Source organism: Pectinophora gossypiella, chromosome 5 (assembly GCF_024362695.1).
Source record: "Pectinophora gossypiella chromosome 5, ilPecGoss1.1, whole genome shotgun sequence".
In the NCBI taxonomy this organism is placed as follows: domain Eukaryota; kingdom Metazoa; phylum Arthropoda; class Insecta; order Lepidoptera; family Gelechiidae; genus Pectinophora; species Pectinophora gossypiella.
Window position 1 is genome coordinate 8869755 of NC_065408.1, and position 144179 is coordinate 9013933.

Here is a 144179-nt window from a genome sequence, read left to right on the forward strand (position 1 = left end):
TCCATCCATATGGAAGGCCCGTGCCCCAGCAGTGGGGACGTTAATGGGCTGATGATGTGATGTACCCCGAGCAATAAGAAAATACGTAATTGTCACGTTAAATCTGGACAGCGCCATCTGCATTTGTTTTAGGGAACGTAGCCTGAAAAGTCCGTCAATTGGTTCGATCAAGTAAGAATAACCCGTGATATATAGGTACCTATATTAAAAAAAAATATCCAATAATTCGGTGATTTACTACTACACTCAAACACGTATGTTTTAATACATCCCTAGTTAGGTACGTACGTAAATCAGTAGACAGTTGTAGACTTGTAGTTGTAGGTGTAGGCGTGCAGGTAAGTCAACTAGCTACCTAGATTTTAGGTAGGATATTACTTTATTATTTAGCTATTACCTATTTTATAAATGAGTACTAGGTCTAGGTAGTTACACCTAATTCATACAAATAACAATTCGTTAATAATACTTTTGATGTAAAACGTCACTACTTATTAATCGAAGTATAACTACCCAATCAAATCGGAACCAATGAAGATCATACACCAAGAGTCAGGGCCTAACTTCATCATATTTATAAATTACAATTATAATTTAGTATTCCTAACATAGTAGTCGTATCTAAGTAATATGAAACTACGAAATGTTATGAAAAAACACCCTACAATGCACTTAGTTCCATAACAATTGTAAAAAGTGACAAAATTCCTTTGATTGAACGACGATAATTATTTTGTAAAATAAAAAGATGCTAACTTATTAATCACAAGTAAAAGACATCAACGAGAGCTCTTGCTCTACTGTAGCTAATTATTTATTATTTTTAACTTTTAATATGCATTATTTATAATGAATGACTCTATTCTAGAAACCTGCTTATAAAAATAGACTGTGTAACTACAGTACCACATAACACAGCTCTAAGTACTGCACAAAAGTCTATTTTAAGCTTTTATAGCTATTTTAAGTCTAGCTCCTAAGATATTCAATAAATTGCCTAGCATAATATGACATGTTTAGATTTAAAAAAAATTAAGAATGGGTTATAATATTTACTATTGATTAATAAGGCCTATTATAACATCCACGAATTTCTAACTGATAATAACCTTACATAATAAACAGGTACTTATCCTTAAATTGACACCTTTGCTTAAAATCTTATTGTGTATAGTGTTGAATTTATTACTGAGTGCTTAAATAATACCTAAATCACAATTTGAATGCCTACTAACAGGTTTAATACAGAGAACAAATAATTTTATGTAAGTAAGTGACATCTTCCTGCACACCTGTGTTCACAAATAAAGAATTTGATTCACTTTGTGGATTGATATAAACAACATAAAAAAACTATGTCTATCGCTATCCAGCGTGGAAACGCGGCTAGTTTGATGGGCACCTTTGCGCCGGGAATGACATGAGGTGGCTTATTTTGACATGACGTAAGTGCATATATAAACATTAATTAATTAATTAAAAAAAAACATGTAATTACATTAAATATTTGTATCTAAAGTATGTGTAATTAATTAGACTAAGCTTTTCTTGAATAAAACGACAAAATATAAAAGTTTCATTAAAGTATCATGCTCAATTTATGACACATAAAAATATATTGTATATGACACATAAAAATATATTGTAAATGACGATTAAATGTCTTTATTTTAAGAAGATTTTTAATTGTCTTAGTACGGTTAATCGCATCCATTTTTAGGACTTCGTATCGAAAGAGACTGGTAGTTGTCTTCTGATTACTTGTGTTGTGAATTACGGGCTTGAATTTACACTAAGTATATATATTATATATTATTCTCAAATATCGGTTCGGTAAGATATACCAGACGTCGACGCACTTTACGTTTTTATGTGGATATATTTACTTCCAATTAATTCGCAGAAAACGTCTCTCCTCTTGCTCTTTACTGCGAACAGCGAAAGACTAGAATAGTACGAGTACCTACCTACTAAGTATTTAAATTCTGTGCTAGCAGCTGCTGCAGAATGTATTTCCAAAACAATATAAGGGTAGAGTAGAGTGAAGTAATTAAAAGTAGGTGAGCTTGTCCAACCTTAGGCCACATCGTCACTTACCAAAAGGTGAGATTGTGGCAAACGCGGAAATTACTATACCTAATAGGTAAATATCGTTTACAATTTATTTAGATAAATAATTTGTACGCGTATGTATGTCTATCTAATAATATAGGTAAGTAATATACTTATACGTTGAATATCTCTATCGTCACATAAATCAGCTGAAAGAAATCTCTTTCTTTAGAGATAAGCTTAGGTACCTGGGGGGTTAAATGGCCACATCGAAGCAATTCATCTAAGAAATCAATATTGCTATTTGACATTTGTTTTCGCATTGCGCACTTACTTTTATTTATATATACAAATAGATCTGTATTATTGTGTACACATAAATCAATAAATAAAATTTAACAATAGAAGATCTGTTACACCAAAGCCTTCGAGTTCTTGTGGGCAAGGGAAGTGAAAAGGAGAGGCGTATATTATATCGTTGCAGGTAATTTTATGAGGCTAGTATTATAATCGATGGCACAGAGGTTACCTACTAAATAGGCCGATAGTGTAAAACAGACAAAAACTGATATGGCATGCCGGCTACTGAATAAATAAAGTATTAAACATATAACATTTTAAGATTTACTTTCCATCCGTGTAGTATATGGACAGCTTTTTCAGGTAAAACTGAACTAAGATGTAGTTACTTCTTAAGTTACTATGCATCTCTCAATAACACAATACAAAAATATTATACATTGACCAAATTGTAGTACGATCTAAGTTACTCTGAACCGACGTGTGAATATGAAACGATTGTTGAATATAGAGGAAGCAAGAGAAGTGTGTCAGGATCGATGCAAATGGAATTACATAGTCTCTGCTTATCCCGGTGGGAAATAGGCGTGATTTTATGTATGTATGTAACTAAAAATATTATAAGTAAACATAATTTATAAACACAGAAACAAAGAAATTAAAACACAGGGCCTTCTTGCACGATAGTACCTACTATGAATGGCAAATCAATTATTTGCATCCTTTACTTTTATATTTTTAAGTTATGTTATTGTTTGTGTGTGGCATCCTTTTATAATAAACAATTTTTATTCTATTCTATTCTACTGTCCATTTTCGGTTAATTTAGGATTAGAATCCAGTATGATATCGTTCGTAATATACTTACAAAAGATGATTAAAGTAAAGCCTACTAGAAATTTTCGTTCGTAGCTGTAGAACATTTGTGGAAGCTAAGCTCTACATTGCACAATCAAGACTATAGACGATTCTTAACAGCTACTATCCAAGCAATCAAACATCAAAAATCAGTGTATCACAGCCAAGCAAAGCTGAGCAAATAGCTTTCTCGTGAAGGTTGCACGTCATACCACCGTGGCTGCATCTAGTCGACATTCCGACCACTCGCCTCACCCAGTTACGGTCTGGGCAAGTGCTAATTGGTAAAGGAAACCTCAAACAACGACGAAGCTCAATGCTCTCCACAGAACGTTTCATTTTTAAACATCTACACCGTTATGGCCGATGGTTATTGCGTTCCCGCGTTCGGCGGACAAATTGGACGCGTACCTATAATGCGTACACCTAAGTTGGTACGTAGAAATTGTGCTAGTTTTGCGTTTCAGAAAGTACATAGCACTCTACGTGTTTGATTTCTGTAGGTTTATGTACTTATCTTATAATAAATTGTATTACCGTTAGTAGTAAGAATGAGGGACATTACAGGCTACGTTCCCCAAAAAAATCTTTAACGAGTTATAAATGTCCTCATTTAAAGATGAATATCCATGAATTATTGTTTGGTATAAATTTACTATACGCCCAACACACCATATAACATTAAAACATAAAAAATATTGTTCCAATTAGGTAGGTATTATAGTATTTTTTCTACTCCTCTACTTTAATCTGGCATTTAAATAACCAAAAAGTCTAATATAAGTACATACATAATTAAACTCTTTGAAAAAGTGTACGCTCTATGGCCTATAAAAGCATTGTTTACAAAGTGTAACTGTACTATAATGTCGCCAAAAAAGCATTGTTGTTGTTTTTTTTTTTGACCTGGAAACTGGCACCTTTACTTTGTTTGGTGCCATAGATATACTATAAAAAAAAAGTATACATTTGCCGCCATTTTCCCGCGCGTTGGAAAATAAATTGGAAAATTTTTGTGTTTCGTTTAAAATTACGTCGTCGTAGAAAAAGTATTGTATGCAACGTTGTATAACTAGGTCAAAAAATGCTCGTGGCGTCTCTTATTGCGATGTTCGCCAAGGCTCACATCGCAACTCACGCCACTCGCATTTTTTGACCCTTCTTATACAACTGTTGCATAAAATACTATTATGCAACAGTTGTATAAGAAGGGTCAAAAAATGCGAGTGGCGTGAGTTGCGATGTGAGCCTTGGCGAACATCGCAATAAGAGACGCCACGAGCATTTTTTGACCTAGTTATACAACGTTGCATACAATACTTTTTCTACGACGACGTAATTTTAAACGAAACACAAAAAATTTCCAATTTATTTTCCAACGCGCGGGAAAATGGCGGCAAATGTATACTTTTTTTTTATAGTATATCTATGGCACCAAACAAAGTAAAGGTGCCAGTTTCCAGGTCAAAAAAAAAAAAAACAACAACAATGCTTTTTTGGCGACATTATAGTACAGTTACACTTTGTAAACAATGCTTTTATAGGCCATAGAGCGTACACTTTTTCAAAGAGTTTAATTATGTATGTACTTATATTAGACTTTTTGGTTATTTAAATGCCAGATTAAAGTAGAGGAGTAGAAAAAATATATTATAATAGTAACTTAAAATGATATATATATTTTTTTATATTACTCAAAAAAATACCTACCAAATAAACTTATTTAAAATAAATCAAAAAAGTAAAAAATACTAGCTGAAACTGCAGAAAAAAATATGTTGAATTTGCCATTTACGCTAATTTAAAAAGTATGCACTATTTTTTTAATGTTTTATTGGCTATTACTTTTTTTGTCTAATGGTGGCCATTATCATCATAATTTACATTTACAAACATCATACACTTTAAAAAATATTTTAAAAAGAAAGGATATAAGTTATATAAATAAAAAAACATTCGATCTTTTTGGCCGTCCTTTCCAAGTTACAGAACTTCGCCGAATAGCCCCACATTTCATGTTTGAACTTACCCCGACCCTTCCTGGAAACTACTGAAGCAAGATTCTGTTTACTCAGCAATGTATGCTGGCTGGACAAGGGTCGGTATCGGTAACGATTTTACCTCAAATAAATACTTAAGTACCCAACTTGTACATTACTTTTCTTCTACATTCCTAATATTAATTAATGTTAGTAAGTATAAAAAGCCTAAAGTACTTAATTGAGGATGTTCGAGAAACATAACATAAATAGCCTATAATTATATGTCCCACTGCTGGGCACAGGCCTCCCCTCAATCAACTGGAGGGGGTATAGAGCGTACTCCACCACGCTGCTCAACTGCGGGTTGGTGGAGGTATTTTTACGGCTAATAGCCGGGACCAACGGCTTAACGTGCCCTCCGAAGCATGGAATCAATTAATTTTTTCAGTCAATAGGTAAGGTGATTCAAGCCTGTACTGTCATTATCAAACAAAGGACTGTCTCACAAAATGATTTCGACAATGTTCGAGAAACACTTATAACAAATTTCAGTTAATGGATAATCAACAACATTTTTTCTTATTGTTCCAGACGATTGATGAATGTGTGTAGCAAGCAAGAGACGTGTGTCAGTACTTCTCTGCTTACCCCAGTGGGAGATAAACGTGAGTTTATGATATTGTGGTCTGAAATAAAAACTTTACTTACGTAGCTATTTTTATTCCTCACATTCAGCGACAAAACAACTCTTGTCAAGCGCGTAGGCGACGGCGCGGGCGTGGACGCGCCGCGCGCCGTCGGCCACGCGCGCTCGTCGCCGGCCGCTCTGGCGCGGGCGCAGCTCTGTTTGTTCGGAGCCCAGTGCTAACTCTGCCGTTTAAACACTACGTGCTAGCAGGGCATGAATTAACTTTTCATATAAATAAAATTCACGCTACTCTAACCTCCTGAAATTAACACCTCGTCGTAAATACTATTTAATCTCGGTTCGTCTCGTGCCTCGTCTTCCGTGGATTGAATGGTCGTGTTTATGGTTCGAGAGATTACGTTGGCGGCCGTATTTAGGGTAATTGGCAGGTGAAGTGTGTAAAACCAATTAAATCCTCATTCGACAAGCTTCTTAATGGCTAAGCAAGTCTTTTGATAATATATTACGACGATGTCATTCTTCGGACACGAAAATTTAAATTCCAAACGTGTGTCGCCGGAACGGAATTAGTGCCGAATCATGTTTGTCTTACTTTACAAATATATCGAATCACCTTCTCAAGTGCGTGTTAAATCAAAAGATACAGTTATCACCATCTATCTCAGAGTAGTTTGAGTTATTTGAAGAACTACATTTTTTCGATAAGTCATGCAATGACACATCAACCTGAATGAAACCCTCATTGTACGCATAGGTACGCTACGTAATGTTCTTTTTAGATTAAAACTGATATTCAATATTTTACACTCCCTGCCAAAATATTTAACTACTTACCTAAATACTAACAACACTAAATACCTATCCATACTGCAAACAACAATTTAAAACTTGTTGCACCAAATATTTTCCGCCATTAAAGCGTTAACAAAACGCTAAAGATAGCAGTTTTAGTATTTACATGATAGAAAATCAACATTTACTCACCTTCATTTCGAACTCGACTTCCCAGATGAAACTATGGTTAGCATTCCGCAAGAGGTTGATAAAACCTCTACACAATCTTTAAAAATCTTAAGTTACGTACTTATATGTTACTCAAATTCAGGAATAAGTGATATACCTACTACTTACATAGGTAAGTAACTAAGATTTTTAACGATGTCTAAAAATATAGTTCATAGGTACATACGTAGGTAGGTAGATGAACTCTTGCCCGTAATCTATAATGGGGTGGACAAATCCTATAATGAAAATCCTTGTGTCGCCTAATAAAAAGGACCAATTCCTTCTGCTGGTTTTACGACATGCCTGGGAAGAGAAGCCACTGAACGTGTTCTACGCGTTTTATTCAGTCCCAATCCGATATATAGATACCTATATACAATCCTTATCTAGAAACATCAGTAAGTATCTTCCTTATACTGGAACGTATAAAAAACACAAACTGCTCGTCTACCCAGGCATACCGTAAAATCCAACAAAGTGATTGTGTGTGTCAAAGAGATAGCGACAAAATAATGATTTCTGAAAACGGGTCGTATCTCCTAAACCTTAAATTGTCGCTGAACATAAGTGGGAGAGTTTCTGGTGCCCAATGAGCCCCTCTATTTGTTTTATTTTGAACATGAATCTTTGGGCCACCCTGTATATATACGTACTTACTAGAATTTTAATTTATGCAGAACCTTCAAATACATAGTCAGATCGCTCACGTCTTCGGTCGCTCACGAACTATCTGTCTATGGTTCTCTGTTAGTTGTACCTACTGCCTTCTACTTTATGATTCCGTACGTAAACATCGGTGTCGTCGTCGTGTCTTCGGCTCATGACCACTTTTCCGCTTAGTTTGATAATGCGGGAGCGATTCTATAGGATTTTGTATTACCCATAGATAATAACTATGAGTTGTAAATAAATACCTAGATATAATCATTTGTTATCATTGGTACCATCCTACATATCTAGTGATGGGCAGGGAAAGAAAAAATTGGGTGGGAAAGAAAAAATATCGGGAAAATATGGGAAAATAAAATAAACACCCGAAAAATTCCCGAATCATGGGAAAATATTTTTTATTTAATTATTTTTAATCTTATTATTATTTGTATGTCGTTTCCATGTCTCGGGTCGGGTCTGTCATGGAGTCCTGGACTTTTGGAAGGCGTGCGTGGGGCCGAAGCCAACACGTAGAGGCCCCTTAAGACAATTTACTCTAAATGTGTTGTGACACCAACCGGCGATTATCCCTGTATGCACTATGGGAGTGCACCCAAAGACAATCCCTGGTTCGCGTAGGACTATGGCAGATTATGGGAACAAAATTAACTGGGCTATTGGGTTGGGGGTTAGTGAACCGGGATACTGGGGCTATGGGGGACTATGGCGCCTGCTCGACCAATGTTAATAACAGAGATACATTGGGCAGGCGGTGACTCGTCACTCACTGGTTGGGCCACCTATCTAGCCGACGCGACTGGACGGCAAGGCAGCAACATAGTTGTGAGCATCTCAGGGTGTCAGGGTGTGTGGTTTCTGCGAGGCGGTTTACCCGCCTTACCAACTCGCGACTTATGCATCTTTCACTTCCACCCTGCGAGCGTATAGCTCTAACGCCCCACTCTGGCTGGCCAATGAAGGCAAGCCAGAGGTGAGAGTCCTGCGGCCCCCGCTAAGGTCCACTCCGGCCAGCCAGTACTGTCACCTTCTTTGTTGCTCTTCTTTGGACTCTCTCTAGTAGTGCAATGTCCTTCCGATAGTAAAGTCTCCATATTTGAAACCCATGTTCTAACAGCGGTCTGACGTAAGTAAGTTTTGTAAAGCCTAAGAAACAATTCCGTATCTATATGATAAAAAGCTTTTCTAATTATGTATAAGAGGGAGTTATCCTTCTTAGTGATTCCAATAATGTGATCGTCCCACTTTAGATTATGTGTTATCGTTATGCCAAGGTCCTTTTGTTTTTTAACACACTCGAGAGGTTTTGAGTCAATGGTGTAACTCAACGTGGGGTGGTTACTGCCAACATGCAACACAGTGTATTTGTCTACGTTTAATGTGATTAGCCAATCTCGGGTCCAAGCAATTACCCTATCAAGATCATCTTGGATTATATTATGGCTAATAAGTGGATTCCCCGTTATTGTCGTGTCATCTGCAAAGAGTGATATATCAGACATGATACCATGTTTAAGATCTGTAAGGTAGATACTGAATAAAATAGGTCCTAACACCGATCCCTGCGGCACACCGCTGAGGACTTTTCTGGGAACAGAGTATGATTCTCCGATGCGCACAGAGAATGTGCGATTTGACAGGAAGTCCACTTTACGACATTGCCTCTGATTCCAAAGGGCTCTAATTTAGCAATCAATGGTGTGACAGGAACTCGATCAAAAGCTTTTTCATAGTCCAAGTAAATAATATCTGTAGGTATTCGTGCCTCCCAATTTCTTACACAAAACCATGTTGCTCCTCGATGATGACATTCTCTCGTGCTAAAAGCATCCTATATATCCTATAATATGTAGATATCTTTGCATGGAATTATTAAAATCGACCATTCCATTCAAAATATATTACAAAGGAGATCATCGGCTTTCCATACTTTGGCCGGCCCAAATTTGAAAGTGCCGGTCAGAGAAAAAAAATGTGTCAAACCTTTCGAATAGATTGTTTTGAACATTTTTTACTATGACACCAGACGTGTATGACCATTAGTTTGGCTTTAATTGGATTTTAAAAATCTCGACTTTTCATACATTTTGTAAAAAATAATATTATGTCCGTTGGGAAAAAGAGGTATACAGGCGTATTACAAAGGACCGTTAGAACATTTATTAGTATGGCGCCAAACTTCTATGACCATTATTTGGACTTTCAGTTTTGGTTAATATGTTAAAATGCCGGCCATCGAAAAAAATACGTCGAATCTGTCTAATAGTTGCTTCTCAATATTTTTTAATAACACCAAACATCTATGACCATTATTTTGACTTTTATTGGAATTTACGTTTTTGTTTAAATATGAAAAATGCCGACCAGCAAAAATATCATGTTGAGAGTATCGAGTAGATGTCTGTTAACATTTTTTTCTATAGCGCCAAACTTGTATAACCATTAGTTTGGCTTTTAGTCTATTTTAAAAATCTTGATTTCTTATTTATTTTGTATGAAAATAAAGTGCTTTGGGTAAAAAATGCGGTACGGCGGATTACAAAGGACCTTTAGAACATTTAATAATCTGGCGCAAAACATTTTTGACCGTTATCTTGACTTTTTATTCATCTCTCTTTCCGTTTTGGTTCAAATGGGAAAATGTCAGCCAGCGAAACAAAAGTCAAATCTTTTGGTAAACGACTTGAACGACGTATTTTTACTATACTAGCAAATGTCGACTTTGGCTTTTATTGGACTTTTTAAAAAAAACTTTTTTTTTATACATTTTAACAATGACAACAAGCAGAGCTTTCCCAATGACTAGTTATTATTCAGATAAATACTTTGTGTTTTTGTTTTGTGTGTTGTTAGGTGAACTATATTAATACTATCTGATTTTAGATATGACTTTGGCTGTAGTTTTTGCATTCGACTCAACGTTACGGCCTAAGTTTAGGTTGAATTATGGTATTGATTCACCTTGACCGTAAATGGTTACCACCCTCCAAAGATAAGCTTGCCATCTAGTGACGAAACTCGTATATTGGCATGACGTCTGAAGTATCTGTTAGGGAAAACAGGAGTCGGGTAGTTGTACTTTGCATGTATGCCTATTACAATGTCCTGGAGCTACTCGGCCGATAACATAGTAGGTACCTCTATCACCCCACTGTTTATTCCTTGTATACACTTTTCTTTAAAAAAAGTAGTTTCTTAAGCGTGTATCACCATCAGGTAAGGTAGTGGTCAAACGCAAACCTATTTTTCAAAAGACGACCACCATATTACGCCTTTAGCAAGATAGTTCCATTATCACTAGATAAAACTTTTTTTGATTTTTGGAAAATCGAATTAAGTTCAAAATATTGGTCATAGTCGTTTAATGCCATAGTAATAAACATTCTGACGATCTTTTAAATAACGCGTCGGTTATATTTTATTTTTATACAAAATGAATCAAAAATCAAGTTTTTTTTTAAATCCAACAAAAGCCAAACTAATTAATGGTCATACACGTTTTTGTCATAGTGAATAATGTTTACAGGTATCTTCTCGATAGCTTTGACATGTGTTTTTTGCTGACCGGCACTTTTCACACAGAAACTATAACGTAAAGTCCAACAAAAGTCAAAATAATGGTCATAGACGTTTGGTGCCCTAATAATAAATGGTCAAATGGATAAGTTCTAACGGGATATACAAATATTGTTTCATGGCCGGCACTTCACATTTTCACCAAAAATGTATGATAATTCCGTTTTTTTTTAATTCGAATAAAACCGAAAATATTGAACCTACAGCTTTGGTGCCATAGTAATAAATGCTCAGACGGATAAGTTCTAAGGATAATACCATTATTGTTACTTGGCCGGCACTTTACATTTTCACCAAAAATGTATGAAAAATACAGTTTTTTAAAATCGAATAAAACCGAAGATATTGACCCTACAGCTTTGGTGCCATAGTAATAAATGCTCATAAGGATAAGATCTAACGGAATATAGCAAAATTATTTTTTGGCCGGCACTTTGACTTCTGGGCCGAAATCCGACGATCTCCTTTAAGTTTTTTAAGAGTTCATACGACACTACGACAGAAGATAAATTGGGCATAAGTAGGCATACATTATATTTAAATGGTCTTTGTTGGAAATCCTTACTTTTAATACAAATATATGCGATAAAAAATATTTTCCCTTGAAATGGGAATTTTTCGGGTTTTTTCCCTCAGAATTGGGAAAATTCCCAAAACGCGGGAATTTTCCGGGTAAGAACCCAACACTATACATATCCAATGTTTGCAAGTTGTCTTCTGTTTACTTCGAGGTTCTGCCCACCCTACTAGAGATTACTAGTGAGATACTTAAGCAAACAGCTTTCTCTGACGATTTTTATCCTTCTCTATCTTGTTAGGAACTCGTGTTTGAAGTTATTGTGCCCTACAAATGTAGGTACAGTCATGAGCAATATAATGTACCCACTTTAGGACTCTGTCGCACTAACATATTTGACATTTAGTGAGACTTACAGTTCAATTTGTCAAAAAAGTTAATGTGACATGGTACCAAAGTGTATACATATTAATGCTCGTGACCGTACACCCTATTGTCTTGTTCTCTATAGACAGTATGTAGGTATTAATAAATATGAAAGTTGAGCGTGTCGCATCTTTGTATAGGTAGGTATGTATATTTTATACTACGTAACTGTTACACTATTATCGCAATAATTATGCAATATCATCATCATGTGATGATGCAAATCGCAATCGAACCCCCGCGCCCCGTCTCACTTGCCCGCACTCATTGCTAACTTTGATGAAAAAAATTGTCACCATCTAAACACGCGAAGACCAAAATGCGCAGTCCTCTATACGAAAGACATGTTCCATGATCAGTTTAAACTGGCCTGGTACATGGTGACAAGAAACGTGGTCGATAATTATTGGAAGGATCAATACACGCAAGTATTCGTCGTCAGCAAACATCTTTTATGAGCCCCGACGGACTTGGCTTTACGTTTCTATTTGAATCGTCATTTCGACTTGTAGTTTATCCGTATGTTAAAATGTTTGTTAAATACATTAAAATGTTTTATAAATGCGGAAATGTGATTTTTCCTTGTCTCCTGTTGTAGAACTTGACCGATTTAACTAATTACAGAGGATTTGTACTCCATACATACAAACATTTCGTGAGCTTTCCCTTAGGTCCAGCTTAACGACTATATGACCTCCCAGGGGTTGCTGGTGCTACTTAGTCATATAAAGAACCTATTTTAAAATCTTTAAGTATCTAAGACACATTCACACAGTCAGTTCATCAGATATTCATGTGGCTCTGCTCGTTCTATTACGATCATTAATTTATGTACTTATTTATATAAGCAGGTAAAATTCACTGAAAAATAAATTAATAATGAACAAATACGATGCAAAATCGGCACACAGCCCCGCCATCGGTGCTTTGGAACCCAAACCAATCTATTTGCAGACAATAAAAATATTTTAATAAGGTATATATGCATCGTGGGGGGCATTATGCAAATCACTTTACCTGTAACCTGGCAAGACAAATACGTTATCCTGGGCAGCGCCCGCGCACCGTCCGGTTTGCTTAGGTTTACGATGCGTGTGTAAAGTGCGATTATTTCTGACCATAGACGGCGGCGACAACTCTTTCAAATTACTGTCGCGCCGACAAATTAGTTTTATTAATATTGCTTTTGTCCTTCCCCAGATTTTTTGTTACTGCAACGTAAAAAAAAGAATTGTAACATCGTCCGTCCTAAACTCATCTCACGGCAGATGAATAGTAGATAGTCAACATAGGACAATTGTGGTATTAGTACATTGATTACCTATAACTGATAAGAGTTTACAATATCAAAGCGTGCACCGTGTGCGCACTGCGTATCTAATCATTATAATGTAGTCTATACAAGTATCATAAAGAAAACGCTCAGATAATATTGATGCATATATTTTTGTTTTATCATAACATTGAAAAAAATAAAATGTTTAAGTGAAAATTTGCGTAATTGAATTGAGTCTGAGGACGCCGCCCGCTCCCTTCTCAATCGAACACAACAATTCGCCCTTAGAGCACAACATAACATCATCCTTAACACGCCAAATATATAGTACAATATGCGGGCGGCGGCACCGCCTCCTCGGTGATATATATCGAATACATTACAATCTTTACTTCGATCATCTACCACCTTTATTTACAGGTGAATTTACACAGCCTAATATTAAACCCACTGCCACGGAACACTATACTCAAATATATCTTCGTTATCTCAAGTTATTCATAATCAAAGCTAGCTAAACAATTATACGTAGTAATGGACCCTTATAACAAAGGAATATCAGTTGCTCGCGCGCACGCTTCGTAGGAAGCTACACATTGTTACGAAGTCGGAAAATCATACTCATCAGCCTCTTAACAATTTTAAATAAGATGTTCACTCCGGGTCGATATATTTCTCCGGAAACTAGGAAGCGTGCAGTTGAAGGGCAGTGAGCAGTGTGCACTATACCTGTTCTCTGAGGACTACGACGAACGAGCACTTATACGTAATAGGCCATAGCATTGGATTAAATATTTCTAACAATAAACAAACAAATTTATAAATCCGGGCCGGGCCTAGTTATTAACACGTGTATTGAGATCAAGCTGCAACAACTAATCGAGTAAAACATAACTGCTACCTACGTGATTCGTATCAATCGGTTTGTTGTACCTAAAATAGTTTCACATGATTTTGACGCCTTGGCCTAAACGTTTCAATTATATTACGTGTACCCGACGTAAACATGCCTATCTAGACTAAACGATCTCAACACATTAAATACAATGAAAAATTAGGATTGCATGGTAGCCAATCATTGTAGCGGTTGCCTATGAAGGTCACCGCAATGTTGTTTGTCGTGGTAGAACAAAACAAGATATGACTTTGTGACGTATTATTATGACATTGCAAACCTATGATAATAATAACCTCAAATCTGTGGAATGCAACAAATAAATACAAATAGACATTTGCATATAGGAGAGTTGGCCTTCGATAGACAAGAATGGAGAATGCTACACCGATAAGAGAGTGGCTCTTAAATGATGATGATGTATATCGAATTAGGCGTTTGTCACTCTAGTTCGATTCATTAGTTCGACTGTCAAAATAGTGAGAATTGAAGACTCACTAGTTCGACTAAGAACATCATATACGCATAAAAACAGTTTGTCAGGGGTGTACAGGACATTCCAGAGTCAAAAAACCTGCGGCGCACGATAGCCGAAGTCCAAGCAGTAACTTACGAAAATGCAGTCGAAGTAGTAACACTTTTTTACTCTCACTAATTCGATGGTCCGACTAATGAATATAATACATTATGTATTAAAGTTTAAGTTTATAACGATGTGTCTAAGTTACCGCCTTGGCTATGTAGCTGTATGGTAACTTATAGTTATAATTATTAGATAAATAAATAAATGTTGTAATATCCATGACCCCAAAAAGACACGTAGTTTGAAGATAGTGTTACATTAAATCGTTGCAAACATGCAGTGGATCTAGCTTCGTTTCCTTTACGGTTGATAGAGAGAGACCTACTTAAGAAAGGAAGTGACAAATATTTAGAAGGGAGTGAATTATTATTCTTTAATTATAAAGAATATTTTTTTCGTTTCATATTCGTCACACGTTAGTTGAAATGAGCAGATAAGTAAGAACTCGGCTACACCGATGTATCTGCCTTTACGTGATGTTATTGCATGATAATATTAATATAATGTAATAAAGATGTCTTTATTATGTTCTACCACAACTATCACAATCAAATCGCCCATATAACTGCTCAGCACTAACTCGTTACAAATTGAAACATTCCTATGAGCTTCAAGTACTCTTTACAAGTACAATAGCGCAATATCGCCGCGACGTCAGCTATATTAGTGAGATAGACAATGTTTATACAATTAACTTCATTTAGGACAAATCTTCAGTTCAGAATCTTGGGCGCTGACCTTCACTCGCAGCAGTCGAGCTTCTGCGGTCTGCTGGTGACATTTTATGCGCGTGGATAGGTCTGTCAGATTTCATTAGTCATTTCGTTGTCATGTGGTACACGACAGTGACGTAGCTTGCCTTAGACGGGCCCCCTATCAAAATTTGTTGAGTTTTTTACTGCTGCTATGGCGGTATCTACGCCACGGGTAAGCGTTCAAGATCCGTGACAGGTCTGATTTGTATAAAAATCGTCAGCTGAAGCGAGTAAGAACTGAGCAAGAGTTGAAATGAGCGTGAATGTTTAGTGCTCGTGCGTCGCGTCCGTGCGCTACACACGCCTAGTCTTTAGAGGAGGTGTCCATGGGGCTGGCGGGCTGCAGCAGCGGCGGCGGCGCGGACGCGGGCGGCAGCAGCGCGGGCTCGGGCGGGCGCGCCACGCCCGCCGCCACGCCCGCAGCGCCCGGCACCGCCGGCTTCACGAACCGCTCGCTCGCTCGTCGGGCCTATACGATAAATTATACATTATAAAACTTATCACTGGAAAGGTATCCCTAAACTAGCTTGGTTCTAACCTAGTTCTGCAATAGATCTGTGATATTCAGCGGATCATGTGTTACTTAGAACATAAAACCTACCTACTGTTGACAAAACCATGAATACAATATAGGGTATGCGAATAAACTATTTGATTTGATTTAAATATATTGATTGGTAAATACAATAGAAATAGTGATACCTGGGAATTGAGATGCAGTGCGGGGCGCGAGAGAGCCAAGCCTGCGGCGTTGGGCAGCAAGGGCGGCGCGTACGGCGACAGTGGCCGCGACCCGCCCGGGGACGACACGCTGCGCGATCGGGCCTACGGTAAATACATACATAAATAATGTTACAAATTTACCTTCTCACGCCTAAACCGCTGAACCGATTTGGATAAAAATTGGCACACAGAAAAAAAGTGTAGTGGTTAACAAAACGCAATATATAGCAAAGCCGAAACGCAAGTGGTACAGACTTCCAATTTGACAGTTGTCATTGAGTAACATTTTTTTTTTAAAAAGGTTAACCTATAATGCGCGCGAAAATACTACAGACCCTAAAAGGACTGTAATATAGACTTTTAGAACAGCTACAAGGAGCTTTCATGTTGTGAAGAAATAATTTGTTAAAATTAAAATAAACGTAAATGCGCAATAACTGAGACAGAGACTGGCTAAATATGATTTCGAAACAAAACATCCCTTTTTTGGAATATAATAGCCTGCTATTCTGTCAATAGAATAACACTTACACTTAAAACTTCATTGAACTGCCTCTCCTCCTCCATTTCCAAAGAAGATTCACTTTCAGAAAGATGCCGACATAGTGCTTCACGACGCTCCACCTAGAACCAAATATCCTATAAGGGCAGTTGTAGATGACAAACAATACAAAAAACAACAGGGGGTGTAAAAATGGCCACGTCGTTGCAATTCATCTTAAAAATCAATATTGCCTTTTTAGATGAATTGATTCAATGTGACCTTTTAACCCCTGAATTGGGTAGTAGGTCAGACAGGCAATCGCTTCTGTAAATAAAAAACCGGACCTGTCAAATCCTTAGGTTATGTAAGCGGACCCTCTGAAAACGGGATACCGCTAGGGAGATGATGTTCGTAAACAACAAACTGACAGCCGTGATCTCTCCCGAGGAAGCATCAAATAATCTGACACTTCATACGAAGCCCTAAGATGGCTATGAACTGTATGGTGGCAGGTGATCAATCCATCATGTTGAAAATGACACAAACCCCTTCATAGCCTAGATCATAGAAACAAGGGATATATGTCGTCAGCACTGAACTACACGAGTCCACTTGTCGCCTGTTAACTCTCGACAGCGTGTGACCTCTTCATTGATTTACGCGCCGTTCATTGCGTATTAACACAAGTGCTAGTTGTGGTTGCACGATACTAAAGAAGCAATGAATTGTGTGGGCAGTTTAATAATACGTCGCCTCATGCAATATTATCGTTTTGTGCATATTCGGTCCCACTGGCTATTCTCTCGCGGCATCTCTCTATAATAAGAACTATGTGCTTCGTACACTTTTAATAAGGCATTCAATCCCATAAGGCATGTCGTATACTTATCCCGGGGTTCAGCTGCAGGCTTGCCACGTTAACGGCGCGAGTAGAGCAAGAAAATGTCAAAGTGCAAGTTGTCAAATTTGACAAACAAGTTAAGGTTCCTCATTCACACTTGCTCGCGATTTGAATATGATAAGTGTCACACAAATGACGTTAAAAACTAACAATTTTCTCATTTCTTATGAATATAGGTATCTGCTTTTTCTTTTTCTTTGCTGTTCTATAAGCAATATACAATAATAAGATATTTCCTTTGGAGTGCGACATCTTGAAAACATCGCGGATGTCCCGGTACTCGCGTGTAGAAAGGACCTTATTTTCGTCGCGTCGCGTCGCGCTTACATAGCGTGCTAGGCCTGCTGAACGTACTCGTAAATTTGTTTCCAATCCGCCGACAATGTTTGTGGTAAACTTTTTTATTTTATAAAACCAATCATTCTCACGGACAATTAAGCTGATGATAGTTACGCCACATAAGCTAGCGATATGAAAATGCACATTCAATACTGCTGGTAAAATAAACATAAAACGCGATAATATTACCTCCTGCTGAAGTTTCCTTTGCAAACGCAAGTTCTCTTCACGAATGTGTTTCTCTTCTAAGGCAAAACGATGTATCTTCTCTTTGTTTTCGTTTTGAGAAACTGCCAATTGGTTTCTGTAAGGATCGAAAATATTTTCAATATTTTTTACACACAACATAAATTTTGATATTGAAATAGTTTTATAGTTTCAAAAATCACTAATCATATATAACAGCCACCAAAACGCACCGCCGAATGAGTTCACATGCATTTACTGTTATCGCCTCCATTTCTTATAAAATATATTTAGCTAGATATTTATTTACCTTAGTTTTACAACCTCAGAGCGCAGAGTTTGAATGTGATTGCTTAGATTAGACGCAGTGTCACCATTACTGATGTCCCTAGCAAAAGGAAAAAATTATTGTACTGGCAAATGAATGCATTAAGAAAATATTTTAAAGGGGGTGTCAGAGTTCCACTGTTACATCTCCTTAAAACAGCTGCTAGAAATTATGTGACTGTAGGGCCTAATAATCACCAAACAAATAAAGTTTGAAAGTGAAAAATAATTTTCAAAATCATTTCTTTTTACTAAAAATGTGGGGGTATAATTGTTTATTATGCCACGAAAATAAATTAATAAAAGTAAAACAAGTGTGTACCTAGGACTAGCAGGGTCAGAGATGGGCTGGTCCAGCCTGATCTGCAGGGACCGCTTTTCGGCCTCAAGCTTGTCCATTCGTTTCCAAAGCCTGTTGACTAGAGCCTCCTGCTCCTGCTCGAGAGTATTTTCCAACTCCACCTTAGAAAGAGGAATAATGACATAAAAGAAAAGAATGGCTGGCACAAACTTAATCTTAATTTAAATGGGTATGTCTAAAACTAGCTCTGTCTCTTTTTTGTACTTGTCGTAAGGGACGGCGCTATTTATAGAGCTCTCAAACTAAAATAAAGTGTGAAGTTTTGTCCACCAGAATCAGAAAATCCAAAATCTTAATTAAAACATGGTTACTTAGATAATGATGTGATGATAATGCCCAGTGAGGGATGGATTCTCAATGACATATTGTAAAGTAACAATGAAAACACTTTCTTTCAAAATCAAATCAAAAAAGCAATATTGCAATTTAACATTTGCACATATAAATGTGCGAAAATGTGCAATGCAAACAAATGTCAAATAGCAATATTGCTAGATGACTTGCAACAATGTGGCCTTTTTAGACCCCCTATACTCTATTGCACACACATACAAGAAACTAAAAAAAATTGATGGCCTTATTGCACTACAGCAATTTCTCTTTATTTTCAATTCTTGTGTTTCTAAGCAGATTCCAAGCAGAACCTTTATAAATTCAAAATTCGATAAGGAAACTGTCCTTACTTTTTCCCTGCGCAGCCTCTCCAGGTTGGTTTGTTTAGCAAGGGTCTCAGCTTCAAGTTTCTCAATCTTCCTCATCAGTTTATTCACCAGACACTCTTGTTCCTGCTCTAGGGTTTGCTCTAGACGGCACTTCTCTTGGCGTAACTGAAATAGACAAATGTATGAAAAAAATCGTAAACAATGCAGTAGTTAGCCAACATAACATGGATGAATATCAGAAGTGGCTGCTGCCTGCTGCTACTTGGAGCTCTACCCACCCATATAGGTATATGGGTGTGACCATTCATATGCATGTATGTATAAGGATGCTGAAATTCAATGTAGTTTTATAGACATTCTTATGAATGTCAGGAGACCCTAGGTAAATATAGAAATGTTGCAATATACCTTTTAACAAGGTTGGTAAGTGCACTATGATGCAATCCAATACATGTTTTACAACTCTGCCGAGTAGGTATGTAATAAAAATCTGATATTATCATTATTTATCTTATAAAGTTGTTCATTGGATATCTACCTATATGACACACACATATGCAAACTCACACCTGTAGATCTATTTACTGCCTTCTACAGACAACTTGCTGCCACTGTTGGTACAAAGACCTTCCTTATGGTGACAATATCATATTTTTTGCACTTGTACACTGACCTTCATATTTGCTTTTCATAAACTACGTATGTAGTTTAAAAATATTAGGATACACATACAAGGTGCACTATGGACTCTTGCACCTAAGTAGTGGATAGGACAATAGGTGAAACACATCCAATCAATCAATCAATGCATCCATAGCTTCATTACTTATCTTTACAACATAGAAATAGTAATTAAAAAGAAGATACCCTCAATATGTGTGTTAAGTCTACTATAATTAAACTAATTCTACAACTTTGGTAACATACCTGATTCAATTTCCTGGAGAGATCATTAGTGAGACACTCTTCTTCTCTCTCATAATGATGGGCTAGAGTCTCCTTCTCCTTTTTCAGGGCCTGAATTTTCTTCAGCAGTGTATTGGAGATATACTCTTCCTCCTGTTCAGCCTTTGCTTGCTGAAAAATTTAATAAAATAATCATAATGAAAAAATTGTAAGTGGCAGATGTTATTGCTTGTTATGAAGGCTGAATAGCCATCAAACTTTTTTCTACTTATTTTTAAGGACTTTAATATGCAGGTGGTTAAACAAAAATCAGAAGTCAATATAATCGCTGTATGTGCAAAAATGTCCTAGAATCAAAAATACAAAAGATTCCAGGATATATTTGTGTTAACCATAATGGTATTGACAGCCGGTGATCAAATATCCACCCGATCGTGATCAGGTCATCCTCATCGCAACTTAACCTATGCTACAATTACAAACTTATTTTAAGTTACGATTAACAAAAAGATAAACTATTTTAGCTGCACCTGACAAAAGCCAAGCATCGAACTTAAAAAAAATGACATTGGCCAACAAAACAAGTGGTGACTCATACAATATGCACATTTGAAGCAATGACAAAACTGATAGTTATGAGTATAAATGCCTATTAGAATATTACAATATTATACTTACAATTGAAACAGATGCTTGTCGCAAAGCACGATTTTCTTCTTGCAGAGCTTTCACACGGAGTTTATATGTATCTAACTCCACTTTTAACACCCTGAAATGGTAAACTATATTTACGAGGCATTCTGTTGTTTGTTATTGACTAGTATGCCTACGTATTGTACTACTACACTAGTAAAAGAGCCGAAATATTGTAATACTCATTAAATAAAGAAACTATTCTATTTTTCGGGGGTACCTATAAGATCAACATCTATAAACTGCAACATGGTCACTTGTCATCAGCATAACCCTTAAACATTTAGTTAGCTTCCATTATTTACCTGTTTTGCTGTTGCAGAGATTCAATTCTTTTCTGTAACTGATCACGGGATACCGTGCTGGGAGGAAGCATTGCGCCGCCGTCAAGTGAGCTCGAATCGCTCTCAGACGCAGAATCTGCCATCTTATTGCCTAAAAATACAAAGTTCATCGTTAACAAAGATTAATCGCCTAAACTACAGTAACTATTCGGTTATTTGTTACCTGGGGAAATCACAGAATCATCCATTTGCACGAACGAAGTAATGAGGACGGTAACAAAATGTCATAAAAAGTGGAAATTCTTATGGAAATCGTATAAGATTTTTTCGATTTAGATTTAGTATTGTCAACACAACATTCTTAATCAGATTACCGAGAGGAATAGAACTTATAACAATGAAATAAAACACGAGAAATCTGTCTCTGAAAACCAAAAATTCACGGACGGAAAGAAATACACAAGCAGACAAGTCCAGATTCACAATACTAGAGTAACTAGTATTAGCGTTGTACCATGTGGTTCCATTACGAGTAATACAAAACAATACTGGCACGAAAACAGTTCTAAAATCTGCTTCATATTTTTATACAAATTGTGTCAAAATGAAAGACGAATCAGTTGTTTTTAAAGTAGCTTTTATTATTCAAAAGACTGACAGTGTTTTTCCATTTTTCTATTTGTAAAATATTTCGATATATAAAGCGTCGCAGTTACGGTAGCAGCTCTACGACTAGCAGAAGTATAATTATTGACATCACTACAGTACAGATTATAAAAACTTATTTTGTAGACTGGCAACATTTCTAGAAAATCTAGAAATTAGTTAGTTTCGATTTTAACTCCGAGAGAAGACTCTGAAGCAAACAAACACTTTTTTCATATTTCATCAAACTGAGCACTACTTATAAACGAAGTGTAATTGAAGAAAACATCGACCGAGTTAGATATTAAAGTTAAAGAAAGTAAGTTCGAGTATTTTCAATCGGAAACATATCGATATTTCCCAAAGTCGATGTTTTAGAGACGGTGTTCGATTTTCGAATTGTAGTAATAGCAACACTTCATTTAAAAAAACAACTATTATGAAAAAAGTGACACACACGCCATAATGTAAATTGCTTCTAGATTTGGCGTTTGAGTTAAAATTTTACATTTTACATGTTAAAAATTCCATTTACTGTATTCATAAGGCATTTAAAATGTCCCTAGTAAATATCGGTAAGGATTAAGCCCATTAATTTTACATAATGTTAGTGCGCCAAACATCTTGACGAAAATTTAGGTTGGATCAAAGAAATCGAAGCCATTTCATTATATGCGTGTAAACGGTATCGAAGACGAATGAATTTCTTCATCTTCTAAGTGTTGCGGTTTCGCTGGTAATGTCTGTAAAAAGCAATGAACTTAGTGACAAAAAAGTGGCCTATGTGTCGTCGCCATAGTGGAGTGTTCGTGCGAGCACGGAATCGTTGCAGTGTCTGCTGTACTAACTGTTGTACGTAATCTTCAGTTATGGATAGAAAAGTGCCATCACTACTCGGATCATCCAGTCAGCAAACGTTTCGTGAGCATTACTGTACACAACTCTTCAACTATTGGTGATAGTAATATTCAGTCAAATCCTTGGGAGTTTGATAAGATGTAAACAAATCATAACGTTGCTTTCGTGTTCATGAGCCTTCAGTAAAACGTGCTGGTTTAAAGTGTGTACAATTTATATTTTTTGAGAGATTTTTCACTTTAATGTCTATAATGATAATCATCAATCTGAAATCTATATGTGTTGTCACATAAGATCTGTAGCATATAACTCCTCAGTATATTTTGGGAGATAACAACACAATTCAGAGTTAGACCAGAGCTGCTCATATCCTTCTTCATTTATGTTTGAATCAATATCTCCAACCATATTTTTTATGTTTGGCTATGTAGTTATGTGTTAGTTTTCCTGATATACATATTTTCATTAAAAGGAATAAACATATTTGTGTATTAGTCCTATAATTCTAATTACACTTAAGTTTTATGACATTTTATGCAGGTTCATTTCATCAACATTTGTATGACTTTTCAAATGTTTGTCAATATCAGATATTTGAGAGATAATGAGACATTTTTTTATTTTCAGGCTAAATCCTTGCAATGGCTCAGTATTATCAAATAGTTGGCCAAGGACATTCATTGACACTTGAAGAGTTACAAAGATATTACCCTAACATTAGATTGGATAGTATTGTAGTTAACCAAGATGATCAACAGTATGCACAACAACAGGTAGTGTATGCTTTACATTGTTGTTAAGCATGTGGGTTTCTGCTTGGGAAACAATATGGTGTTGAAAAAAATTCTCATACCTACCATAATATACCCATACAGTAGGTACCTAAATATTAATTTTAAATTTTATAAGTGTTCAAAAACTTTACTAATCTTTTTTTTTGTGGATGTTTAGGTTGTTGTACAGCCAGCAGAACAGGCCAGTGATATAGTAGTGAGCAATAATGTCCAGCCGCAAGCACAGCTGGTGGTGGGTGATGGGTTAGGCTACCAGCAGCAGTACATCATCCGGCATGACCCCACCCCACCACCACGAGCAGACTTTCAGCATCAGCCACAACAACAACATCAACAGCAGGCCTTGCAGCGACATCAAGTTAGTCTGCCTGCACATTACACTTCTTCTCAAATTTTAATTTCACATTATGATGGGAGGATTTTTTCAGATATTAACTGAGCATTATTGTAAATTACAATATTATTTTGTGGTAAAATACAAATTCTTATACCTTCCATTACAAGTCATTAGACTATAAGGCTACTATGAACAATTTATTTGTAGGTTTACTACACATCTGATTTACCTGTGGACGCTCAGGTTGTCTTGCAACAGGCTCAGCAGATCATTGATGCATCTCTGATGCAACAGTCATCTCAACAACGCCCACAACATGTATGTCCTCCTGACTAAATAATTGTATATTTATTATACACAAACATCCGCACTGTAGGCTATGACCATAGATGTAGTGTTTCTTTCATTTATGCTTGGCATGGATCTGTTTTATTTGTATACAACAGTTATGTTTTAAATTATTTAATTTTTTTTTCATGGTTTATAATTAATTTGAAATACCATTTACTGATTTACAAATTATTGTTCATAAGATAAATGAAATTCTTAATTTAATTACACAAATAAAAACATAACTCTTATCCATGCAGATAAATATATACTAAGTTATATGCCTGCATTAAATTGATATTCATCAAATTAACAAGTACAGCTCCACTGCTTATCTTTCAAATAACAGCTAGTCTCTTATGCATTTCAATGCCTTTCAGTCAATGTAAATATGTTAACACAATCCCTGTTTTTGCAATGGGTGGATCCTTAGAAATATTTATTTGAAAAGTTGAGACAAGATCTACTCTGTCTAATTGAAGGGTTGCCACAAACATACAGGGAGGTCTTTTTATTTAATTTATTGGGCATACTGTATTTCTTTTGGATGTGGTTTTATGTGGATGTGGTCTTAATGCCTGTAAATAGTGGAGAGTATTACTCGTAAATGTAATGCTTTATGTCATTGGTGATGTTAGTGCATTTCTACATTCATAGTGTTTAAATTAAGGTCTAAATTCACAGGTCGATCATTGAGTGGTTAACATTATCATTATAACATAGGATAAATCCATGTTGTTTTTAACTTCATTAACCCTAGACTGCTTGTCTATTTTAGCCATTAGCTAACTAAAAGGAATCTTACGTCAAATCTACAAGCTATGTGGCTTTGAGTGCACATCAACACTTGTACAGCGACAATATTCATTGGCTTGTGACGTGGTTTTTCGGCGATTTCAATCGACAATAGTATTGGTAGATACTGATGAATCAAATTCAAAAGATCAACTTTAAATGTGCATATAAAATAAAAAAGAAAGACACTTGATGTACATATACTGATGGACAAAAAACGACTTAAGTTTTGTTACTTAGCATTGGGGAATAACTCAGTCTTCGGATATGTTTTTGTCCACCACTACAATTAAGATCCGACTTTCTGAATAAGCACATCCAACATTAGTGGTATTAAGTCCTATTCTCTGCATTTGGGTCCTTCTAATAATATTACTCTATTCGTTCTGCCACCTATACTCGATTGCGTTCGCTAATTCTGTACGATAAGGTACGTGTATTGTGTAACGCTGCGAAATGAGCGAGCAGCGGGCTGATGGCGTAGTGCAACGTGTGGTATGTCGTCAGCTGGTGAGCCCGGCGCACGTGTTGTCGCAGCCGACAGTGATCCACCCCGCGCAGCCGCCGCCGCCGCAACCGCCGCCCCAGACGACGCCGCAGCCCGCGACGCCGCAGCAACATACCACCACGCAAAACGTCAGTAGCCCTCAAAATAACAGAGCCCGTAATCTCATCTTCTAAAACTGCCATGTCCTATCGGGGGTCGGTGCAAAGTCTTCACTTTCCTGAGCCAGTCTGGAGTCCATTTTTATAGTATGTAGCCAGTTTTCTCTTCCTTCTTCTCCTTCCCCGTTTCCCATTTATTTTCTCTTCCAAAATTACTTTCTATATGTGGTATTTGTTTTGTCTATATATGTGTCCATTATATAACATTTCACAAGTCCCAATCTCAGTTAAGTTGATGTCTTTGTTAGTATTGTTTTTTCCTTTTCATGAATGAGGCGTAATGTAATGGAACATCTGAATTGAATTAGCTTGATTTTAGTAACACCGCGTGATTGTCAGTCGCCGCACGGGAGACCGATAGGTGACCGTTTCGTACTTTTAGTTTTAAACTTCATACACTTATACACAGCTGTCAATCCCGATTATTCACATAATTACTTTGTGGGCAATAAACGTAGGTGTCAATAAGCGTAGTCAGTATAATATCTGAAAGTAAATAAATAGACAACCTGTACTTGTAATTTTCCAAGATTGAATCAAACAGGTCTTCAAGTATTTAAAAAAAATATTAAAAACTGAATTGGAATCTCTGTCTACCTCTACTCGTATCACGACAAAACATTGAGAATTATATGAATGGCTCACAGTGGACGAGATTGTGGTAATAGCAATAGTAGTTGCCGGAAAATCGGAATAGCAGTGTCAAACAATATTTTTTTACATAATGTTCATAATCGCAGCTTTACATAAGACATCTTGCGTGTTAAATTTAGGTAAACTTAATTCTATCTATCATCAACAAACATCACAATTTTATTCACTTATTTGTAGCAACCGCAACAACAGCAGCAGCAGCAACTTCAACAACAACTGCAACAACAGCAGCAGCAGCAGCAACAATTGCCCCGCGCTTCCCCGCAACTCATCCAGCACCTGCAGCAACAGCATCAACAACAGCTCCATTTACAACAGATGCAGCAACAACAACAACAGCAGCAACAAATACAACATCAACTGCAACAACAGCAGCAACATCAACAGATACAACAACAGCAACATCAGCAGGTCGTTATGCATGCGACGTACATCAACCAATCTGTAAGTATAATCACTTAGCTTTTACTCCATATTAATCTAGCTACTGTTGTGTGTGTCAATGTATATCTACCTAATGTAGTATCAGGAAAATGTGTCCTGGCACTTGGCAAAGTAATAAAGCTATGTTTAATACAGTAACTTTAATTTTGAAATAAATAAAAGTGAAAGGACCCTGTAAGACTCATTCATCACGAAATCTCTGAAACTACAAGTGTTAGAAGTCTCAAATTTTGGGGGTTCGTCTGAGGACGTAAGTGCTCACTAAAACGGGATTTTGCAAAACTTGACACTTTTAAAGTTATAATTATGATTTTTTGCAGACAGACAGCTAGTACAGTATAAATAAGGTATCCGTGTCATGTTCGCGGATACAGGCGTGATATTATGTTATGTGTCATGTGTAGGGCACGGCGACGCGCGCGGCGCCTCCTCGTCTCCTGAACCAAGCGCTGAGCGGCGCGGCCGGCGTGACGCTGGTGCGCGGGCCGGTGCGCACGGTGCGGCCGCGCCGGCCCGCGCCGCGCCCGCCGCCGCCCGCGCCCCACCCCGCACACCCCGCGCCGCTGCAGCTGCCCGCGCGCCTTCTCAATCCACAACTACACCAGGTGAACCAGCTCACGCATAACTTATACATAACCACACCCCGGGAACTTTACACAAAAAACCTTGTTTTACACAGACTACACATTGATATTATCGTACACGCGTATCTGTGTGTGTGACGTCTGACGACCATACGATTAAAGACTAAAGTAAGATCGAAAGGGGGAGTAGGTAAGGCTAGCTCAGGCGCTGGTGAGGGACGGAGAGTTACCGTTCTATCCGTAGTATTATTCCTTATTCTATGCTATTACGATAAGTGGCACCCGCGCACCTGCAGCTGCCCACACGGTTGTTAATCTATTTATTGTCATTACTAGCTGTGGGACATAGACTAAGGTACGTCTCTGGAAAATACCTATTCTGGTTTCGATCCAGGTACAAACTTAAAATACTTCCAGGTATGAAAATCATAATTTTTGTCGTAATCAGTTAAGTGTTTTAGGTATGAAAAGACAGACTGAAAACAAGCTATTCGAAATTTCTTTTTCATTGTGTAATGCGGCCTGCGATTGAAAATAAAAATCAAATCAAATTATTAAAGTACTTACTATTAAATTCCAAATTTTATACAATAGGATTATTAGGATTTTAAGCAGAGATACGAAATAGATGACCGAATAGTGACAACTATGCAACCTCTTCATGTTAATCTCTTGGCCACAGGCCCAGGCTTCGTCCCCGGGTGCGGGCGTGATCCGCGCCAGCGTGGGCGGCGCGAGCGTGACCAACATTCTGAGCCCAGCGGTGGCGCGCGGCCGCGCCCGCCCCGCCTCGCCGCGCGTACTTAACCCGCACGCTGCCCACGTGCAGCATCGCCCGCCACGAGCTAGGACGCCGCTGCTACAGGTTAGAATGACACATAAACAGCCTACAAGCGTGCAACTGCGGGTTTGTGGTTCAACAATTCAATCACAATGGGCGTGAGCAACATTCTGAGCCCGACAGTGACACGCGTGCTTTAACCCGCACGGACATCGCCGCTACAGGTTAGAATCACACATATTATTTAAAAATAGCCTATTATATCCTCCTACTGCTGGGTACTGGGTACATGTCTCCACTCAATCATCTGAAGAAGGTATGAATCTACTCGGGCTAAGTCGCTAAACTACTGAAGTTTGATAGAAGTGTTTAGAAGCCAAGAGCTAACATCATTCAATCACTCGTACTTAATGTTAAAATGACACTTTTGTTGTTTTCCTAGATATGTTGACATATTACGTGATTTATCTAAATAGCTTCCCTGTGTGCAACTTACCGTGAACAATCTAGTTTTAATTATTTAAAAAGTCGGAATGTGTTCATCTCTTTTTTCTTACACTTGCCAGCTAATGTACTGTTTTGTTTTACAGTCCAGTTTTAGTACTAAATTACTCTACTAAAGCATATCTTATGGTGACACAGCAACAACAACAACAACAACAGCAACAACAACAACAACAGCAGCAGCAACACCAGCAACACGCCCTCGCCCAGCACCTCCTCAACCAGCAGACATCGCAACAGCTCCACCCTCAACAGCTCGGCCAGCTCAAACTAGCGGCCCACCAGGTGAGGGTTTTTTTTTTTTATATCGTTGCATGCTTCTCCCGTAGAAAAGCGTGTAACGATGTACACGTGCAAGGAAATGACTGGTGCGGTATTATTTTTCAGCAACAAATCCTCAACCAATCTAATACAAGCCAAACCCAGCCGGCCACGCGTATAATCACGCAACAGGGCACAATCGTGACGCAAAACCTTCCCCAACAGCAGATCCAACACACTATAGTGCAGAACCAGAATGGGCCGCTGACGCAACAAAACGCGCTGGCCGCGATGCAGCAGCGCGCGTCGCCTCTCGCGCAGCAGGTGAAGAAGGCGGCCGTGCAGCCCAACAACGCCAGCGACATGGACGACCTCGAGGAGAGCATCACGGCCGCCATCCTCACCAAGAACCCGGTGACGGACGCAGGCGCGCAGCCGCAGCAGTACCACACGCCGCCGCCGCCCGCCGCTAGGCAGAATGCCACCGCCACAGCCGGCCCGCACCACCAGCAGCTGGCCTTCAACCCGCAGACCGGCTTCCAGCAACAAGTGACCTACGAGCAACCGCACCTGCAGCAACACCCACAGACGCTGACCCAGCTGCTGATGGAGCCGGACCCCGAAGACGAACAGCGCCTCATCACGCTATCCAACGGGCAAACCATCTCGGTCGCTGACTTCAAGCGCATGCAGCAACAACCTCTACGTACACCGGCGCAACTCCAACAGGCGAGGTATGTAATCTTCCTCTCGGCTGATTATAAAACAACATTATGTAGAAAAATCGGACTTTACAATACAAATGTTCCTATTTCGCAGGGAAACGGGCCGACAGACTGTAGTGAGAAGTAAAGAACCGCAGAGGCCAGTACAACGAGTACCGCCTATGCAGTCACAACAAGTGCCTCAGCATGGTATGGACATATTTTCTTCTTATAAACCTAAACATTGATTACAAAATGTCGTGTACAAACGTGATTAGGTCTTTTAAAAATATATATTTGTGCCGAACATGGTGCTGACGGTGACAAATACGTTTTGTTCGCTATTATAGGTATGCTAAGATATTAGTGTAGGTATATATTTATTACATATTATAATTGCATGAATTATTTTACTTTCTACTATGGTCATTGAACCTGATGTATATAAAAGGTCTGCTACAGTTTAGTTTTGTCATTTACGACAGACACGCAAAATAAAGTCATTACTTCTGGTTTTTACAATTATTTTCACTTGGCAGAAAATAATGAAGCAGCAGGAAGCGGGCCTTCAGAGCAGGCCTCGGAGCCTCAATCAGCTAAGATGTTAATATTCCTACAAAATGGAGAACAGAGGCTAATAACATTCACTCTTCCAAAAGAAAGTTGTACACTTCAAGAAGTTCTTGAACAGGTTTGTTTGTAACTAATGTTATTTAGTCCTTTCCACAGAACAGACTTTGTTATATCTGTGGTCCTTTCTGATACAAACTACTAGATAAATTTGTTTTTTTTAGGTCAACGTTCCCTTTTCGGAGGACACTCACATACAATGTATGCAAAACACTAGCAGTGAAATTGACTATTTTGTGTCAGTTGGATCTACAACGAGAATAGAAGAAATGTTGGAGAACCATCCCGTAAGTTCATTATTTCTTCTTACTCAATTATTTAGACTAAAATTAGAAAAATTGAGTTTAATTATTTAAAAATGATAATTAATTTTACAGATGCTAATAGGAGACATAAGCAGTAGGAATTCTCCTAGCGTACTATCACAACCTCAAAGTAGCGAAATGTCTACCCCAGAGAAGGCACAATCTTCAGATAATTGTAAGTTAATAGAAAAAACAGATTTTAAGCGTACTTCACAAAATTGAAGAATAGTCATACATCAGTAGTAATCAATACCTCACCGACGATGTGTTTACATTATTATTTCGTACCTAATTTTGTGTATTTTTTGCAGTGAATCATAGTCCTGAATCTCCAGGGACCCGTTCACCGCCGCCCCGCTACGTGGACGGTATGTTGGCGCTCTGTAAATGTTGCGGCTACACGGGATTAGATTTCAGTCGCTGCCAGAGGTATGCATCTTTATAGTTCTAGCTCTCTAGCATACTAATGTATGACAGTATAACCTAGTATGAAAGAGTATTTCCCACCAGGGTTAGCTGAAACTATGGAATTCCATTTGCTTTGATCCTGACACACTTCTCGTGCTTCCTCCACATTCAACAATCGTTTCATAAGCGCACGCCGGTCCAGAGTAGATCGTACTAAACTTTTTCTAAGGACATCTCCAATAAAATATTCTATATTCTGACGGTTGTCCTGCGCTGCATGCTATATTGCAAAAATATAGTTATTTCATCTGGAGTATAGAGACAATTATTATAACAAGCATGTTGTTCCAGATGTAAAAGAGTGTTCACTGACGAACCTAAGAGTGTTCCTATAGCCAACAAGAAAGTAGAGCAAAAGAAAAAGGAACAAGAAAAGCCTGTTATAGAAAAACAGACGTAAGTAACGCCCATTCCATCGTTTCTATATTATAATTAAAAAGGTATTAGGTAACTGATGTTGATGATTTGCATCAAATTAAAATAAATACAGTATATATTTAAATAAAACAAACAAAACAACTTTCTTACACACACATGAACAACAGTTATATTTAGTTGATAATTTTATGTTCTCAGGATTTGTGGCGAGGGAATTAAGTTGAATCTACTGAAGAATACAATTAAAACAATCAACAGTAAAACGGTAAGTTTTTTTTTTACTAAACAGATATACGATTATCAATCACCACCATTCTTTAAAAGCCTCATAAAATACAAAACGTTGGTTGATATAATTGACTCATTTCAGCCACTACAAGACAAAAAATCGCCAAGAGTTAGAAAACCAAGAGGGAAACAACCAGACCCGGAACCAGTTATACTGACATTAAGTTCTGATGAAGAAGATTCTAATAGCTCTATAGTTAACCACCAGGTAGGTTTCATGACAATTTTAGGTTTCCCAAAACCGGCAGTAACGGTTCTAAAGAATATACACTGCCTCATAATTTATTTTTTATTCATAAAAAAATATATATGTATGTATATTAATTTTATGTCGCAGAAGTATTATTGTCAAAGCTAATGAATCTAATTCCAATTAGTGTTTTCTTGGTAAATTTATGTGTTATTTTTCCAGCGCGGCGCGAATTATATCGAAAGCTTCAACCAGTAGACAAACATTGTACGGCCATTGGTTGAAGCCCTCGATATCATTTGCGCTGCTAGCAAAATATAAGTACTAGCTTTCCGCTCGTGACTTCAGCTATCACAGTAACTAAACCTAAAGTAACTCTTTCTGTTACCGTCGCCGTCTATCTGTTAGTATAGATTTATAATATTTTTACACCAAAATACTATTTAATATGTTTATTGTTTCTTTTAGCATGAACAATCAATTAATACTAAAGAGCCATCTCTAAGTGAGATTGAAGGTGGAATTATGGACAGCGGATTGGGAATGGATCACATGGATGGTAAGGACTGTTTTTTATAAGTTTCTACATATTATATTAATACTTTGGACTACTTTGGAGAGTAAAGGGAAAGTCAAATAACACTACCTCCAATGCGAATTTGCACCTAACGAAAAGTAATTAAGGTACACCATTAAAATTGAGAGCATAGAGTTAGCTAGAAGGAAAGAGAGGAAGGGGAAGACCAAGAAGAGCTTACATGGAACAGATTAAAGAAAAGGTTAACGTCGTGTCTTATAGGGAAGTCAAGGAATTGGCCTTTGATAGACTGGAATGGAAAATGCTACACCGACAAGAGCGTGGCTCTTAAATTGATGATGATGAGAGTTAGCCCAGACTACCAGATCAGTTTGCTCCAGAAGTACCAAATTAATCTTTTCACATGTGTCAATCGTTTCTATCTGTAATATCACAATTTTACCCCAGGTTCATAATATTTGAATTGGGAGCAAATAAATAATAAATACCCGTTGCTTGGTTTTTGCCTCTATTTTTGGTATGGTAAATAAATAGGTTTCCTTTTAGATTTATGTTGCACAACATGTCATTGATGCCTATTCTTGCGCGAAAATGACAAATACTGCTGTTCTTTACTTAAAATAAATATGTACCTACACGAAAGGGATAGATTTAGTTCTAAAACTGTCAAATTAAAATTAAGTATGTGTGCCGGATAGAGCAACACGGGGCTCCGGCGCCCTAATCGGCGCCAGTCTCCGAAATAGGTATTTAAATTCCTATTTAAGAAGGTACTTTATTTTTTATAGGGTAGTTTTTGAAAATCAGTATAAGTACCCAAGTTTTTAAATACCTTTAACACTTTATTTTAATAGTGTGTCAATTTTCAGCCTAGCATATTTAATTACCGGTCCCTTTTCAGTGGTAAAGAAAATGATAGGTGTGATTTAAAATAAAATTAGACGTCTGCAGAAATCAACAGTTCAGCATCATTATTTCAATTCACATACATTTTAGTCTACGTAGTACATATATTAGTTACTCCATAGTGTAACGAAAGATTGCATTTTTCGGTGATCACCAGTGCACCGGCTGGTGGTCATTGAACTTTCATAGGGATTACATTCGTAAGACGAATACCGGTTTTTGTCATCGATACTTAAATCGATTTTGGTTGTCGATTAGCACATCTCTATCGAATCGTAAAACGCCAACCAACCCGACAAACTTCACATCACTCAGTCACTCACTGTCATTTTTTATCTATGTCTGTGTCGTGCTCTTGTGCGGTACGTTATGTCGCCATCGCAAATCGTTAAGCTTTCGGGTCGCGTTAAATAAAGAAAAATCTAGTGGTATTTCCTTCAAAATGTCTGAAACTGATCAGAACAATGATACAGGTATTTATATTTTTAGTGTAAACACATTTAACTGATTTTATAGCACAGCCGAAGTGGTTGATCCGCATTGTGTTTTTTGATATTATTTTTTATTTCATTGATGTTTAATTATATATTACTCTGATTATTGTTACAAAGATAGCGGAAATTTATTTAAAATACCATAGCCCTCTTCCGCGAACATAATTTGATTCACAACACTTTCTCTATCAATGGCACAAGCATAACCAATACTGTGCAATTTTTCGGTTATGAACATGAAAAGACCAGAAATGATGTATATTACGATAAATAAATAATTAATATTCCCATTAATGCATTTTACCTATGTTTATATTACCTTAGAAACATATTCTGCATGCTCTACTTGTACCTATCTCATTGTTACTGAATTAACCTTGACAATGAACAATAATTTAAGGTACTCAAACCTTGAAATAATGCGTGCATTAGATTAGGCATATTTCTCAGTAGGGTAGACAGAGACTTCCAAATTCCACTTGCTTTATAATTTCATCATTACTGTTGTACAGTTATAGTTGTAAATAAAATGTTTTAAAACTAACACCTCCTATAGATTATTATGTAGTATTGTAATTGAAGTGATTTTTTGTTTAAAATACTGTAATAATGGTGCTGATTCCAGTAAACACCATCTAATTTTATTTTATTACACCTGTCATTTTCTTATCCGCCGGACAAGAAAGGGACGGGTAAATTTATGAAACACTCATCAGAAATTTTAAATATTCTCCCAAAATTATTATATATACATTCACTTATTCATTTTAAAATTAACAGTTGTCAATCATCCAAACGTGTTTCAGAACCACCAAGTGTATTTTGATACCAAAAGAAAATTATTTCAAATTTATTCATCTGTGTGCACTTCTTACTCCTTAGTGGCATAAAACCCTGAGGTGGTTAGGTAAATTAAGCTCGGCACCCGAGACAAATTAGGGGTGGAGAGTTAATATTTTAAATGTAGTGTTATCCTTTATTGCATAGAAGTCTGTTAATTTTATTTAATTTTCTCTTTATAAAAATATATTTTTTTTTTTATTTTAGATGGCAGCAGAGATGAAATGAATCAGAACAGCTCAGTGACATTAAATTGCCGGACAATCAGGATTGGCTCATATAGATACACACCAAAAGAAAAGGTACTTACTTAGTCACTTGGATGACCATAGCTCTACAACTTTTATGATGATAAATAATGTTTGACTTGTGATTTAGAATTCAAGATATTCATATTTTTCTGTGTTATTTTAGGTTTACATATCATCTAGAGGTGTCAAAATTGTAGCACCATCACTCAAAAATGATCTAAAAGAAGTAGCTCTTGTAATACCATTGCGTGAAGTGGTCAAAATATTAGTGCATTTTGGTAAAGGATTACCTGTGATCTTTGTGTACACTGTCAACAAATGTGGTGCTTACATTCGAAAATCACTAGACATGACAGAAGATGGCGGTGAGTTATCAATAATTTATGTTACATTTATATTTCCAAGATTTCTGATTTACGAGTTGTGATAATTGTTTCATTATTTATTTTTAGGTCCCTATTACAACCCTATGTCGAAAAATGACCCATTCAAGAGAATTACACTTCTACCAGAATCAATATCAGAAGAAGCAAAGGCTACAATGAAGAGCTTGTTTGGAAGGCAAATGGATGAATTAAATTCTCGAGAAGCCAATGACATTTTAGTGAGAACATGCCCAAAAGAGAATAGTACAGTTAACAAAATTACTACTAGATCTAATAATGCTGCCAATACATCAGGAGTAAAGAAGTATGTATTTAATTTTTGAATTTATTAAAATTATGACGTGTATGATAACTGTTTAAAATGTATTTCTTACTATGTTATTTTGTTTCAGTCCTAATCCAGCTGAAATAAGGCAAATTTTAATTTATCCTCCTGGTAAAGGGGGTATACCAATAAATACTGAAGACTACATGTGCCTAGCTCAAGATCAGTTTTTAAATGATGTTATAATAGACTTTTATTTAAAACATTTACTTCATGACGTTCTTACCCACAGTCAGAGAGAAAAGACTCACATATTTAGCACATTCTTTTATAAAAGGCTAACCACTAAACCCAGTAAAGTGAATCGAAGTTCTAATCCCCACGAGTGGGACACTGCACTGACACCAGCTCAAAAGCGACATGCAAGAGTCAAGACTTGGACAAAAAATGTAAACATATTTGATAAAGATTATATTGTAGTTCCTATAAATGAAAATTGTCACTGGTTTGTGGCAATCATTTGTTTTCCAAGTCTTGATGGATGCAGAAGCATGATTGATAACCGGACAGTGTGTCCTCAAGAAATTAAGAAAAGAGGTAAGTTTACATACTTAAATCTTGTTATGTATAATATGTTTTTGTATTAGGTGTTGAAAATTTGCTTACCATTTTTCAAATGTTTGCAGAGCGAAGGTCATCAATGCAGATAGGAAACACAACAATCACACCTCTAACTAAACAGGAACAGCTTACATTAAGTTGTGACTCAGATAACCTTAGTGAACGGGATGAAGCTGAGGCTGAGGTGAGTGAACATTATAATATTTGCAATTGAACACAATATCATCAGATGGTAAGCTGCTATGTAGCCTACTGTAACACTCCAGACACTTCGTACAAAACACGTCGTTTTACACAGACACTACACGCGCATCTCTGTGTGTGTGAAGACTGACACCATATATATGTTTGAAGACTAAAGTATGTTCGAGGAAGGGTGAGGTAAACCTAGCTCAGCCACTGGTGGAGAGCGAAGAGATGCCGTTCTATATGTTTACTTACAGCCTAGTTTGTTGTATGAAGTGTCTTAAAGAAATCAAGATTATCATCTCGAAAGCAAATAACAAGGAGAAGACTTTTAACATTTGTAATATACAAAAAATATACTAAGCTTCTATACTTATTTCAGGAAAGCGATTTAGACATGCAATGCGATTCTGATGAAGAAGAAGCAGAAAAAACCGAAAAGAAACCTGAAACACAAACTTTTCCGAAAACAGACCCTATCAAACAGTAAGTATAAGTATTTATTTTATTTAGTTACATAGAGTGTGAAGATCTTAATGATCATTGTAATTATTATTATTTATAATTTTATTAAAACTTTGTTTATCATAAAAGTACAACAAAATGCCAGAGAAATTAGCAAAGAGTCTCAAAATTATGAATTACTCATAAATCATTTTTGTTAGTTGTTGATTTGTGTTGTATGTTGTTGATTAAAAAGTATTATATTATTATGTTTACTTCAATTATATGCAACAAATTATGATGTTATTGTTGTAGGCCGTGCATATTAATATTTGACTCGTTAGCGGGTGCGTCGAGATCGAGAGTGGTGGCTACTTTGCGGGACTATCTCACTTGCGAATATCAAGCAAAGGTAATGTATAATTGAGATATAGTTCACACAACTTAAAGAGCAAGCATGTAGAAAAACTTTTCTAACTAAATTTTTATTATAATTATTATCTCTTTTCAGGTCTCTCAGAATAAAACATTCAATAAAGACAATATAAAAGGAAGCTGTCCCAAAATTCCACAACAAAATAATTTCACAGACTGTGGATTATATTTGTTACAATATGTGGAACAATTTTTCAAGGTAATTTTTAAAAACAATGCATTCAACATCGAAATTATTATTTTTGTGACTTATTAAAAATAATAATTATTTTTCAGGATCCAATATTGGACTACTCTTTGCCAATAAAACAATTGGCAAACTGGTTTGATGAAATAGTTGTTACTAGAAAAAGAGAAGAGATTTCACACCTACTGAAAGCTCTGATGCACAAATACAACCCAGATTCGCATTTGGCATTGCCTGACATAACATTCCCCACTCTCAATGGTAAGATTTACCTTACAGTTACACCACTGCGCTCTAGACCATTTTATTATTCTTTGCTAGTTGCATAGTCTGGGATGGAATAAAAATACTAATGTTTCATCCTTCTCATAATTCCGCGCAAGTCGTAAAAATCGTATAAGGGATCAATTTGCTAGCATAAAGTTTCAGTGATCTGCTATCAATGAAATTTTCGCCCTGACTTTTCGATGTCTTTTATACTTGGCCATGAATGGATGTTTTTTATTACTAATTATTACAGGTAAACTCATTGAAACCGAAGAACAACAAGAAGATGGAGATTGTGATAAAAACAACTCAAGTACTAGTAAGCTTCTAAAAACCGATGGAAAGGAAAGTGAAGGGCCGACGCTTACATTCGTAAAGCAAATGCCCACAGGAGACATAGTTGTTAAACGGAACTTTGGTGATACTTCCGACACTATTCACTTGCGGAAAACTATTCGCTTGTCTAGTGATGCCGAAAATAGATCTATGTTGCAAATTAAGCAAGAATTTATAAAGAAAAGTGATAATGAAAATCAAATATTAATACCTATAAAAGTGCACACTAGTGATTTGGTAAAAGATATACAAAACACACTGATAGTTAATAAGAATAAAACAATGGGTGATAAAAAACAAGGTGTACATAATCAAAATGTATCCAATGTAAACTGCGTCCGACAGAACTTAAACGAAAGTGACAGTAATTCATTCCTAAAATCGAGGAGGGTGAAACTCGATGACGTGGTCAATGAATCAAGTAAGAAATTCAAGAGGAATGAATGTTAAAATTTTGCCTGTCCAAATACCCTCATCTATTAAATTATTATTAATTTAATAAAAGTGTATAGTTGTTCTATGAACTTGTAAATATTAGGGATAATGCTATTAATAACATGTATTTAATACTGTATCTATTTTATAAAGATAATGTAAAGTTTAAAGTTTTTCTCGTGTATTATACTATTATAGCTTCGATTCGACAAAATACAGAACTGGAAGTGAAGTACTATGACTTTATCTTTCCTTTTGTTACTTTTTTAGTTACAAGTTATCTGATATGACCCTAGACAAGAAAATAAAATAATTCAGTATCTATAACGCTTCTTTCATTTTGTCCTTTGCCCTGCTAATATTTTACTCCTAAGGTATTTGTGGTAGGGAAATTAGAATTAATTAGATAAAGCTCAACATTTCTGGTTCCACACAGTACTTGGATTGTTTCAGAACGTGGATTCAATATTGTATTATAGGTACCAAAATAAAACAATCATGTGTGAAATAATAAAGTATACTTTAGTGACATTGTAACGAATACTGAGGGGGATGATAAAATGGAAAAAGAGTCTTATAAGTTATCAAACAGCGAAGAAAATTCTTTTTTCATAACTAGTTATGAAAATTTGGTAACAAACGTGGACGAAGGTGATTCAGACCATGATTGAGTTGATATCAAGCGGAATTTTCTGCCGCAAATTCATGATATTTTTTCGTTTTTTTTTTTTTAATTTATTTCAATTCTATACTTTTGCGGTGAAAAATTCCACTTGATATTACTCAGAATAATCAGCTGAATCATCCCTCGAAGTTGTCGTTACGATGTTACCAACACCCTATATACATAATTATTGTGTTCGGTGGTTTTTGTTAAGAGTTGCATCACTACCCGAACTACAGAAGTCTCGACTAGAGCTAGAGGGACCTCTTATTTTACTTAGATTCAATATTTTTGGTAGAACAGTCTACCAGAGAAATCATGTTAACCCTTGCCATAACTGAAAGTAAAAATACCTACTGGAAATTGCGTTTCTTCGTGTACGGGCGAGGACCGACGAGGGGAATACCCCGGTAGCCCCGTGGCTACTAATAACGCGAGTTTCTTGGTAACGTCGTCTTGCGAAACCGGACTCCGAAAATCCACCTGAAAACGCTCTAGATGCCCATCCTAGTTAGGCCAATTTAATCGGGGAGTCTGTGGGAAACTTTATGCATACTAAAAAGAAACATAAAGAATTTCAGGGTCAAGGATCTTCAGGGTGATGACAGTAACATATTCCATGCGTAGCATCTCTCTACTTGGTCTGTGACATATTCCATATTCCTTTGCCTATCCGAATTTTGGGCTAATCTATTCTATATTCTATTTTCTTTGTTTGTGGCTGCATCGTTCAGAAACGATGATTCTGCCAACGTCAAGGTTCAAGAGAAAATACTTAACATTAAAATATAATTTTGATCGGTTAGGTTAAAATAATCGGTGGATAGTCCAATGGTAAAGATTGAACCTAGAAAATAACAACACAATTTGTTAGTATGACATTACAAAACACAGGGTTTAAGTTTGCGGAACAAGGAATAAAGGTTAAGAACAGACACAAAAAAAAAAAAAATATATATACGTATATATATAAACTATGAAAATTATTAGAGTTTTATGTTATTATATTTAATAAACCTAGATAAAATATTTATAAAAGGGGTATACACTAATGTGAGGAGAAAGTTAACATTTACAGGGCGGGGAATTTTAGGGGGTAGTACATCATATAAGGAAACATTCAGTCGGGGGCAATTAAAAAACAAGTGATCAAGAGTACCCTCCTCTTCTCCACATTCACACAGGGAATGATCGCGGATACGAAGCTTTGCCAGGAAAACAGGCGAACACACGTGTCCCAAACGAAGTCTGATTATGGTGGAACAAACAGGTTTGTCGAAATTGCGATATTTAAAAAACCATGGTTTTATGGGAACAAATGGCTGGATGCCACCATAATACTTACCCTTTATGAGCCTAGAATTGTTCCACCTTTCCGTCCATGATTTATGTAAATGTGGTTTAGCAAGACAACGAATATCTCTAGAAAATTCTTTGTTATACACCTCTCTGCCCGTGCGGATAGCCTCCTTGGCGCATTGGTCAGCGATTTCATTTCCTGTTATGCCACTGTGGCTTGGGATCCATGCCAAAATAACTTCAATCCCCGATTGTTGGCATTTAAATAAAACTTCCTTAATTTTGAGAGTCAGGTAAAAGTTATCCTTTGAGTGAAATGGTTTTTTAATGATGTCCTGAAGGCAACTAAGAGAATCTGAAAACACAATTGATCTCGCCAGTTTATGAGATTCAATAAAGGTGACAGCTTCAAGTAAGGCAATAGACTCACCTGTAAATATTGAACATTTAGGTGGGCATTTATAATTAAGGATTATTTTATACTTTGGAATCCAGACCGCTGCTCCTACATTATCGGAATCCGAAATTTTAGATGCATCTGTATAAAGATGTAGCCAACCTGGCCAGTTCCTTTCAGAGATTCTGTTGAACTCTGCATTAGCTCCTGGAGAGTTCTTATTTATTTCCAAGTTTAAAATAACCTTGGGACAAAAAATGAGTATATTAAAATTAAATTCGAATATGGGGTTTTTTAGAGTCTGTTGTACTGTGGAGATGTCAATCTTTTTATATGAGTTAATTAATAGAGGCAAGTCTTTGTGTGTCCAGTAGTTTAAATTGGTCAGAGAGTTTAGGGATCTTATTTTATTATGAAGAGGATGCGAAGAATTTTGAATAATGTTAAAATAGTACCTATCTGACAGAAATTGTCGCCGTAGCTGCAGAGGAGCCTCGACGCATTCAATTTGAAGGGCATTTGTTGGGGATGACTTCATAGCTCCTGTAATTACACGTAAACATTTATATTGAATTTTATCAAGTTTACATAATGCCATCTTGTTACAGGGTTCCAGAATGAAGCAAGCGTAGTCGAAGTGACTTCGAATAACAGCATTATATAAAAGTTTTTGACTGTATGGGTGGGATCCCCACCAAACTCCAGAGAGTGACCTGAGCACATTAATATTTTTTTCGCATTTATTCGCAATGTAATTGAGATGGTGGATACCTTTCAATTTATCGTCTAGGATGACCCCTAAGAATTTGACGTTGTTTTGAATGGCTATGGGTTGATCGTTCACATGGATGTCAATTGGAGGAATGGAACGTTTACGGGTAAATACTACAGCACTACATTTGTGAACTGACAAGGACAGACCATGATCATCGAGCCAGATGTTAAGGTAGTGTAAGGCAGAATTGAGACGTGAGCTTGCTTCTAGAAGTGATGATGAGCTGGCATATAAGACGATGTCGTCGGCATATTGTAAGATATTGCAGAAGGAGAGGACTGTTCTGTCAAGGTCATAAGTATAGACGTTGTACAGCAGAGGACTAAGGACAGAACCCTGCGGAAGTCCCTTCCACAAAGTTCTTGGAGAAGAAAGGGAGCCCTGGACTCTAACAGAGATAGAGCGAGCCGTGAAGAGATTACATATGATGTTGACCATCCTTACCGAAATATTCAGATTTAGCATTTTCTGCCTGAGCACTGGTAGGAGGACATTGTCATATGCAGAAGATATGTCAAGAAAGATACCGATGACATGTTTATCATTGCTAAAAGAGCGTCTGACGTCTGTGGTGAAAATGCTGAGACTATCCAAGGTACCCAAACCCCTTCTGAATCCGAATTGGGACTGAGACAAAATGCCTTTGTTTTCTAGGAACCACTCCAATCGGTTTTTTATTAAGTGCTCTAAAATTTTGGCTAGAGTGGACGAAAGGGCAATGGGCCTATACGAGGCCGCATCACTGGGATTTTTCCCGGGTTTTAAGATGGGGATAACAATTTGTGTTTTCCAGGCTGTTGGTACAGAGCCCGAAATGAAAATTTTGTTGATGACGTCAAGAAGATAATGTATGGCAATCTCTGGAGATTTAGTTACGAATGAGTAGGGTATACCATCTATGCCTGGGGATGAATCACGGAGGTTGTCAAGTGCACAGCAGAGTTCGGCGAAGGAGAAGGGCTCATCAAAAGTATCCATAGATGGTGTTACATTATCTAGTAAAGAGAGGCAGTCCTGTGTTGGAACATAAGGAGGCGCAAGTTTGTTGGTAAAATCAGGAAGCCACGAGGATGTATCATTGGAGGGAACGTTATAGTCATCCGAGAGATAACCTCTGAAAGATTTGATACGACTCCAGACCATGGACGCGGGTGAACGAGGAACAAGTGACTCACAAAAATCTCGCCATCCTTTAATTTTTTTTTGGATAGTAGTCTTTTGCAGCGGGCCGTCTCCCTCTGGAACACCAAATAACTGTCTAATGATGTTAAGTCAGCCGCAAATGTCTTCTCTGCCTCATTACGACGACGAACACTCGAGGAGCATTCAGAGTCCCACCACGGAGGTGAGGAGATTTTACCGCGAGCCGAGTTTTTAATTGGAATACTCTCATCAGCAGATGAGATAAGGCATTGAGTGAAATCGTCGTAACAGGTCAAAAAATTTGAGGAAGAGACAGACGGCAGTGAATGCACCTTTACCCGGACAAGATCCGAGTATTTATCCCAATCAGCCTTTTTGATGCGGTATTTTAAGAGAGGTGGAGGACCTTTGATGGGAGGGGAATGGTTGTGGTAATTTAAAATGATGGGGAAATGGTCACTACCGTAACAGTTAGGCAAGGTTTTCCAAGAGAGGGACATCACTAAACTAGGAGAAGCCATCGATAAATCCACCATACTTGCATTCTGCAAAGGGGAGGATCTTCTCGTGGCTGATCCATCATTTAGGACACATAGGTTACGATCGTCTAGTAGATCTAGGAGAGTAGATGAATTGGAATCACATCTATGTGAACCCCATAGCGTATGATGGCAGTTAAAATCGCCGAGAATTAAAAGAGGATGTGGTAAATTTGAAAGAATGTTGTTTAATTCGGAGAAGAGGGAGTGATCTGGATGAGGGACATATACCGAAGCTATGGTTAGGTTTAGGGCCTTAACTGCTACAATATGAAGGTCAGGGCTATGGGGTGGAATGGGGATTTGGGAATAGGACATGTGCCTATTAATAAGCAAAGCCGAACCTGCTCGACCATCGATTCTGTCATCCCGGAGACAGGCGAAGCCCGATACTCTAAAGAGTGATCCAGGTCTCAGCCAAGTCTCCGAGATGGCACAGACAACTGGTTTAAATTTGTTTATTAAATATATGAGTTCATGTTTCTTACTTCTGATGCTTTTACAGTTCCATTGAAGGAGATTGTGACCTGCCATTTTTATTGATTAAGGTGACGATAAATTGCTGTAGTAGAGTAATGACGTTGTTCGGTAGAGCATCTGAAAATTTGGATACTAGATTAACAAGGGAACAGATTAATAATTCAATAAGATTGTCGTTGGGAGTAAGGAGGGGGGTGGGGTCATCGAGATTAGGGTTGGGGAATGCACATCCATTGGGTTGAGTTGATGACGGGGTGTTTGTAATATCCCTGTGAGCAAGGACGTCAAAAGATTTACCTAAATCTGGGGGTGTGCGTCGTTCCCGATATACCGTCTTCCGGTAGGAAGAATAGCTTTGATTGTGCGGAGGAGGGGTAGATGAAGAGGGGACCGCGTGGGGCAAGGCTGTCTGAGAGTAGGAAGTTGAAGGTTGGGAGAGAACATCAGCAAATGAACGCTTTACTATTGGGAATCGATGAGATGCGTCAGTGTAAGAGATACTCTCCTCTGACATGACCAGTTTTATGGCCTTTTGCCTGGAATGTTCAGGACATTTGGGGTCAGTGGCCCTATGGTTACCACTACAAAAAAGGCATGTTGGAGGGGAGTCTATGTTGTTGCATGAATCCCCATAGTGAGGTTGAGCGCACATATAGCATCTAGGCTTTGAACGGCATTGAGCTTTTATATGCCCAAAACGGCAGCAGCCTCTGCACTGGATCGTGGGGAGTTGATAAGTGTCCACAGGCAAAGAGGTGTAGAAACAAAAGATTTTTTTCGGTAGTGATTGGCCTAGGAAGGTTAAAACCACAGTGGTTGAGGGAATCCAGCATGTGGACCCATCGATAATCTTTTTCATGTTGATGCGTCTAGCCTTTACGACCTTACCACAACCAGGAGGATACTGAATATTAGACACTAGTTCTTCTAGTGTCCAGTCTACCGGGATATTCCTTACAACTCCCATTCTGGAGACCTGAAACTGTGGGATGGTGGCAGAATATTTGTGTTCCGACAAGAAAGAATTGGACACAAAGTTGTTTGCATCGGAGGCAGAAGAGAATTCTATGGAAATTCGATTTCGACCCACACTGCTAATTCCACCGTTGACAATTCCCCTAACTTTGTTTTTGTGTATTAATTGGGCGAATTTCAGAACCCTAATAGTCAGACCCGCGGATGGGTCAGCTTCCACTCGAGTGACGTGAACTGAGAAAGGTGCTCTGTCATTTTCGGAGTACATTAACTTCCCTTGAGAGGTATATTCAGGAGTAATATACACGTCTTGGATAGACGCCGCTGGAGAGAATGTTTTTTTATGAGCAGGATTGTTCAATTCCGAGTCCGCTGGGCGTTTAGTAGGCTTTTGCGCACAGGGTAATACCTGACTTTGCGTCATAGGTTCTGGAGACAGATCTTTGTCTGGTGGTAAACCACCTCCTCCCGGAGGAGGATCGTCCTCCATATTAAACACAGGGATAAGATTACATGCACTGATTATACTTACCAGTAATATAACCCACCACCAACAAGAAACAAGTAGGATCTATCACAAAACAGAGGAGAAATCCAAAAAAAAACAAAAATATTCGGCCGCAACGTGTTTCCTTGAAAACAATGACAGGCAGAATCCTTTGGGCTAATCGTAAAAAAAATGGAAACAAGAAGATGACGTTGACTGTTTTGGTTGGGAAACGATAATGCACAACCATAATAAAGCCCAACCAAGTATTGTACATCCAAATATTCCGTGACCATATGTACACGGAATATCATCGCGTACAATCCGTGGCTGCCTAATTAACACCTTGTACAAAAACGACAATGCCCATCCAAATATTCCATGTACACTTTCTCCTATTGGTCGATCTCGCTCGTCGCCTATTGATTAATTGATCAATCTATTATTTGTGGTTGTGCTTCGTTTAGACGCAGTAGGAATGTACTCTATTACGATAAAGCGAGAGAAACGGTGTCAAACAGGCTTGTTTGTAACCTCGTTTGTTCTTTTTTGTTATTTTTAATTCTATTTTTATACGTTTAAATAAATATATGAACAGACGAAGATTTGTTTCGTAACGACAGCAGTCACGGGTGCGAGCGAAGCGAGCACGGAAATTGGCGGCACCCCGGCACTGTAGATATAGGTTACGAAGGCTGCCATATAGCCGAGTGGGTTACTTGGTAGGTGTAGGTTACTTGTGACTATCGAGGCCCGAAGGGCCGATAGGCGGCGGTGAAGACCTTTTAAGGTCACTGATTTTGAAGGTTTATTAACAGTAGTGTAATGAATTGTTTTAAGTTTACGCTGTTATTATCATAATTAAAGCACATAATAACGGGTTCTAAACCACCCCACCCCAACCCTATTCAAACGCGGTAAGAAACCGTTATTATGTGCTTTAATTAGTGTAATGAATGTTCGGCATCATGATATTATGGACAAAATGTATTTCGGCCAACCGTAACTTCGGAAAATAGTTTTTTCTACAAATGACACGACGGAGTAACAAAAAAAAAAACGAATTGTTATTAAGTCAAACGAAACTTAGGCAAACGTGATTTCGGCGAAGTGAAAAAACCCGAAACGAAAATAGTTGAAAAGTTTTCTGTTTAATGAAATTTGGCAGAAAAAAAATCGAACTTAAGATAGGTAACTGTTTCAACAAATAAAGCTGAGGGCACTATGGGACCTATTTTTTATCTTTGTCTAACATTATGATAATACAAAATTGCCTAATGTAGCTACACGGTAGCTAATTAAAACGGCGCATAACAATGGAGTTTTGTGTCTATGATACTGAGCCGCGATTGGCTGACAGAATAGGTGGCCGCTATCTTGGCTTCCAATTACCTGGGTGTACATTACAGGGATGTGCATAATGTGCAATCCATGTACGGACTGATAATTCTCAGCCAATATTTCCCGACCATGGATTGTACACGCACGTATTCCGTGTACATTGTTATGTGCATGGAATATCAGGTCGTACATTACGTGGATGTACATTAACCGGACTCAATAATCTAAATAATTAATACGAAGTGGTGTTTTGTGGTTAATGATCGCATTAAGTTAGTCGGAAGACATTCGCGAGTGTTATTATATCGGAGTATTCAATAAACAAAGTGTATCTGCCTATTTTCGCTTCGTGTCAAGAAGCCGCTTCATAACTCGAAAGTTTATGCGGACTTTTGAGTTAATTCGAGTAGGAGTCTACTCCGAGGGTGGGGGCTTAGGTTTCATCATCATCACCCTTCATCATTTCATCAATCATCAAGAAAAAAAATACATAAGATATGGCTGTATGGTCATAGTTCCCTTTGCCTTACCCTTCGGGGAAAACCAAAACAAAAAAAAAATGTGTAGTTGTCAGTGTCAAATGTATGTAAAATAACCTCAAACTTTATAACAAGCACGGTATTTGAGAAATAAATATATCCAAATGGCTACAAATAAAGTAGACATAGGAGTTCTAGAAGAAAGAACCAGTTGGCTTCTACATCCTAGATTTTTTCCTAGCAAAGTGGGGGGCAAGCCAGCGTGGCTGGACCTTAAAAATCTGCCTAACCCTCAGGAGCTGGAGTGTAAACGATGTAAGGATCCTCTAGTGTTTCTGTGTCAAGTAAGTACACCGAACAACTAAACAATCAATTATGTTTGTACTGCTCACAAATAATTAAACCAAACATTTATTTTTAGATATACGCACCATATGAGGAGTTGGATGAATGCTTCCATCGTACTGTATTTATATTTATATGCCGCAATGGAACTTGTTGTCGAACTAACTGTGCAGAAAATTTCCTTGTATTACGTTGTCAGCTGCCACGAAAGAATGCCTTCTATTCATATCAGCCCTATGAAGAAAATGAAAATGAGGTAGTATTGAAATGTTTTCTTTACTATAAACTCTGATATCCTATTTCCTTAACATACTCAATAATAATAAATAATAATAATTTTCCTTAATATTCGACAGGAATTTCCAATGGACAAATGGCCTAAGCTTTGCAACTTGTGTGGGGCAAAAGGCCCTTCTCATTGCTCAAAGTGTAAGAAAAGTTTCTACTGCAGTCGTCAACATCAAATTCTTGACTGGCAGAAAGGCCACAAGGAAGCTTGTCTACAATTACAGGTAGCATTCAAATTTGCATTTTTATTTTCATCTTTTATTTATTTTACAACATTATATTTTGGATTTGGTTTAACTTCTACCTGACATTTTCAAATATACCAAAATATTTTACTTATTTTATTATAATGTTTTCAGGCTGCTGATATGGTAAAGCTAAACAACTTTATAGTCACCGATGCTGGTAAAGCCGTCTTGTTCAAGGAGTGGGAAATTATAATTGATGAAGAGGATGAGGTAAATTTATACAATGTTTTTAAATTCCAATTACGTAATATACTTACACACATAACTCACGCCTATTCCCCAATGGATTAAACAGACTATGGGATTCCATTTTCTATATGTATACTTCTTTGTAATTAATGGTAATGAAAATTTGTAGGAAGATGTCAAAGATGTGGATGTAAATAATGAAATGGAGAAATTACATAAATTAATGCAAGAAAAAAAAGCAGGAACATTAAGCAATGTCAGTGAAGGGGAGTTAGATGAATATACTAGAACCATGCCAGAGGATAAGGTTTTCAATAAATTCAGCAAAAGGATAGCACGGCACCCAGAACAAGTGCTGAGATACGATAGAGGGGGAAGCCCATTGTGGATTACAGGAAACACAGAGAACAGTGTTATGAATGTGGCCAACTGCCAATACTGTGGTGGAGAAAGACAATTTGAATTTCAGGTAAGAGCACATATTATGACTTTAGTTTTGTTGTTACTTATTGTTCATTAGTTTTATTTTGAATCAAATTATTCCACCAAAATCTTCATGGAGGAGAGATTGTGTGCCTCTTGGCAGATCCAGTGTCCGTAGCAGCAAGGCTGGTATATAAATATTGTACAGTGTCTCTTTGGAGTAACAATCCCTGAACAGCATGGTGTAGTGCTGTAATGGTATTCTTTTGTAAATTGTTGATTTGATCATCATTAAACGCTCTAAACTATGAGGCTGGCATAACCACCAAGAGTGGCTCAAGCCTCGAAAAAAAATTAGATAAAAAAAAAAAGGAATCACATTAAGTGCATCATACATTTTGGAAAAAGAGCCCTGTATATCCATTATTTCCATATTATTGTCTGCATACATTACTACAAGTAGCTGCAAGTTGTGTTTAGGTGATATAACAAATACTTTATAGGACACACAGGAAATACAAAAGATAAATGGAAACAGTACAATATGCAGCCTTATTATTTATAGGAGATATTGAATATTATACATAAAGAGGATAGTACAGTTAGGAACACTTCTACATATATAATACACAGATAGATACACTTATGAGCATGTAATCTGTGACTTGACTCTCAATTATATAATATTGTTTTCAGGTAATGCCACAACTTCTAAACTTTATTAATGCTGGAGTAGATGTAAATAGTATAGACTGGGGTGTGCTAGCCGTGTACACTTGTAAGTCTAGCTGCACACAAGGTCCTGCATACAAGGAGGAGTTCATAATAAAACAAGATTTAACTAATTAACTAAGTGTATTTAAATTCACATAACTGTTATAATTATTAATTACATTATTTTTATTTACTCTCTGGTTTTTTTCCATAATCCTCTGACAAATATGTTAATAAATCATTCATTCCACTGAATTCTGTTCGAGATCTAGGTGGATTGTTTCTTGGTAGTACAGGTAACAGATTTCCCATCCTAATTCTAAAGTCCTTTAGCTGAAAAAAACAAAATTATATTTTAATAATAATATACAGATTGTTAGATTATCTGGAAAATAAAAGAAGTCTTATAATAGTTCAATACAAACAACACTATGCCTGAGAATAGAAGTGGAATGATCTAGTGTTGAATTATACTTCTTGTATATATGTATATCCTCCTAAGGCCCACGGCCCTACTAGTAGTACTAATCCCATTGTTTAACTATTGTGTCTGGAAATCCGGGCCTTAGGAGGATATGCATGGAGCAATCTCTTAACCTCACATCTGTTGAGATACCAAACACAATAAATTATACATTGTGTCTGGTCTAGATCTACATTCTGGCATTTGAAAGATTAAAAATGTGTACACACACTTACATCAGTAGCTCCAGACAGTTTGTATATACCATAGCACAAACATGATGTGCCAGCTACTGCATACAAGGTCCCCCAGCCCAGAGCTCTTAAAGCCAGAATTGCACCTGCATCAGCTGCATCCAAACCTACCTGTAAACCTTTAGGGGAGTAATAATAAACATTACAAATTTATACTAATCTGTATTACTTAAAGAAATTAACCTATGACATTTAATCTACCCGACTACAGGGAAGCCAAAACGAGTTAATACAAATGATGTTCACTGACTTAGATAGTTATTTTAGTAGACTAAACACTTACCTTTATTAAAATATTTAGGGTCAGTTTTTTTAGCTGCTGATAATGTAGCAGAGAAACCTACAACTCCTGATATTCCAGCTACGGCTGCTAGAAATGCTCCAGCTGCAAATAAAAACATTTGTGAAAACATTTTTAATATGATACTGTCTTCTTTGCATAATTGTATCTCTAATTATGTTCAATATATTATTATTTATTTATGATTTGGTAGATTAGATACACAATTATATTGAACTGCACTACAACTTTACATAACTTTTATCCTTTGTAGGCGTTCTTCTTTTTCCATTTTTAATATATTATTAATTTTTGTTTTAATAGTTTGGTTTAAACATATCAGAGGTTATGTAATTATATTATTATAATTGCCGTTCTTTAGCATTAATATCACATTTTAAAACAAATTTTGATTTTTTACGATTTACACATGCGAAACTTGTCAACTGTCATCATTTTTTTTTTTTTTGGTTTGGTTTTCCCTCAGGGTTTTCCCCGAAGGGTAAGGCAAAGGGAACTATGCCCATACAGCCATGTCTGACGTATTTTTTTTCTTGATGATTAATGAAATGATGAAAGGTGATGATGATGAAACCTAAGCCCCCACCCTCGGAGTAGACTCCTACTCCGAACCCCAAACGAATTAACTCAAAAGTCCGCATAAACTTTTGAGTTATGAAGCGGCTTCCTGACACGAAGCGAAAATAGGCAGATACACTTTGTTTATTGAATACTCCAATATAATAACACTCGCGAATGTCTTCCGACTAACTTAATGCGATCATTAACCACAAAACACCAATTCGTATTAATTATTTAGATTATTCAATGAAGAAAGCAACTGTCCCGTTCTCGCCTCCCGCCAAAAAGCCTCAACTGTCATCATTTTTTTTTTTTTGGTTTGGTTTTCCCCGAAGGGTAAGGCAAAGGGAACTATGCCCATACAGCCATGTCTGACGTATTTTTTTCTTGATGATTAATGAAATGATGAAAGGTGATGATGATGAAACCTAAGCCCCCACCCTCGGAGTAGACTCCTACTCCGAACCCCAAACGAATTAACTCAAAAGTCCGCATAAACTTTTAAGTTATGAAGCGGCTTCCTGACACGAAGCGAAAATAGGCAGATACACTTTGTTCATTGAATACTCCAATATAATAACACTCGCGAATGTCTTCCGACTAACTTAATGCGATCATTAACCACAAAACACCACTTCGTATTAATTATTTAGATTATTCAATGAAGAAAGCAACTGTCCCGTTCCCGCCTCCCGCCAAAAAGCCTCAACTGTCATCAAAGAGTAATAATACTACTTTTTTTTTTTTTTTTTTGTTTTGGTTTTCCCCGAAGGGTAAGGCAAAGGGAACTATGCCCATACAGCCATGTCTTACGTATTTTTTTTCTTGATGATTAATGAAATGATGAAAGGTGATGATGATGAAACCTAAGCCCCCACCCTCGGAGTAGACTCCTACTCCGAACCCCAAACGAATTAACTCGAAAGTCCGCATAAACTTTCGAGTTATGAAGCGGCTTCTTGACACGAAGCGAAAATAGGCAGATACACTTTGTTTATTGAATACTCCAATATAATAACACTCGCGGATGTCTTCCGACTAACTTAATGCGATCATCAACCACAAAACACCACTTCGTATTAATTATTTAGATTATTCAATGAAGAAAGCAACTGTCCCGTTCCCGTTTCCCGCCAAAAAGCCGTAATAATACTACTGTTGTATATTTATTACTGTCATCGTCATTGACTGACTCATGCACAGACTAGTACCTAAGGGATACTACGTATCAGACCAATATCAGACGAACATCTCTAGTACTAACGTTTTGTTTGATAGGTTCTAATGATACATGCCAGTTGTTTTTTTAAATAATTGCATTTGAGATTTTACTTGACAAAGGACTACGCGTCAGGCGGCTTAATGTACAGGAGCGGGATGTTCAAAAGGTCTTGTAACCGGGATCGGTATTATTCTACAGATTTTAATTCGACTTTGAAACAAGTTAGTATCTATTTCAAAGTTCCAGATAAACTTAAAATCTGTAGGAAATAATACCGAACCCAGAAACTAGACCTAAAAAACTTCTTTTTGAAGTCAGGGTTTGTTTTGTAGATTTAAAAAGATGTAAGATATTATTCATTTAATTATTTATTTTTAAATTTTTTACAATATTTTTTGCGTGATGCAAGAAATGATTCTTGCATCGGAGGCAAAGACCTCTTTAGATTTAGACGGGATAAATCTGTATCCTTTAATATGCGATTTATACACAAAGAACTACAAAAGTTCACTTTTTGGTGTATCTTTTAAATTAACTTGGTTTTTCGAGACACTTCAGCCAATTATTGAGTATTTTCTCAGTGCATGGAAAATGATGCAAAACAGCACCTTGTCGCGAACTTTTGCAAACACAGCATTCGTGATACATTTTCTACGAAAGAATATACATGCGAGAAGATTCAATGGGCTTTGTATTACAAGCGGAAAAGATAAGCACAAATACACTTCACTCGATCACACAATTTCAGTCACATTTTTGACAGGACGCCGAAAATGATGTCTGTCACTGCTAACCAATCACAGGCCAGCACAATTGTCATACATCATTAAAAAATATGGCGCCTATTGGCAATATTCGTACCACGCAGATTACACAGCGTGGACTCATCAACTCATGATCTGTCATCTGTTGGTCATCTGTTACTGTTAGCCACACAGCCAGTGTTGTCGTTGTTTATCAAGGACCGAGTATTAGTTGTTTACTTTTTCGCAAAGCTTCACATATCACTACAGTGTGAAAAAAAACAGCTAGTACGACGGGGATTCGGCATAATGAGGGATAACGGGGCTTTTTGGCGGGAAACGGGAACGGGACAGTTGCTTTCTTCATTGAGTAATCTAAATAATTAATACGAAGTGGTGTTTTGTGGTTAATGATCGCATTAAGTTAGTCGGAAGACATTCGCGAGTGTTATTATATTGGAGTATTCAATAAACAAAGTGTATCTGCCTATTTTCGCTTCGTGTCAGGAAGCCGCTTCATAACTCAAAAGTTTATGCGGACTTTTGAGTTAATTCGTTTGGGGTTCGGAGTAGGAGTCTACTCCGAGGGTGGGGGCTTAGGTTTCATCATCATCACCTTTCATCATTTCATTAATCATCAAGAAAAAAAATACGTCAGACATGGCTGTATGGGCATAGTTCCCTTTGCCTTACCCTTCGGGGAAAACCATAGGAAAACCAAAACAAAAAAAAAAAATGAGGGATAACGGGGATCCGGCAAATTTTTTGAGTAACGTAGCCTGGAAAATCCCTTATTTAACGTACGATTTCACCATACATTTTGTACATACATGCGATGTCTGAGCCCGCAATCGTATGGGTATGGATGGATTGACAAGTGTAATAAGCGTAATCATAAACTTAACCTGACCTCTTTTTTAGCCGGATCTCCTTTTTGCTTCACCGCAGTCGGGTAAAAACAGTAATTGATTCTCGTCTCGTCACTTCAAAAAGAGTCCAATCGATCAAAACCGATTCAAGGTTTCAAATCGTCGACGTTCGGTAGGCCTCCAGGCTATAAACATTAAAAAATACGGACAAAAAAATCGCGTTTGTTTTATGGACCGGGGATCCAAATAAATAACTATTTATTTTATTTTGTTTAGAGCATTTGTTGTAAAATAGAGTCCTATGTTACCCATTTTTACCCTTGGGTACCTCTTGGGTACAGTACGGAACACACACATAAAAATCATATCTGTCAAGTAGCGATGGGTCGTTATCGGTTTTTGAGATAACGTAACGTAAGCGTTATGTGATTTCCAATAACTAGTTTCTTAACTAGTGATTTTTATAACTAGTTATTTTCACAACGTTTTGAAGCAAACGTGATAATTGTAACGTAAAATCGTTTGGTTAGGTAGCAGTATAACTTAATTCTTCTTCAGTCGTTTTCATCTTGTCATTACGAATATTGTAAATCCAGTGATTTTGCGTGAGTAGTGAAAGTAGCCAAACATCGACGCTATGCCTTAAACATAAGAGTGAATTCGATTTAACTTTATGGCGTTGTGATTAAAAGAGTTATTGAAGACTGATGCCTATTTCGATCGTTTAAATGGCGTTATGAATATCACTAGTTTTTGTTGTAGTGGAAAACGAGTGATCACTGTTCGAGCTCGTAACTGCATATATAACCAGTTATGGTTAATAACGCCCATCGCTACTGTCAAGTTCTGTCTGTCACTCAGTATACAATACTAGTATTTATTTACATTAAACTGAAGGATTTCGTGTTATTAGTAAAATGAAGAATAAAAGCAGTATTGCAGAATTGTTTGCTAATGCTAAGGCTAACGACACATATGTTAATGTGTGTGCACCAATGGTCAGATACAGTAAAGTTCAATTTAGAACTTTAGTTAAAAAGTAAGTCCTAATAATTTGTTTGCTGAACTATATTTCTATTATTGTTATAAAGTATTATTTGATGAGGTAAAAAACAGTCATAAGCTCTAGCTAAGGCATTTAATACGAAGTTAATTAAAATGAATGTAGCATGTTCATATGTGGCATTATAGGTTATGTTGTTATCGCTTTCTTATGAGTGTAACGTGATCACTGTCTTGTTTTTTTTTCAGTTATGGGGTTGACTTGTGTTTTACGCCTATGGTTCTAGCCGATTCATTTTGCCAAAATGCTAAGGCTCGAGCGAGTGAGTTCTCTACCACAGTAAGTGATTCGCCTGTTGTCGTACAATTTGCGGCCAACAATGTCAATGATTTTGTCGACGCTTCCAAGTTGATCTACCCTTACGCCGACGGTGTTGACTTAAACTGTGGCTGCCCTCAGAGATGGGCTATGAAGGATGGCTATGGTTGTGCATTACTTTCTAAACCTGAAATGATTCAAGAACTAGTCAAAGGTGTGAGAAGTGCTTTACCTAATAGCTTCAGTGTATCAGTAAAAGTTCGTATTTTAAAAGATTTGAAGCAAACTATAGACATGTGTAAGCAACTGGAGAAGTGTGGTGTTAATTTTCTAACAGTTCATGGTCGCACCCCAGAACAGAAGAGTAGTGGAAATGTAGACTATGTTAGATTGAAGGATGTTTGTGACAACACTGGAATCCCTATTATTGCAAATGGTGGAGTGAAGTCTTTAGAGGATGCAGATGAGTTGTATAATGCAGTTGGGTGTGATGGAGTAATGGCAGCGAGTGGGCTATTAACAAACCCTGCCCTGTTCAGTGGAATCAATAGAACTCCTCATAGTTGTATTAAAATGTGGATGCAACTGAAAAACATAGACAGTTATAGAATAACATTCCAGTGTTATCATCATCATTTAGTATTTATGCTTGATAAAATATTGACAAAGCAACAGAAGCAGGTTTTTAATATACTAAGCACATTTGAGAGTGTAGATGCATATCTGTATAAATATGTATTAGATTCTGATGAAAGTGATGTACAGTTTAAGTATAACATGGGGGAATTTGTAAACTGTGAGTTTCCTGATGAAATCACTTTGAAACATTGTACCAAGTGCAGAGGCTGTGGTAAAAGTGTTCATTACTGCATATGTATTAAGTATGACTGTGAGGCATCTGATGGAACATTTTTCAAATCTTATGTAAAAGGTAGTGATGCTCTTGACTACATGGATAGCAATATATTTGATGAACCATGCTGAAAATATAATGATATATGATGTACTTATCTACATATAAGATCAATAGTGCGCATTCCAGCAGATACTTCCTAATTTTAAGTTTTATGTGCATACCTGTCATTTTCTTACCTGTCAAAAAGGAAAGGGACGGATGATTGACAGCTATGATTTTTAAGTAGAGTTAATGAAACATTAACCTAGACTAAGAAAATAGGAATATTGGCTGGTAAGCAATCTGTTAACAAAATCTAATAATCTAATCGTGTTGTAATCTGTTCTGTTGTCTTCGTATCAACAGTGGCTGCAAGTTGTCTTTGATTACTTGTGGCTCTGCCCACCCCATTAGGGATTACGGGCGTGAGTTTATGTATGTGTAAGCAATCTGTTTGACGTGTAGTGTCAACTTAATTTTAGCGGCTTAGAGTGGAAATTTCTGGAACCGAACTTGTTCCGCTTGTGTACCGTATGGTATAACGTACGGCCGTGCGCGCCTGCGTTCCGCCGCCTCGCATTTTTTTCATGTTGTCGAGTGCCTCGTCGATTCCACATTTCCGCCGGGTGCGGTCACACAACCGCTCTTTTTCTCGCTCCAGCGTAACCGTCATTTGACGTCTGAATGATATAAGCACAGGAAAGTGCGACGCAGCGCGGCCAACGTATAAAAAATCGGTTAAGTTAGGTATCTGCCTAAAAACGTCCATTATTTATTATTTTTAGCCTGTCCTTCCTTTTGATAGGCCAAAATGTCAGGTAGCTTAAAATAAATTTAGGAAGTGTTTGCTGGAATCAGCACCAATGTTAGCAAAAAAATAAAATTGAAGAAAATACATATGTAAATAAATATTTAATTATATAATTTCTGTTTATCATTTGACTAATTATGCAGGCAACCTATAACCTTTCCGATTTACAGACAGGAACACTCATATTTTATCTTGAAGTTGACTTTTGTGTACCTAATAACAGTTTAAAGTTACAGGAATTGAAGTTCTGAACTGCTTCCCATGAATTTAGATTTTATCTATTGTAGGTAAAAATAATAATTATTAGGCGACAAATTATATTCTGTGCGACATAACGCCGCTGGTACATTAACGTTTTAATTGCCGCGTACAAATTACGAGTTTACGTTTTTAAGACTTTATACAAGGAGATTAACAAAAACATTTACGACCTCTAAAGGCGTGTACTTGGTTTTATTGCTCAGAACGGTTGGTTGCTTAGCACGATAATTAACTTCCTACACCAGAATTCATGTCATCGATTTAAGTACAGGTAGGTAGGTAGGTACCTACCTATCTGTGAAAAATATAAATTATTGTCGATTCGCAAGTGAGCATTTCTGACTATCGTGAATCGTCCTTAAAATTCCAAGAGAGCTTTCTTGCCTTCTTTTAAAGCGTCAATATGGAATGCTTTTTGTTCATAACATAAACTCACGATTAGTAGTCAGAGGCACTTACATCCATCGCAAGATGAACTAAGTCTCCAGACCTATGCAAGCTTTCTGTTACACCAACGTGATAGGTGCTAAGCCGTAACATATGGTCGAGTCAACTGTGTTTGTGAAAATTGCACTTAAGATAAATTAACAATAATAACTCATTGGTGCAAGTCCGTTACCGGGGTTCGTACCGGCACTCCCCGTTTTAGAAGCAAGCCAGTGTACCACAGTGAGTTTTTTTTTTAATTAGTGAATAATAGCATCTGGGTTAGTTCTGGGTTAATTACAAAAAAGGTAACAAAATTACAAAACTATTTTTCATATAATGTGCTGGCAGTTACAAAAATACTTTTCTAGTAAGTAGGTACTAGTATAAAATTCGGGAGAGTGTATAAGTTATTGTATAACTAAAATAAAAGTAATTAATTATAAAAACTACATAATTAAGCTTAGTAAATAAATATATAAATATTATCCTTTAAAATGGAATGGAATTCCACAGTATCTGCTTGCCTACCCACCCCGGTGGCACGCAGGCGTGAGTTTATGTATGTATGAACTTAACGCATGTACCTACTCCCATTCCTGGGCAGCGTTTGGTCCAAATCTCAATTTATTGTTTCTTTTTTTAATACATTAAGAACGAAAATTACTGTTAGTACTTATTTAATTCATCCTCAATTTAAGAGCCACGCTCTTGTCGGTGTAGCATTCTCCATTCTTGTCTATTAACGGCCAATTCCTTGACTTCTTTATAAGACACGACATTCGCCTTCTTTTTGGCCTTCCCCTTTTCCTCTTTCATTCTATCTTCCCGTCTATGATTTTTTAATAAATTCGTCGTGTCTTGTTTAAATATCTAATTATCTTGCCTCTTCTGTCCAATAACTCTCAAATATTGAGAAATATTTGTCTCAGTTCCCTTACTCTTATTAGCACTTCTTCATTAGTAGATAACCCTTTGCGTTTAACTTATTCATTCCATCCTTCTCCAACACCACATTTCAAAGTATTTATTTAAACATACGTAATAAAAATATTATTAAAGATTATCTATTCTATGAGGAAGAAAAGAAGAAGGAAAGTAATAGAAAGAAAGAAAACTATAAGCCATGTGGTAATTTTTGTCAATTAATAAATATGGGTTTGCCTTAGGAATTTTGTTAGTAAAAAATAAAATGTAAACCGATTTCAAAAGTAAGAAATATTCGTTTTTGAATCTGAAATCTGAAGTCGGCGCAACCAGCAACTTTCGCAACCTGCATATCCTGCTTATGTGGTATTAGGTACAAATACTTACTTAGTTGCTGCATAAAATCACGCTCGTAATCCCTATTGTGGTATGCAGAGCCACAAGTTTACTAGAAGACCTCTTCCTACCACCCTTGGTAGGTATTTTGATACCTACTCACGAAATCGTATATGATGTGGGTCTTTTACATTGGGTCATCATCATCATCATCAGCCCATTAACATCCCCATTGCTGGGGCACAGGCCTTCCCTATGGATGGATAGGGGAGATTGGGCCTTAAACCATCACGCGGCCTCAGTGCGGATTGATGGTTATTAACGATTGCTAATGCAGCCGGGGCCAACGGCTTAACGTGCCCCGAAGCACGGAGGAGCTCGAGATGAATTTTTTTTTTGTGGTTACCCATCCTATGACCGGCCTTTGCGAAAGTTGCTTAATTTCAACAATCGCAGACCGAGCGCGTTTACCGCTGCGCCACCGAGCTCCTCATTGCGTTTTAATTCTAACCATAGAATAAACAATAAGTAATAATATAATGCTACGCCTAACATAGTAATTACATAAGTTCAGTAAACTTCAATTACATTATTTTCTTTACATTGTAGTTTCGGTAAAATTACTAGTACTTATTTCTAACATTCTACCTAATAAAAATCTGGAAGAGCTTTTAATAACTATTTAAGAGGAACGTAATAATCACCAAGAGCCGTCCTACTTTTCAAGTTCGTTAATTACATACAACGGGTAAATGTGACAATTCATGAGAATTATTAAAACGTTTTATTTCCCGGTAGGTACCTAAGTGCGTACGTTTTTATTTTTAATGTCTAGTTTAAATTGTAATAAAAGTATAATTGAGGGAAACGTGGTATATGGTGGGCAGTTATAGTAAACAAGTGGCTATTAGCGCCAGCGGTAGCAAGGAGGCAGCACGGAGCCACAGAGTCTGTGGCACAGACGCCGCCGTGCCCATGTTGTGCCCGCAAGTTGCGCGCGCCTGTCAGTCACACTCACACGGTTTTACTGCACGCGCAATGTTTTCCCGCCGTTTTAATCGGAAGTTTTAAAAAGTTCTAAGGTGTTTTATAAGGAACGCTTTTAAAGTAAGTACTATCGTTTTGTTAACATTTTTGTTTACATACTTTCCCAAATACGCTGATCTAGTCCCGATGTAATTAAAAAAACATACGACTACGTAGGTAAAAATACGATATTTATTTATACGTATTTTTACCTACGTAAAGAAACAAATTAGATACCTACCTCCCTTTAAGTTATTATTATTAAAGATGTCTTTGCGTGTGTTTAAGACACCCTTGCACATTTTTTGTTAGCAGCCAGGAATGAAAAAAGTTATTTTTGGCTATGCTTACAAATAATGGAAAATGTATTACTTCGTTAGGTTGTAGCAACAGGGGTCCCACACTTACAAAAATGTCCAAATTTATATGGAACCAGGAAAATTTTGATCGATTTTGTATGGACAATCGACTTTTTGTGTGAAATTATTACACTAGCTGCACTAGTAAAATTTTCTACATATTATTAGAAAGTCGTCCGGTGCAGAATATCCCTTTCGCTAAATGTTGTTTGATTCCCAGAGCCCACACCTTATCCCCATTTGTCATAGCCGAAGTCTACCACAGATGAAACTTGTGATCCCTTACTAACACATAGATGTAGGCTTAAACCAAGTAAATATAGGTGGGGCCATATTAATACAACATAAGAGAGATGCAATTTACGCTTGTAATCTCTATTGAAGTAGTCAGGAACACAAGTTACTAGACCACAATTTTCACCCCCACTTGGTACCTGCTAGGTAACAGGTTACCAACTTTATTCCGTATAGATAGATAGTTCATAATGTTGAAGGATAGATATTTTTTAGGTACGATATAAGTAGGTAGATACATACTGATACGCAGTCGAACGTATTTTGTTTGTCTTCATACTTACGTGTGCGTCAAGCTAGCGGCCTCAAAAAAAAATGTGCACGAAAAAATAATTTGACCATACCAAAAAATAGTACTCTTATTGAAAAAAATAGTACCTGTTGTAAAAAAATTAGTACCATCACGGTTCTGGATTTATAGCCATGTTTTATTGCACTTGCTAGCTTGACGGTGAGCGAAATTTGGCGAGAGTTAACGACAAGGTCTTTCGCTTTGATTTAAACGCCAAAAAATAGTACCGAAATAGTACTCACCCCCTGCAAAATACCGAAATGAGTACTTCAACGGTTCCAAAGTTATAAAGGCAGTTCTTTGATCCCGCTAGCTTGACGTTTTGAAAATACCTATTATCTGGGGAACGCTTGCATACTTCAGTATGTAACTAATATCAATAAACTCGTATGAAATAGTACTTCCTACCATCATAATTTTGATCCGATTCTCTTTGTAGAAATATGTTAAAAAAACATCATAACCTATTGTTGTTGATACAGTCACGTAGACAATTACATAACCTCACAATTTATTCGTAAGTATTGCCATTTTGGAGGTCTACCCTACCATTTCTTTGCACTTCAGAGTGTTTCTATTACAAAAAAATGCTATTTCATACACCCATATGCACTAATTTTAATAGAAAATGGCTGCATGGGTCTAGTTCTTATTGAAAACAATCTGTGATTTTAATACATCATAATTCATTTTTAATCTACTGTTTTATTTTATAATTTATACCTTCATGTTCAATTTGTTACGGATCGAAGTGTTTGTTAATAAACAATTTGCAGTATTTGTAGAATAACTCAAAGAGTTTCAACAATGATATTACTTTCATTTGACAACCCGGGCACTTCACCATTTTTTACCCAAAAATGGGAAAAAAATACTAAAATCTGACAACATCCTTCTTGAGCATGTGTAATAATTTTGTTCGCGACGGTACCTGTCTTGATAAATGTATGACATAGGTTATAATGACTTTTTGACATATTTCTACAAAGAGAATCAGGTCCAAATTATGATGGTAGGGAGTACTATTTCATACGAGTTTATTGACATTAGTTACAAACTGAAGTATGCAAGCGTTCCCCAGATAATAGGTATTTTCAAAACGTCAAGCCAGCGGGATCAAAGAACTGCCTTTATAACTTTGGAACCGTTGAAGTACTCATTTCGGTATTTTGCAGGGGGTGAGTACTATTTCGGTACTATTTTTTGGCGTTTAAATCAAAGCGAAAGACCTTGTCGTTAACTCTCGCCAAATTTCGCTCACCGTCAAGCTAGCAAGTGCAATAAAACATGGCTATAAATCCAGAACCGTGATGGTACTATTTTTTTTACAACAGGTACTATTTTTTTCAATAAGAGTACTATTTTTTGGTATGGTCAAATTATTTTTTCGTGCCCATTTTTTTTTGAGGCCGCTAGCTTGACGCACACATACTTACCACTATCAGACCAGTAGTAGCAACCTACACTGTCTACTTCGGAATAAGTGTGGGTGGTTTGTACCTACCCTGCCTATCCTACTAACTCTACTATTCCCCTGGTTACGCAGTTACCTGACCTAATTCGTCATCGTATAAATAAATCACAGATTAGATATCTTCTTCTCTTTTTCTAATCCTTTTATCCCCTGTTGGGATGTAGGGTTCGAATAACAGATTTCCACTCCTCGCGATCTTTTGCAGCCTCTGTAGCTTACTCCCATGACATGCCGAGAGTTTTCAACTCTCGGTCAACCGAGTGTCGCCAGGTCTCTTTGGGCCGCCCCTTTTGCGTTTTCCACGCGCACACCAGGTCAGATCTCGTCGGGACGGGTGTACCACAGGTCTTCTAAGGACACATTAGATATACCTACTACGTATAACGTCCCCATAGAAACAAATGCAGATAATTGTTTTCCGCTGGTTATCCGTTACGTTAATTGCTTGATGTGATTTTATAGGCCTTTAGTGAATTTAATTGTACTCGCATACAGACAATAGCGACTACCTATAGTAAAATGTTCAGCCCATGTATATACCTTTCCTTTATAATTTCATTTATTTGAACACGCAATCGTTAATATCTCAAGCGGTGTGAGAATAAAAATAGAAGACATACGTTTATTTTTATTTTATAAGTATAACAAATTAATTAACATGGGCAATCACTAGTATACGATGGTACTGTTTTCTTGTCGGTGAGATATGGTGTAAATAATTGATAATGTCCTAACAATAATGTGAAATTGTTCATAACTTTCTATTGTGATTCATAAAAATAGCTGTGTGTACGTACGTTAAATATTAACTTTTACAACAATGCAATTCATTCATAACATGTAGTAGTCAAGTTCAACCTAGGTACCGACTAAGAGATTCTTCTTTCCAACATGATGGATCATTACACTGGCTGATTCCCAAACACCACAAGTATCATGATATCCTAAGATTTCGTATCAAAAGTGACTGCAAGTCTTTCTGCACTTCAGTTAAAGCTTCAGCAAATTTACTTTTAATTCCAGCAATTGAGTTTCTCCATCCAGTAGGTATGGTTTCTCAAAGGAAACTAGACCAATAGAAATAAAAAAATAAATAGGTAATATTTTATTTCAGACGATATTAATCAATATGGTGTTAGTTACATTTACATTATTAACTAATGGAAGTAACAGTTTATTAAGTCAAAAAATAAATTGAATTTCACTTGTTTTTTTTTTTAAATTTTGAATAATTTAAGTAGCTTATATAAATACTTAATTATGCTTCAAACAAAGTTCGAAATAAATTTTAGTAAATCGGTAAATTATATACTTACTTATTTTTTAAAACAGGTCGGAGTAGATGAAAAGGCACATCCATTGATTCAAATATCCATTAAGTTGTGTAGAGATCATGCATTATAATTATAATCTATGGGAAGTTCGAGAGCTAGGTATCGGTCGGTGAGATGCTTCTAATTTTCCTCTTGTTTGATCAGATCTGTTTGTTCTAGTATACTTTCACGAGCGGTGCTACTTTAAAAACGTTGACCTGGTCGTGTCGTGTATGTGTTTAGTTAATTTTGCCTTAGCGCATGTGGACCGGCGGTCTCTTCACGCGGCAGGGACCGCGGAGGCTTCCTCTATTTGCACGCTTGCCGACGAAATAAGTATGCCACAAACATTGCGTGTTTGCACTTGTCCGAATTCTATCTACCTATCTCCGTACTTACCACCTCATTGACGCTTCTCCAAAATTGCCCGGAAATCACAAAACAGTTTGAAATAATTTCCATAATTCATAAGATAACGGCAATTTCGTGGCGTACCTACTATCCATTATTATTGAGATCCCATTTTTTTCGGTTATGCGTGATCTGTGTAACACGTTATAGTTGTCAGAAAATATCGGCTTGTGATACAGTTTCCTTTCACAATGAGATGTACAATATGTTACAGATGTGTGAGTGGCTGTCGTGTCGCGAGTGGTGCGACGTGCGCCTGCGCTGCGGTGGCCGCTCGCTGCCCGCGCACCGCGCTGTGCTCGCCAGTGTCAGCACTTTCCTCAGGGTACCCTTTACCACCCTGCTAATTATATAGGTACTCCATGCCAGTACTACACCTCTCTATTAACTAATTAGTATCAATTTTATTCCAGCAAATACTCCTTTCATGCCCGATAGAAGAGTCGCCGACATCAATAGTCTTGCCAGACTTTGACCTCGAGGCCATGTCATCAGTGCTTTACTACATTTATAACGGAGAAGTCGTGATACAAAAGCAAAAATTAGAAATGTTTATGGAAATAGTCAACGCAATGCAAATATTTGTAGATGAACAATATTTACCGAGCGTCTGTAAAGGCGTAGGAGATGCGGGAGTGTACTCAAACGACAGTTCGGAAAAAAGCAAAGTATTTTTTTTAGGTGACAACGAAAGTGGACCGTATATAAATTTGAGGAAAGGAGCTGATATTGGGGCTTTATTGGCGAAACATTTGCATGATGACGTAGATATTCGAGATAAGCATGTGAAGTGTGACGAGTGGAGTAAACAGCCTCATTTCGGAAATGTGCAATCATCGTGTGGAGACCGACAAAGGAGTTGTTTCCTACGTGATTTATTTATCGAGACATATCCTCGGAACGGTAACGCTAACGGTCGAGCGTCAGGCGTGCTAGCAATACCGAGTGAACACTATCGCGCAGCCGCATCTGTGCTCTTGACGAATGCAAATGGCAAACATCTCGCAGCTGACGACGCGCTCTCAGGGCTGGAGAAGCATACGAGAGCCGCGGAATGGCCGCCTAACTCACATTTTTTAGGACAGCAGATATTTCTCCGGGATTCTAATGCCACCACCGACAATACTAGTTTCACAAACTATGCCGAACTTGCCCAAATAAAAAGTTTAAATTTAAAGAATCCTTTCGTGGATCCAATCTTACTATCGGGTAGCTGTGATATTTCAACAAATTCTTACTTAGATCGTTATCTGTTCCAACAGACTCAAATTCTTTCAACAGGATTGCAAGAAATAACGAAAAAACCTTTAAATCTCAAAGGTATAGAATCTTCGGATTTTTTAAGAAAATATGGAGCTAGTAGTCCACTTTTAGGAAAACGGAAAGAAGAAGGTTGTCTACAGGACTATTATAATGTATCAAACAGCAGCACTAATCCTTCCACTGTTCTGTCAAAAGGAGCAATTCTAAACCAAGTGTTAGAAAGTCCGTGGTGTCCTCGACAACCAAATAACTACAAACCCTTTCGAAGAAAATTACGTTTATCCGATGCTGTACCAGGTGATGCAAAAGTAAGTTCTATGGTATATTATTTTTTTATTGTATTTCCCACCAAATTATTATTTTGCATATTAAGAAGTATAAGATTTACCTCTACAAATTGGGACCCAAGATGTCACTTAGAAATAAATTTAAAGAAATTAGTATTTTAACTTTGGCATCACAATATATCTTTGAAAACTTAATATACTTATCTAGATAGCAAAAACATATGGGATTGTTTGCAAAAAATTGCGATCGGCACATTGTTAATACCCGGAATAAAAATAAACTTGCTTTACAACTCAGTCGATTACATAAGATCACTAAATCTTTTAAGGGACAATGTATACGTTTTTACCTCAGTTTTTACAACAAGATTCCCATTGACATTCAGAATTTGCCTTTCAACTGTTTTAAGACAGTAGTTAAACAGAAACTTTGCAAAAAAGGTGAGAATAGAATAATGTTTATTGGTAACAAACAAAATACAATCAGCTAGAGGCTGATGCCTTCTTTTAAGCTAATAGGGCCTGTGTTAGAAGGCACCGCTCTTCCAAAGTAGGTAACAATAACATTTTATGCTTTTTTATTATAAGGTTAGTGATTATTTAGAAGATACGAATGCATGGGATTAACTGTCTGAGAACTGATATTAGGCAGCTATATTACTCAATTGTATAACAATATTAAAAAAAAGAACGTCTAGGGCCCTGTGCCGAGGTTTTTCTTGCAGCTTCTTTTCCCCGGCTATATAGGTTGTGAGATGCTGCAGTAGTTTTAGGCGGATGAGACGTTCGTTATGTAAAAATTGACGATTGAAAGTATAACTATGTTACCTATTGAATAAAGATATTTTTGAATTTAAATTTGAATTTGGAAGAGATTAAACATCTTGTTTTCAGGAAGATCGTATTAATGATAGCAACAACAATATTCGGACGTCACCGCACCGGGAAGTAACAGAAACAATATCGCCAAATGTCCCTACACAGCCGCTTATCCCTGCCGTTGGCTTAGTTGGCGTATCTGACTTCAAATGCACTATTTGTAATCAGGTAAATATCCATAACCGTGCTTTCTCGGAATCTCGAAATTTACATACGCAAGTGTTCTGTAAATCGACGGATAGTATGCGAATAGGTATTTTCAGATGGACCGTTTGACACTCCAATACGAGCTATAAACTATAAAGCTAGAGAGCTTGTGTCCATTCCACTACTTTGGTTAGACCGTTTATACTAATCAAGTCCCTATACGACACCCATACATGTAGATGACTGAGAAACTCTTGACAGCCAATATGCGTAAGAAGACTTCCATTATTATTAGCATTAAGATTTATGTTCATTGAAAGAAATGTGCGTTTTACGATAAGCCATAGTCGTTGTGTATATTTTGATGGTTACGGAAAGTTAAAGGTTTAAATATTGATGCATATAGGTATGTGAGTTATGTGAATTCCATGAAATTTACACTGGGTTACTCTTACACGTAAAAGTAGTAACCTTATTATAACTCCAATAATTGGTTTTCTTACACAATATTGTGGTCACAGTATTCTCATCCCAACTGGGCACCCCCAGGCCTGTTGTCTTAAACGTTGTACCGGGTGAGAGCCTTCAGCGCTCCCCATTTGTCCGGCCAAGTAGTTAATGCCATCTGCGGCAAATCTACAATAAGTCACGACAAAAAAAGTATTCTCATCTTATTTTCTATAATCAAACAAATATAGTAGGGAAATGGAATGCCAAGATGCTTTAAGAGGCTCTTTGCCACACTCTTTGCTTTCCATTTCGTGTTTTTTGACGTGAATTAGTGTGCCGATTTTGGCATACATTATTTAGTCGGATGCCTTTGCGTATAGAGTTTGTGACCAAGAAGACCGTATTCTCCAGGTGTTTACGGACAGTGCAACCCTGGCAGCGCATTCTCGCCGGCACTCGTCTCCCGGCCGCTACTCATGTCCGGAGTGCTCCAAGAGTTTCTCCCAGCTGCGCAACTTCAAGTACCACATGTCCATCCACCGCGGCACGCGCGAATTTGCCGCCACCTGCACCGTCTGCGGGAAGTACTTCAACGACCGGGGCTACCTCAGCAGCCACATGAAGATTCATAGGTTGGTGATGGTTAGCAACCTGCAGATGCAAAAATTATTAAGCCTGCAGATGCAATAATTAATAAATTATTAAATATATTATTAAGGCAAAAATAAATAAACAGCCTATTATGTACACCTACGTCACACTACCAGCCACGTGCGAGCCTGCCTGTAATCGCACAGGGCATACTCCACCACGCTGCTCTATAGCGGATTGGATGATGTTTGCGCTAGTACCTACCTAGACATTTTTTCAGGAATATCCGTTTAATTTACGTATCACGTTTAATTTAAAGGAACATTAGTTTTACGACTATTGATAAAAAGTTATCAGTAAAATTATATTTTTTAGTTATTTTATTACTACTTACAATACCATCACAAAACGCATAAATAAATTCCATGGAACACGTCTAATTTTTCTGTATTTTTTCTCACGGTGAAGCAATTACGTATAATTTGTTTCAGAAACCGTAAAGAATACAAATGTTCTCAGTGTCCGAAGTCGTTCAACCAGCGCGTCGCGTACAACATGCATGTGCGGATTCACACAGGTGAGCATTAGTCATGCAGCTGTTATTACCGATTTACCACCAGATTGGCAGTCTATGCCACGATCTGTGGTGTATTCGGTTCCCGTGCAAACGTGGCGATTTTACGCCCAGAACCGTACTTTGAAGCAGTGTTTTACTGTCAATGATGTGTGCTCGTAGCGTCTCCTCCGCCAACGCACACATACGATTGTGTACACTTTCTATTTTTTATCACAATTTACCTATGATTTTTTAGGAATGGTCTCTGTATGGTGTGAATGACATTGTTTTATTTAGATAGACAGAGTTTGCTTACATTGGGAAAACGCGCCGGAATTTTCATTACAATCATACGTCACACACCTGACACACCGTTACAAGTAAATTGTAAACGCGTCGTAAAACTATACTACTAGTTTCTTTTATTACTTATCTAAAATAATAAAATTAGTTAGCATTTTGTAGTAGGTACGTATGTAACGAGAGTGATCACGAAAGTGAATGGATGGAGTGTAATAATGTTAGTTAATTTCAAATTACCTACAGTTACTCTCGTGTACAGATATCAAGTAACTAATGTGACCGTAATTTTGTATTTATCTTCATTCTTATTTTTTTACAGTTTGCGCCAAAGGTTTTGTAGAAATTATACTCCAGGGAGGTATCACGATAAACATTGTTTACCCGTCCACGTAATGGGTTTGTTGCTGTGTAAGAGAGAGATGGTAGATAGTTTTTTAGTGACATTCCTAACTAAACAACATATACATTTCATGATAAGTATCCAAGCGTAGGATCAAGTTGTCTACTAATGACCTAGCTGTGGCTCCACCGATTCTGATAATGGCACCGATTCCTACAGACACCCCCCAACCCTACCCTAAGTCATACTTGTCATTTTCCCACGTCCACATATTATGAATATTGTTTAACTTGAAAACTATCAAATAATTGCATGAACACGAGTAAAATAGCTTTAGTGATCCTATCGTTCATCGGGTTGCCTCTCAAGCGAGGAATTTGATCCTCGGTACGGTTATGAGCATTAATATGTATACACTTTGGTACCATGTCACATTAACTTTTTTGACAAATTGAACTGTAAGTCTCACTAAATGTTAAATATGTTAGTGCGACAGAGTCCTAAAGTGGGTACATTATATTGCTCATGACTGTACCGGACTTGCGTGCAATTTAACACAGTTGACTGTCGCATATTACAGACGGTGATACGGTTTACCACGTCGGTCTAAAAAAGCTTGGTGGAGTTGGTACTCCAAACCACCGAGCATTAGTCTTTGATGACAGTGAAGAAGCGAAAGTGGTGCGTCAGGATCGTAGGTAGAAATCCGTGGTCTCTGCCTACCCCAACGGGAAATAAGCGTGATGTTATGTATGTATGTGATACCTACGGGTAGTAGGGTACATAGTTCATCATGCGATGATGTGCGTCTGTACCTCTGATTACTGCTGTTGTGAATGTAGTCGTGAGCTTGTATTTATTTACTTATTTTTGATGTTTTATTTAATTGAGGAAGCAAGAGAAGTCTGTCAGGTTCGAAGCAAATGGAATTCCATAGTCTCTGCTTGTCCCGGTGCGAAATAGGCGTGAGTTTATGTGTGTATGTTATATTTATTTTTATTTTATAACAGGAATAAAGCCTCACGTATGCGGCGAGTGTGGCAAGGCCTTCTCAAGGAAGATGTTACTGAAGCAGCATCAGCGCACGCACTCAGGCGAACGGCCGTACGCGTGTCCACACTGCGAGAAGCGCTTCGCGGACCGCTCGAACATGACGCTACATCTGCGATTACATACTGGTCAGTATCATCATCACTAATTTAAGAGCCACGCTTTTGTCGGTGTATCATTCCTCTCCATGCTACTTTTAGGGAAAAATAGGGCAGTGGTTCCCCTCTTGCCTTCTGCCAACTGCAACTGGTCAGTATAACCCTAATGGCCTCTGTGGTCTAGTCGTTGAGCGTTGGACTCACGATCCGGAGGCCCCGGGTTCGAATCCCGGTGGGGACATATCACAAAAATCACTTTGTGATCCCAAGTTTGGTTAGAACATTACAGGCTGATCACCTGATTGTCCGAAAGTAATATGATCCGTGCTTCGTTGGTCCCGGTTACTATTTACCTTTTACTGATGTACGTGAGTAATCGTTACATGAGCCATGTCAGGGGCCTTTGGTGGCTCAATCATAACTCTTACACCAGGGTTGATGAGGCTGGTATTCCATCTCACAACCTACACGATAAGAAGAAGTATAACCTTCCTTTAGTAACATATTATACATCAATGCATTAGATACAAGATTGTGGACATGGTTTGTAATAATCACAGACGTTGTATGACGGATGCGGCAGAGAGGTTGAGGGAGTTTAAAATGAACATATGATCTACGCAGGACAATTTTTTGCCATATGCTATAATAATAACAGATCACAGAATAAGGGAGATATGCCCTGGGCACTAAATTACAAGGTATGTCTCCTGTTAACTCACGTCTGATGATTAACCAGCCTTATTTTACAATTAATATTGTTCGAATTGTACAATATTCGTATATGTCATTCTAAACACGAGTGCCAATTTTCGTAGGTGTATTTATGTATGTAATTATGTTATGTTTGTTCACACATTTCCTATAACTCAGAAATTACAAATCTTATTGCAATAATTATATGTTATTGGATTAAGTATTACTCAACTTAGGGTATAAATTTTAGTTTCATTAAAATCGGTTTAGTAGTTTTAATGTTATGGTCAAAAAACATTATTATGGAAGAAAACCAATGAACTCGTTGATGTCTTTTGTATGAAGGGAACCCTTATCAGCGTTAGTAGGCATCATAAAGTCGTTATAGATCATTTAGTCGCTTAGGTCTATTTTTTTGGGTTTTGATAACGTAGGTACTTGGTTACTAACGTAATTAAATTCTCGATACTCGAATTTAGACTAAAAAGTTATTTAAAGAATTTCAAAATCTACATATAATATTTTGTTTAATACCTACTATGTAAGAATCGGAATTCTGAAATCGGCGTTAGTAGAACAGTATGTTCCACCCTGTAACCGCGGTAAGGAATTAGCAGGGATTACAGGTTGTGAAAGTTGCGCCTACGTACACAACAAAATAGAATTAGACAGATTTTGAATTCGATTTAATTTTTTTAACACAAACTTTTTTAGCACAAAACTTTTCATGTCTAACTGTACAACATTGTTTGCAGGTGTAAAGCCGTTCTCGTGTACACTATGTCCAAAATCTTTTACAAAGAAACATCATCTGAAATCGCACCTCAACTTCCATACGGGAGCCAAGCCGTACTCGTGTCCTCGCTGCAAGCTCGCCTTTACTCAATCGTCCAACATGCGCACTCATATGAAAAAGTGCACAGCGCCTGAGCCTTTGAGTAATGCAGAGACGCCTATCAATATTTGAGATATGATATATTTGGTAGGCGCTTTAAGCCATAAATGTCCGTTGAGTAACAACCCACACTTATCAAATTCTTGTAAATAGAATTAATATTTATTGCTTAAAAATAAAATAAATTATTTGTTGTATTTTGTTTTATTTATCATTCCTTTTTTACACAGTATTTATATAATGCGCACTCCAATTTCTAACACTAAGTACGTAATATATTTTTTTTCCTTAACAATACGCTGAATATGGCTGATAAACTCAACGTAGTTTGTCGCGGTTGCATGGTCAACGTTTACAATGAAACCAGCATGTTTCTCTGATACTTAAGCCTATCCCCGTTTTAGCTTACAAGGGCTAAAACCTGCGTTTTCAAGTAAGCGTCCTATGTCTTAAGTTTCCCAGCAAAATCCTCCGCCCGTCGCTTAAATACATTTCCACATGATGTATATTCGTGTGGATTAGAATGGCGGGTGTACTGTTGCAAATATGAGTATGCTATATATAGAAGCAATGTAACTGCAACGTACCTGAATGTACGTCAAGTAATTTGCGGTACATTGAAAATTTATGAAACGGGAGAAATTATAATAATAAAGTGAGCCGCAGTTCTGACAGTACGAATGACGGGTATATTTTGAAAAGAACCGTAATAGATGTGATATTGTTTATCTAAGCAATGTACCTTTATTGCACCTTACAAAAATGTAATCGATATTAAAATGCGATGAGTAATTGACGAGAAATTCAACAACACAAATTTATTGTAAGTTCGCTTTACACTAAATGCAATACTAAAGATCTTTCTCGGCGAATGCGGCGGCCGCGTAGATATTCTAATGGCTGTTTCGTCTCTCGCAATGTTGTCAATTTATATCCACCTTCATTTCTAAATGCTGACCATCTGCAAACTGTACCTACCATTTTTAAAGTGAATCAATGAATTATGAATAGTTTCTGTAAATGTTGTACCGGGTGAGAGCCTTCAGCGCTCCCCATTTGTCCGGCCAAGTAGTTAATGCCATCTGCGGCAAATCTACAATAAGTCACGTCAAAAAAAAAAAAAAAAGAATAGTTTCTGTCTTTTAAAGTCTTTTAAAGGTGAGTTCAAAAGCACTTTAATAGCTAATTTAAATCTAATAACGCACCCATATTCACATTAGGTACAATGTCTATGAAATAATGTTTTTTACTTAGTACTTACTCAACGAAATTTTAGTCTTTTATCGAGTTACAATTATCTTGTTCTTGAGATGAGCAATAAATTCACTGATGATGATGATGATGATGATGCGATCCAGCCGATTTCGGCTACTGCGACTGCTTCAACTCCAACGTTCGTGTGCTCGCATGTGGCTTATATGTATAGCCAATCTTATTGGAAAAGATCCTCCCACATAGTGGGCATGTGAGTACACCATTTAAATATGCACAATTCTCTTTCGTATAATAACAATTATTATTGCATTCACAGGTCCGCGGAGGCCCGTGTTGCTCTATGTATTTACATTACTAAATTTAGATTAAGTGGTTTAGTGTCTAAATATTAATAATTTAAAAATCAACTTTTCGTAATGTTTATTTAGAACCAAAAATCTGTTGTCTTCTAATTAGGTAGTATAGATATCGTGGCCAGTATTATAGGACGACTTATTCATTGACACTTCCGAATTGTCAACAAACAAACTCAATATATTTATTAGTAAACGTAAGTATGTGATATAGGGGGTCAATAAAACCATAATTTTATATTTTTTACTCCTGTTTTAATGGATTTGGTGTTGTAAAATAATTATCGATCAAAGTGTACAAAATTACAGGCCTTTACAGTAGTAAGTTTGGCGCATTAAGAGTGAATAGTAATATTACTCGTTACAGCACGTGTCGAGTCCAATATCATTATAAATATTTAGCCAAAGTTATTATACATAAATCGATATATTGCTTACTTTGCTGTACCAGTAGGTATTTGTACATATTATTATAATATTACGTATGATCTTCCTTAGATGTTATAACTTTTACTATACAAGATTGTTTGATGTTGATATATACTTTATTATAATGAGCACAATGAGTGACAATTTCAAAAATAACATTTTAATAATTATTTACATGGAACCAAAGGGTCGACAAGGTGGACGTTATGTCATTACTTTGAACAAAATCCCATTCACGCCAGTAAGATAACTATTTTAGTCCAAAGCTGGTAGACTGACGCTGCGTATAATTTATATACAATTTTAAGCACTTTAAACTGAAGTATTTATATACCTAAAATAAAAAATGAATATTGCTAGGTAATCACTTAACAGAGATAATTATCTTACTGACAGTGATATCGAGTTACACAGAAATTTTACTAATGAGTGTACAGCAAAACGTCGCAAAGTAGCTATAACTATAAAAGTTCAACAAAATATATAACTCTGAGTAATTTAAGGAATGGCGAGAAGTTATTAAACAACATCAACTCATGAGTACAGAGACTTAAGAGATTTCTTCTAGAATGCACGTATTGCAATCTTTAATAACTATTTATTATGACATCAAACATTTTTGTATTTTTAATGATGAGAGTTATTAACTGCGCAGTTTCTAATCTGACGTTTGACCTTTAAAATACATCCTATATCTAAGGAACAATACGTGCTTTGGTGTCAAAAATATTTCGAGATACCGATAAAGACTTGGATTTAGTTAATACATCGAACATTATAATGACTGCAGCCTACTTGACGTAGTACTAAGTACTATACTGTTAGTAAATATATTATTATTTACAATTTCAAATCGGCCTCTATCGGGATCGCTACATTACGAGCACAACATGAAGAAGCTGTCTCTTCTGTCTCTAATTTATATATTATTTAATTAGTTGATCGAAATGAACATTTGATCTTCAAACATTTATTTTGTATTCAAAACCCTGTTCGTAGAAACTCACATAAAATCTATTATTATGAATAACGTAACGACATTGAAATAATGAAAACAATATTGTAACGTCGAAATAATGTTTCTATATTAATGTTGCGTCTGAGTAATGACATGTAAACAGCATACATCTTACATCGGCAAATTCAAAATTCAACTTACTAGATAGCTGTGTAAACGGTATAAAATATACAGGGTAATTTTATAGTTAATTTATAAGTGATTGCATGTAAAAATCTTATATTCGTACGAACAATAGAAATATACAAAAAGCTATCGTTGGTGTACATCACGTGTAAACTGGACTTATAGCTGCGCTCAGCTCGGTTACTCACAAAGCTTACACATCATGGAAACCAATTAGTAGTACTTATGTATAATTTTTGCCAAACTTTATTACTAATGTATTAAAATTTATCTCAGCCTTTTCGAATAGGAGAATCATAATTACTTGGAATTTGGAGTATAAAATAGTAACTAGTAGACTCGGTGAATTAACATTACACGTAGTAGGGCCCCGCGGCGCAGGCTAGGCGGGGCGCGGTGCGCGGGCGCCGCCCGGCGGCCACGCGGGCGGTACTACTCTACGATGTGAAGCACCATTTGTTCTAGCGTAGGGGAAATGTACACAGTTCATCGATTCTAATCTAAACAATATTAGAGTTACGTTTAATGCACACATGCGCTTACTCTCCTTTAATCATTAGGAACAACGATTTAAAATACTATACGAACGTTTCTTTAGGTCAACTTAAAAAAATATGATTGCGCTTTTGGCACTTACCACTAATCAGTTGATATTTTCGAAACATTAATTTTATAATCAAGCGGAGAACAAATTCTACGATAGCCTGCTTTACCAAGGTTTGAAGATATATAGAACGAGTGGTACGATTAGCATTCTATACAACAGGTAGCTGTTTGAACTCTTTGGTGAAGTTGTTATCGAAGATTATTGATTGATGGTTTGTTGAACATCCAAATCCTAAACCGGACAGAGTAAAAGTATGTATCGATACCACTTTTATTAAGATCTAGAAATAGGTATATGTATGTAGGCGAAACTTGAATTACATAGAAAAACATTTAAATTAAATAAAGTCGATGTCACATAATTCCTATTTACAATAGAATTCTACTTTATGTATAAAATTGAGCATTAGTATAAACAAAGGCTGCTGAAACCTTAAGTGTAGTATTCAAATGCTTATGGTAGTATATTATATACTCCCAAACGGGCTAACATAAGTACTTAGTACTTATTAATAATATCTCGTCGCACTTAAAACTAATAAATTTACAAATGTACAACTTAACGTTCATATCGTAATCTCATAGCCACTGGTCGAGACGAGACCGCAAGCTCGTCCCACGATCGTCTTCTACACAAATACTTTCGATAGATCACAAGCGGGGAATCACATGTAGCGGCGGGGAACAGGCGGCGCGATAGCGGCGCGTGCGGCTCGGCCGCGGCTCAGGTGCACTCGATGATGAGCGGCTGGCTCGACTCGATGACACTAGGGCGCGGCTCGCCGCCGCCACCGTAGTGAGGTGCGTCGTGCTCGCCCAGCGTCCGGTACGCGGCGCCCGTGCCCGGCGACGCCTGCCCCGGCGCCGCCAGGTGTGGCGTCGTGGAGTGCGCGTGCGCCCCGTGCGCCCCGTGCACAGCCAGCAGCGCGTCTCCGTGCGACAGCGGCACGCGCGCCCCACCGGCCACCACCAGCGCGCCCTGCGACGGTGAGTGTACCTCGTACGCCTCGTGCCCCTCTCTTTCGTGGCAGTCTTTGTCGACAGAACCTGCGAATTGCACGCGAAAATGAAATCGGCCGCGATCAGCGAGAGCGCAAGTGAAAGTTGCGGTTCACCTACGAGGAGAAAGTGCAGCGCACTGCAGTTGCTCTTGTGACTACGCTCGCGATTGTTGGTTTGTTTAATTTTTAATAGTAAAATATGAGTTTAAATTTCAAAACAAAAGAACTAAAGTGGGTGTTTTATTAAATTTCTTCGCTGAAATTTAAAGTGAATAATGATTCTTACCAATGCATTCAGTGTTGGCAGCGTTAGTGATGGCGAGGACTTCCTCGATGTTGTTGGGTTTGCAACTGGTAGTTTTCCAGTGAGTGCGTAGTCCAGACGCGCTGATGTACTTCTTGTCACAGCCTTGGCATACGTAGGGCCGGTCATTTGTGTGTAGTCTTTTGTGTAACTTTAGGTGTACGAACTGTGTGAATTTTTGCATGCATAGATCACATGCGTAAGGTTTCTGTCCTGAGTGTAAACGTAGATGTGTCTTCAAATTGGAGGTGGAGGAGAACCTCTTCTTACAAATGTCACACTGGTGCGGCTTCTCGCCCGTGTGTACCAGGTGGTGTTTTTGTAAGTGCGCTAGTTGTGTGAATGATTTGCTGCACACGTTGCATTTGAACGGCCGTTCACCCGAATGTGTTCGCAAGTGCACCTTCAAGTTAGAAAGTTGTCCGAACGTTTTGCAACAGACATTGCACTCGTAATGCATTTTTCCATCCTTTTTCTTCAAGGGATATGGTAAACTCCTGTAACCCCGTGAAGACTGTGAGTTAGGGCTCACCGGGCCCATCATCAGGCTGCACGAGCCGTCGGGACTCACGCTTCCGTGTGCAGGTATCAGTTGATTGTTCATGTTGGAATTTTGAATTAGACTTAGTTGTGAACAGTTCTTAAGTGTAATTACGCTAGTAGACGATGGATAATGATGGTTATTTTGCCCATTTTGAGATCTTTCATATTGATGAGATGATGTCACTGTAGGTGAATAAGTACTGGGCGGGGAACCCAGTTGCGTGATAATTGTAGAATTTGGCGGAGAATACAAGCTGTATGAATAATTCGGATAGTGACTCTCATAACGCGTTTCTCTAATCTCTCTTATTTCTCTGATTTCACGAATTTCTGTTGTATGTGGAATAGTGTGCGGAGGCGATGAAGAATAAATAGATGCAGCATTAGGTATCGGTAGCTGCTGTGGCAGTGGCAGTAGTGATGGCAATGGAGTTAAATTAGAGCTCGAATCCGGACTGCAAGCATTGCCATATCGTTGACTTTTCTTGTAAGAATAAGCCATTTCCGTAGGCGATGATGGTGGTGGAGTGGCATTTGGTTGTCTGCGGCTCGGATCATTGTTATTAGTATCTATTCTGTTGCCAGTGAGAATAGTTTCCAGGATTCGTGTGTCTGGTGGAGAGTATCTCATGAACGCGGGTGGAGGAGTTGGCGAAATAGTGCCTTCCTCATAATAGGGCTTGTTTAATGGAACTAAAGCGTTCTGTGATGATTCTAGCACGATCACTGTAGAAGTAGCTGGGTCGCGTCGTGGTGGTGATAAATTCTGAGGGGACACATTTACCATTTCTTCAGCTATGATTAATTCTTTCTCACTCTCGCAATCCATGTCTTTGTGATTTTGATATTGATATGCTCTTGGCATTTTTATCTTGACTTTTCTGTACTCGTTGCGGTGCATGTCCTGGTCCATCTTTTGAACTATTACGGTTTCCTTGGGCTCATTTGTTTTATTTGAGCAATCCAACACGTAGTTTTCAACATCAGAATCACTAGAATCTTCTGGAGGCGTGAATTCATCATGGTAACCATTACTGTGATAGCCCTCGTCTGAACGAACTGACCCATCATTAGGGGTCAGTTGATGTTCGTAATGAGCTGCACCGCAATGAGTTAATCCAGGAGATTTGCTTCCTAGTTTATCTTGATGATTTTGTGCCATAGGAGAAGGTCCACGCACATCTCGTAAGTGTTGATTTTGTGCAGGGGACCTATTACAATGCATTCTAGGATTGTCTAACTGATGAATGACAACGTGTGATGTACTTTCCTTGTGTTGATGGATAATTAATGTCGGATTATCTCTGTGATGCATTTTCACAGGTGAAGGCGGTTGCATTAAACCGTTAGGTGTCAATGGCCTTTGCTCACCCACTGATGGGTGTTCTATTTTACTGTGCATAACATTTGTTGATATTTCTGTCCTGGCGATCGGTCTCTCATTCTTGATACGTGGTTCTTCTCGCGGCAGAGCAGGAGCGTTCTCATGAAACGGCTTATCAATCGCTTCACGTTTCCGTCGACGATTTGGCATTTCAGCTTCCAACAGTTCCTTAGTGTTTGTAAGTCCAAGAACGTATTTCATGTGATTGAATGCAATTTCTGGGTGAACTGGAGCTGGCGGCAAGCCGTATGCTTTTTTGATGGTTTCTTCTTTGCCTGAAATAAAAGGACTTGTTAGTGCTTTGTATTGCACCGTTAATACGAAATATTTGTCTTTTAATCCTAAAAATACTTACAAATAGAGTATGTGGCTCTTTCCGGGTCGATATCGTAGCCAAGCCTCGTAGCAAAATCTTTGCAGTACCATACCATCAGCTCTTCGTTTGGCATTATATCCCTGAAACCAAATGAATACTTTATACTTACAATTTCAGAACTTGTGTTGTATGAGTAGTGGTGAAGACAAGAACTAGCGAATTATGCAGTGAAGTGTTGTGAAGTGTAATATTACCTGATGGTGTAGAAGTATATGTGTTCCTGATGCTGGCAGGCGACGAGGTTCATCACTGAGAGCGAGTACGCGGACGCCACATACCGCATCCAGTTGGCCACACTCGTGTCTGACCCGTCCAGGTAATAATAGTCACTATCCTTGAATATCTGTAAGAATACACACTTATTAAGTCTTATGAAATGATAAGCAAGACACTGTCACAGATTACTTAATAGTTACTGCACTGTTTACAATTTCGCTTTTAAATTTTACTTTTATCTGGTATTCCAATAAGCAAAATATTTAAACATATCTCAATAAGTATAGTTTAGTTTATTCAACACCTAACAATGTTGTTTTTTCAAATAATCTCCTAACATTTAAACTAATTAATCTCATTTGGTAGTTCAACAGACACTACACGGAACATGATAGGCGCATGTACATTATAATATTAAGCATATATACGTTGGAATCAGTTACTGTTAGTTTTGTAAGCATATGTAAAGGGACAGATGACGTATGAAGTATGAAGCACGTGGCACGTGCATAGTGTTTACTAAGCGCGTGCAGCTGATAGTGGCGTGTTGTACCGGTAGTGCGTTCAAGGACGAGATGCAATGTCGCTGCATGTGGGACGCGGAAGATAAGCTAGCTCTAGCTCTCAATATATGCTCTGTTCCCACTTATGAAGCATACCCGGAAATATTAACCCACAATTGCTAAACTGATTCATGTTCTTTAGAATTGTAAACACATTTTATTAGCTCCTTGCTTCTTTAAAACGCTTACTCTGTGATGATAGAGTTGTTTAAGCATTTACTAAGTCGTGTTCCACCTTACTCCGCAGCGTCACGTACCATTAGGTTAGAATTCGTAACACGAAACTTATGTATTTTCAATAATATTTGAAACCATAAATTGATAAGTGAGATCCAAAAAACCACCACCTTAAAAGACATGATTAAGCCCAATCTCACCTTTATATTTCCATAAGTATGATGTCTGACAGTTTCTTGTACCTGGCCCAAAATAGAGAGGAATAGGTTAGTTAGAGAGAAGAGTAGATTGAAAGTAGATGTGATGAGTAACAATGTCCTATGTATGCGGATGATGGCAAGGTCACATCATTGATGTCTCCAACAATATGTACAGATGATTTCCACAACCAAATTAAATTAAAGTTGGAATTGTTTCTAGGTATTTGCAAAGCAAGGCGAAGGTGTTCACAATTGTTTTAGTGTTCTAGTTGATGATGTCGAATACATCGCAAAAGCAGTTGTACTTACCCTCCAGTAGTATCGCCAGGAGACCTTGTCGTTGGGTTTGTTGGGTGTCCGGGAGCCCTCGAAGGGCCCGAAGCGAGTGCCCCGTGGAATCACTCCTATACTCCAAACACCTTCCGTCTGTAAAATGTGTAATTTGTAGTCACACTGCACTGACAGGACACGGTATTCAGATCTAGGTTTAGTAGCTGAATATCGTCTAGATTGGACAACGCCCGATCAATAACTGTATAGAGATCTGTCACTAGCGTGTATGTAATAGGTTGAAGTGTAAACGTACCGGTGTGTTGGGAGTAGATAATACTGCAGATGGTCGGAGCGCGAGGCTTCTGGGGAGCGTCTTCTCGGCACGGTTGGGCACGCCGCGGTCGCACGGTACATCGGGCACGATGTAGACGGTGAGCCTTTCGAACTCCTCCTCGCGCATGCGCGTCACGTCGTATGCGCCCGCGCTCGCGCTCGCGCCTCCGCTCACAGCGCCCGCGCCGCCTCCAGGGCTGCCCGCGCGGCCCACTGTCGTGCTCGCTACTTCCTCGCTCGTTGACTGCTCCACCACGAAAAACATTGACATTTTATTATCACCCAAATTAACGATTTACACAACGTAACACTGTCTTTATTGGAAACGGATCAACTAACAAGTCGAATCGCAATTTCTTATCGAAAACAGAGCCACAATACCACAGACAGGACATTTTCAGGTCCGAAAAATATGCAAAGCTACGTCGCAGTGAAATGCATTTTCCCCTTCGCAGCCGGCTGCAATTTCGGCGGTCGTTGACTTATTCTGAATGCTATGTTCTTCCGGAAAGGGTTTATTTTACAAAGTGCGAGGTGACAGGCGCGGTTCGATAAAGGGGCGGCGCTACTACTGACCCAGTTTTGTGATAAGTGCGCACTTTCCATTGCGCACCAACACTTCCCCTTTGCCTATTTATATTTTCAGAAAACTCGGTTCACTTCCAAAATTTCGGCGATAATGTAATTACATAAGACGTTTCATATAGCCTATAGGTAGGTATGTACATCATCGTAAGTCAGGCTCCAGGGTCTACATAGACCAAGAATTTCTCAATTTACGAAATAATCTATGAGTGTTTAGTATGTGTACTGCACAGATAGTAAGATAAGTATTTTACTACGGTTCTATAACCTACTAAATACATATTATACAACTACTTATAACAAATACTCACAAGTCTCATTTTGATGAATGTTGGTGATTTTCAAATTTAAAATCACATATTATTCTTTAATTGATGAGTGGAATTGTACCTGAAAAGAAAAATAATACAATTTAGAATCGTAGGAAAAGTCACAGTAAGATCCAGCTAAGTTAAAATTAAACAAACTGAGTGATACATATTTCCCATAACATATGCCCACGACTGTATCCCAATTGGGGTAGTTGTAGGTACATCCTGCTATCTTGCTAGATGAACTGAGTACCCACAGCTCACCGAACTTTCTGTTAGAACAACGATATTTCTTTTTCGTTCATACTAAATTACTTATATCAGATTTACTCCCCTTAATTAATATAGATTACTTTAATAGAAACGAAACTAGAGAATCAATGATTATTGCTGTTTATTTGTTGACGGTGCATTGAATATTTGCCAATTTGGCAGCCGGCTCGTGGAATACGGAACCGGGACTCAGGCACGTAGCTTCAATAATTCTTTGCAATCTGTTAATTATGGCAAGGGTGTTCCGAAATACGACGAAAACCAAAATATCATTCGGTATAAAGCATAAACTCGCGGAGTGGGAGAACCCGTGTGTTTTCCCATTTGTTGGTATTCCTTCCGATATTTACGTACACATTTCAAAACGTGCGCGTTCTCATGGAAACGGCAGTTGAGCAATCGCCAAGTTCAACATTTCATTGCATAATTTGTCGGCAGGCGGGTTACGGCCGACGACTCCTCTCGATGAGAACGAAAAATTTGTTTCCAAACCGGCCACATTTGACATTCAAATTGTTGCGCAAGCGGCGCCGGAGCGAGCATTGTAAACATTATGCGCTGCATTTGTAATGCATTTATGTACGCATTTTGTAATTGCACTTATGTACCGTAAGTTAGTTACAAGCTCCTCTATGTTAATCAATTATGTTTCTGTACACCCACTCAGTTTTTAGAAAAAGTGTCATTGTAAAAATTTGCGTTACTTGCCGTTAGACCGAACGTTAGTAGAGTTTTGGCATTCAAAACTGTCTGCCTTTTAGGGGAGTAGATGCGGTTTGTAAATGTAGACATACGTGGGCGAGTCATGGACGGAAGACGAGATGACGCGTAAGTGAAATTAAAATTAATGAGGGGTTGAGACAAAGATACCATCACGCCAACTAAATGACGTGCCAATCCAATATAAGTAGTCTTATTTTAGTGCATACTGCGCTTGCCATGGCGCAACAAATGGATATAGATTATCAAAAGGAAAACCTGTTTATTTGTTGTAATTGACGTAATTGTACGCGTAGAGACGTTATTTAACTATTGTTCATAAACACTACTTACATAATAGAAAAACAGGAAATATCATTGTCATGAACTTGACTGAAAAATATTGTATTCTAATATAAGAGGAATGGAAATAGTCTTTATATCATAAAGCAGTGAGAGTCTCGTGCGCGTAAGTATAAATAAAATACTTGAGGATATAATTGGAAAGTGTAGCATAATTAGTTATGGGTTATGTAAGAGTGTTTACAATAGGCTGCTACTTGATATTATCAATGATGTTGAGACTGAGGGGGGGGGGGGGGAGAGGTGAGGAGGGGAGTCTGCACGTGACTGCGTCGGCGGTTGCGCAACAGCCGCGCAATGTCACCCCGCGCATGAGACCGCCGCGCCTGCGCCCTGCGGCCCTGACACATGCCCTCAACTAATGCTACACTAGCAGAAACTTTGTCAACAATCTATACTATGTTCCATAATATGGATAATGCATATCTTTAATGTTACGCTTAATTGCTTTCTTGTGAGAACATTGTATTGCGTTCGAACCACAGAATTCTTCACTGACAAGTATAATAACACAACAAAGTTAAATTGTATTTTAATTTGACAAGTATATATCTACGTAGGTAAATATTTATATAGTTAGGGAAATATAAGTCTTATGCTAATGTCACTTTCACTTACAATATAAATATTAAGTACTACCTTTTATCTAACGATTCTATTGTTTGGTATCTAAAAGCTTATATTATCTTATATTATTATTATCGACACGTGATTTCTGTATATTTATTTTGTGCAATAATGATGCTATTTGATTAAGATTAACAAAATGATAATTCATATACCGAAAACAGTGCAATAATCACTACTACGTATCTTAAGCCATATGTCTGTATTAAACAAAATAAATATTTCTCCCGCGGTTTCCACTTGTATTAAAACTATTAAAAGCTTTCATCAAGCAATGTAGATCAGGTTATTGATCTTCGACAGGCTGTATTGCACAATGATATTCACGTGTATGCGTTGTAACTATGTGCGTTACTACGCGGGTGCGCACCGCGGCGCGCATCAGGAAGCAACCTTGGCGTTCGATGCGCTTGCGCTCGCGCTGCACTTGAACTTGCCCTCATACGCGGACGCGAATCGCGCGCGCCGCCTCTGCTACTAGCGCAACTGATATCTGTATTATGCTATGTTTATATTACTTTAATTAGTGCTATTTGCGCGGCGGATTTAAGTTTTTGAAAAATGAGTTTTATTAAGCACCTTCAACGAAGATTCAACGTAAGAAAATAAGTAGAAAGAAGGAAAATATGAACGTGTTTGACCGCTTTAAAAGCTTATTAAGTATATATATTTTTTATATTACTTACATTTTTTTCTCACTATTTCATTTCTTGGAGGCAATTAATGGTAGTCATATTTTGCTTATAGTTCACTTAGTCCTTAATTTATGTTAATAAATACAAAGCCTTATAAATTTTTGTGCACTCGACGAACATGAGTAGGAAAATTTTGTAATAGTGCTTCAAAGTTACACTGATGGAATATTGCTAGTCACGGAAGGCAATCACGAATAACTGCATTAGAAGCAAAATATGCAGACGTTTTCAGTGCCAAATAATGCAAGGTCAGATATCAATATTGTCATGTCAGTTTATACTGTGGATTTATAAAGTAGTATGTACCTACCTATTGAGCCACGTATTTATATGAGTGCATCGGGAACTGTAACCTTGCACGCTAATAATAAATCTAACATCTTTCCGCTGCACCAGAGGCCGATAGATAAAGATTACGTACCATCGCAAACACGGAATTGATATCGATAATAATAGTTTCATAAGCGCACGCCGTCTCCTTTTGAACAAACAGTATTTATTTAATCAACTGCATTTTATGATTAACATGTGGACTCTGACTTTTGATCATTAACTCACGTAAATTGCAATTAAATACTGTTATACGCAGTAAAAAGCTATTTTGTACATCGTATAGTAAGTAAGTAAATGAAAATATTTCACAATATTGAAAAGAGGCACCGAAGAAAAATGTCCAAAGATGAAATGTGATTAAGTTTTTATACTTGCTTAAGTATGTATTTTTGCCGAATTAATATTCATCATTTTCTTGGTATGAATGTAATAATTATATACATTTAGGTACTTTCTGAACATTTTTTCTATTCAGTGTATTGTGTATTGAATGTAGGTTTCTACCCATAATGTAATTTAATAAAAAGTATATTATAGATGTACTGGCAAATATGTATCCCATTTGTCTTTAAAAAAATATGGACCTAAAATGATGTTTTTTTCCAATTGCAATCAAATATAATTTGTCATTATAATTTTCATTTCAACTATTATAACGTAACGCGGCTGTGCCTATTTAGTTGATGCGACATTGCGATGCCCGGAAGTAGCAAAAACAATTAAATAGTAATACTCACAACAATGGGAAGCAATCGTTACTCAAGGCATTCTCCAAATAACTGGTGCACGCGTAGTTTATGGGTTTATCGCGGATAAACATAGAGTTTTGTCGTCTTTGGTGAGGATGTGATGTGTGTGGGGAGCCGGCGCTGCCGGTGCGCGCGGCTGCGGCGCCGGGCTTAGCGCGCGTCCGCCGCTGCTGGCCGTGCGCGCCGCCCGCGCTCGCCGCGCATTATGCAACGCACCACAGCTCGACCTGCCCCACGTCTAGCCGCGGAGCGCGTCGCACTAACTCGACGCCGCTATGCCCACCGACCCAGATGCACTTTTACGACGCCGAGAATGCAATCGACACACATATTCGCGTCTCGTTCCGATAAACGCATCGACGACGAAAGCGGCCTGTGATGGAGAATGCGGACGAATTTGACAGTAAATGCAGTGAGTACGTCACGTTCGCGCCTAGTGTTCTGGCGTTAGAGCGGAGCGAGACGGCGCAGTGCAGTGCGGCCGCGTGGTGCATTCAAGTTCATTACTTCCGTAGTGTAGCGCGCGCCCGCCGACCGCTGCGCCCCGAGCCGAGGCCGAGCCTGGTCGCGCTCCCGATCCGCGGGAACTGAACGCGGCTGTCTAGCGTGTCCTAGCAATTGACACCTACGTAGGTACCTCTAAAAACTCAGTTAGAAACTTAATTAGGTTTCGGCTTTTAAACTCCGCACTTAGGACTCAAACTAGTTAAATACTTATCGAATTACCGAAGTATTGCAATATAATGTCTCTTTGGTCTATAATAATTCTATCACAATGAATTAAGAATTGCACTTAATAAACCAATCACCTTATAAACGGCTAATGTTATCGCAAATAAATCGCGAAGGTGCACCATGGGAGCACTAATTAAAACAAGTTGAAAACAAGGTACGGGAGCGGCGAGTGGCGTGCGAGCAGCGAAAGCCATGGCGGCCACCCCGCGCCTCCCGGAACACGCTTTCACTCTCGCAGGTCGTCGACACCACCCTTACCACTCGTCCTCGCCACCCCTAGAAACTCACGCTTCCTGAAATACCTAGCCAGCCTAGGACGTCAAAGCGAGAACTGTAGCCCGACTATAAATAGTAGGGGCAGCACCCGCCACGCTGCCTACCCACCTACCTTCCATTATCCAATATTGATTTCACTATTTACAGCCGTAATCTGTTAACAGCTGCAAACTGTGGAACCTGAATAATGGACCGCTGGTGTGGGATTCTGAGGACTGTTAAAACTATTTGTCATTCGAATGAAAATGGCCCAAAAGTTTACGTTGGAAAACAAGTTATTATTTCCGGATAGGCATTTAATCATTAAATTATCTATACATTCGATACAAGCAGTTGGATGTGCTTTAGTTTTTTCGTCAATACTGGAATGTTGAGTGCTCTATTTGCACTAACCTAGGCTAACCCTTATCCAATTGAAGGGTTAGGGCGCGCGTGACCTACCCTAATCGTCGGCGACTTGTGTCTACCATCGAATGCACCCCACCGTCTCCCAAACTCCCATTGATCGTGTTTTATTAGGCTGTGCGTGGAAAAGTAGGAGAGCATAAATTCTTAGTACAGGGCAAAGAACTCACTTCATTACTCGGAAGGGATATAAAAATCTGAACCGAAGACCACCAGACATCTGGTTTGGCCAGGCTTGTCTTTAAGATAATATTTCAAAACTTACCGAGATAATTTGATTACGGTACTGATTTCACGACAATAACTTAAACAACGTGCCTATAAAATTACTTCTTATTGGTAATAAATAGCAACACGTGTGCAGGTGAGAAAAATAGCTTCAAAGAATGAACGAAGCATTTTCTCTTGTTTGAAAAATGAAATTATCCAATAAGAGTGTTCAATTAGAGCGTGAAAAGCGAAGCGCTTCAAAGAAAATGCAGTTTTCCATCGGTGGAGGCTCGGGCGGTATCAAAACACTGAATCTTCCGGGGTGAATGACCGCGCCGCCTCGCCGCCTGCACTGGCCCGCCGCGCGGCGCCGCTCGCTCGTCTCGCTCGCGCCGGCGAATAAATCGCACGCTGCACTCGTGTGCGGGAAATGCGTTCACTCCGACTATTGGGCACAGGGTCATTGACATCACCACAAATTTTCTTCTTAGGTTCGCTTTGTAGCATAGAAAATATATTTAATCTTATCAACTTTCGCTGCTGATTTTTAGTGAGACTGCGTAGGTTATTTTATTTTTAGACTTGCTCTACATTTTTCTTCACTATTGGGTAGGTAGGTTTAGACTTATTTGAAGTTAATTTTCCCTTCGTCGGAAAATATGAAATGAATAATTATTTCAGGAAAACTGGTGCAATACGCTTTATTATCATGTTTGAATTGGCTAATTGATGAGGGGATTCTGGAGGCTTCCGTGTCTAGTAGAGGGACTTACTACTTGTATAATTAGGATATTTTATCTAAGTACAATTGGTAATGGTGGTTTACTTCCGTAGTAACATATACCATAGTGGTAAAGTTAGAGAACTTTTCGCCATATTCCAACATTTCGACGACGCTATGAATAACAGGGATAAAGCCTTTATTGATCCTGTTTAGTATAATGCTAGTTGGCGTAGGGCCGTCGTACGTCTGTGGAAGTGCTAGTGCCCGCAGTGCAAACTCGATTTCCCCCTTCTTGGGGTAGGCTTCAATACTCATTCATGCCTTTTTCCCTGTCTGGCTGGTGGCGGCGGCATAGCGCGCTCCCGCTCGCCACGCTTCCGTGTTCACACCCTACATACGCGCATGCACTAGACCTAGCCCAATGCAGCGAATTTTGCGTAGGGTCGATGTCCTCTCCTATATCTGTACTAACCGATAATAGCTACGTAGCAAAGTGTCTCGATAAAGCTGGCGAAATATTTAATCGCTTCCCCGGGCGCCCGGTCCGCCAAACCTCCCGTCAATGTACGTACCGCTAGAATGTTTTTGTATTTCACAATTTCACTTTTAGCACAAAATGTGCAATTTTTCTTTGTCGGTGCAGTTTAGTAATTGTCCAATCAAACAATGAATGCGGCTTTAGGGATAAGAACAAAGCTACTCGAAAAACAACGGACCTTCGGGTTTATGGACAGTTTCGAGAATAATAAAATAAAGATGCGCTAAAAAATGCCATTTGCACAAATTGCATCTTCAAAGCTGTAACAAATTCTAAAGCTCGTATTTTTTAGTCTGAAAGTTTTCTACGGTAACAATAAAGTGAATTATGTTGAAAAAGTGCAAAGTTTTCCAAGGACGACTGTCTGCATTGTCTCTGCAATTGGTAATGAGGCTTTGTAAAAAGTATTTGTATTCGGGAAGTTTTTGTGATTTACTGTAACCTGTATTATATACTTTGGCTACGCGGTCGGGTTTTTTAATTTAACCATCGACTTACCTGTAGAGATAATAATTACTGCAGCTGTTACAAAGTGTGGTGGTTCAGGTATTTGTATAATTAATGACTCAATAAAAGTTTTAGACTAGATAATGTTAGAGTGCCATTCCATTTAAATATAGAGCCTCACTTGGAAAGGGGTTTAATGTATTTACGCGCACTAACAAAGGTACAGTTAGATGCAGTTACTAGAATTGGTTGTTGCATTAATGAAATAGATAAATCGAGTGTATAGAGGTGTGAAGTACTAGGCTAGAATGTGGCTAGGGTCAAAACCCGCGTAGTATGTCAGCGTTTAGTATTCCGCGGCGCGGGCGGCCGGGTAACGGGACCGGCCCGGTCTGAACTGGCCTTTACTTTCATCGATCGAGCTCGCCGCCGACACCACTATATCGCTGGTTTACTTTCCTTTGTTGGTTTTGGGCGGCCGATGGAAGTGTCATGCCCGAATTGATGATATCTCGTAATATGCTTTACGTTTCAGTGGCTGCAAGAGCTCTACCACGTTTTTTGTCATTCTCATTTCAATAGAATTCAAAACATCACTTTTTCTGGCTCTAAATCTCCAGTAAATTCTAGAACATGCTGGTAAAGTAAAGCTTAAAACTACATAGGTTTACTTTACATTCTTCTATTCATATTTTCTTTGCTCTACCTATGTATTAAATGGTATAAAATCTCCACGATTGATCATATTCCTCCGCTGTTGATAGTCTCAAATGGATCTAACGGTATGTCCTGACAAAAGACCGTTGTCCCAACTTTTAATGCATTTTCGTCTACCTGCGTTTTACCAAACACTTGCTCCTTTCTTTTCATATTTTTTGTCGCTGTTTGCTAACCATAGATAATCGGCTGTATATTATTGCAGTGGTTTGGACATTATTGAAGGTTATGAAATGGGTTGTAAAACTAATCATGTCTTAGATTATTATCATTTTTTTGGTAATAATTTCGTTAGAAAAACTTGATTGTAAAGTTATATTTTTAATGTATTCATATGAATACTCGTGATAGTTCAATGACACTACTAGACATCGCGTCAACCTACATTTCGCCAGCTACGCTGTTTTATGGAGCCGGTGAGTGGGCTTAATGAGAATCAGTGACATCAGAAATGAGTAGAATCCACTTTTACTGAACTCAATTGTGGCGTGTAATGTAAATGCACTTCTAGTAGTAATTTCTCTAACGAAAGAAACATTAAATCTGACCCTCTTGAATCATATCATGTTTCTGTAGTAATTTAAATTCAATAACAAGACGCGTATTAGCATGTTTTGGCAAGTTCTATTTCGAATTAAGTAAGGTTTTTATAATAATAAGTGAACAAGTTCCCAAGAGCAGGTAATATTGATCTTGGTGTAATGTTACATGTGAGCCACCCCGAGCCTTCGTACGGTGCCTACGGGAGCGCGGTCCCGTTAGGTTGTGTCTATAAAAAATACGAGGGTGAAATCAGAACGCGTCGGGAAGCGCGCCCGTTATACGATGACCACCTTTTGATCTCTGTGTAACAGTACAATATGTTCTCACAGTGAAAACTTTTAGTACTTACAGGAAAACTTGATGACTCAGGTTATGAAGAAAAGAGCTTTTATCCTTTAACTCAGATTCTGTCACACGGGGTTTACCGGTACATCTGATTCGCTGCCAAACGTCGTTGTCTGTTATTCCGTTACTCACGCATATAAATCAATTGACTCCTTTTTGTACGAAGAAAATGATTCCTTTTCATAAAGATCTGCATTTGAAAGCTGTTTACATCTGTTTACTCTGTTAATTGATATAGGTATATGAATACAAAATATTTTGCGACGTAACAACTTTCAGAGCGGTTCAAATAATTATGAAAACTGTTGCTCGATATATTTTAAGTTTGGTATAGGATTTTGAATGAACGGTATTCTATTTATATGCGAGTGTTTAGCGATTATGGTGTAACCATTAACGAGTGAGCGACCGGAAGACTGCCGCGGCATACATATTCTATCATTAGTCATGCATGTGGGACACTCGACCTGCCATCGATGTTTTTACTCACACACGTTGAACTTCCTGCAACTTTACTTTCAAGAATGATTAAATCAGGTGCATTGTTACTACGACCTTCGCCAACGCGCCGATCAAATGTTTGTTTAAATCTAAACAAACATCTCATATCTGTTTTGTATGTTGTGTGCAATAAAGTATATTTGATTGATTTATTGATTGATTGATCTAATTTGCTATCTTTATTGCTTCTCTTTATACTTGGTGAATAATATTTGGAATTGGTTTTCGTGCCGAATTAAATAATTTTCCGGTCATCATGTCCATCTTAGAACTTAACAAAAGTAGCTGCAAGTTGCGTTGGTTTGGTTTTGACCACCTTATTAGGGAGCTGGGGCTGGTTGTATGTAGCTACTTAGTACGTTTATTTTTATTCTCTACTTAAATCAGAGTATTATTTGTATGACCATCCTTAATTATCTCCGAGTTGTCCTTTGAGTCGGTGAAGTGGTTTTTAAAGCATGAGTAATCGAAAGGTCGCGATCAGTCGGCACTCGAGCGAGAAAAGTTACATAATGGGTGCGTGCCCTCGCCCCGAGTACCGTTGCTCGAACAGGTTCCACGCGTTACATGACCCTCTCCCGCGCCGCCGCCGCCGCCCCGAGGCGCGTGCGCATCGCTCAATAACCATTTACTTTCTTCACATCAAGGACCTTCCTGGGACGCGTACTAAACCAATCAGCGTTCCGATTACTTAGACTCCATTGTTTTTTTTTAATTTAAATCTCTTTTTCATTGAAAACAAAAGGTAGAATAGTAGAAAGAGTTGCCTTTATTACTTATTCGTTATAAAATTTATAAAGGGTCAAAGCTTTTGAAAAAGTTATATCCCGACAAAGAGAACAAAACCAAATGCTCATCATGAACCATCTACAACATGAATTTCCTGTCCACACTCCACTCACGCAGTGCAACAAAAACCTGTCAGGATGTCACCCACGTCACCCTGTTGACGGATGATGTCACTCGCTCGCGATGAACTTGTTGCATCAAGGTAGTCCTTATCCTTTGTCAGCGAACTCCATTTCTTATGCAATTAAGTTTTGTATTTCAGTAAAGAAAGGTTGTTTGCGTCAATTTTTTCGAGTTCACGTCTTAACTGTTTTAAAATTGAAATAATGTTGTGAGGTAAACAATTAAGATTCAACTTTATGGTCTGTGGCGTAGATGTAAAAATGGCAAACGAAAGCTGCGAGTGTGTCGAGCTGCGAGGCGGCGCGGGCGGCGGCGCGGGTCGATGACCGAGTTTTCCCGCGGTTTGACAGCCTGCTGTTATATCATCGGTCGTTGTCAGTGTCATTGCCGAAACCGCGCCCGCGCACGCTCACGAGCTATTTTGCATCTTTTGCGGTCCCAACTAAGCTCACTTTTCATCATAAACTCACTTTTTTTATAGTTTTTTGACTCTATGTTAGCTCCGTGCGCAGTTCACGACTACTGTAATTACTTATGTATGTATTCCGAAGCTTTAATTTGGACTCCGCGTATGTACTCTCGCGCAATGCTTGCTCTTTTTTTGATGTTGATTTTTTGTGTAGGTACTTACTTGAATATTGCGAGTAACTTATAACGAGTTTTTTTAAACGTCTTGAGTTGGAAAGCTTTTTATGAGTAACAACTCTAATACGTCCTTACACTTCGTATGTTTTAAAAACTTATCATTTGATTAAACCAGGGACTTGATGTCATCTTTTTCAAAATTAGTTTTTAATTAATTAAATACCCTTTAGTTTATAATGAATAATGTTTCGAGATAATAAACCTTGCAAATTTTGTAAAAGTGGTCAACCTAACCTAATCTAACTTACAGGAGTTCTCAAATATAAAGCCAGCTCTAGGTTCTCAACTCAACCTAACATCAATAAAACCACCTACGACCAAACAATACATGTGCATTCAGTGCTAAAGGATGTAAATTTCCATGTACATAAGAAACCTGTTCGGCTATTAACTATGTATTTTAGTATTCTTTTAGAAGTGCAGTGGAGGCGCGGGCATTACGTAAGGCTCCACGTGTGCCGATATTAGCCTTGAATGTGAACTCGAGCGGTTCAAGGTGCTGTTTTTGCGATCAACAACAATAGATTTAGTGTGTGGCCGCTACGTCGATGCTACGTCCCTCGAAAGCAACCACGTTTATTTATATAGCTGGAGGAAATTTATAAACAGCGCTTGACCTTGTAAGAGCTAAGGAGCGAGATTTGGTTTTATTTTTAAAGTTAGACGTTATTTCTTTAGCAGTGAACGAAAAGGCTAATGATGATAAATTGTATTATTACTGGATTATTACATATTTACCAGGTCATTACTCTCCTATTATATTTAGCACTTAAAAATGGTATAAATAGCCTTGTCGAAAAATTTGGGAAATGGGGGTTAAAAAGGCCACATCGAAGCAGTTCATCTAAAAAAGCAATATTATATTGTTTTACGCATTTAAAAATAAATGCGCAAAGCAAACAAATGTCAAATAGCAATATTGTTTTTTAGATGAACTACTTCGATGTGTCATTTTTAACTCCCTGATATTTAAATAATTTCATTGATTACTTAAATGTCAACCTGATATATTATGTGATCTTAAACAAAAAAAATAATGTAGATTAAATTAATCTGATACAAGTTATTGGCCTTAATATCAGACAAATCTACTTCTACTTTATTATTAAAAGATATAAGTAGGTATACTAACTATGCTAATTTGCAGTTTACATAGTAATACCATGGAGTAACTAATATACATACTACGTAGGTAATAGGTACATACTAGTTTCCAGGAAGAAAATACTGTAGTAGGACAATAAGACCTCTGATTGTAATAGCCTTTCTTGTGTATGTTTAATAATTTGTTCTATACGTATATGTATTGGGTTTCATTTGTAATAGGCACATATTGAAATCACACAGAAGTATATTTAGATCATCCTTAAAGACAATTGAGAAGCCTCCCGACCCGCCTTGAACCTAGTTTTAAATAACAAGACAAAAACTAAACGCATGCTGAAAACAATGATTACATAACATTCAACCACCCTTCCTTACTAAGTATAGATTATACTCGATTGCCTTTATGAGAACTTTCATTGTTAATATTGTTAGTACTGTAAATCTAAAGATAAGTCTACTGCCCAAACTATCATACCAATGTTAGTAAATTAAAAAGATTTACTTATAAACAACAAATTAAATTTAGACATTATAATTATTTCCTCTGTTATATTATACTCATCAGAAAACGTTTTATACAAATACCGTCAAAAGTAATGGTAATAGATGCAGTATAATTATACTGTTAATTCTAAATCTCTGGAATCTTGAATCTCTTAATTTGTTTGTTAAGTAAATACTAATGTATTGATTAATAAATACTTCTGTAATATAAATTTGTTAGTGACTAATTAAAAAATCCAAATCGCCTTAATACTAAGATTAAGAAAGCGCGCGTTGATGTCTTTTAGCTGAAACAAAACAAGCGGCGAGGCTGCGATACACTTCGGTCAATGGTTTATCTTTTACGGGTTACTGCTACATTAGTCATGTTAGTTTGTATAAATTATATAATCCAATATTCTTACCACAAACAGCAAAACAATCCACTAAAGTTGATCACGCCAAATAATCCAGTTTGGAAAATCCACGGGAAAAGTTTGTTTATGTTATCACTAAGTATTCTATCACTGAAACAATCCACTGAACCGTCACTTAAAATTAGGGGAATATAAAAATAAGTCTTATGTTGAGATCTATGTTGCTTTCAGTCTAGGTAAATGCAATTAGTCACTGAGTGTGGGTATAGTCGTCAGTGTGGGGGATGGTCGCGTGTGCGGCTACGGGTGTGTGTGGGCGCATGGTGCGGTGTGCGCGCGCGCTGCCCGGCGACCGACTGTGCCTGCCGCGGCTCTTCCGCACTGCGGGTGAATGAACTGCGCGCGACAGAGACGGCTGCGAGGTACCCATCTCGCACCACACTCAATGCCACGGCCGCACAATTTTTACTATTTATTCCTATAATCTGGAACAAGTGCCATCGATATTTAACTAGCTAATGAAAGCTAGGTGGAAACTCTCTCTAGCTCGTTAGGTGAAAAGTGTCGTGAATAGGCGGGAAACTGGACTCTAGGTACTATACAATGATTGGTAAAACAACACATTGTTTCAAGTAAACATATTTTCATGTTTACATGCAGGAAATGTAGGTGATAAGTGAAAACCTCTAGATTTTCCGGATAGGAAAATGCACTGGCGCACTAACAAAATATCTAGATAGGCAAAATATTCAAAAATGCGACAGGTATATAGAAAATTGAACATGTGTATGAAAAACTCACTGAATTAGATTATTATCTAAAAATACTTTATAACAATTAATACATGTATATGTTTATGTATACATAACGTAAAAATAATCAGGCTGTATGTTTATGTCCCACTGCTGGACACCAGGCTCGTCCAAATAAACCGAAGGGGGTTAGAGTATACTACATTATTTTGCAATATCACTTTTTTTTGGCTCTCACCCGGTACAACGTTTAAGACAACAGGCCTAAGGGTGCCCAATTGGGTGCGAACCTCGGCTCAGGGCGTCGTCTGAGAGGAAAAATATTTGAAAGAATTAATCGACCCTAGTGGGTCGATGGCGATAAGCGCTGAATGAGGGAAGTCGTCGACCACACCGGCGGGGTCGGTATCGGGGTCTAAACCATAGCATCCGACTTTATGCGTTTGAATTCATATTTGGCTCATAGATAACAGATATAAGCTCGCCCCCTATTACGAGAGACTTAAACATAGCGGACGAGGAGTGGGTGTATAATTATACAATTCACATCCGCCTACCCCATTGGGGATACAGGCGTGATGCTATGTTATGTTAGTTTTCATATTATTTTTCATGGGTATTAATTAGGAAAAGAATGAACATACATACATACATAAACTCACGCCCGTAATCCCTAATGGGGTGGGCAGAGCCACAAGTAATCAAAGACAACTTGCAGCCACTGTTGATACGAATTCCAAAGATGGATATGATGAACCTTATGGTGATAAGGGATCAGCCTATCGCCCATAACATTAGTCCATCATGTTAGAGGACACAATCCCTCAAAAAAAAGAAAAGAAAAAGAATGAAAATTCTAAAAAAGTCAAGACTTTTGCATAGTCTATTAGTCGATCATCAATGTTATAATAACGACTTCAACGCGCTGGCCCGTTTATCTTTTGACTCATTACTATTGGCTACTTGACAATTTTCGGATAAGTATTTTAAAAATACAAACGCTTATTTTATACCTCATAAAATATTTTATTTTCTCGAAAAAGCTTTATATAACAGAAAACACATATTTTCCTTCATTAATTTCAAATTTCGCGCGAAAACTGTTGGTCACGTGACATTTTGTCCAGTGATGTCACATTTCAGTAAGCAAAGAAACTGTCAAACAGATTAATCTGAAACCTGACCGATAGTTTTTGTTTACTTTGTGAAATGTGACGTCACACGAAGCTCAATCATGGCCGCCCGTGTTTCGGGTCTTGTAATACACAGATAAAAAAATGCATTTTTATTATGTAAAAATAAAATATTTAAAAATGATCTTAATAAAAGAAAAGCTATTGGATAATTTATCGTTAAATGATAAACTACCATATCCGACATATTTCATATTTTATTGTTACAACTGTCAAGTAGCCAATTAGCGCAATACTTTTGTGCTACACATGAGATTGTACTTTTTTTTTTGTTAAAGGAAAGCACGGGGTTAACAAGAAAGGTGAATAAGGCATTTCGTGATCACAATCATAGGGATGTGTAATTAGTATATTCGGGGGAAAGGTTTCGAGAACAGCTGTCAGCGGGCACGTGGTTATTGTAACCAGGTTGCCGCCAGCCGCAACCAAGATGTTGCATATCCTTTCTCTGCTCAGCATAATCTCCAACCAAATCTCCTTCGACAATAAGGTACTTGAGTTATCGAAGGCAGTTTACAGTTAGCCTACAGAAATGTGGAACATCTGAACAAGAGGAAAAAAAGGACATAATATTACATTGCAGCTCTCGATCAAAAGATTCGCTCTACCTGCCGAGCCCCTATGGTTTTTTGCTTGAAAGGGTGGGCATTTATGAAGTAAAAAATACTAACGGTCCCCATCCACCCAAACACACATTGCGAAGACAAAAACACAATGACATAGAAACTATTACGTTTCCTGTGACGAAAATATGTACAATTGTTGAAGAAAGTACAAAAAATGTGTTTAAGTGTTTTTAATAAAAAATATACGAACTGTAAAATGCAGTAAAAATGTAGTTGCGCCTCAAAAATACAGTAAGTATATTATTTTTCTAATTTAATAGCGGTACACTAAATGAACAAAAGTAAATTTTCATTAGGTATGAGACTTTTATCATCCTAAGGTACCTGTTAACAAATCCGTAATTTGGAAATTTATTTCAATTAAAACCGAACAATAAAATCCTCTTGCGGTAACAATGATCTTGTTTTTCTTTATTTTTATGTTAATTTCAGCTGACAGAGCCCGCATGGTCCCATTATGCGAACTTCTGTTTGTTCCGAAGCTTAAGAAAGTTTAATTTCTCAGTAGCCGAACCTGTAAAAGAAAGGGTGCGACCATTCAAGGCTTTGTCTCGACGCTGACCACCCTATGAGTGGAGAATTTTTGATAAATTGTTGCATGTATTTAGTGTAATTTATGGTCTCAGTAGCAGTTCTATTGAAGCAAGTCTTTCTCCGGTCTTTCACTTGTCATTTTGTTTAGTTCCGTTGTATTGTATTGTTTTCGTAAGTTTAGGTAGTTGCATAACTGCATTTCTGTTGTAGTATTAAATAATTATGTGCTATTCTTAGAAGTTTTACGCATGCGGAGTATGTTTATCTTGCTCAAGTCAGAAAATTTTCTAAAGCTAATTTAAATATTGTTTACAAAGAAAAAGACATAGAATATCATCTGTTAGAGAAAAGTAGATAGGTACCTACTTGTTCTAAAATTGGGATGCTTACATAATCCTAAATATTCTAATAGTGGGTACAATAGGTACTCTGAGCTACATAATTATGTGTGAGGTAAAAAAGTGGTGGAGCGTCCAAACAGGCTAGAGTGAGTCCTCGCCCCTCCACAGGACGCGATCAGCGATTTGGGAGCAACGTCCCCGGCCTTGAGACTAGATGAACTTACGTAACCGTCGCCGCAGGGCACGAAGCCTCCTCCAAATTATTCTTCAAGTTTTTGCACGGCCAGCCAGATTATACCTACCTCGTGCAAAAACGATGTGCCCGCCAGAGATTGCTTTGCTGATTGTTGAATTTCAATTAAGCAACGAACACAAAGGAATTAGTGGTTGTAAAATAGCATATTTTGACTTAGCTAATAGGACAGTTAAATTTAAAGATATGCAATATTATAACGTAATTGATTTGCAAAAGGAATAACAGTTTTAAAATACATTTTCATGTCATTAGATATTGATTTATATATAATAAATAAGTAAGTTAATAATAAGTGCAAATATGTAATGTGTGCTGTCACCTTATCACAAATATTACCTACTAAATAAAGAATATATGTGAATTTTTGGATAGAGGAGTAATTTTTTATACGCTCTATGCGAGTAAAGTAAAGTTATTTGACTAAACCGCCAAAAAATACATCCGAATACGTAATGAAAAGCCTCATGGTTGTGTAATTTAAGCGAACTATTCCCCATAAGTAAGTAGTTTTTTTAGATTTTTGATTTATTAAAACGAATATCTGTGCGTCAAATGCTTGGCTAGATGATGTCATAGCCAAAAGCGAGGCTGCACAAAAAAGCCATTGTGTGAGTCGTGAGACGGGCTAGCTAAAGTGGACGAGCGTTGAACTCTGCCGACGAACAGAGTCAATGTCTGCTATTAGCCAATTTTGAGACGCTCTAACGACGTTTGAATTGCGTTCCTAAAACTCCGTGTTTACATATCTATTAAGCTCTATTAGATATTTATACGTAACCAATATTACTCCACCTTATTTCCAAAGGTACATAACCTCGGTTGAAGATAAAGAAAATAATATGCCTTGGAAGAGTCATTCGCACACCTTGATGAGTTGCGCTGATAATAACGAGTGTGTAACCCGCATGAAGTAAAGGTTTTTGACATTTGAAACAACGATAGCGTAGCAGACATGCTGTAAAAACATTACATTAGGTACTCGTAAAACAATAACATTTATATAGTTAATACCCACTATTATTGAGAAGACAAAGAAGTTAATGCAAATTTACAGTTTAGTATTGATTAAGGAAAGTAAGTAAGTAAATAAGTGTAACAAAAGGAGTCTTGAGGTAAAGGTTGTTTTTACAAAGAAATAATGTGTACACAGTAATAATGTTTACCGTTTAGCAATAATTATCGTATATGTAGTTTCAATCTGTAGACAAATATTATAAAATTCAGCTAAAACGAGTTACGTGCCGCCCACAAGCACGTTATGAATATGATGCGTAGGCGTTTGATAGTTCGCATTGTAAACATTTTTTGTTACAACATTTAATAGTCGCACTAAAGAAGACAGAGAATATAAGAAGAAATAATCAAGAGAAACAATTGAGATTCTATACGTAGATTTACATACTATTGCTCTTGGAAAAAGGTGCGATATGTTACTTGCGTGCTCTGTTGTGGAGTAAAATTGGTTGATGTCGATGATGAGACAAAACCAAATTAACAACTTAATTTGCAAGTATGTAATAGCTGTGGCTCAATAAAAAGAAAACAATACAGAGACACCCTTTGAATGAAGATGACGCAAGCTTACAGCGATTAAAGGTTATAAGGGTTGTTCTAAACGGAGAGAGGTTGAAACGGAAAAACCTTAGTTACGCAATGGACTCTACTAGTAAAATTAATTATGACGTTGACAGCGAGTCCCCGAACGTCAATTCCCGCTACAGTGAGTCTCTTTATAGAAATAATGAGTAGCTCTACGGCGCGTCTGTCATTTGTTTGTACAGTAGAAAGCCAAAAGCTAAAAAGCTCATATCCAACCAATACAATTTGCATTATTCAAATAATTATTTGTTTGCCTTTATTGGTACAATTTTTGTTTGTACATACATAATACTTCCACTGAGATACAGATAAAACATCTTGTGTCATTTCTGTAGGCGGAAGTGAGTGTCGATGAACGGAGTTTAATGCCGTCTGAACTCTTTAATTTAGAATTTACAATCATGATGACGATGAGGAATGGAAATTCTTCATGTGAAATGACACGGCTCCCGTTTGTGATCGGGGTAGGAGAAGGTAGATGAACACGTCATGAAAAACTTGTTATTATTTACGAGCATTTAGATACGTAGTGAACACCACATAATAAGCGCCTTCTTGAAAAAACACATTGGGATGTGTTTTGTGATATGGAATCTTCTATTCTGAAAGGTAGCCTGGTAGAGATTGCTACTTAGCAATAAGGCTGCCAATTGTTGTACTCTTTCTATTTCTTTTTTGTTTTGTATTTCCTGATTGTGCAATAAAATATTTGTTATGTTATGTCAGTTTAATCCAGGTAAAAATGTTGGTCTCAATCTGTAGTCGGAATGGAATTAATTGATGAAATCGAGGTTTTGTTGAAGAAACTCACATCAGAATGAGATTTTTCAAAAATGCACTTCGCGGTTTTCGCTATTGATACATATCTACCTATTCGCTGCTAAATGTACGTGTACGTATACCTATCTATGTAAGTAGTTACAATTTTTCGTGGACTTATCAATAACTTTGTCATCCCCCTAGCATTATCCCGTTTTTCACAGGGTCCGCTTACCAGCCCAATACAGGTTAGGACACATGCCTCCGAAAATGCATTTCTCGGGAATGTGGGTTTCCTCACGATGTTTCCCTTCACCGCTGAGCACGTGATAATCATTTATGATCCAAACATGAATTCGAAAACAAATTCAACAATCATTGTTTTAGGCCTGTGCTGGGTTCAAACCTGCAACCTCAAAGTGAGAGGCAAGCTTTCTACAAATTGGGCTACCACGGCTCGTTTATCCATACTTACCCATAGTTACCCATACTATAAGGTTGGTACTCCACCTCACAACCCACACGGTAGAAGAGAAGACATACAACAAAATAACATAGAATGACAAACTTACATCAGGTCTGCCATTCTATGTTTCTAACCTGACCTGCAGGTGAATAAATATAGTAATTTTATACGGTTAGTTGCTTAAGTAAAATAATATATAATTTTGTTTTGCTTCTGACTTTTATGCATTTAAGAATCATGGTCGCGTCATTTCTACATTAGAATGTAAAAGAGCTCCAACAGCACCCTGAAGGCTTTCTCTTACAGGACTGGCTCACCTATGCTGAAGCATTTCATGGAGGTGTTGGTGAGGCAGTCTTAAAAACTTAAGTTGCCCAAGTAAATATACGTACATATAATATTATTATTACCTTGCTGGCATGTCGTGAAAACCGACAGAGGGATGTTGTTTTACTTTTTCAACAAGATAGAGCATAATTTGGAAAATGAGTTGGTCACCTCTCACCATGCAGCTCTTCATATCAATCTTGGGATTTTGTATCAGAAGTGTTTCAAGTATTTCTGGCTACTTGTGGCTCCTCCCTTAGGGAGATATATTTGTCTGTATAAACCTTTTATAAATAGTCCCATGCAAGAGTTAGGAAAATATAATCAATCATATCGCGATTATTTTACATGATTTCTTTCATGTCATTGTACTTCGTTCTATTTTATTCTCATACTTCGCTAACAGTTGCGGTTACATGATGTCTTCAGGAATCTTGTGGTTTTACTCAGACCGATAAAGATTGAGTGCGCAAGGGTGACTTAAAACCAATCAACAAAATTTTGACTTTTTGCGCTCACATACTTAACTTTCACCTAAGATTCACTGATTATACTACTATCAGTATTGAAACCTCTGGGACTTACGTAAATATAATTGCTAGAAAATGTCGAATGGGGTTCGCCTAGTTTTCTATACGTTGTCGCTAAAGCGCAGTGCGGCGTCGGCGGCGCGAGTGCGTCAAGTCAAGGTAAGTATGCCAACGGCCGGCTGTGACCTAGTGTGGCTCCCCCACCCTGCTTCGTTCTGCACTCGCGAAAGTTCAACGAACCCCAGCAGAATTCTTACAGTCAAACGCGACTGTTACATTACCGGAAAGCTGCTGCAATCTCCCACATACTAACCGCCGGCCGTTGCCAATCGCGCGGTGAAGGGCTTTCTTTGAAACACCTTTTGAAGTTCACGACGTCTTGTTATGTATGGCAATTATTAAAGTTAACAACGTTGATTAAGTAAGTTTAAACATAGCAGCTGACGAGTAGTGGGAGAAGGAGGATAGTATATCTATACACCGCTGCCTACCCCTTCGGGTATATAGGCGTGATTCTATGTTATGTTGATAAAGCTAAAGTTGTATAGCTTTGGATAATCTTTATTTACAACACGTTCTGTTTAGAATATTGCGTCGCTGAACAAATATTAGAATTTACAATATTACAAGTTTATAATAGATCCTTAAAATACTTTTAAATACCATACTTATGAATACTTATTTCATATTTATTTTAGGATTTAAACTGAACTCAATAAGAAGAAAATCAAAATCAAATCATGCGTGAATTGACTTATATTAACCGAATCGAATCGATTAAGGAATCGAATAGATAAATGCGAGGACTTGATTATGAGAATATAGATAAATATGGCCGGCGCCGCCAGTCCAGTTGATGAGTAAGAGTGCCGGAAAAGAAAGGGGTTTGTTACCGTGTGTGCTTACGCGAGGAATTATGTTAATTCTGTTTATTATGTCACCGGCGAAGTTTCGTGAATCACGCGGCGGCGGCGCGGGCGCAGGCTGCCCGCATGCGTATTCCAACACCGTTATTACTTTCTTCGAAATGGTTTTTCCTTGCTTTTTGGACTCTTGCTGCTCGTGATAAACAATGATTCATCGCTGTTTAATTTGCTTATTTTGCTTCTGAATGTTAAGCTTAGGTGCTAGTTCTAGGAAGCGTGGCTTGGTTTGTTCGTCAACAATACTTCCCTTGCCATGGCCGTTGACATATTTATATATAATTTATACTTCGTTGCGAAATAAACTTTTAAATATTTCTTTGGTTTGGGTTCCTTCTATTCAATACTTTCTATTATTGTTTTCGTCTTCATGGTAGTTTATTGTTCATTCATAAGGATCCATGAAATTATATTTTTCATTTTATTTTCATCTCATTCATTTAACTAACACATTATGTTATTATTATTAATATGATAGTAATTCTATGGGATTGTAGTATGGTGAGCGAGAGCTGCGTTGTCGGCGCGAGCGCAGCGCAGGCCGCGACCGCTAACGGCGCGATCGAGGCCGATGAACGCGGCTGGCCTTATTCCGGGGAACTATCGCAAGCGAGAAACGCGACGTACTTTCATTGTCACCTCACAATACACTACGCCTACTATCTCCTGCTAGCACGACTATTGAACGAGATCTGCCACGCTGCTTGATTCTAGTACCCATAAAGATTTGCCCATCTGCCACGTCGGCTCAACACCGTCTAACGCGGAAAAAAGAAAAGCATAGTGCAACTTGTAATTACGTTACGTACTATATTTATCTCTGCATCTAGCGTAAGTATTTTGTTCTAACTTCCGCCTTTTCTGCTAAACTTACCGTGGATAAAAATTACTATAGGAATTTTGTGTTTTTCACAATACATCAAGGAACATTTCACTCATCGGCTTATCTGGCGAGAACATCTGAAGTTCTCGGGTCAGCTACGGTATTTCGTGAGTCGGCTAGGTAACAATGGCGCAACTGTCGCGGTGACTTGCCAATGACCCCGGCTCGCAGTCAAGTGCACTCGCGCTGTCGTTGTTGGTGCAACTTATGTACCTACACAGGTATGTAGAGGCACTATTTTGATGCACATCATCAATCATGGGTTGATGAGGTTGATATTCCACCTCACAAGTCACAACCCACGCGATAAGAAGAAGAAGATCAGTACATAACGTAGTATAAGATGGAGTGCATCTGAAGTCTCTGAACATAGGGGCTAATCTCGAAAGTCGCTGAAAGTATATGGATTCGTTTGCGGTTTTGTTGGTATGATCACTTAGAAGACTATAGGATAAATCTTGCACCAGGTGAAGCCGAGTTAAGTCGCTAGTACAAGAGTATAGTAACAATGTGTTTAAGTGATCTTCTCTCCAAATTCTTACACTCATTTCCTCCAGCGTTTCTCATCATTTCTTCAGTCCATCCATACGAGCACTTCCTCAGTCTAAAAATATTTGCTTTTAACAAGTTTAAAAAAATGACATAGATTAATATATTGTATGTTTATTTGCTGTGGTGGTCGGTACATGTACTTAAGCATGTATGTAGTTACATTACCGTTTTCGCAGCGAGGTGTAAAGTTTTTGAGACAGTAGACATCAATACCTTCCAAACAGCTTATATCTTTGGTTTTTGTTCCCACGATACACCCATCCCAAGATATTCTTTGACATGATTTATTGTAGATTTAAATGGCACTGGCACTAGTTAGAGAGCTGATGTGGTGGTAGATTATGAGGGTTATGATCTGAAATCACTCTTAGGGATGGTAGAAGACAAATTAATGCGGTCACTTTCAAACATATGGTTTTAAAATGATGAATGTAAATACTTATTTGTAGATAATATATTATTAAAAAATTTCGCTTCGACCATTTTTCCCTAACCATTAAAGATTTCTTTAATTTTTCAAATAAAAAAAAGTACACTGAATTTATATGAATGTGTTCGCCTTTATGTAACCAACTGGCACATTTTTCATCACGCTATAGTCAGCTGACGTTTAGATATTCGGTTACTTCGATGTAATTTTCAATCGGAAGGTCTTTCTTCTTCTTAATTTTTTTTGTACTGACGCTGCCGCTGCATAACGCACTAACGGACCCACAGCTGACATTCACGTTTTTTTGTTGACGTAACTTGTTATATATTTTTAGATTGCTGCAAATGGCAGTAACTACTTGGCCGAACCAATGGGGATCTCTGAGGGCTTTCACCCGATCTGGCTTCACGATACAGCTCTACGAAGAATCCGACTAGGGTTGCGAGGTGGAGTACCAACCTCCAGGGTTGATCCTACAAGTTTTCGTCCAGGATGAAATGACTGAGGACTTATGCGGTTGGCCCAGGGCCTATAGGTAGTTGTACCGAAATATTCTAATCTAATCTATCCTTGTATTGCTGAGTACACACCTCCCCTTTTGACCCGGCCACTGGCTCCGATAGGTGTCAAGGTCATCATGTTATTCGAAGAACATTTACACTCAACTCAGAACCGGCCCAGGATGCCAAGCAGCATGCAATACAAATATGTGCACATACACGCAAGAAACAATTAAACATGCTTAAGCAGGTGGTTCCATAAATTCCATACAATTAAATTACCTATTTTAAAAATCCATCCCAGTTAATTCGCATAATGATTAGAGAGTGGATAGGTATAATATGAAAATAGTTTTTTCAGGTACTTATTACGTAATTTTCATATTTACTGTTATAGGTACTATTTACATTATATTTAGGAATAAAGATATGGATTTCAATTGTTATGTTTTTGAAAGTTATGTGTGATAGTGTAATGTGTATTCCATACTTTGTATTAATAAAGATATACTTTTTCAATTTATACACTTTAACATTATGGATTTTAGTTATTATGGATTGTAATGATTAGATATAGTCGAATCGGTATTTTCAATTATGGATTCTAACATAAGAAAGATAACAATATTGCTACGAACTCCTCGCAGAACATTTTATATTCTTTTTGACAACGCTTTGAATTTTGGTTTTGTTTTTAATGTATAAGTCTTGTAAAGTATGTTGGTGAAAGTAGGTAACATAAAATTTTTAAATGAACTTTTAATTTCATTTGTCATTTAAAAAAAATCATTTCATTTAACATAAAACTCTCTCGGAAGCTAAGTATTTATTTATCATTTATCCTAATACAGTTCATATCTTAGCTATCGCGGTAGTTCATAAATATTATTTTGTTGGTGTTATTGTTCTGCAGCAGTTTATTTTTTATAAACTGTTTGCTATAATCATACTTTACCAAAATAATCTCCCCTACAAGTTACATAAAAACGATCCGTCCTGTCCTGCCCTACAAGTTATAATGCGTGCAGTGTAGTTATATTATGTTGGTAGCCTGCGATGACGTTTGCCTTGACCCGCGATCACTCGCAAGTAGTGTCCGTGACACTGTCGTCTAGTGCAACTGCATTCAACCGTATCAATGACACCGATCTGATTTTGTATACCTATAGATATTGAATTAAGGTAAGAGTGATAATGTTTATTTCTTAGTTCGATGTGTAGTTTTTTGGGATACCTATGATAAAAAAATATAATGTGTTTTAAAAGTAAAAATCAATTTATTAAAATAACACTAACAATTTAGATCCAGATAAGTAAATATTAAATAATTATTTATTTATTTATAAAGTACAGTCACATTACATAGATTAAACCATTTTTATATTTACATTTTTATTTTATATTTATGACATTTCATCATCATACGGCGTACATAACTTATACAATTAAGGGTAAGTAAGTATTTAAAATTAAAGTAAAATTATGACACTTTCACACAAAATAAATAATTTATCAAGGAGAATAGAGCGTGAGTATTTGATTCAATCCACCCCTATACATTTTCTCTTCCGCGAGAAAAACAGTTTTTACGTGCATGTTAAAGTCGGCCTTGTTTCTCATTAACCTGAGTAAAATCAACACGTTTTTCCATTTCTCTCTAAGTTCGTGTCGACGAGTGAAAACCGCATCGTAGCGCGGACGTCATTCCACTTTTCCGAGCATCAGTGGCTTGTAAGTATCCAGCGTTAGATGAGCTGCGTAGCTCAAAGCTATTTCCTAGATGGTGTATGATTAGTGGATGAGTTAGACGGAGCAGGGGAGGTCTGACGAAGGTGGTGCGGGTATATCCGCAGAAGCGAGCAACGTCGCGCCGCCGCTGCAATTTCGCCAGTGCAGTGTGCAGTAGGTAAGTGTGTCAATGCACTCTAATCCCCTCCTCCCTTCTCTCTGCAATCACTCATGGCAAGTTCAACTTGTCTAGTCACCATCGTGAGCCCTATCTAGCGCAAACTATTGATAAATCACAACTTAACAATTTTCAACTTATCTGGTAACCATAATGCTGGATTTATATTTTTTTAATCGGGGATTTCAATGTATGATTACAATTACTTCAATATGATGATCGTTATGAAATGTAATTGGTTTCACAAAAATGACAGCCCCAATCACATCGTGCACTTTGTTACCGTATCGTATAAACATTGACAATTCCATCGATTGATAGATGGTCTTCTAAAACCGTCTTTAAATATCGTTAAATCTGCAAGTGTACGAGCGGCAGACGGGTTCGTTACCCTGTCTCGTTTTCATTGGCGTGTGTCGCGGCGGCGGCTGCGCCTGAAAAACTTTCTTGTTACATCGCTCTGCGCTCACGCATCGCAAGAATTTTCTTAGCGCCTCGCGCTATTTCGGAAGCGAATCGAACGTGTTCTTGGAAACTGAAAACCGATTTCTATTGTACAATGAATACTCGTACTTATGTTGAATTACTAAAGTGGGTCGGCAAAATCGTAGTTTCTCTATAACATTCTTTCTGTATATGGTTCCTTTTTATTCAGAAAATGTTAATGAATTATACTACCTATCATCATCACTAATTTAAGAGCTACACTCTTGTGTAGCACTCTGTCTGACACAAGTGGGATGGCGCCTAGAGTAGTCTATTTCAAAGCCGTACTAGGACACCTGTCCTCCGTATAGTACTGACAGTTACTGCTGTCCTTTGTCAGGTTCCAGGTTACAGTCCTTGTGACTTGGCCCTTCCGTGCTGCATTTCCGTACCGATGGCTCTCATCTCCATCTCTGCAACTGTTGAGGTCTTCACCCGTACCACTGGGCAAGAGTTCTACGTTAAGTACGTTACATGATTGAATTCAAAATAGTGTAAAATCTATATATTTTTATATGTTTAGCGACAAGGGTGTGCCTAAGCTTGTTTTTGGGGTACCGAACAGAGCATAGTACTCCGCTAGCCACAAGTTGGTAGTGTGACTAGGGTTCGCCGATCCAATTATACCATACAATTGTGAAATTACAATCGGATCAGGAACATCTGCATCCTAAACCCTCTTCTACTCACGACGTAAGTACGATCCTAACTAGAGTATAAACTTATCGATGTACTTACTCACAAACGGTTGACTCATATGTTACTTTATCACAACAATATTTTGGGCATGCAACATGCATTGTGCAGGGCATGGCAGGTGGGTGCGCTAGCGCATCGAGTTTCCTATCCGTATCTAGGCGAGTGACAGTAGCGGCTTGCGAAAGTGCACATAATTGGATCGGCGCTTTAGAAAGGGGGTTATGAGTTTGTAAGTGCAACGAACCCGCGTGCATTTCCACGGGATGATGCGAGTGCAGTGGCGGTGGAAAGCGTCGTTCCTGGAACTCGCGATACGCCGCGCGCCCTCCCGCTCTCTCGCCACTCTCCACGCGAAAAGTGAAAAGAATTATTCTAATCGCTTCTTTGCCCGTAGAAGTTTATATGTATTGGAAAGGTTATAAACTCTTACAAAACAACCATTATATTAACGACAATTTGATTTTGCATGCTTACATGTAATCTGAAAACACTGGTGACAAAATTGTAACAACATGTTATTGTACTGTTTTCTGGCAAATAAACTTATTCTCTCTTATTCTATTCTTAATTTGAGATTTCAGTTATTATAGAAATGTATCGATTTATCCAAAACTAGACAAAGAACGGGTACTATTTGTCGATAGGATTAATTAATTTTCACGAACCAATAACTTAATATTACATAATAAGATCATAACACACATGTCGCTTGTTTAAAATGTAAACCATCACCTGGTGAATATGGAATATTTTTTTTTCGATATGTACAAAAAACGGTAAACTATTGTATTAATAGTGCAACTGTTCTCTAATGGTGCGGTATAACGGGGCCAAAGGGTTATGTGGCCATATGCTCCGAAGTGGCCCAAATACCGGATATGGGTTAAGCAATCACAGGCTTTTTCTGCATCCTCTATTAAACCCCTTTCTTTTGTTAGACGTAACAGTACAACTTACAAAAAACTCAACATTTGCACGCACGGGTAGTATGTTAATTGAATCGCACAGTTGATGCTGTTACAGAATTTCTAGATCGCCCCCACCATGTCGCCTTTTTTACTTATTGGCAACATGGCGTTGGCATCTGCTTTTGGTGTAACACGTCTACGTACAATATATTTTTTATCGCCCGCAATTTGCAAGTATTTGTATTGCAAAACGTAACATGACAAAATGTACGTTATACTCACTAAGTACTCATTTCATCATTACGACTCAGCAGGCAAGATGCCATAATAGGGTAGCAAAATTAAAGCTGAAAGCAGATATTACGTACCCAATTAAAATTGTCAAAACGAAAATCCGCCTTATCTGTGCTGTTTTAGTGATCATAACTCCATATAAAACTAAAAATCTCTGACAATGCGTACTTTGCCTTTAGGGAAGAATTTTGATTGTCTGGCACCTGTACAGTAGTCGAAAAGAACTTAATTTATGTCCTATAGATGTAACTGCTGAAATGGTCACTATGGTATCCAAAAATGCTATAGAAATTACCAAAGTGCGCCAAGTCTAGATGTCACATAGGTATGCATATTCCTTTGGTTCCATACTTATATACATTCCACATCGTCACAAATAGACTTAGATTTTTTTCCGGCGTCACCTAAGTTACGTTTGTTTACTCTCAGACAAATAACAACTGCCAGATCTTGATCGAATCTCGTGAACTAACTCTGATATATCGTCCCGTTATTTCTATGCCATATTTAGATAAAGCCACAGGAGCAACCCACCAATAACTGTAAACCAAAAAGTGTAGCCTCCTCCCTGTAATATTGTATTTAAAACCTCAAATTGGTCACAGAGCAAGAATAATGACCAGTCATATATCTCCCTAATCTATTGTTGTTTAAAGGTCCGTTCGTTCTTAGAAGTGACGATTACTATGGGTCCCGGTTTACTCCGGGAACTGTTATTTTGTAACGGGGCTTGCATGACGGCAAAAGTGTATTTTTGTTAAAAACTGCAGCGACGTCGTGACGTCACAAAAGCGTCATAACGTCCCTTGTTCTCCCGTTACTCGCACAAAGGGTGAGCAAATAAAGGACCTTCGGTGTGACCACAAGGTAGCTGCTGCCCGTGTGGGCACATTGTTTTTTGACAAGTTGTAAATCAACCAATGAATGACAAGAGACATTCCTTGACATTGTTTAAAAAGTTTTATTTGGAAACTACTCTGGACAAAATAAAATTAAAAATTTGTTACTACTAATACAGATATCGCCACTAATCTTCTTGTCTCCCAAAAGTATCTTACATCACTTTTGGTTTTGGTATGCTTACTTTTTCAGTAATCTCTACTTTTGGAGGATCAATGTAAATAAACGCTTTTAAATTTCTTGTCAAGTTCATCGTCTATACCTAAACGGAATCAGTTTTCGTAAGTTAAAAGCTAAATCTGCGGCAGGATCGTAACCGGCAACTACTGAAACGAACATGAACATTATACTTATAGAGATATTTTATCCTAAATATTACTAAGACGTTCCTGTTGGTCATTCTTTAAGTATTTATGGATGACAATGTTAAATATTGTCCATTTAAAGCTCTCTCCAAGCCTACGGAACTTATCGTAAAAAATATGGGTCCAAAAAAGTTGGGGGCGTCATTAAAAGTGAACGCATGCCTTAGCCGGTCCTAGGCGAGAAAAAAGTAAAAAGAAAGGACTGGTACCGTTACATCCCGGTACCCCGCGGCTCGAAGGCGGGATGTTTGGCCCGAATCGGGCACGTCATGACAAATGCATCTAATGCGATACGCTTTATGTTAGGTTAGGTTATGAAGGGCGCTGTGATTAGTTTGCTCCGCTGGCTTGTCTATTTAAATAACTGTCGTTCGGTTTTTTTGATGGATTGTAAAGAGACTTTGTATCTAAACAAATAAGTACTTAAGTCATACTATTTTTAAAAAAATACAAAAATGATTCAGAAGATTGATTCCAAATGACCCCACCAGGGCAGGTGTATGTGTTATGTACCTAAGTACATAGAATAAATAAAAAGAGAAAATAATTGCACAGTTGACTCATTAAATTAATCTTGTGTTAGTTACTCTGTCTTTAGAGTAAATAAACAACGATGACGAAAAAAATGTTTTACTTTTTAACTTAAATGATATCATCTTTGGTGTACTAAAACGTGTTTGAATGCTCACAATTATCAGGTATTTAGAAAGGACCCTGTCTCTTTCGTTCCCGAACAAGTCGCAGTCATCGACCCCTCCTCGAGGATTCTATAGCGAGTACATAACGTACTCACTTCCTGGACAAACTGGCCGTTCGTTCGGAGAGAGGGAATATCTTACAATCCAAATGTATGTGCTTACATTATTATGATGATATTTATTTATATTTTCCTTCGGAGTCGTTCGCAATGATTGTCTTATTTAAAACATGTATGCATATAGGTAACGCATACAGTTAGTATGAGAGAGTATTTGTCTGTCACGTGAGGAAGTGTGGACTATCTTGCAGTAAACTGCGTCTCCATCCATTATTGTTTTTGTCTGTACTGATTACCTACCACAATTGCATATTTTACATTGGATTTCAGTGATTGTTGAAGTTAATAGGTGAAGATATCAGACTGACTCAACCCGACCCTCTGTAATAATTCCTATAAACTTTTAAAACTCTATCCTAGAACTATGTGGGAATTGTATTGCCTCTATAATCTTATAGTTAATTAATCACTGTCAGTATTTTCTTTGCAAGGTAGAATATAAAACCAACGTCCCGTGCAAGTAGTAATAAGAATTAAACTGAATGTTTCCAATAAGAGTGGTCAGGACCTTCGGTTACGTAAGGTGGTTCGTTTATTCCAAGTCGTAAAGATTTCATCGTTCCGCTCAACGCATAACTGGAAATTAAAATCCTGACTTACTCGGTGGCTTTATCTGCCATCTCATGACTTCGGATTTTACTTTTAGGGATAAGTATTTTATGTCTACAGATTTAAGTGATCTGGTTTTAAACACATTGAATCAATTTTTAAATATGTATATTGAATACGTACAATCAAAGAGTAAAAGTTCAGTCACTGAACCCAGAGAATTATTTGTAAACAGTGGTGATATTATGAACCATTAGTTGTCATAATTATAAAATTTATGTTTTTGTTGGTGTTTTTGGTCTATTACAGAAACCACATGTAACCAGGAGGTCTTAAGTGCAACCAGTTAATTTATTACTTTGCAAGAAACTGATTGGATTTTTTTTGCACCTTATCGTACATAAGTAGGTAGATTCTTGTAGCATCGGACCTGTCTCTAATCTTAGAATGATTTCGGGATTTACAAGGTAGGTAAGCGTGTTCTGCCTTCGGTTGTCGCTGCTTATCATTGAATAAGATTGTGGTCTAAAGCAAACCTATATGTTTAAAGTACTTAAGTAAGTATATGAGAGTCGTAAAAAGATACGCTTATAAACAATTTGATACAATGAGATGCGCCATTTTATGTTACATAAATTTTATCATACTTTCTATCATTTGAACAAGTAGCACTGCACCGGCGTAGAAGCGAAGAAAAGTCATAGGCATAAATTAATTATTTAGTAGAAAAGTAGCGCGCGTTGTTTCCCGCGGCCGCCGTCCGCAACGGGCGGCGCTGGCGGCGCAAGCGCATTGCTTGTAGGAAAGTTGCTTATGACGTCGGAAAGTGTCACGTTGAACCATGGTGAACCGGTGTCTTCCGTGGTGGCTGGCCTACTCACTAAACTGTCAATCTACCAATGACGTCATACATCTGAAGGTTAGAGGGTACACGAGCCTCACATCCCAGCCATTCTGAATTTGCGCGCGCGCACCGTTGCTCCTTGTTGACAATTATTTATCCAAGACAAAATATGTCATGGCCAACAATGGTTTAGGCCAATAAATCATAATTATAAAAAATGATTGTCATTCATCTTTATGATGTGTTTAGGTCTTAGGTAAACGTTGCCGCCCCATCATTTATACAGTTACGTACTTGTATTGTTGGAAAGCAACCATTCATTAAGAAGTCTTATATCTAATTTTAAGAGGTCAACAAAACGCAAATCTTTATGATGGTGTTGTAACTTAAGTTACAAATGGTTGCAAGTATCCATACTCATTAAAAGCGGGGTATAATGATGATACATTGAAAAGTAACGTTCACCCTTAGGATTGAATTTATGTATGTTTCATCGCTTATTTTATGTACCAACAAACGCGTGATGTTATGAATATTAATTACCACACAAATTTAACCCTTGTCCATTTGCCTAAGTTACTTATACAGGAAGAGCTAGTAAAATAAATATTGTGTTACATTTGGGTATTTAAATATTGTGCTTCGGGGCGTATAATTTCGGGCGTGACGCGAATCATCGCCGGTCGTTTTGTAACGTTCGCGTTCGATGGCGAAATAGAGGTCATTGACAAGGCCTGGCCGCGCTCGCGACTCTATTCGCCTATTCGCTCCACTACCTCGCTGCCATCGCTCTTTGATATCGCCAACGTTTCCCGGAAACGGGTATCAGAGAAATTATGAAAAACTCCATTGTGGTTTGTTGAAAGCGCTAAAAGAGTAAGATTTCATATTTGCGGATCAACATCCGGTTTCTATTAACTCTTTTAAGCTCCAAGCTTTATCGCTTTTGCACCTTTTCAATAGCGTTCAAAGAACTTTTTGTATAATGAACATGTCAAAATAAGTATGAATATCATAGTCGTTATATCAAGTAATTTGACGCGTACTCATTGTGCGCAGATCAGAAATAAGGTACATGTTTGTCTTTCTATTTAGAGATAATCTAACCTAGTCTATTTTTTAGCAAATCTATTTTTTGTCCTAGAACTTTGGCTGATTGTATGCCTTGTCGTGATCGACCAAGTTGGCGAATGGGAGGCATGGGGAGTGTGCAGGGGGAGGGGGACGCACACTACGCCGCAACCAACGAAACGAAAATTTGTGAGGTCGACGACCGGCAGTGGCCGCGCAACAAAACGTCAGGTTGATTCACTTTTCATCTACGTTCACTCAGCAATGGATATTTAACTTCTTTATTTTTAACGGCAACATCAAATCTCGCTTTTGAGGGAAATGAACCGAATCAAAAGCTCTCCGCGCAACTTTTTCGATTAAACTGAGTTTTAATTTGGTAACGAAGCTTTGATTGGCGTGTGCTCTAAATCTGTCTATTCATCTGATGTATCTATTTAAATTTTTAATTAAAAATATACAAAATTCAAATTGAAACCAATTTTATTCCTATCACAGACGAATAAACATTGAACAGATTGTATACTTTGCACGGGACATTAGACGCACGTGTTTTATCAACCCTTGCAGTTTTACATAATTTCCAATTAGCATTTCCATGTCATTCCCGCTCGTCAGTAGATTAAATATTGGTTGAAAAACAAGAATATTTTGTGATGTTATTGGCGATGCGGAGGTTTTACTTTTTACGAGCATGTGGCGGGGTCATCGACCTCGCGACGGCGATGTTTGGCGCGAAACCACTAGCGATGGCAAGCTACCGTATTGGCGCCAATATGTTAAGCTAATATTCTACTTTACACTTACAATATTTTCTTAGAATTTTTGCACAAATCATACTTGAAAATGCGTATTTATTGTACTCTACATTGCGAATAGATAAGCAATTGATCAGATAAGAGTCATCTAATCTTTTTACAACATTATTTACTTTTATAAGTAAATAAAACGTTGGCACTCAACATGGTACCTATACGGCTACGTACACCTATTGGGTCCACCCTTCATCTACTAGAGGAATTATCCACAGTACTCCCTACTCTCTTCTGAAGTGTTTTCGTTTTCAGTATTGTAGCTTCGTCTTCCTGTAACAGACACAAAAAAGCATGATTAGGTTAGCGTATTTTAAACATCACCTAAAATGTGGCAACCAATATTATTACCAAACCAAAAGACCAATCATGTGACATAAGGGTAATAGCGTTCGTGTAAGAAGATTACAGTTTTCCCGTATTGTCTCAGTTGTTGGAGTCACTTCCTGTTTGCCAAACAAGTTGACTGTATAGTATAAAGCCTCGTCTTCACTAGGGACCAACTAATGTTCGGCGACAAGTGTCGCCGGAGATTTCGCTAAATAGTTCCCTATGTCGTGGTGCGTGTTTTGATCACAATCCCTCCGCGTGGTAAATTGCGATGCGGTTAAAAGTACCTGTACCAAGTGATATTTTATGTTATTATTTTTTCATTGTGTTGTTATTTAATATCGTCATCATCTACCTAGCATTGTCCCGTTTTTTACAGGGTCCGCTTACCTAATAATTGTTAATATTTTTTAATATATATTTTATTATTATTTGTAAAAATTGTTACTTTGGTTTTTTCATTTTTTAACCTGTAATTTTAAAAAATTGCCTATGCTCTTGTAAATAAATAGTGCGCTATAAACATTAAAATATAAATATTTGTCGCATTTGTACCTAATATTTGTTCCCTAGTGGATACGAGGCCTAACGGCTGCGGAGGTTGACGCTCGCGGACCTTTGTCTCAATTCAATGGTTGCACCGTGAATGGCAAAAAATGTTTCACATTGCGTGTTAATACATGCGCGAGCTTTTCAAAAAGAACTATGTCAGTTCGCCACGTAATTTGTGTAGGTGATATGTCTTTCTTTGTATGTAAAACATCTTTGAGATGCTTGTCAAATAACTTGCAACAAACAAGATAGGAAGACTGGAGATATATTAAATATAAACGCTGATCGCTAACGCGTATTGTCTTATAAATAAGTCAAGGAATTGGTTTAGGATTAAATTATTTTTATGTGACTTATTGTAGGTTTGCCTCAGATGGTAGTAACTACTGGGCCGGAAATGAGGAGTGCTGAAAGCTCTCACCCGAGGTTTGGGATAGAAATAAGAGGAGAGAGTTTAATGTAGATTAAAATATAAGTTATTGTTTTGTACGGATATAAAATACTTTAATAACACAGCAGTTTATGTGAACAAGCTTCTAAATGAGGCGCAAAAATAGCGAACTATTAATTTAAGAAACAAGATTAGCTGTTTTAAGCCGCATAAACATAATAATATAAACATAATAACATTCTTAATGATATATTAAGAAGTCGTACATTAATAAAACATGCCCTTTATTGCCATTTCCAAATGTTTGTTCCAGTGTATGCGTGGCAGGCGCGCGGGGCGGCGTGCCGCGCGCGTTGATGTCTTCTGTACGGGTATCAATCACTCGCTACGTACAATTTTCTTTTTCTCAACACTTGAACAAACACCGCCTATCATTTCTTGTTGCTTTGTGCCTTATTTGATTTTCTACCTCGAATGATTTGATTATATAGTTTTATTATATCAAGTGTGAAACATTAATATTTTGAATAGGTTTATGTAAATATAAATCAAGACTTATTATGGTAAATCGAAGTAAAAGTAAAAACATATTTATTTATTTTTAAGTACGTAGAAAATATGTTTTTACTTTTAAACTCATCTTCTCCCGTTATCCCGTTTTTCACAGGTCCGCTTACCTAACCTGAAGATTTGACAGGTCTGGTTTTTTACAGAAGCGACTGCCTGTCTGACCTTTCAACCCGCGAAGGGAAAACCAGCCCAGTACAGCTTAGGTCACATACCTCCGAAAATGCATTTCTCGGGAATATGGGTTTCCTCACGATGTTATTTTAGTTCACCGTTGAGCACGTGATAATGATCCAAACATGAATTCGAAAACAAATTCGACATTACTTTAGGCCTGTGCTGGACTCAAACCTGCGATCACAAAGTGAGAAGCAAGCGTTCTATCAACTGGGCTACCACGGCTCCCTTTTAATTCTTTATACTATTGTATGTAATTATATTATTATAATACTTAAATCTGTTATTTTTGTACCTAATAAGTAAAACTGATTATCTTTCATAAACATACCCCACGAACATAATCCACACTAATTTAATTTCCAATGGCATACCAATCGCCATCGTTGACGTAATAATCGTGGTATTAATAGGTGATGGAGTCGGGAGCGGCGCGGGAGTGGGCAAAAACCCTTGTTTCCGCATTGCCCGCGCGCACTGATCTCCACGTAGGCTGTTTCCGTGCCAGGAGTTGGCAACCTGTCTGCTATGTTATAAAATGCACAAGCGTACAATTTAAGTAAAGTTGTAAAGTTTACGACGATGGCATTTTATAATTTGTACAATACATTTGACTTCCAGAAGAGTCTTAGATGACACCTAATGTATTAATAAATGTGTGAAAGGAATTAACTTATAATAATGGTTTTTATTTATTTTCTATGTATTTGAACAGTTGCCGAAGTGTTAAAATTGGGTTAGTAGCTATTTCTTTCTGTGTTTTATGCCAGATATGTAATAAAGATCATTTCCTGAATATGATAAAAGTGATTACCAATTATATTTTTTGACGACCATTATAAAATTTAAAAGGAAGATACTTTCATCTAATAAAAAATATATAGGTACCGATTTTGAAATTAACCAAGTCTTTTGTTTTGTTTCAGGTACAGAAATAAACAGAGATTCTTTTGGGAAGTTGCTGTAATATAACTTTTAAAACTTTAAACTTCACTTCAGATTTAAGTTTTACTGTTGATATAGCAACAATGACGGCAAACAGAGATAGATGTGTAGAAGTAACAACCGCGTCACGCCTGTGTTAGAAGCGTGCAGAATGCATGTGCATATTGCGCTTGCGCCCGGTGAAGGTTGAGGGCAGCTGGCGCCACCGGCGACTAGCGGTTCGCAAGGTTCAGGTTCATGCGCGTTCATTGCCACAGTTTTGTAACCCTTCTTGTGTAACTCGCTCTCGAAGGCCCTCCGCCTCTCACTACCATCGTTATTGCATGTACCTTATTTACTTTTGCCAACACTGACGTGGTCGCTACGGTATTTCTTGATGTTTATGTACATTTATTTCTTTGTTCAAGGAAAGTGTCTGCAGTTTATTTAGTTATATTTTAAAACTTTATGTAATACTGATAAATATATAACTCCGCTTTATGAACGTATCTTGATAAGGTTTCTACAAGAGTACTTTTAGGGTATAGTGCAAACCTACAAGCCTTTATATTTCATAAAACAATTAAGCTTACAGTACTATCTTTATTCAATTAGGCATCTTTGCACAATCACTTAAAAAGAAATAATTATGTGCCTTCTATCATCACCTTTCTGGATTTTCTCGTGTATTTCGGGACTCGTTGCCTAGCTGGAATTTAGTGACATTAGTAGATGATCATCTATAATAATGTACAGACATGTTTATGACATAATGAAATTCAAGAAAAAACATCTTCTAATGTTTTAGAAATCATAATATTTAGATAGACTTACTTAGTAACATATCCCTGTCAATCTTGTATCAATTGTTGCAGCTTTGGTACCTAGTACTTGAGCAATGTAATGTAAATGCGGAATGTTTAATTGAGCAGCGTAGGCAGTTCCGCGTCTAGCGGCCGTCGACCCCGCAGCCTTTCGAGAGTATCGAACCGCGCGGTTACGTCACCGCACAAGCCTCGCTCGCGCCTCGCTGCCTCGCGGTCTCGTTGTCGGTGTTGCCAGATCAATCATAAACCAGCTGTATCTAGCATTTTTTCGTTAATTTTTAATTTTAATACGGCGTTTAAAAATATCAGTATATTTGATTGTTAAACTTTAGTAGGTCTTTAAATGGGAAGGTGGATGGATCGCAACGTCATTATTAAATTTTCCGATCTTAATTTGATTTTAAAATGAAAAAATACACCATACAAAAATTCATATATTAGTATGAAATTCATATATTAGTACTTAAATATACTAACACTACAAATAATGAAAATACGTGTTTAAATACCCACTTGCATTGATGTGTTATTCGTTACTATAGTAGCATTGCATAACATTTTTCAATTTACCGTCTGCTCATATCAACGTGTATCAGCGCTATTTCAATTTATATTAACTTTTGATTATTAATATTTATTTTAAAATTGATTGGACACAGAACAACACAGAAACAAAATACGACAAGGGCTCAACTTATTTATAACCATAGAATAACGCATACCTAATACTACGTATCTTAGAACGGCAACTCTTCGCTCCCCATCAGCGGCTGAGCTAGGTTTACCTCACCCTACCTCGGACATAGTTTAGTCTGCAATTAATTAATTCAGTATTTTTTTAAGTGTAAAGAATATTTCTTTGTATTGTGAACCTTCATTGTTCAAATCTTTTTGTTTGTCATTTGTGTGGTAAAGAAATAAATAAATATTAACTGATTATTATAAAAGCATCTTTCGTAAGTAATACTACCTACCTAAGTAAGTAATGACGGTGAAATTAGGTATTGTAATCGGCAGCCGTCAGACGTCACACACACAGTTGCGCGTGATGATAATTTCAATGTGTAGTGTTTGTCTTGTTGCAGGTTAACTCAAGGTTTAGCTCTCTACCTACAGTTTAAAATTAATTAACCTGTCAAATTTTTTCAGTTTGTTTTCTGATCACTTCGACACTGGCAGAATGGTCGTAGTCCTAAGCGACCCATTGCCATAATAACATAAAAAATAAAAAAAATGTGTAGTGACTGTGTAAAACGATGTTATTTGTATGAAGTATCCGGGGTGAGTTATAGCAGAAATTTCTTCCAGTAGACATGTGAGAGCAATGAATTAACGAGGAGAGCGCAGATAGCGTGGACAAGCATACATTTAAATGAAAATACACTTCTTACAATAATAAGATACTAAACTTACCATTTTTTTTTAAGTTTTTAAGAGTTTGGGACTAGAAAGTAACAAAACTGATGCAAGAATTAAGAAGTGGGTTTTAGGAAACCCCTGAGAGAATCCACGCTGTTACATTCGCGGACTACAGACTTTGTCAGAAGCCTGAAGTATGACTTAGCCCTGATTTGTGGCATTATGGTGGCAACACTGATCGCCGCTACGCATCACCACCGCTGCCAACAGCCACCACCCGTGGAATATTCCTACGTACACGATTTTTGGACAAAAACCCATCAGTTTTTTTTGCTGAGGGTTGTCAGTACTGTGTAAAAGTACCTACTCGTTAATAAATACATAGTTTGAAAAACTCATGCGGTGCCGGGGGGCTATGTTGTAGTAGGAATAGCGATTAAAGCTAATCAGTATTCGTTATTGCTAGAAAAAGTTTGACATCAATTAATTCATTTCACTGAAATACCATTTAATTATATAATTTGAAAAATAAGCTACAAATATAATATTAAAATGAACTAAATTAATAGTTCATGAAAATATCTATACTTACCGAAGCAACCTTAGCGCTACACATAGAATTTATTTTATGTCAACTGAAAACTCTCTCTTGTTGCTCTGCCTATCCCATTAGGGATTACGGGCGTGAGTTTAGGTATGTAGGTATGTGTATCAATTAAAAAATATTTAAACATCATACTCATGAAAGTACAAATTCGGTTTATTTCTACTATATTTTCAGCGTTTTGAATCCACGTGGTTCGTGCTAGTTATGTCGAGCTATGTAGTATAGTAGCCGCTCTAAATAAAAAGTAGCACTGACATTTTTGGGCACAAAGTTTCGGCTGGAACTTTCGATGGTTACGCTCACTCTGTCGATAAGGTAAACATCATCCGCGCAGTCATCGACCCGCACTCACTACAAGGCCACTCGCTTACACAACTTCCCACTAAATTTTATCGACTTATCTCATGCATTCGATTCCTTTTTTATTAAATGTCTTGTTATAGGTACCTCGTTCTTTGTTGACATTACATAAACTCAAAGCCAATGACGCGAACGATAGCGTTTATGCAAAATATGTCCAAACATAACTGTAAGTAAAAGGTTACTGTTCTCAGCTAAACTCAGCATTTTGTCTTTGTAATTTTGTAAAGGTAGCTCACGTCTAGAACAATCATAATGGCAAGTAAACAGCAGTGGTGTTGTGTTCTCAATACGGTGAACCCGAGCGATCGGTCATAGCGAGCTCGAGTCGAGCGCCAGCGCAGCGAGTGCGAGCAAGCAACAAAAGTACTTTCGGGCGAATAACGGGACTGCGCGGAGAAATGCTCTACGAAATCGAAACATGCGGTCCCGTTAGCCGGCCCTCGCCCTGGAGCCGCGGCCCGGCCGGCGCACGCCGCGCGGCGCCCGCGCACCATCATCTTGGTAAATCACCCGCCCAGCCTGCCCGTTACACACTCACGATGCACTACAACCGGCACCGACACTCGCCAATTTTATGCTCCGTCTGGTCTAGTCTAGGAACATAAACCGGGGGTAATTTACTTTACCAGGAACCATATTTCCACTTAGTGAGATAAGGCTACGGTAATGTTTATTACACAGTGTGCTGTACAACCACAAAACGTGGTACAAGTATTTCAAAAACTTATTAATAACCTAAAAAAATACAATTCGTTTGCGTACCTATGCGTATTAGTCGTATCATTTAAAAAGAGTTGATTAATAATATTGGACGGAATCTCTCTCAGAGCTTAACTAATTTCAACATTATAAAATAGAATCCGATCTGTTTTATAATGCGGTATATTACTGACTTCTGTAAGACAAAAAAAAATATCAAAAATATTTTGGAATCAACTGCCATCTAGTGGAACTTCATTGAACCACCTTTCCCTTGCATAGAGTCATTGTAACACTCTGTAAAGCTTTCTCTATCGTTGGAATTTTCATATAGCCGTATAGATGTCGCTAGTGATTAAGTTCTAGTTGGATTTTCTCACTTTCTTATTATTCTAATAGAATCGCTGATAATATTCTACTACGTAGCATTGTTGTCGTATACTAGTTACTCCATGATATTATCAAACATTTAGTCATAATTGGCAAACTGCTACATACAAACGTATAAGACGACAACTTTTAATAATATTGGTAACTATTGTAAAAATAAAAAAAAAAAGCACAAATAATATATAAAACTGTAGAAAAAAAAATGTCCGTAATCAGAATAATGTTCTGAGTCAGATCAAACATTAAACAGAGAACTAAGAGGGGACCTTTGATCTCTATTTCTTTAAAACGAAATTACTCAAAAATGTAATAGACATGTGTTGTCAGATGTCTGTATACGCTTACTAGAGCTAAGAATCATCAATCATCATAAAACACGATACATAAGGGTAAGTGCACCGTATGTGGGACAATAAAAGCGTGTTCGTTTTTTATCATTTTTGTGTTCTTTATTTAAAAAACTAGCGAATTGATTGGCTGCGCGTGTGTTGGGCACCCCCCGAGTCGCGCACGTCGTCCCTCCGACAGCGAACCAATGGCAATACGAGCCCTGAGAGGGTCCGCGCCCTTCGCGATTATGAATGTAAAAATTAAATTGCTCCAGCTAGCGAGTAACATATCAACCTAATTTCACATTAGAAACGGCGAAAAAGATTTTTAATTTCGACGAATTGCTTTCTTCTGCAGCAAATACCAAAGCACTGTTTTTACTCTACATAAAATTACTGTCACTTAAACATTATAACCTCCCTTTTTATGTCTTTTTACTCCCTTTTCTTTATTTTGCGCCTTTCCCTAAAGTGGGATGGCGTATACATTGTAATAATAATATATTTACCTATATTGAATACAAAATTATTAACGATTATTAAATATATTATTAATAAAATCAACCATACTAATTTGTCTATTCAAGAGATTTGAAAAAAGTGTGTCATTGTCTCACTAGTTACTGAAATGTAGGTATCATGGCGAAACTAGTGGGATCTAAGTACTAATGTGAGATCAAATTCTTCGTGATATATACTATATTGGTATTTATAGCTTGTACAAAAAATAATAATTTATAATAATGATAGTCCTCGATACGAAAATGCAGGAAAAATATACACACGACAGATATTTTTAATTGGAATGCGTTTGCACTTGACACCATCTTCCCTCTCAAAGAGGATAAGACAGTGTCAACGATGTAGCGAGCTTACTCAGAAGATGTATATTATAAGAAATAAACAAATCAGCGATCCAGTTATACACACGAAAGGATTGAGATTCAAAAACCACGTTTCGAGATTTTGAATGACTTGTGGTATGATATTTTGTGCGCCTTTGCACAATTTCGAGCGAGTCACTTGAAATCAAGTGTTTATATCACGCCCTAAGTTTGCTCATCAAACAGTCGCAAAGCCGCCAATAAACAAACTCACCATGACTAGAAACTGTCAAGAGCTTTGTCAATTCTAATTCGACGGTATTATTAGTTTTATTCAGTAGAGAGCGCATAATTTGCGCGTATATAAACGGTGACGTGGGTATGATTGAAGCGCATTGTGAAGAGGGCAAAAAGTTGTCATTTTTGTCGTGGGTGCAGCGCAAACGCCCCCACGCATTCAACGTTAGACCCTCATATCGCGCATGCGCAAAATGCATCATTCAACATATTTCGATGATGCGAGTCACTAAGGGGACTGTAGGTAACTTCAAACTTTAATATTTATCTGATGGTATTTAGTGTTATTTTATTATTATTATTATTTGCTTATTGTTTTAATTTTCCGAAGGTTCCGGGTTCGAATCCCGGTGGGGACATACCACAAAAATTAGTTTGTGATGTGAGTTTGGTTGGGACATTACAGGCTGTCTGAAAGGAAGATGATCCGTGTTTCGGAAGGCACGTTAAGCCGTTGGTCCTGATTACTACTTACTGATATAAGTACGTAGTAGTTACATGAGCCATGCCAGGGACCTTTGGCGGTTCAATAATAACCCTGACACCAGGGTTGATAAGGTTGGCAATTCACTTCACAACCCAAACGATAGAAGAAGATTGTGAAGATTGTAAAAAAAACGATAAAGCAAGTCTATTACGAAGTTGCGGTTAGCAGGCACTTATTATAATAATTTCAATAAGTTGAAACTTATTAAAAACAACATGTTTGAAAAACAATGTAAGTACACTGGATAGTGATTCCGATAGTCACATCGGCAAATAAAAGTGTTTTCTCAGCCGGATGCTTCTACGTTGCCTTTTACAATCACAAAGGAAGAATGCAATAGCTATTTTATACCAGGGTCGAACGAGACAAGTCAAATTCACAAGTGTACTAGTGGAAATATCAGAGCAAATTGTCTCTCAACAATACGAATAAGAGTGTAATGATAAGTCACATTTTAAAGTTATGATTTAATCTTAAACTCCTACTATAAAATATGAATGAACAGAAAACAAACTTTTCACTTTTACATACATAACATAAATAGCCTATATACGTCCCACTGCTGGGCACAGGCGTCCTCTCAATCAACCGGAGAGGGTATGGAGCATACTCCACCACGCTGCTCCACTGCGGGTTAGTGGAGTAAAAGTGTACTTTTACATACTTTAAAAAAAAGTACTACACTACACCAGGTACTTGTACTACATTTGCATTCCATACTAGTTTCAATCATTTAAAAATATTAAGACATAAGTATTAGTTGCTCTCGAATTCCTGGATCAGGCACTGCCATTTAAAAAGCAAAGAACTTAATAGGTAGGAGCCACAATGAGGAACATTCTGCCCCCCATAAAAAATATAAATGACGCTGTTAAGATTTAACGTGATAATTAAGTATACAAAAATATAATGCAAGGGCAGAGGCATATATAAATATAATTCTTGCTTGATATTTGGAACTGATACGTACGTAAATATGTTGCTTCACTTTATTTTGACCAGAATAATAATAGGTGGAAGATGTGTTGTGGCTAAGTGTAATCATTGACCTAGGTCTGCCAACCATTGCCTAATGGCTCAAATTAGCTTCCAAACGTTTTTTCGATTCTGCTCCGCACCACCCAAATTCCCTGGTAGTTGCGGCTTCCGAGTACATTCCGCTTAGGGATGGTACTGAAAATATCGGCGTCCGAAGGACGTAATATACGATCCCGACGACCCGATTACTCTAGCCATAGAGGCAGCCAATCAGCTCGCGACACCAAACACTTCAGGTCCCCAATACCGACCCCGCCGGCGTGGTCGACGATTTCCCTCATTCAGCGCTTATCGCTATCGACCCACTAGGGTCGATTAATTCTTTCAAATATTTTTCCTCTCAGACGACGCCCTGAGCCGAGGTACGCGCCCAACTGGGCACCCTCAGGCCTGTTGTCTTAAACGTTGTACCGGGTGAGAGCCTTCAGCGCTCCCCATTTGTCCGGCCAAGTAGTTAATGCCATCTGCGGCAAATCTACAATAAGTCACGTCAAAAAAAAAGCTAAGTGTAATAATAATAAGGGTCAATATTTAAACCCAAAACAAAGACAAAAGGTATTATGTCTGTTATCCATGAAATAAGAAGGTTAAGCGACGGAAAATCTGTACAGCGCCATCTATATATTTTTGGGGTATGTAGCGTGGAAAGCCCCTCATCGAATCAAAAGGGTTTCAGGTTCGAAGTGTTAAATCAACTCGAGACTAAAAGGTTGTAAAGTCGAGAACTTTACAAATCACAATAACAGTTTTAGGTCAGCGATATAAAATTACGACGAAATAGGTAATATTAGGCATTCCAAAGGGCAATCATTGTAGTCGCGTGCTAAAAAAGTTATAAATCAGAATCTCGTCCAATTAATGACCATATTTTGGAAGATATCGCTTTTTTATTATTATGGGGTAGTTTTTTTGTTCGTATTAATACTACTTTTATTCGCAGTTCTCATATTGGTTTTTTGCGCTATTGTGTAAAGGTTTTTGCATTTTTTATGAGTGGTCAACGAGGGGTCAGTTTTTTTGGATTTGTCCCCCGTGATCACCGTGATTGATTGACAGCAAACGGTCACTCGCAAATTGCCATTCTGCATTTGTGTCAAAATAATAATTAGTACGCGTTAGTCGGTCTGAAAATTACTGCTACATAGTTATTCTTGAGGGAAACCACTGCCCTATTTTTCCCTAAAAAGTAGCATAGAGAATGCTACACCGACAAGTGCGTGGGTTTAATTTAGTAATCAGTTACTCTTACATTTTTTTTTTTTTTTTTTTTTTTTTTTTGACGTGACTTATTGTAGATTTGCCGCAGATGGCATTAACTACTTGGCCGGACAAATGGGGAGCGCTGAAGGCTCTCACCCGGTACAACGTTTAAGACAACAGGCCTGAGGGTGCCCAGTTGGGCGCGAACCTCGGCTCAGGGCGTCGTCTGAGAGGAAAAATATTTGAAAGAATTAATCGACCCTAGTGGGTCGATAGCGATAAGCGCTGAATGAGGGAAATCGTCGACCACGCCGGCGGGGTCGGTATCGGGGACCTGAAGTGTTTGGTGTCGCGAGCTGATTGGCTGCCTCTATGGCTAGAGTAATCGGGTCGTCGGGATCGTATATTACGTCCTTCGGACGCCGATACTTTTCAGTACCGTCCCTAAGCGGAATGTACTCGGAAGCCGCAACTACCAGGGGATTTGGGTGGTGCGGAGCAGAATCGAAAAAACGTTTGGAAGCTAATTTGAGCCATTGGGCAATGGTTGGCAGACCTAGGTCAATGTGCAGATTTTCATTGCGAAGGAACCACGGAGCTCCCGTGGCTTTCCGCATGAAACGATTTTGTATTACTTGTAGACGGTGAATTTGAGAGGGGCTCGCGTGAGCGAAAACTACCCCTGCATAGGTCATGATCGGACGGATGCAAGTGATCGGACGGATGCAAGTAACTCTTACAACAACCACCTACTTACTAACAAAAACAGAGACAAAATTATTGCTTGCCTACTACATAGCGGCTTGGGCAATAGTCATCTACGTTTTACTTAAATACAAATATTAGTTTATTGATATAAACTATTATTTCTCCAATCACACATACGTATATAATTATACATAAATAAACTCACGTCTATTTCCCGACGGGGTAAGCAGAGACTATGGAATTCTATTTACTTTGATCCTGAGACACTTCCAATCACCCTTGGCAATCTAAGTCCCGGGTCCTTATTAACACGGGCTGTGAGGCTATTGTCCACTCCTAGGATGTGACACGCGTCCAAATATATTTTTTACGAATAGTTTTTTGGGTTGCCGTTTTTTCCATAATCCAAAAATCTCCCCTATTTGCAAAATAACAGGGACCTTTGATCTGAGCGCTTATTAAAAGTAAATATTTCATGAAACATTATCACTGCTTTTTGAAGGATTTTTTTACATTGTTTTGGCTTGATGTCAGTTAATAAGTTGATGTTTTGTTTTACTTTGTTATGTGGTTAAATAATTTAATGTATCAAGTACCTACTCCTAAGATCATCTGATCTTTGTGATACTGAAAGAAATAAAAATCCTTCGCTGAGTAGCAGGAGTCCAATCTGCCCATTAACTATTGTCACATCATATTATCCACAGCTATAATAATTTTAGTCTAATACTTCCTACTGGTAATAAATCTATACGGATCAAGAGTAAATTTATCGATTAAATGCATATGAAATCCCGTGACGTTAATTTTTGGCGAATGTAGAAAAAATGTGGAGCATTAACGTAGCCTGTGCGAGTGTAGGGTGGGTCAGGTAAGGTGAGTGTGACCATGAGTTACGACAAATTATACATCCGACGTATTGCACAGCACAGTGCTAACATTTTATTGATTTAGTAGTATTAAGTAACACAAAAATTCGTGTAGGTACCCTATTTACTTGCTATGTATTATCAAAGATAGAAACAACAATACCAGTCAATTGTCAGTTTAGGATGTGATATCAACTTTCAAATAAAGAGCCTTGTTTTCCATGTCAATAGTACATCTTATTTGTTGCAAAAAGGCGATTCTCAACGAATACAGTCTACGCGTACGACCTGTGCTTGTGTCGCGTCCGCCGTGGAACAACGCTTGGTAGGGCTTAGAGGGGTGCTTGGCACACGAAACCGTGTTCCTGCGCTGAACGTGTTGGCTACGGTGTGTATTCTGGTACAAGTGCTGATAAAATACCATCCGCGCACGGCGGTAACCTGCTTAGACAATACTCGCTGCCGCTCCGCAAAAAAATCCGTTTCACCGCGTCTACCTGCCGCGTTGGTGATCTGCTACATTCAGAATTTGCCTATCAACTGTTGTAAGACAGTAGTTAAACTGAAACTTTGCAAAAAAGGTTATTATAAAGTTAGTGATGAATGCATGAGATTCACTGTCAGAGAACTGATATTAGGCAGCTAAATTACTCAATTGCATAATAATTTATTATGTTTTTTTTAAAAAAAGAACATCTAGTGCCCTGTGCCGAGGTTTTTCTTGCAGCTTCTTTTCCCCGGCTATACAGGTTTTGAGAAGCTGCAGTAGTTTTAGGCGGATGAGACGTTCGTTATATAAAAATTGACGATTCAAAGTGTAACTATGTTACCTACTGAATAAATAATATTTTTGAATTTGAATTTGAATACAGTCTATAGTGGCCAAAGTGAAAAGATCTGCAAGTTAACTTGTGATATTATTCATATTATATTATATATTCAAAGGTTTGGTTTAATTTCTACAAGATATCCTTGATATTAGCATAAACGTAGTTGTAAAAAAGTATATATTTGCATAGTTATTTTAACTATTTCTAGTTTAGAGCGAATCCTAAATATAGCTTAAACAATAGTCACCATAGTGTACTATTGTGTCCACGAGCTGACCAGCAGATGTGCGGGCCGGCTGTTTGTATTCACTCAGTCACAGCGCATGCGTCGTAGAAATTCGCTAAATATGGCCGACCACACATTTTATCATTATTTTTATTTGATTTGTGATTGATTATTTTTGATTGCCGTGATTTTTAATATTAGAATAGAGTACAAAATTTTGAACAGGAATTGCAATTACATATTTGCACATAACATCATATATTTGTGCGTGTAAGCAAGAAGTATGGATGCCGTTTGAGCATCAATAGATACCACGAATATTTATAGACAAAATAGTATGCGTTCGATTGTTAATATTTACATTAATATTTGCAGCGCATTATACTACATAATATCTATTTTCTACAGTAACATTGCATTTTTCATAAACTATTTATTTTGGCCAATATGACTTTTTTCTTTCATGAAATATTTAAATATCTAATAATATTAGTTTAGCCTAACAATAAAATAACACAATGATTTAATCTATAATGATATTCTTTTTAGTATAACTTTAATTTAAAAAACAAATTATGTAGAACATATATTTATACTTACATATTATTATGTCACAGTAAAACCGTATTTTAGTTGAAACCAAAGGCTTAAAACAAAAGCTTTTTAAAAGCCTTTTCTGAAACTAGAATTTAGTGCTGCCTAAAATTTAATATCAGATAAATAAAACTGTTATAACTAGAGAAAACGTGTTGTCTGGTTAGAGCTACCTTTCCTAAAAACTTGTAACAGGTTAGGTTAGCTTCGATACCAAATCTGTTAGGATAGGTTAAATGATGAATTAATAAAATATTTGCTTTTTAATTGTTATGTATGATATATTTCAAAAGAATTAACATTACGCGTATTTACTCATACTTATATACGTCCCACTGCTGGGCACAGGCTCCCCTCAATCACTCATTTACTCATATAAATTAAAATTATAGAGTATTGGATTTGTATGGAGCTTTCTATATGCTTTTTATTTGTAGACCCTTCGAGAATATAAAGACACAGATATTTTAAGATTAGTTTGATTAAATATTGGGAACTTTTTATAAATTGGAGTACTTACGAAGAAAATTTTATAATTTATATTTTTGAACTATCTTTCGATATGCACCGGAATATTTTCATGCGCAAAATTGCGAGTGAAATATAATATTTTTACATAAGAAGCATGAAGAAGAATCATCAATGGGATTAGATAGAGATCAAACCACAAAATGAAATGTACTTACAGTAATTACATGGGTAATTGTTTAAAATACAATTATGAGTGGTCTACAATAGGTCACATGGGAAATTATGAAACACTTCGAACTCAGTAGTAAAGCCTTTTCGTGACGGAAAAATAGCGTTATAGCAGTCAGTATACAAATAATCTAAATAAAAAATGTGGAGTATGGCGAGCAAATAATGAGCATTTACTAATATTAAATGCGAGCCAGACCCCTAGATGCGCGACCCCCGACTCACGGTCCACGCTCCACGCACCACGCAGTCTTTCTCCAAGCGCCCCGCACGCAACTTCTCTAGCATGTATACCATCTCACCACAACACCAAATATCGCAACAAAAACTCCTTTCAATCAATGAATAGTGCGTAAGAATCCGCGCAAGCGATTTATGTAACATTTTTTTATTAGCAAGTGTCGGTTGTCAAGTGTTATTGAAATATTTTTTGAGTTATGTTTTGTGTGCCGATAAAAAGGACGATGTATCGATGTTTTTGAGCACGTATTGGTGGCGCGCCGGTTAGCGTTGTGAGGGGTGTCGCGGTATACATGAAGGGTGAGCTATCTTATGTATTGAATTTTAATAAAAATCAACCCTACAACGCCATCTTCTATTCAAATACACAGTTATATTATATGCGTCTAAAAATCTAATTAGGTGACTGAAATTGTGCGAATGGGGTAAGTTTGTTTATTCACAATAAGTAAGTAGTAAGTATTGTGAAATGCTTTTCATCAGAAATCTCTATCTACAGGATTTTTGTTAAGCAACACATATACATAAATCAGACTAACCCTATTTTTTTATACCTATTATGACGACGGCACCTGTACGCACACTTAATTATTTTAATAAGAGTTAACGTTTGTTGGCTAATCTGCATTAAAATATTTCATAATCTCTTTTAGGATTTTCAAGAAGTTTACGGCTATAAAATATTTATCTACTTAGTATTTATATTTATCTATAAAAACTTAAAAAAGTTTTTCATATTACAGCTAAATTGATGTTTTAAATGTCATAATGACCTATTCCTCAATATTGTATAGTATAGTTGCAACCACCTCTTTGTCTACAATGTAACATTAAGTTAGAGTAAAGAATAAAATTTATAATAAAAATTGTACTTATAATTTGATTTTACTTTTTTATTGGTTTCACTGAATATGACACATATTTTTGTCTTGTTACCGTTATTTTTTTCTGTAGGTTCGGATTTGACTACTATCTCACCTGATGGTAAAAGTGGGAAACGCTTACCTTACAAATTTTTATTCTATTCTGTTTTATGATGTTTTCGAAATAAATATTGCATCGATTTCAGAGTGCAGCGTATGCGCAGCGGCGGCGGCGGCTGCTGCTGCGGCCGCGGCTAATCGAAGTGCTCTCGCGCAGGAGGCTGCCAAGTCCCATGTCGCCAACGGCAACGGTGTTAACATCGTCAACGGTGGCTCACCACTGTATAATGGTAACTGTGAGTACAAGTCAATTACTAACTAATAAACATTGTACACATACAACTAATAAAAGAAAGTATGTTTTATTAACGGAATTCCGTGGTCTCTGCCTACCCTAACGGGAAATAGGCGTGATACTATATATTTATGACAGTAAAAAATCACCATTCGCTTCGGAAATGTTACGGTTGACCAGGAGAAGCGGCTGGTTTAGCTAAACATTTTGAAACTCATGAAAGAGATAGATAGGTTTATTGCCGTTTTACAGCAATTTCTTTCAGACAACCAACTCAAGCAAATTAAAAAGAAGTACTTCTTATTATTAGCCTTACAATACAGTAGAAGAACTAAAATGCGTTTAAATTTTGACAAGCCGGGATTTCTGTTTTGACGCTGGTATGTCATGTTGGCGGAAAGCATTCCATTCCTATATTTTGCAAACATGAATCGAGGGATTTACAAAAGTCCAATACGTAAGCAAGTAAAGAATGTTCAGCATAAAAAATGAGTCTTAATAGAATATGCATAAGCAATGCCTTTTTATTGGATTATGTTATATTTGAATTAATAGGTAAAGCGAATGACTGCCTAACACAGCCTGCACTACAGCAGTAGGATAGGCTACAATACAAAGTTTTTAAAACATTAATAAAAACTTTTTAAACTGTTCTCCGACTAAACTATTTATTTTTAATTTAATCTTTTGAATGGGGTTACCATAAATACACATATAAGATCACGTCTATTTTCCGTTGGGCTAGGCAGAGACCACCGAATTCCATTTACCAGGACCACTGACACACCACTTTGGCTTTTTTCACTGCTCTTTTCAAATTCTTCATGCATGCTCGCCGGTTTAGTCGCTTTGATCAGGCCTTTCGTTAAACCATTCTGGATTTGATCGTACGCCTAGGAATTCCTCTTCCAACCCTACCACTTAGATCCGCATCATAAATATTTTTTGTAAGTCTACTTTCATTCATTTTCTCTACATGTCCGAACCATCTAAATTACGTGAATTTTCAATTTTTTTCCCTTTCTCAATAAATTCTTGTAAATACATTTTCTTCCACACCATAACACTTCTTATCACACTATTCCGAATTTAGTCGGTTAAAACTTGGTGACCTGGGACCATAGGTTGATATACTTGCTCTAGGGAACATTCTGTTTTTAGGTATTATGCCTGTATACAATGGTAAGAGTGTGTCCATTAGGTTTCCCATTAGGCGTGGTAGGTCGAGGTGTGTTTTTTTTGACGTGACTTGTAGATTTGCCACAGGTGGGCATTAACTACTTGGCCGGACAAATGGAGAGCGCTAAAGGCTCTCACCCGGAACTAGGTCGAGGTGTGGTAGAGTCACTTAATTTGACTTTTTGTCTGTTGATCATTATTAGGTTTGTGTTTGAATGATCTAGAGCATAGGAACTCATATTCGTATTTATTTATACCTTATACATGTAATTTGTGTTGGTATGCTTTACAAAAAAATTATAATAAGTAATTATAGGTCTATACCAATTATTACTTATTATCATTTTTTTGTTTATCCTTTTCGTTACTATTAACGAAACGGATAAACCCCGTATTTTACCTAAAATGTAGAGTTTGTAAACTTTGAGTTTGAATAGTTAGAGCGTGTAGAGTTAGAAGCTTGGCTCTATATGAGATCTGATAACTTTTTTACATAGCCATTGATATGATCTCGTCTTGGCAACATTTTACATGAAAATGTTTTTGTTGGGATAATTATTACGAGCATAAATATAACTACAATTTCAACAATCTTTAAGATAATAAAATTACAACAATGCCCACGTGAAAATCGAATTAATAACTGTCCATCGAAATAAGATAAAACATTAGATAAGTAGTAGAAAATCGATAATGTCAGACCACTGTTGTAACTACTAATCGTCGTTCCGTTTATTCACGGGGTCCGCTTATCTAACTTGAAGATTTCACAGGGCCGGTTTTTTACAGAAGCAACTACCTGTCTGACCTATAGTCCACGAAGAGTCGCAATTGTCTTTGTTCCGTATTCTTAAATCTGTCTTGCCGCTTCACTAGATTTAATAGAAACAGTGTGTATGCTTGCAAAGGTAGTATTGCGTGATAGGTACTCATAATTCATAATCATTTATTCGCAAAAAATGGTATTACAGAAAACTAAAAAAAAAAACAACAATGAAATGTAACAGCTGTTTGTAACCTAAATAAATAAATAAGATGTCTTTAACACGTGTAATGTAAGGTTGCTTTTGGAAAATCAATGGTGGAAGTGTAGAAGGGCATTATTTATTTCTAATTCAAGTTCTCGAGCTACTGGTGGACGTAATTGCATACGTCTCATTTGGATGGTTTGATGTATATTTATTATCTTTTTACCTATAAAGGTACTTATCCCGTAGGTGTTCGTTCTTATGAAAAAGAACAACAATACATCTTAGTTGTAGAGTTAAATTGGTATTTAAATGCACTTATAAGCAATCCGAATCAAGTTCGATTAGATCCTATTGATACCTACTTTTATATTTAGGGTCTGCAGGCACCACCCCTTCGGAAACGCCTATTCAACGACATAACAATACCTACATAAAACAGTTGAAAGCTCTACGAAGCTTGTTAAAGTTCACAACGTTCTAGATAGATGGCGTTGAAATAGTCTACAGTAATGCCATCTAACGTATCACTTTAAAACTACGAACCTACGAACATGGTTCATCATAGAACGTGTTTGAATTTACCAAAGTTACACGGTCGTTCTAAAAGTATTCGAAATTGAACTTACACGGTAGATGTCGTTTAAATTAACGTTTCAAGAGATTGCTCGTCGAAACACAAATTGTGAATTAGCTTTTTATAATAGATTGATGACTAATTTAAATTGTATTTTGATAATTATGAAAATAATAGTTATTATTATATTCGTATCAATTATTTTTCTTGTTACGTAGTAATTTCAAATTAAGTGTAATGAATCTTATATTGCAAAAGGATCAATTCTGTATCATTATACTTATCTTCAGATTTTTCTCTTAGAAATGTTTAGTAGAATAGTAGGGGAAGGAGCTAGCCGAACAATCGGCACAATTACTAGATATATTCATTTCACATTATACGGTATTAGAATTAACAAACGCTAACTAGCCCGCTACTTACGAGGGAGCATGTAGAGTCCAGAGAAAGCAAACACGACAATCAGGCGAGTTTCATTATATCCAAAACTTGTCTTGTGAGGTGGCTATTGTCAGTGCATAATCATATGTGGATTAGATCGATCACAATGGGCCAGTTCGTCAGAGAGTGACGGCTCGTGAAGGGGCTCTCTACTCCGGGGTTGTGGGACACAAATGTCCCAAATTTCGCCTTTCAGAAACGAGGTAAAAGTAGTCGTGAAATTATCACGATTCTAATGCAAAGTAGTAACAATTTTATAATGTATATTCAATAGCCTTTCTTAAATGAGGGGTGACATGTTCCAAATACATCAAACTTCTCCTTTTCAACGTAAACTTTATAAACGATAATATATACGGTGTCGAACGAAAATCACACGGAGAAATAAATAATTAGGAATTGAGAGTTCTGGCAGCTTCGAACTCATTCAAGAGTACCTCCTCATTCCGTTCATAAAGTCCGGAGTTGGACGGAGTAGGTATCTCGATTTAAATAAAGTTTGACGCAAACTCCACATTCCGTTAAAAGTTGACTCCGATGACTACGCCGCTCAAGACTCCTTGATACATTCTTAACCTTACCTTACCTTAACTTACCTTCTTTAGGATTTGGAATTTAACTCAACTAATCGGTAGAGATAGAAAATGTTCAATTTCTAAAATAACGATAATAATTAGTTTTTGATGTTTAATATATTAATCAATCATGCTTTGTAACAATATAATTCCGACTAGAAAACCGTTGATTAGAATTGATCGTAATGTAAACAAATATCGTCTATGTTGACATTTGACACAACATAATGAAACGCGGACGGTCGTAAAACTATATTCATGATTTTAAATTGCTGTATTGGTTTGATCTACGTATGAATAAACTCTACAGTTTATGTTTTCTATGCCGCACGTTTATGATAAGACAAATTAAAATTAATGCAATTTAATGAATGAACAACAATTTCATATAAAGCATAAGTACCGAAAGGGCACAAAGGATCAAAAATAGGCTACCCCTTAGTGGAATGGTGATCGATTCTAGGCGGCTCGCATTGAGATTTCTTTTTTTATCAGTTTGGGATTTTGAATGTGTGAGTGGGTCGGTGTCCGCGAGCGTCAATCGGCAGTCGATGCCGTTCATCCTGCCTGTGAGGCTTGCTGGTGAGGGCGGTCGAGCCACCGAGCCACTAAGATAGCGAGGTAGGTAGCGAGCGCCGCTGACGCCGCAGCGACGCCGAGTGACACATTTCGTGTTGGGGTAAGTAAAGCGGCCGGCGCTTTCGGGCGGTGCACACGTTCCGTTAACTTCTCTATTTTAAAAACTACTTGCTTGGCGATATCCGGGAAGGGACCAACCGCATCACCGCGCCCGTCGACTCTACACCACTGCCACTCATTTTCGATGCAGTCGACCTGCGTACGCGTCGTTGGTCTCTACGCGCGCACGCGCGTCCGCTCTCATGCATGCATCGACAATATTTTATAGTTGATAAGTTGTTGTTAAATGTGTAGAAGTTACATCGGTTAATGAACTTTCCGAAGTAAACAAAGTGCCTTATATTTATGCGGACGATGAATGTTCCGGAGAGGTGATATTTGTGGTTCCAGTTAAGTTTTCTGAGTTACCATGAGCGGAAGGGAAGGCGGAAATGCAGTTCCGTCTTCTAGTAAGTATTTATCAAGATTGTTATTATTTTTTATATATTTGTTATTGGAATTTGATAACAGAGAATGTGTTCTTGTAGAATATTTTCCCATGTGATTGTTGTGTACGAGTACGTCGGTACGCACGTGGTGCGGAAGGGGGCGCATAATGGACTTGCGTCAAAAGTTGTTCCATGCATTGGAACTTGACATGGCCCTTATCGAGCGGATGTGCTGTAGTACGCGGGCCCGGGAGGCAATCGCAGACAATTGTTTATAACACCATTGAAATTATTCAAATTGAGGTTAATAGAGTCTCATTTCATTTATGTCGCACATATGCGTACCATGTTTACTTGGTATCGTGTTGATCAACAACCAGATCTACTCCACCTACTTGCCAGCTTAATTACAAAATATTTTAAATCACCTATATGACGATAACATTTACGCAACAATTGTTTGCTACGCACCTGATATGTGATATTATTTTAAAAACAGCATCGATGTAAAGACGAAAACGTAGTAAGTTAAACGTAGTGTAGAGCAGTTGTGAGTGAAATCAATGAAATAGTAGTTGCTTCTACCGTGACTGGTATACTATTTTTTGATAAACACTACAATACAATACAAATACATTTTATTGCACCAAAATAAAAAGAAATAATTACAAAAAGACTCTTAACTAAGTAAATGGCTAATGGCGGCCTTATCGCTTAAAGCGATCTCTTCCAAACAAGTGAGGAAAAATTTAAAAAAAATAAAAAATTACGTCGCGGCATTAACGGAGTGGGAGAATTGTTTACTATAGTGCACGACTCCGTTGTAGTTGTTGGCGTGCATGCTCCTGAGCATTCTATGTTACTATATTAACTAGTTTTCTTAAAATCATCCCTAATACAACAGGCATAAGGTTAACATTGCTTCGTCTAGTTTCAATTTATATTTATCTGTTTTTGTGAAGAAGTTGTGTGCCTTCAAGCCGCCTGCATTTTGGAAGGACCTTAATCTCTCCACTCCCCACTACTCTACCACTATACGTGTTTTTGTCGTCAACATACCAAAGTTAGGGACGATCGAGATATCGATATTTTTGTAAAGATTAGGAGATCTGTTTACAACCTAAAACAGTAGATTATTGCGCAACTTGATATGTGACTTCATAGAGCATCTTTTACGCATTAATTTTGATATCAAACTGACTATCTTCGATAAACAAACTTTTATGAATGACACATTATTATGCTGTAATTTTTGTCCATATGCCTACCTATATTTTATGAATAGCAAATATGTGACGAATACCTAATAAGAACACGTAGATACGTAGTAGACAATAATAAAACGTACTTACCTGCTTAAGTCTTATAGACTTTAGTGTTATTGTTCTATAAACATGTTTGACACGAGTCCGTTATTCTAAAATTGTTTATTATTCATGTAGAGTTACAGAGGGACTATTTGGAATTTTTAGAAAGTCGATGTTAAGTAACGTTACGTCGCGTCCCTACGGCAGGGTTCGAGTCCGTAGGCAGTCAATTAAATCTGAATGGTGGTACATTCGTCTGTCTCTTTCACTCCTATTTCAAGATCCCGAAGCGCAAGCGCCACTTGACGATGATTCACGTTTCAAATTCCTTACCTACGATTGATAACACCAGAAAGTAGTGAATGGCACAACATTTTGGTCTATTATATTAACTTGCAAACCAGGCGCTCCGCAATCATAGGAAATGTGCTGTGTTTACTAAAACCATAGTAGCATTGTCAATTGTTCTATAAGGATGGCTGACTCTGAATATTAAAAAGCTCCTGTCATGCATATGAGGCGTTAAAACATAGAAAGCTTTTATTTTTTATAATATATTCTTATCGAAAAGATAATTGTCTACATTTTTACATTCACATAAAATTCAGAATAGACCTTTTTTACGGTTTACAAAAAGTAATATAACATTGTAGTATAATAGCTTTCAACTTCGCGCAGTAAATTCACACGTGGTCCTTACCTTTACATATACCTATATAATCTGTTACATTGATTCCTTTCCGGTTTAATTTGAATTTTACTTAATGCTTTAAAAGTTTTACTTGATGAATACCTACATAATACTGCTTTTTACGCATTTGGTGTGATATTTTGTACGTTAATGCTGAATTATAAATAAAAGTTGATGAATGATTGATTGTGTAGTGAAGGATATTGTGTTACTTTAGTAAGTACAAGATTTATCATTTAATCTCATTGGTAGATGGTAGGATGGTCAGTAACAATGGTTCCATGCATAATCATAATATAATAGGACATCTAAGTGGGGAGCGCAAACTGTAATATGTTCAACTTAAAATATGCGTAGAATTTCCCCTTCCTGATTTTAAAATAACGTGAGCTTAAATTAACTCGAGTTTAAAATAGTATAATCGCTGTAGGAACTAACAATAAACCGGAATTGTCACGATTCCCGACTTTAGTTCGTTAACGTAGGTAGGTAGGTATGTTGTGGGGTTAACATTTTATTTTTGATCATGACGACTTACCTATGATTTGTTATGAAATGTTTGATGACATGTTTAGATGCCTACCTTCTTTACGTGTAAATTATTTGTCGCCGGATTAACTCATATAACATAAATTCATGTAACCTAACTAATTCGCTACTTTTATTTCATATTTCCTTATTTATAAGCGTAGCGCAGTAAGTTTCTATTCAACAATATTTTTCTAACGTTCTAAAGGGTTATTGTTGCCGGGCCTAGGAAGCAACTTGTCGAAAGATACAACGTACACAAACATGTGAACATGTAAGAATGTAAATATGTTACTAAGAAATATCTAAAGGCGCTGGTTAAAAGGAATGCGATCAAAAGTTACGCATACCATAAAAAGTTTGGTTGCATTGAAATTCCGAAGTGTAGAGAGGAATGAGCGTAGATGCGGGCGAAGCGAGCGGCGCGGGCGCAGGGCGGGGTCACAACATGCTGAGTAAACAAAACAGATACACGACTGGATGCGCCACCACTGCTGCCACCGCCGCCTCCGCATTCATTCCTCAGATAAAACGTGAATTTAAGCAAAATTGTATGAACCCGGTAATAAAACAAATATTAATGACTATTATGCGCGTGTTATCCGTGTACTAGATGGTTGGAAAGTACCCACCTACCCGCTGTCACGTGGCATGTTTTACTGGTATTTGTTTTCCATTGCTATTAATGAGTGTAGAGTCACGTAGTTTCTAAAATATATAAGTACTTATGTTTAACGCAATAATTTGTACTTTTTTATTTGGACTATGTATCAAAAGTTGTAGTTGTTGTTATTCTGCCCACCCCTTCGGGGAATACAGGCGTGAGTTTATGTATGTATGTATATATGTGTGTTGTACTTTACAAAAATGTTTTTAAAATCTACTTATATTAAATCTACGGTACAAACCTTTACCTAAATAAATGATTAGTGTTAAATTTGTTTACAACTTTAATGTTTTAATTTAATATTTTTGATGTGCGAGAAAACATACGTAATATTAACATTTAATTAGAATGCACGCATCTGCGTGCATGTGTCTTTCTACTATTACTTATTGTTATTTTGTTTTTAGACATCACAACTCGGAGTATGTTGAAACGAAACCCGTGTTAACTTGAAACGGGTCTTAACGCTTTCTCATTAATGCAGAGTGTAGGGAATGATAAATATTGAGCGTGTGCCGCAAAGCTTGTAGTGCGGCATGGCGGGCTAGGTGCAGTGCTACGGCAATGAATGAAGAGGTACCAGAAACGCAACCTAAATACCGGACATTCCTCAGGCCCCCTCCGCCCCACCACGCATGCTTCGCGCTCGCTTTTACCGCGCCGCCGCCCGAAATACTGTGCTTAGCTTACATACCGACTACGGAAATGTATATCGAATTAGCAACCCACCATTTATATCACCCTTATTAGCTCCTTATTGATGACCGCAATAAAATCTTATTAGGACTATCTAGAATTGTTATCGTCTTGAGGTTTAACTTTATTGTATTTATTTGTGTAGAAAGCTATCAGAAGTAGTTTTGTAGCTGTATTATAATATTATTTATTTTCTATTTGTTTTTTGTCTTTAAAAAGCTTTTTCGATGCAATTAAATCGGATTATCACAATCTTCTCAAGCTAAGCTTCTAAATTCGACAGGTTTAATAAACTTTTTGTTATATATTTTTTTGTTTTCCTAGACGCGGGCATTATAATGTAAATTAACGTAACGTAACGTATGGCGTATAACTTATTTTGTGTGGAGTAAAATGTGAGAGTGACTTTAGTCATCAATCTACATCCGGTTTCTTGAATAGATATACATACCTACTACACTTGTTTACTGGGCATGCGGAAATGTTTTGCTTATTACTCATTTCACGATGACTATTCGATAGGTACCTACTCTACTGTCCTACCATCAAATTGATTAATCTTATCTAAGAAGACAAGCCGCTAAGTATTTATGAAAAAAATATTTTTCTCTTATTAGGTAGGTGCTTATTCTGAGAAAATGTTAACCCGTTTTTGTATTAGAGGTATTAGTCATATAAAAAGTATGTGACTAATACAAAAATTAAGATTACTATTGGCCCCGATTCCTGCATACATCTCCTAATTTTATTTTAAGTTATATCCGTCATTTTCTTATCCGCCAAAAAGGAAAGGGATGGATGATTGACAATTAATTTTGAAATGAATGAATAACCCGGGCGAATAAAATAGGCATCTCGATGCTATGCAACCCGTTTGACGTGTGCTGTCAACTTAATTCTGTCGGGTTATTGGCTAGAATATAATTTTGGGAGGCTTTTTAAAATTCCTGCCTAAAATTGACGTGTGTTTCATAAATTTTATGCCTGTCCATTGTCCGTCCCTTTCTTTTTCGGCGGATAAGAAACTGACAGGTATAACTTAAAATAAAATTAGGTGGTGTCTACAGGAATCAGCACCATTGATTAACTATAAAAATTCGTGGTTCAATCTGCGCAGTTGATTCGTCTAAATGAATATTAACATAACATGATTCACTTGAAACTCAATATGCTTAATTTCATGTCGTTGAATTTAATAAAGTGACATACCTTTAAAAAGAGGAGTGTATTCTTTCATTTGGTTCCCACGTTATTTTTTGTAAAGAGCCCGATAAGGGGAATAGTATACCCTTTCATAGCCAAGAAACGATCGTGGGCCCTTATTTATTGCTAATAGATTTCCAAACGGTGAAATGTCTAGGGGACGACCCACTTAATGCAACTTCATTATAATATTAATTCTAAGACTTAAACATACCTTTAATTGCTTTTCGTAGAACAACCGACGGCATAATGAGTCATTACGTCGGTCGATTGAACTTATTTGACTTAATTTTGGTAAAAAAGCTTTCCCATATCTACAATTTTGATGAAAAAAATAAATAAAATAGACATAAACCACAATTAATCACTTATTATTTTTATAAAGGCGTTGGTAATACTGGCGACTTCGGCAACAGCGTTCGCGGCATTAAAAGTTCTTAATTAAATGCGTGTATTAAATGCTATCAGTAAAAACGGCACGGTGTGATAGTATCGTAAGTAAGTTAGGGTTACTACATTCCTTATCAAACCCGCCAGCCAGACTGAATGCAGTGCGGGCACACCCACCGAGGCAGTATCCAGTGTCAAAGATGTATTTACTATTAGTGGAGTCAATAAACCCGGAGATTCCTAAGTAACTTCTAATTTGTCAGGGACAGCTCCGATTTTAATATTTTTTTTCTTTTGTGGGAGCAGTTTTACAAAATATTTGCCTCAAATTTTAGCGAAATATTTATTTGCCCCACACAAGATGTTTCTGATTTTAAATGATTTAAAAAGTACATCTACAAAAGAAAAAAAAAACATTAAAATCGGACCCTTCAGAAGTGAAACCCTTCATTGACTCCTCTATATCTAACTCTAACTCCACGAAGTGTAGCAATTTCTCATTCGTGCCATTGTTTTTAAAACGTGTGTTCTATATCTTTTTCGAAAAGAGAAACTGCTGTTCATAAGAAACTTGTTGCTCATATTTATTGTCTTACTTTAACCCCGCATATTTCGAAATGTACGGTGCTATCAACATGCACGTGTTTGAGCAATTAATTAGATAGGAAGTGGTGATAAGGTTGCGTTGCGTTGCAGGTGCAAGCGGAGCGGGCGCGGGCGCGGGTGCTGATGGCGGGCGGGTGACGGGCGTCACTCGGCGCGGCCGCTGCAAGTGGTTCAACGTCGCCAAGGGATGGGGGTTCATCACGCCTGACGATGGGGGCCAGGATGTCTTCGTACACCAGGTGAGCAATATAATCCTGCTTATTAAAAGACTATGCGTGTACGACTAATACTCCCTAATATTTCCTAGTTTTGCTTAGTTGATAACTTTTCAGGTAAGACAAAAAATACTTACCATTTCATGTAAGCTCATGGCTTAAGAATTTCATTAAAAAAAAGATGAAATACATTAGTTTATAAACTATACTTACTTATATAGTAATATTCTGTTTCTGGATCCTCACTTTCCATTATGTAAAACAAACAACTTTACTTTGAATGGCATACGTACCTATATTATGTTTAAGTGGTAAGTTCGTGGTGATCTGTTATTGGCATAAGATTTTTAATCTGGAATGGGCTGGAAAATCAGTATATAAAATGTACGTGCACACTTCCGCAATGCTTTCCCGCGCGAATACGTGAAATGTTCATTTCTGTTTAATTTTAAGACTATTTTTATTTCTCTCTTATAGGTATTTATTATTTTTGACGTAACTTCTATTTGAAGTTATAAATAGAAGGTACTGTTCGAATAAGTACAAACTCACGTTAAAGTTGCAACACAATGTCGTGGAATCTGAACGTCTGGATATTCAAATATCTTCAACCGTTTCAAGCGGAAGTTGCGTCACCTATTTTGAAAACATCTCATGTTTGATTAGTCGTTGATTATACTTTGTATTTTTTGAGCACAAGTTTGGAAGTTTATTTTCATTTTAGTTTAGTAAAAACGGTGTGTTATATCATAAAAATAATCTAATCAATGATGACGTTTAAGCTCTACCTATTTGTAACCTCTTAAACATAGAACTTGTAGAGTAAGTAGCTCAATTTCCAAGAATCGGAATAGTCGAGAAATCATTTTTTTAGAAACTAACATATCGAAAACGTTGTTCATTGGTGAGTCACAATAGTTAGTAAAAAAATAAATCCATTCACAAAATATGGTGGCGTATCTAGCGGTTGACCCGATAGTGTGCTTGTTTGTTTGTTCGGCTTATCAAGGCCGGATGTTTTTTCTATACATTTACGCCACTAAACTTGTACTTCGCTCCACTGCAGCGGTAAAAATTATATTAGGTCAAGACTATGTTATTGGATGCCGATAAGGTTGATTTTTTCTCGTAAATTATACGTTACTTTATGGCTCGTTCCCAGTAGGGACTGGAAGTGATAATATTAACGATGAAGGCATCACGCCGCATTTGCGTGGTATTTTTTGGTGAACTCGACTACGACCTTGTAATAGGTAAGTAGTAAACCCGTGACAAATATTACACGTTTCTAGGAGTGTAACTGTTACCCCATGGTTGTATATATATTATTTAAATGGGAATCATATAATAATATGAACTACCTAATTGAATTAAAAAATTTTGAGTTGATCAGTGCAGTATTGAAACATGTTTAGCTAGCTTGGCAGTATCGCTACATGCAATCTCTTCTAGGTAAGTATAAGGCGAGGACTCTCAGATAGATTATGTTAAAAGATGGGTGCAAGATCGTGTATTCAATCAATCAATCAATCAATAATACTTTATTGCACAACAACATATACAAAGGACATAAACATACGAATAAAACATAAGCACAATAGGCGACCTTATTGCTAAACAGCAATCATCAGCAGTGTATTGAACAAATATAATAAAAATGTGCGGCCAAACAATGTACATTATCTAGGTACTTACACAAATAAATAATGATATTAAATGGATTTTCTAAAATTAGTATTGTATTTAGGGATAGTAATACTTAATTATAC

The 144179-nt window shown here is 37.4% G+C and overlaps 9 protein-coding genes across 14 annotated transcripts in view; 5 read left to right on the top strand and 4 right to left on the bottom strand.

The window, feature by feature from the left end:
- Positions 1-13461: 13461 nt before the first annotated feature.
- Positions 13462-21904, bottom strand: LOC126366742 (coiled-coil domain-containing protein 6). 2 transcript variants are annotated; one of them, XM_050009978.1, is made up of 11 exons: positions 21633-21904; positions 21431-21560; positions 21111-21201; positions 20454-20603; positions 19548-19691; positions 18826-18965; positions 18487-18555; positions 18180-18294; positions 16798-16890; positions 16246-16368; positions 13462-16012 (listed from the first exon to the last, which is right to left on the bottom strand). In XM_050009978.1, exons 1-11 carry the CDS (start codon positions 21655-21657, stop codon positions 15848-15850), a joined length of 1245 nt encoding a protein of 414 aa, XP_049865935.1. In that variant the 5' UTR covers positions 21658-21904; the 3' UTR covers positions 13462-15847. The 2 variants fall into 2 exon arrangements, with proteins under 2 accessions (XP_049865935.1, XP_049865934.1); XM_050009977.1 differs by having other exon boundaries at positions 18487-18564; positions 21633-21903.
- Positions 21905-22508: 604 nt separating this feature from the next.
- LOC126366811 (uncharacterized) lies at positions 22509-38943 on the top strand. Its single transcript, XM_050010066.1, has 29 exons — positions 22509-22906; positions 23540-23685; positions 23864-24064; positions 24251-24361; positions 25676-25804; positions 26666-26932; positions 27337-27537; positions 28199-28381; positions 28940-29086; positions 29189-29796; positions 29882-29976; positions 30306-30457; positions 30561-30683; positions 30774-30876; positions 31013-31130; positions 31461-31565; positions 31746-31812; positions 31918-32043; positions 32494-32584; positions 35011-35105; positions 35218-35419; positions 35507-35744; positions 35833-36302; positions 36392-36510; positions 36895-36998; positions 37272-37368; positions 37468-37590; positions 37668-37839; positions 38099-38943. The coding sequence occupies exons 2-29, from the start codon at positions 23554-23556 to the stop codon at positions 38629-38631; spliced, it is 5112 nt and encodes a 1703-aa protein (XP_049866023.1). The 5' UTR covers positions 22509-22906; positions 23540-23553; the 3' UTR covers positions 38632-38943.
- A 1306-nt stretch (positions 38944-40249) lies between these two features.
- LOC126366759 (uncharacterized) lies at positions 40250-44985 on the bottom strand. The gene is made up of 3 exons (XM_050009999.1): positions 43922-44985; positions 41432-41519; positions 40250-41220 (listed from the first exon to the last, which is right to left on the bottom strand). Exon 1 carries the CDS (start codon positions 44878-44880, stop codon positions 43933-43935), a length of 948 nt encoding a protein of 315 aa, XP_049865956.1. The 5' UTR covers positions 44881-44985; the 3' UTR covers positions 40250-41220; positions 41432-41519; positions 43922-43932.
- Positions 44986-47306: 2321 nt separating this feature from the next.
- Positions 47307-49595, top strand: LOC126366753 (programmed cell death protein 2). The gene is made up of 6 exons (XM_050009994.1): positions 47307-47539; positions 47617-47796; positions 47897-48052; positions 48188-48286; positions 48435-48734; positions 49385-49595. The coding sequence occupies exons 1-6, from the start codon at positions 47360-47362 to the stop codon at positions 49535-49537; spliced, it is 1068 nt and encodes a 355-aa protein (XP_049865951.1). The 5' UTR covers positions 47307-47359; the 3' UTR covers positions 49538-49595.
- LOC126366785 (transmembrane protein 242) lies at positions 49525-50848 on the bottom strand. Its single transcript, XM_050010034.1, has 4 exons — positions 50658-50848; positions 50403-50504; positions 50102-50238; positions 49525-49735 (listed from the first exon to the last, which is right to left on the bottom strand). Exons 1-4 carry the CDS (start codon positions 50689-50691, stop codon positions 49589-49591), a joined length of 420 nt encoding a protein of 139 aa, XP_049865991.1. The 5' UTR covers positions 50692-50848; the 3' UTR covers positions 49525-49588.
- A 3835-nt stretch (positions 50849-54683) lies between these two features.
- Positions 54684-56955, top strand: LOC126366748 (tRNA-dihydrouridine(20a/20b) synthase [NAD(P)+]-like). The gene is made up of 2 exons (XM_050009986.1): positions 54684-54854; positions 55067-56955. The coding sequence occupies exons 1-2, from the start codon at positions 54733-54735 to the stop codon at positions 56118-56120; spliced, it is 1176 nt and encodes a 391-aa protein (XP_049865943.1). The 5' UTR covers positions 54684-54732; the 3' UTR covers positions 56121-56955.
- A 2653-nt stretch (positions 56956-59608) lies between these two features.
- LOC126366728 (zinc finger protein 572-like) lies at positions 59609-71640 on the top strand. Of its 3 annotated transcripts, XM_050009956.1 has the most exons (8): positions 59609-59899; positions 64176-64286; positions 64375-65532; positions 66406-66558; positions 67399-67619; positions 68070-68155; positions 69788-69955; positions 71377-71640. In XM_050009956.1, exons 2-8 carry the CDS (start codon positions 64176-64178, stop codon positions 71586-71588), a joined length of 2109 nt encoding a protein of 702 aa, XP_049865913.1. In that variant the 5' UTR covers positions 59609-59899; the 3' UTR covers positions 71589-71640. The 3 variants fall into 3 exon arrangements, with proteins under 3 accessions (XP_049865913.1, XP_049865912.1, XP_049865914.1); XM_050009955.1 differs by lacking the exon at positions 59609-59899 and having other exon boundaries at positions 63521-64286; XM_050009957.1 differs by lacking the exon at positions 59609-59899 and having other exon boundaries at positions 64204-64316.
- A 1677-nt stretch (positions 71641-73317) lies between these two features.
- Positions 73318-94573, bottom strand: LOC126366724 (PR domain zinc finger protein 1). 3 transcript variants are annotated; one of them, XM_050009942.1, is made up of 9 exons: positions 94282-94573; positions 81530-81608; positions 80614-80877; positions 80337-80453; positions 80028-80069; positions 79066-79214; positions 78851-78951; positions 76551-78770; positions 73318-76310 (listed from the first exon to the last, which is right to left on the bottom strand). In XM_050009942.1, exons 2-9 carry the CDS (start codon positions 81536-81538, stop codon positions 75988-75990), a joined length of 3225 nt encoding a protein of 1074 aa, XP_049865899.1. In that variant the 5' UTR covers positions 81539-81608; positions 94282-94573; the 3' UTR covers positions 73318-75987. The 3 variants fall into 3 exon arrangements, with proteins under 3 accessions (XP_049865899.1, XP_049865898.1, XP_049865900.1); XM_050009941.1 differs by lacking the exon at positions 94282-94573 and adding an exon at positions 85257-85467; XM_050009943.1 differs by lacking the exons at positions 80028-80069; positions 94282-94573 and adding an exon at positions 85257-85467.
- Positions 94574-135751: 41178 nt separating this feature from the next.
- The window catches only part of LOC126366776 (protein lin-28 homolog), a 12565-nt gene continuing 4137 nt past the window's right edge, over positions 135752-144179 (top strand). The window contains exons 1-2 of the mRNA XM_050010022.1: positions 135752-136128; positions 142286-142434. Of these exons, the coding sequence (XP_049865979.1) occupies positions 136089-136128; positions 142286-142434 (189 nt within the window). The 5' untranslated portion in view covers positions 135752-136088. The remainder of the gene's footprint in view (positions 136129-142285; positions 142435-144179) is intronic.

What these genes read in the sequence shown, in the direction of transcription:
- LOC126366728 (XM_050009955.1), top strand. Translation starts at nt 64,158, where the DNA reads ATGTACAATATGTTACAGATGTGTGAGTGGCTGTCGTGTCGCGAGTGG. An exon ending in CTGTACCAGGTGATGCAAAA is followed by an intron (nt 65,533 to 66,405) that starts GTAAGTTCTATG and finishes TCTTGTTTTCAG; the next exon opens with GAAGATCGTATTAATGATAG. An exon ending in GCATGTGCGGATTCACACAG is followed by an intron (nt 68,156 to 69,787) that starts GTGAGCATTAGT and finishes ATTTTATAACAG; the next exon opens with GAATAAAGCCTCACGTATGC.
- LOC126366785 (XM_050010034.1), bottom strand. Translation starts at nt 50,691, where the DNA reads ATGGAAAAAGAAGAACGCCTACAAAGGATAAAAG. An exon ending in ACGCCTACAAAGGATAAAAG is followed by an intron (nt 50,505 to 50,657) that starts TTATGTAAAGTT and finishes TTTTATTTGCAG; the next exon opens with CTGGAGCATTTCTAGCAGCC. An exon ending in CCCTAAATATTTTAATAAAG is followed by an intron (nt 50,239 to 50,402) that starts GTAAGTGTTTAG and finishes ACTCCCCTAAAG; the next exon opens with GTTTACAGGTAGGTTTGGAT.
- LOC126366748 (XM_050009986.1), top strand. Translation starts at nt 54,733, where the DNA reads ATGAAGAATAAAAGCAGTATTGCAGAATTGTTTGCTAATGCTAAGGCT. An exon ending in TTTAGAACTTTAGTTAAAAA is followed by an intron (nt 54,855 to 55,066) that starts GTAAGTCCTAAT and finishes TTTTTTTTTCAG; the next exon opens with TTATGGGGTTGACTTGTGTT.
- LOC126366742 (XM_050009977.1), bottom strand. Translation starts at nt 21,657, where the DNA reads ATGGATGATTCTGTGATTTCCCCAG. An exon ending in AAAGGAAACTTCAGCAGGAG is followed by an intron (nt 16,891 to 18,179) that starts GTAATATTATCG and finishes ATTTGGTTCTAG; the next exon opens with GTGGAGCGTCGTGAAGCACT. An exon ending in AGTTCAATGAAGTTTTAAGT is followed by an intron (nt 16,369 to 16,797) that starts GTAAGTGTTATT and finishes TATTTACCGTAG; the next exon opens with GCCCGATCGCGCAGCGTGTC.
- LOC126366753 (XM_050009994.1), top strand. Translation starts at nt 47,360, where the DNA reads ATGGCTACAAATAAAGTAGACATAGGAGTTCTAGAAGAAAGAACCAGT. An exon ending in AAGCTTGTCTACAATTACAG is followed by an intron (nt 48,053 to 48,187) that starts GTAGCATTCAAA and finishes TAATGTTTTCAG; the next exon opens with GCTGCTGATATGGTAAAGCT. An exon ending in AAAGACAATTTGAATTTCAG is followed by an intron (nt 48,735 to 49,384) that starts GTAAGAGCACAT and finishes TATTGTTTTCAG; the next exon opens with GTAATGCCACAACTTCTAAA.
- LOC126366724 (XM_050009942.1), bottom strand. An exon ending in TATCTACTCCCAACACACCG is followed by an intron (nt 80,454 to 80,613) that starts GTACGTTTACAC and finishes CACATTTTACAG; the next exon opens with ACGGAAGGTGTTTGGAGTAT. An exon ending in ATACTTATGGAAATATAAAG is followed by an intron (nt 79,215 to 80,027) that starts GTGAGATTGGGC and finishes GTATTCTTACAG; the next exon opens with ATATTCAAGGATAGTGACTA.
- LOC126366811 (XM_050010066.1), top strand. Translation starts at nt 23,554, where the DNA reads ATGGCTCAGTATTATCAAATAGTTGGCCAAGGACATTCATTGACACTT. An exon ending in GATTTCAGTCGCTGCCAGAG is followed by an intron (nt 31,131 to 31,460) that starts GTATGCATCTTT and finishes ATGTTGTTCCAG; the next exon opens with ATGTAAAAGAGTGTTCACTG. An exon ending in CTTGCGAATATCAAGCAAAG is followed by an intron (nt 37,369 to 37,467) that starts GTAATGTATAAT and finishes ATCTCTTTTCAG; the next exon opens with GTCTCTCAGAATAAAACATT.
- LOC126366759 (XM_050009999.1), bottom strand. Translation starts at nt 44,880, where the DNA reads ATGGGAGTTGTAAGGAATATCCCGGTAGACTGGACACTAGAAGAACTA.